The 132,245-nt window shown below is 42.0% G+C and overlaps 5 protein-coding genes, 1 long non-coding RNA gene and 1 other non-coding gene across 15 annotated transcripts; 1 reads left to right on the top strand and 6 right to left on the bottom strand.

The window, feature by feature from the left end:
• Window positions 1–4,980: 4,980 nt before the first annotated feature.
• RPS20 (ribosomal protein S20) lies at window positions 4,981–7,819 on the bottom strand. Its single transcript, XM_054192488.1, has 4 exons — window positions 7,663–7,819; window positions 6,480–6,579; window positions 5,648–5,721; window positions 4,981–5,204 (listed from the first exon to the last, which is right to left on the bottom strand). The coding sequence occupies exons 1-4, from the start codon at window positions 7,663–7,665 to the stop codon at window positions 5,022–5,024; spliced, it is 360 nt and encodes a 119-aa protein (XP_054048463.1). The 5' UTR covers window positions 7,666–7,819; the 3' UTR covers window positions 4,981–5,021.
• On the bottom strand, window positions 5,801–5,865 carry LOC128906431 (small nucleolar RNA U54). Its single transcript, XR_008465175.1, has one exon. It is a non-coding gene; the product is annotated as a small nucleolar RNA U54 (small nucleolar RNA).
• A 6,010-nt stretch (window positions 7,820–13,829) lies between the features above and the next one.
• LOC128906383 (uncharacterized) lies at window positions 13,830–19,504 on the bottom strand. The gene is made up of 4 exons (XR_008465147.1): window positions 19,440–19,504; window positions 18,127–18,228; window positions 15,435–15,513; window positions 13,830–14,123 (listed from the first exon to the last, which is right to left on the bottom strand). It is a non-coding gene; the product is annotated as an uncharacterized LOC128906383 (long non-coding RNA).
• A 7,016-nt stretch (window positions 19,505–26,520) lies between these two features.
• MOS (MOS proto-oncogene, serine/threonine kinase) lies at window positions 26,521–27,570 on the bottom strand. Its single transcript, XM_054193554.1, has one exon. The coding sequence runs from the start codon at window positions 27,568–27,570 to the stop codon at window positions 26,521–26,523; it is 1,050 nt and encodes a 349-aa protein (XP_054049529.1).
• Window positions 27,571–37,198: 9,628 nt separating this feature from the next.
• Window positions 37,199–89,344, bottom strand: PLAG1 (PLAG1 zinc finger). 9 transcript variants are annotated; one of them, XM_054193550.1, is made up of 9 exons: window positions 89,126–89,343; window positions 88,179–88,412; window positions 62,504–63,114; window positions 60,072–60,299; window positions 58,775–58,913; window positions 48,983–49,150; window positions 48,334–48,433; window positions 44,176–44,534; window positions 37,199–43,581 (listed from the first exon to the last, which is right to left on the bottom strand). In XM_054193550.1, exons 8-9 carry the CDS (start codon window positions 44,415–44,417, stop codon window positions 42,318–42,320), a joined length of 1,506 nt encoding a protein of 501 aa, XP_054049525.1. In that variant the 5' UTR covers window positions 44,418–44,534; window positions 48,334–48,433; window positions 48,983–49,150; window positions 58,775–58,913; window positions 60,072–60,299; window positions 62,504–63,114; window positions 88,179–88,412; window positions 89,126–89,343; the 3' UTR covers window positions 37,199–42,317. The 9 variants fall into 9 exon arrangements, with proteins under 9 accessions (XP_054049525.1, XP_054049523.1, XP_054049522.1 ...); XM_054193548.1 differs by lacking the exons at window positions 48,983–49,150; window positions 89,126–89,343 and having other exon boundaries at window positions 88,179–88,698; XM_054193547.1 differs by lacking the exons at window positions 48,983–49,150; window positions 58,775–58,913; window positions 89,126–89,343 and having other exon boundaries at window positions 88,179–88,698.
• A 120-nt stretch (window positions 89,345–89,464) lies between these two features.
• Window positions 89,465–94,482, top strand: CHCHD7 (coiled-coil-helix-coiled-coil-helix domain containing 7). The gene is made up of 4 exons (XM_054193555.1): window positions 89,465–89,675; window positions 92,512–92,582; window positions 93,152–93,250; window positions 94,076–94,482. The coding sequence occupies exons 2-4, from the start codon at window positions 92,529–92,531 to the stop codon at window positions 94,175–94,177; spliced, it is 255 nt and encodes an 84-aa protein (XP_054049530.1). The 5' UTR covers window positions 89,465–89,675; window positions 92,512–92,528; the 3' UTR covers window positions 94,178–94,482.
• An 18,237-nt stretch (window positions 94,483–112,719) lies between these two features.
• LOC128905657 (short-chain dehydrogenase/reductase family 16C member 6-like) lies at window positions 112,720–128,245 on the bottom strand. Its single transcript, XM_054192041.1, has 7 exons — window positions 128,091–128,245; window positions 124,726–125,069; window positions 118,250–118,381; window positions 117,129–117,228; window positions 115,781–115,925; window positions 115,055–115,180; window positions 112,720–114,512 (listed from the first exon to the last, which is right to left on the bottom strand). The coding sequence occupies exons 2-7, from the start codon at window positions 125,044–125,046 to the stop codon at window positions 114,419–114,421; spliced, it is 918 nt and encodes a 305-aa protein (XP_054048016.1). The 5' UTR covers window positions 125,047–125,069; window positions 128,091–128,245; the 3' UTR covers window positions 112,720–114,418.
• Window positions 128,246–132,245: the final 4,000 nt, after the last annotated feature.

The raw sequence follows: 132,245 nt of genomic DNA, 5'->3' as shown, positions 1-132,245 counted from the left end.
TGTGTACATGTGTGTAAAACAGTGAAGCATTCTGAATCTGACAGTATAAACTGTAAAGGTTATAAAAAAGTTTGACAGGATGAGCAGCAAGTCACCAAGACAGGTGGCAGACTATTCAGGCATTCCAAAGAAACTCAAGGGTCAGACACCTGAATTCCTCCTAGAGCTGGTATAATCTCTGCCATGAACCTCCTTTGTTTCTTGAACACTGTAGGGTCCAGAGTGACACCAACTCTTAAATAACATACCCCGTGGAATTTTGCAGAGCTACAGGTGTACTACGCAAATCAGTAACTATTGTCATGAAAAAAAAATAAATCACCTTTATCCAGGTATACACTAATTCTATTTGAAGGCAGCACATGGCTTTTATAAAAATAAAGTTCCAGCTTACAAAACTAGTGTCCTTTGGGGGAGAAGAAAAATTTATTTCTTAATTTTATAACTAACCTGAGATTCACGGTTTTCAAGATCTGTTACAGAAAAGGGCCTCACTCTCAAGAAGACTTTCAAAGGTTGATATGCCTATTCATTAAAAAAAAATATACAGCATTACAATGGATACTTTTTAAACAGAACACCCCCAAATCATATCAACATACATCCCTGATGCAATATTCCCTATTTTATCTTACTGCCTCACTTTCTCCTTCCTTGTGAAGTTCAGATCCTAAGGTTTAATTTGCTTCTTTACCTCCTAATGTCCTCAAGTAACCCCTTTTTTGTCCCGTTCTGCCCCCCCCCCCTTACTGTTCTTTTATGACAAAGCCAAGATTTTGATTTTAAAAGAGCACACTATCGGAGGCATAAACTGCACTGCTTCCACCTTCTGGTCTCCCTCTGTATTGAATTTAAGCTGTATTTTTTAACAGCTGCTCTGCAGTACTGCACTTCCATTTTGTACAGAGCATGGTCAGTTAATAGATTGACACATCCTTGCCCTCAAGAAACCGCTTCATTACCACCATCCAAGCACCAGCCCCTCATCTTCCTCACAGCAACAACCATGAAACAGTTCTCAGTTGCTATGGTAGGCTTTTCCAGCCCATACCATTACACAAAGGTCTCCCCATCCAGGTGAAGCAATAGTAGCAGGGAGATTTTTAGAGGGATCCCAGCATTCCTTCCTTTCTCACAGAGCTTCAGAGTCCCTGTTTTGACAACTTGTTCATCCAGCAGATGGATTTGCTAGGTTTCCACAGCCCTCCCATGACCAGCACTCCACTAATTATACAAAATCAAGTCACCTGAGGGAAGTCAGTAAGGAGACCTAGCATTCTAAAAAAGCAGAGACGGCTACACTATCTTCAAAAGCATACTGCAGCACAGGATTATAGATTTTTACTTCCAAGCACCTACCAAGCTTTCCATAAGGATCTATATCCTTTTTTAGCTTACTAAAGAAGGCTAGAGTCAGATTACATTCAAAGTGCAATTAGTGATGTCCTCTACTTCTCAAAAGTAAAGAAGTCCCAAACGTCTCAAAAATTTAGCACAATGCATCATGTAGCGCTGACCATCTGCATCTGCTACTGGCTATGATGTATTTGTAAGCAATGAGAAGTAAGCAGAAGAATCAAATGCATTTTGGGGACACGGGAATACAGCAGTTCTTACCAAAGAAATATCTGCTAGAATTAAAGCTTAAAAAGAGTATAATCAGAAAACATATTACAAAACCAATTCACACCTCCTGTTCCTCTGTATTAGCCAATACTGTTGACTCCATAGGTGAGGGTTTACCCACTACATTCAGAAGAGAAACTGATTCCAATGTATCAGATACTTCTGCAGAAACATAGCTTTTCCCCTCATCATCCATTGTTGTGTGCAAAGGAACTTGTAAGGAGGAAAGAAAAAAAAAGAAAAATCCATCATTTTCTCACAGAACAGGCAAAAGCAAAATAGAGATTGGGGTAGCTTGTATATAAACATGCAGTTCTGAAGAAAATACAGGCTTCTAAAGAAGCTTGGGAGTATGAAAGGACCTGAAATAAACCACTGACAGTTGGGTTATATTAAGAAACGTGCCAGTGAAAGCATACTAACTGCCTCTTTTGGGCATTACTCTCCACCTGCAAGCACTGGGCCACTGCCTGTAACACCTCCCTCGCCCCCACCACGAAGGGCTCAACACTCCCCAGGCGCCAGGGCCTCGGCCACCAAGCCCAGGCCCGCACTCCCCGCCCTCAGCCCCCTAGGCCAGCGTGCCCTGCCTCGACGAACCGCCGGCCAGGCAAGGCCCCGTTCGCACACGGGGCAGGGACGGCGCAGGGGGAACCGGGCGGGCAAGGCCGCCTCAGCGCAACGCCGGCCGCCAGCCGCGCGCCAACGGCCGCTACCTTGCCGCGCGCGGGAGCCCGCCAAACATCCCCCCGCCCGCCGCGGGCATTTGGGCGAGGGGAGGCGGGCGCTGATTGGCCGAAGGGGAGGGAGCGGGGGTGGGGTGGCGTATCTCCCGCCGGCCGGCAGGGGGCGCCGTCACACAGCGCAAGGCAGCGGCGCCGCCGCCGGCGGGACCGGGGAGGGGGGGGCCGGGAACGGGGGGAGCGGGCCGGGGTTGGTGGGGGGGCCGCCTGCAGCGCGTGCTCGTGACGCAGATTTATTTATCGTTTTTAATTAGGCAATACTAATAAGGAAGGGGCTTGAGCGGCGAAGTACGGCGGCGCCGACAGCGGCGGCTTAGCGGCCAGAGGAGGGGTGTCTTGCCTGACTGGGGCGAGGCGGGGGGAGAAGGGGAGACGCGGATACCTAAATATTTTCCATCGAAGCAGTTATATAAAGTTATTGTGGGTGTTACGTAACCGCCGCGAGAGCAGGCGGGGTTGTGGTAAACAAACGCAACGCGAAGCGTGCGGGTTACACGCGGGCGGAGCGGGCGCCGTGCCCCGGGGATTGGCGGGAGGGCGGGCGGTGGCGGAACGGGACGCCGGGAGCCTGCGGTCCGACACCGCCGCCGAGAAAACGATCCGCTCTCCGGGTGGGAAAAACCGTCTCTTAACAGAGCAGGGAGGCGGCTTCGTGTCCGCACGGGACAAGACCCAGGCGCGGAGGCAAAGTTGCCTTTGTCCCGAGGAGTTGAAGTTGGAGGCAGGTGACAAGGGAGAAGCGCGCTCAAAAGCTCACAGAAAAGAGAAACACGCTCAAGAGACCAATGAAAACTTGTTTTCAAAGAGACACATCTGCCCAGAGAACATAGATGGGCCTTCAGGTCATTTAGGTACATTTAAGGGTGTTAAGCCAGGGGTACCACCAGCTGTGAGCTGGTAAAAGGCTGTTTCATAGCTATGGGTTTTGACCAAGAGGGAAGACCAAAGGCAGAAGTGATGCTAAAGCCCACCAGCCTGCCCTCGGTCCCCCCAAGTGCTTTCGGTCAGAGGGCTGTTGGATTAAGCATAGGGAAGACTCCTTGGGTGAAAGTTCATAGCTGATGGCATACAAAGGTCAGTCGTCCTCAGCTGGTAATACTTCCAGTCTGTTACTTGTTCCCCCATTGACCCCCTTTTAATCCAACTCACATCACGCAGTCAAGTTCTTACCAAGCTTTTCAGAGCACCCCATAGGATGCAAATAATTTTAGAACTAAGGCTAGAAGTATTTGTCAGGCAGCTCCTACTTATAATGTAGTAGCAGAAGCTGACCTTTAGGAAGACATAGGGTGTTTTTTTTCCCTTCTCATAGTTTGAAATGTTTCTCAAGAAAGTGGGCTTGTTGCAATCCATGTGTGTAAATGCAAGTAAGTTTCTCATCTTGGTTGTGGAGTCTCCCTTCTCTGGAGATATTCAAAACCCGCCTGGATGCTTTCCTGTCCAGCCTGCTCTTGGTGAACCTGCTCTGGCAGGGGGACTGGACTAGATGATCTCCAAAGGTCCCTCACAACTCTTACAGTTCTGTGATTCTGCAATCTCTCCCTTCAACCAAAGCTCTCGAGCCTGCTAACTAGAGGGACAGAATCCCTCTAAGGCTTTACATTGAATGACATTGAGAGAAGTGGGCAGATGAGGAACTCTTGAATCCCCTGAGTAAGCTCAAGCTTTGGCCACCGTTTTAGGTCTTAGCAAATACAAATGGGACCTCAAGGTCCACACAACCACATTTTTCCTAACTTCTGTTTAATTAGAATTAAAGTTCTCTCCTATGCTTGAAGCAGAAGCAGCAACCCAGTCTTAAATGGATGAATTGCAGATGACCTTTAAAGGTCCCTTCCAACCCAAACTATTCTATGATTCTATGCAACAAAACAGTATTCTTTCATTTAACTCAGGACTTTATGTCTTGTAGGTTTAAGAATTGATCATAGTTCCTTTAAGCATGAGTTTGCAGAAGAAAAAAAAAAAAAGCCACCACCAAACTTGAGAGGCCTAAGTAGCAGCAATGAAAATGGTTGTTTTATTGCTTTATCTATGAAGCTTACCTTAAATATTGCCTTTCATATTCAAATCTATGAAAATCTAAACCTAGAAAGACAACTAGAGCGTTCCACAGCTTAGTTTTGTGACTCTACATGCAAGTCTAAAGAAAGAACTTGCCAAATTCGACATATTCACCACAAATTATGAATTATGTAACTAACATCCTCAGTATCCTTTGTGAAAAGCACGGGTGGGGGAAGCCAAATAAGCTAAGTGTTAGCTCAGCCTTGCACAGCCAGAGTTGAAAACTTGGTAATTTACCTAAACATCCATTTTAATGCTACTGCTTTGTCTGGGTATAGACTAAGATTTCAGCGAAAGTTAAATCCTTTTCAGAAAATGTATTTTTAATAATTTAAGTGCTGCACACCCATACAGTCACCAACCTCCAATGAAACCATAAAGCCCAAGTTTCATCTTCCTGACGTTTACAACTGGCACATTCTTCCTTAAATATCATACAATCCTCTCGCACAGCTTTTTGATTATGATCTCTGTTGTCCTTCTTCATGAAAAGCATCACAGGGCTACTCAAGACTCTTGACACGCATATAAAAACAAGCAGTGATGAAAATTTGTAAATCAACTTTATTCAACGATGACCACCATTTAGGCATCGGCAATAGTAACTTCAACTTCTACACCTGGTTCAATGCTGATAGAAGTGATCTGCTTCACGATCTCAGAAGGGCTGTGTAAGTCAATGAGCCGCTTATGGATACGCATTTGGAAACGATCCCAGGTCTTGGAACCTTCCCCACAAGGCGTCTTCCTGGTCGTGATTCGCAGAGTCTGAAGAAAAATCATCAACACGGGGTATTTAGTTGATGCCCGCAGAAGACTAATCTACAATCAAATCAGTCCACCTACAAATACTGTATGGCATCTATGTCATTGGAAAGTTACTTCTTGAGATGTATTCTCATCTTGTTTTATTATTATGATGTATTACATCTTGAGATGTTAGTATCTCTTCCCTATATTTAATTTGAAAAAAAAAATTATGATTAAAATAAATTGAAGGACAAACCCCCCCTTCTGTGTCCAACGTGTTTTGCACTGAACAGTTGCCTCAAGTGTCAAAGCAATTTGTGAAGTCATTATCTGTTTACACTGGGTCATCCTCAATTTAGTAGTAGTGCTTTTCATCTCAACTTTTTTTTTTTTAAAGAGATGTTTTACTTGCACACCTGCAGAAAAACAAATTTTTAAGACAGGAAAACAGCACTAAGTACCTTGGTGGGCATGCGAACAGGTCCTTTCACCTTTAGGTTTTTTTCCTTAGCACCTCTGATCAAGTCAGCACAGACTGAAAAAAAAATAATACAAAACAGCTCAGGTTTGTGAGTTTTTTTTTTTTTTTACTTGTTTTCTCAAGTGAAACAAGATGTTGGCTCAGAATAGCGTATGAAGTGATCATTGCCATTCATTTTATGGGTTATCCTCATAGCCAACCATATACAAGTGGAAGCGTTACGCCATGGTGAGCAAAATCATGTAACAACAGTAGGCAAAATCCATTATTCCAAGTTTAAGCTGTATTTAAGCTGTTATCAGCCTGAAGATCCTGCATCCAACAGTGCTCCCACAACATTTACATTATATGATTAAAACACTGGCAAAGCCAGTTCCTAAACAAGATTAAATAGTTTCTTAGAGAATATTAACTGTCTAAACTAAACTCTTGAAAAAAAGAGTGACAAAATAGCAATCAAGAAACCGGTGCCTTTCAGTTCTTGTACACTCAAATAGTGACAACTAAAACGCCCCCAAGAACTAAAGGGATGAGGCTGCATTCTCTTAAGTTAGTCACTACAACATGAAGTTTTCAGTATGATGAAAAACCCCAAACACTAGCTTCCAATTAAAAAATAAATTAGAATCTAGTCATCAGTGTACGAAGCACTTTAGGTTGACTTTGTTAGCCAAGTCACAAACCGGCAAACGCTAACATCTTTAATTACAACTGGTTTCAATACATTTGGTTTGGCAATACATTATATCGTATATATCATTCATTACTTAATAAGCTACCCCAGTTAAAAAAGAAAAAAAAGCATCACTCACCCTTCTCAAGTGATTTTACATTGCGACTTGTCAAAGTAATTCTAATGCGATGAATTGCTACCTCTTGTTCCACAGGTGCTTTGCCAGTATCTTTAAACGCCTAAAAAACATTGAGGTTGCAAATATCAGACACTACAAGTCCACACCAACTAACGCAATCTGCAGCCTCTTAAAAACAGACTTCCAAAGAGCAAAGAACAAGTTAGCTATGGGACTGTTTTATTTTACTGACCGGATGACACATCCAAAGGGTACAGTGGCATCGAAGAAATGGTGGGCACAGAAAGGAAGGGCAAAAGGCCCTAACTGCTCTGCAGAAAAGCAATTTTTTAGTGTCTAGCTGCATCTCACAGTGGGAAGCTGCAAGAACATCCCTCCCTGGTTTGCTTATACAGAGCAGGCTGTCCAGCCACAAACACTCCTCGTCCTCAAAATTAAACACATTTCAGATTTCACATATCTTACAGCTTAATGAATCAAATTACAAAGATATCGACAAAACAGCAACAACCTAAACGGGGAGAACAAGAGGCATCTGGCCAGAAAGAGTAATTCGGCCACTCGGGAGACTGATTAGAAGAGCTTTTGCAATTAAACGCTGGCAAAAAATTGGGCGTTAATATGGACCAAGTGAACTGACGAAAGAAGATAAAAGCGAAAATACGGAGGCAGAAAAACCTTAAAGAAAGGCCGTGGATGAAATACAGCGTTTCTCACACTGACGAGGTACCACCTGCCGTACGAAGGGCCGCACGTTCCTCTCATAAAAGCCGATTTTTAGGGCAAACGAGGCAGGGGGCCCCGCCGCCACCCCTCACGCCGGGCTGGGCTCGCCTCCCCCCCCGCAGGCTCCGCTCCCCACGGGGCGCCCTACGCGCAGGAACCGCCGCGGCCTGCTGCGGGCCGGCCGGCTAGGGAGCGGGGGGAAGCCGACGCAAGGCCCCGGCCTGCGGCACCCCGGCTATCGGGGGCTCCGGGAGCAGCCCCGGCAGTAGGGGATCCTTCAGGAACCTCCCTCCCCCGGCGCCGAGGCCCAGGCGACGGCCGGCACCGGCGGGGCACACGCGGCCGCCCGGGCCTGCAGCCACGCCGCCCAAGCCTGCAGCCATGCCACCCTGCCAGCACTGAGGCGGCAGCGGCCCCTCTCCCCCCCGCCTTCCCTCCCCGGCGCCTCCCGCCTCACCATGGCGGCAGCGGAGCCTTCCTGACCGACTTATTCCCGGGCGAGGGGCGGCGCGGGGCCCAGCGAACAGCGGTGAGCCAGGAGGCGACGGCGGCGGCGGCGTAGAGGAGGGCAGCGTGGTGGCGGGGCTCTTATATACGGCGAGCGGCGGCACCGCCTCCATCCGGGCGCTGCGGGACCTTTCACCCGCCGAGGCGGGGCCCGGAAGCGCCGGGGTGGGGAAGCCGGGTCGGTCGGGCCTCCCGCGCGGCGGGCGGTGGTGGCCCCGACAGCGGGGAGAAAGGGGCCGGGAGCGGCCCGGGCCGGGCAGTGAGGGGTAGGGGCGGCAGGGCTGAGCTCCGGGGTCTGCCGCGGTTTGTGGCGAGCGGGCCGGTCTCCATGGTGAGGGTGGTCGGTGGGGCTGCCGTCCCCGGCAGTGGGACAGCGCACTTCGGCTCTCGGTGCCTTCACCGGCGGCTGCGGCTTTCTGCTGGGGGCAGTGCCGGGGTTTGGCGTACGAACGAGTCCTTGTGGCTATCAGGGATAGCGAGCCCATTCCCTTCTAAGCCTTTTTTCCTTTATTCCCCCCCCTTTTTTTCCCTTTTTCGCCATTGCTGAAAATGGAGGTGCAAGAGCAGAAACTTGAAGTAAAAATGCTGGTTTAGTTCATTTTTTTAATTTAAGAACCTAACCTCATTTTGCTTATTGAAGTCCCTTTACTTATTGAGATTGGGCATTGGAGGGTTGTCTTTTTAAGGAGAACAGTCATTGATTCGCCTGGGACGCTGATAACTGCCAGTCCCAAAACAAGCATTTTGCTGAGAGTGTGCTTGTCTCTAGTTTCATCACTACTTGACAGATTTATGGAACTGGAGAAGATGATGTTATGAAATGATGGCCTATAGTAAGGTCACTGCGATTATCTTTTTAAAAAGATATTTTAATTCTAGTTTGGAGTTTCGTACAGTAATTGTAGATACGTATGATGTTAGCAAAGCTACAGTCACCTTTGAAAGCTTAGTAATTACTACAGTTATTCAAAAAAGCCCGCTTGGTGTTTCAATATGAACTTACTTTCAGCTATCACACTGCACTTTTCCCCTACCAAAGGCTTTATAGGTCTTCATATAGTCCTTAAACCTCATGTAATGGACTTAAACTTTTCTATGCCAATTATTCTGTTATTCCATCAATTTTAGATGTGTTTTGCACTTGGATTGTTTGCACTTGCTCTTTGAAATCTCTGGTTTACTAATAACTTTTTTGGACTAGATGCTATATTCTGATAAAGCAGTTCCAACAAACATGGATACAGAAGTTATCATCCTGTTCCTGCTTCCTGACATGCAGCAATGTCTTTTGCCAGTGGAGATCAGTTTTGATGAACAGAAAAATCTGTTTTGATGATAGTCCTGTTTCTCTGGCCTCTCTCTCCCTGCAATGAAAGCAGCATTTAGTTCTGGTGGTTTGTTTTCTGAGCCATTTAACAATTACATTAACAATTTTGAACTCACTTATGCATAAGGAACCCATGTTTACTCTGTTATCAGCTATTCCAGCTACTTACTGAGGAAACTTTCCATCTATAAGTGGTTTATATTTATCACTCTTAAATATATGACCTCCCATTGATCATGATTGTTCCCAATCAGCAATCTTGCTACGTTATTTACTTAGAGCTCTTATGAATGTCCTTAGTGAACTTTATTTCCAGATAAAATATTGAGTAGATTGCTGCCAAGAACTAATTCCTGTGGGATTCAATTAGAAATATGTCTGACTGACTCCTCCTTGATGACTCAGACCTGTAACCTTAGTTTTAATTTACTTATTATGAACTATATGTGCACAGTTATGCCAGTTTATCTGTGTCCTACTGAACAAGTCAATGTATAAATGTGTTCTATCAATACTGTTCCTGTTGTCTACCAAATATATGCTGTGAATGTGTGAGGAAAAAAGGTCAATCTTGAAGAGATACGTTTTCCCTACATTTAAGCTGTGCAATTTAAGTAGAATTTCCTCATTTATTTCTTGTTCCTATATCAAGAATACAGTTATTTTTTCCCCTGGGATTAATGCAAGGTTGACACTAAGTTCCTGAATTTGTTCCTTTCTTACTTTTTTTTTTTCTAGTATTGGCACCACCTCAGCTTTCTTTGAGGTTTTTTTTTTTTTTTCCTGAGCTTCCCCAGATTTCTCAAAGCTTATGGAAAATCCACATTAATAGCACACAAGTCTCCTTTGCCAGCTCTTAAAATTCTTGGATGCAGGCTATCTGGAGCTGCTGCTTTAAAAACCGCCTTACTTCTGTTCCTATGTTTAAGGCTTTCCTTAGCTATTGTTAGAATTTTCTGATACATGTTGGTTTTCTCCACAAATGTAGAACAGAAATTTATCTGAACTTCCTGCTTTCTGTGAAATACGCTGTAAAAAACCCCCAACAAACTCTTTCGTGTTATTCACATGAGTGTTCTTCACATCCATTGTAAATACAACTTTTTGCTTACCTTCTGAATATTTTACCATTCTTAGCTTCTGATTTGTATTTTGCACAATGCCTGCTTTTTCTGTGGTTACATATTGGTTTTAATGTAGGTTTTTCTCCCCAGCTACTACTAACTTTAGTTATGAGATTGTGAGTTCAGACTTTTAATACACTGTTGGCATGTGCTTTTTAGATGAAGTTTCCAGGAGTGTTTTCCTCATGTCACGTAATTGAAAGATAAATGATTAAGAAGCAAGACATGCTTTTAACATGACTTAGTAGTAGCCTGTAGGAGAAACAACTTAATACCTAATTTCCTTATTTATCACACAGAATATTGTTCCATGTGCATTCATGACACTTTCTGACTTTATTTTGTTTTTTATAGATTACTAGGGTTTTTTTCCTCCCTCTCTTTGATCAGTTTGTCCTTCAGAAACAGTCCTGAGTAACTAACTGAATATTTTGCTTCCATTAATTTTTCCATTAGCTTACAGTGAAACCAGTTAGATTCAATTTATGCTTCCAAATTAGTAATTCGGTTCCTATTAATTAAATATGTATGTCTAGGGAGTTAGATTCTCATCAGGTTTGTGGTCGTTTGTTTAATTTTAGCATGATCATCTTTACTTTGTGCTAAATGCATGGTCACCCAATTCTTTAGCTACTTAATGCCATTGCATTTAATCTTGTTAAGTTTTGCCTGGGAAGGTTTGTTGTTTTTTTTTTCTCATCTGTGACAGGCTAAATTATACAGGTTTTTTTTTATCCAGAAAAGATGTCCCAATGTTCTATAAATCTAAATCCATTTAGTCTAGATGTCAATTAACCGTCTGTCTTCATTTTTTCATGTGACAAAAAGGATCTTTGAGGAGATCTCTTAAATGTTCTTGTAGGATCACAGCGGTCATAATTCAAGAGTAGATCCTGGTATGAGTCTGCCTATGTGACTGAAGAGTTAACTGAATGAGCGTGTGGCTGCTGTCACTCAGCATCTTCTAAAATATTGTAATAACTTCTCAAAATGAAGGCTTCTTCTGTCTTCTGGTGATGCACCTTTGGGTGGTTGAAAGGACAGACATACTCCCCAGGCTTTGCAAATTGGCTTGTGAACACCATTTATTCATTTGAGTAGATTTATTCTATTTATTTCACGCAGGTGGCCTGTGGATGGTTTTGGCAGGGCTCGCAGTAGCTTCCTTAAATCTGCTTTGTCATTTTTCATAGTGATTATTTGACATGGGCAGCTCCCTGGAAGCTACCTGGGTTATGCCAGCCTGATGCCTCTGGTCTTTGCTTTCAATGGTGATTAACATTGCCAAAATATATTCCTATTTACTTGCAAATCACTTCCTTCTCCAAGGGCTTTGAGATCTGAACACGGTTCTAAAGATTTTGTTTGAACTTCTGGTCATAAAATACCCGTGAAGCAGGATCATACTTGTGGCCTCTCAGGAAATCATCAGTAGGTGCTGGAGTATCTAAACCAGTCAGCAGCAATCCAATAAAAGCTATTTTCAAGCCTTTTAAGAAAGACTTCAGCATCTGCTTGGTCTTAATTCTAGATATCTGCTGGTCCTCTTGTGTTAACTTGAAGTTGCTCAGTGGTATCATGTCTCAGAACGCTCCTCCAACTTCTTTGCTCAGCAGTTAGCAGTTACCTGTTAAAATCCCTTTGTTTTCTCTAGGTTTCGAACATCTGTATTTATTATGTCTCCAGGTGCCTTGGCTATTGAAACTTCCAGCAAGCCCACTGGAACTGAAGATATCCCCTTCTTAAAGATGGGTTTGGGTAGGTGGGCAGTTGCTAACTGGCAACTAATGTTCTCTGCAGGTAGCAGACGGACAGAACGGACAGTGCATCAGCACCAGTCTGCAGCTGGAGTTCTCAGATTGCACCTGGCCTGTCCATTTTAAATTTTCTAAACTTTCATATAAAAATGCAACACCCCCCCCCTCAAAATACTAGGCTCTCTTTACCTTAGAAGTTCCTCATGCAAGCATGGAAAACATGAACTAGATCCGTGACTTGGAGCAATTGTGCTTTGACGGAGACCTTTACTGTTGACAAATGTTGCTGCAAATATTGATTGTTAAGAGACTTTTTCAAGTGGGCAGCATGAACTTCATACTTATCACTATGAGCTCTTTCCTTCTAAATATGTACTTTACGCCTGAGAGATAATACACTTGGCTTCTGATATCAGTGACCTGGACAGAGCAAAACTTCTCCTGTGTCAGCCTGTTTTGCCTTGTTCTTCTGACACAAATCACAGTGACAAAAAAATCCATAGTTGCCAATACGTTAGAGTGACACTGAATCTGTGACAGATCACTGCAGTATGTCTTTGAACACTCAGGACTGAAACAGGGATTGTACATCTGGGCTGCTTTCAGGAGGATATTGTTTGAATTTGTCCTCCTCTAGTTCAATCTTATGATTTTTTTCAAACGGATTAATTATGTCTTCTCTGCTTGTCCAGAAGAATGTTTGTTGCCTCTCCACTCCTTGCTCTGTGGATGTGATGCTTCTGTAAAATTTGTAATAGTGAAACGACTTTTTGCAGAGAATAACTGTGCAACTTGCATCGTCTTGACAGCACCAATGCGGTTTATTGATTAGCCACGTGTAATTTGCCAGCAATCAGTGAACTATATATTGTGGATCCATGTCAGCAATACAACAGAAATCACAACACTAGATGCTTACAGAGTGTTCTTAAGCACCTACGAATTTCTTATGTACCTTTCTACAACTGAGCCCACTTATGTATTCACGCAGTTCTATATGCACATCCCCTCTCTTGCAAGAAGCGTGACGACAAATGCAGACTCACACTTTTGGGAACGTAGATTCCCCTGTCTCTTAATCCCTTTTGTTGGAGATGTGGGCAGGCGTACCCGTGCAGCTAATCCATGTGCCAGTGAAAGCGTACCCTGTGAGCTCCCACACGCAATCCTGAGAGGGCTGTTCCTGCTGCTGCGCTGCATCCTGTCAGTCCCCCAGCCTATGCTGGGAGTGGGGTGGCAGCTACTTACCGTGTGAGACATGGAGGAAGCAGTCCGGCCTTAGAAGCGATGATGCCCGCTCCTCTGGTACTGCTTTCCCACCCCAAGGTTTCTGCCAACAATCACAAATTCTCATGCTGCTTCTCAAGCTAACTTCTTTTCTCAGGGTATCTAATCCCCTGGTTACTGTTTAATCTGGGTGGTCATTGTTTTAAGCAAGCTTTGTTACTGTTAATTTCCTCTTAGCGTTATCAAGTTTTGGGCAAACATCCTCTCAGAACATGCCGATTTGGGTATTCTATTCTCACACACTATTTACACTCACATTCCTACCGTATCATCTGTTGTTATCCAAACCATGTTACCAAGGCCCGGGGGGGGGGGACGACATGCAACTCCTGTGCAAAAAATCCCCAGCATCAGTGCAGTGAAAGCAGAACTAGTGGGCACACAAACAAAACTGGTATTTTTGCATCCAGTTTTCATTTTGGAAATCACCTTGGAAGACTTCATGTGTGGAAAGGTTAATGAAGTTTAAAAGATGTATCCCAAACTACGCAAATCTCTCCAATCCAGATTTGGCCACTTGAGGCAGCACCGCTCAGCACTGTTGGTCACGATCTGTTTTATTTTGAAATAACAGACAGTTCAAGAAGACTGCAATAGTTTGTAGCACATGCTGAAAAGTGGCATCTGCTCAAATAATATCCATGGGACTCTTTGAACATAGCGAGCTCTTCTAACAACTGAATTGGAAATAGCTTGCAGGACGCAGGCTGGTTTGCTACATTCACTCACTGGCTTCTCTATGGACGCTTTGTACTCGGAGTGTTTAGGAACTAGCGGTACATGCTTGTACGTACGAACTCTTGCAACACTGTGCTAATAAAGATTTCGGAGTTGTCTTCTCTCCTTATGTCTGCCTCCGGCACAGACTTTGTGGGAAGCTACCAGCAGCAGGGCGTCTGCATGGTTGGGTGTCTGTCTTGAGGAAGAAAACATTGATTAATTTTTCAGCAATTATGTTTACCAATATATGTAGTTCACGTATATTTTTGCTTACTGTTTTAGAGCCCAGTTATGAAGTCACTGATGACATTTTTTTCTTCCAAAGAGCAGTTTAATCTAAACTAATTCTTTGGCGAGACAGAGGAGGGGATTGTTTCACGGTGCTTGTGCTGCCTCTCTATCATGGAGCAGGGATAATTCAAGGAATGATCCTGACCTCACACTGCCTTACAACTAGAGGAAAAACTTCTCTTCATATAGAATGCATCACTGCATCATGTGGTTTTTTTAACTTGAGAAGTTTTTCCTCATCCCTTTAAGATTAGTTTCTTCTTTGTTATATCCTTCATCCAACTGGTTTTCAGATGATGATCAAGCACAAAATTTAGCAAATACTTGCTGCAGATGGTGATGAGATTTAAAGCAAGGGGGAATCACCATCTTGATGGTACAGGACTATTAGACCAGGATATTAGTTGCATCTCACAGTTTTATCTAGATTACATCCAGGTGTCAGATTGACTTCTGTGGGACTTGCGAAGAGATGCCCTTCCCAACCCTGGCACCTGTAAAGAAAGACTGAAGCCAATTCAGTAATGCTTCTCCTGTTGTGACCTGACCCTCTGTGAACTAGCCAAGTTAAATTACTCAAAACCTGACAGAAACAGGAACAATAACATAAAACTTAGGACCTGGAACTAAAGGAGATACCGTGGTGTTAAAGATGTGTTTAGAAAAAGGAATTATTAGCCACCGAGGAAATCATTACACTGTGATTGTTCGGAACAGCTGGTCAGATCCACAATGTAACATGAAAGTGATCCAAGAAGCATCAAATATTAAGAAGTTTTGGTTTCAAAGGGCTTGCTAACTTCTCAAAAAAGCTAATGTGGCAAAGTGGCAGCTGCAGCTTACTACGTAGAAATTATGAGGTTGCGGTAGGGGGGCAGGAACAACAACCGTAGAGGCTGTAATGTCATTTCATAGAAGACCCAGCAGTTCTGTTTCAGAGAACAGCTTACAGGAGAGTACAGCAACTCTATTAAATTTGTCTTTCACCTAAATATACAGCAGAAGTCCCTACTTCACTTGTAACGAAAATAGGGCTTGTAAATGAGCTTTCACACCAGTCTGTAAAACATCATTGTTACAAATATGGAATATGGTTTGGTTAGTCTCCCAGGAAATAATATAAACTAGAAAAGTCTTTCTCCCCTGCAATAATGACTTAAATGTTGTAAGAGCAACTATATGCAGATGCACGCGATCGCACTTCCAACATTCCTACCTCCGTGCACAGGGAAAACTCTAGCAACAGGTTTTCCAGACGCAGATCAAGGGGAGCAGTATTGTCTGCTGGTCTAAAACTGAGGAAAAGATAGAATTAGCTCTTAAGAGCGTTGTGGTCAAGCATTCAATTTTTAGGCACATAAAATTAATTATTGTGGTATACACAGAAGGCGGTTTTGAGTATGGTAGCCACATCCCCTGAAAAAAATGACAAGAAATATTAATACTTTGAATTTTTTCAGCATTATGATCTCATGTTTTTATTTTAAGTACACAATATGTATATTACAAAATAATTTTTCAATAATTATGACTGCTAGAAGATGTTTCTGAGAGCACCCAGCAGGTACTTTGTTCTATCAAAGGCCCCCTTCCCGCACCCTTGCAGCAGGTATATTTCCTTTTTGTCCTCCCTTACATGTTCAGAGGAAGAAATGCTTCTCATACGCTCCTCTGAAATGTTCCTGGTGGGAGGTGGAGCCAACCACTTTGTTCTGGCAGGCACAAATGCTTATGCTAATACCTAGAGATTGATTCTCCTCCCTCCTGAAAAAAAACCCCAACACATCTTTGATATAGAAAACTGAGCTTTTTGCTCTTAAAATCTTCTCTATGTGAAAGAAATCGCTATTCCAACAATGAATCCCCCATTACTTGTGTACTAGCATACATTGCTAAATGATTTCTAACTAATCTAACTAATCATCATCATAATTAGCACACAGTGCAATCATCAAGAAAAGAAAGAAAAAAACTCGCAGGCAGTTTGGGGGCTGGTGATGGTTTACAGAGCATTTAAAATGAGCCAGTTTTTCATTTTGATGGGCCAGGACAGTTGGGTTTGGGGGGGGGCTGGGAGCGAGGGGGAAGGCTACGCTTCTTTTTACTAAACAAGAGACTGCTACGACCTGGTGGTAATGGGTGATGGCTCTGAACTGGATCAGTGGCTTTGTCTCATTTTAAGCACTAGTTCAAGACCCTTAGTTTAAGTCACTCGGGGTCCTGACAGTGGACCAGTGGGCAAGTAGCTCTAGCGGGAGTTCACATGCCACCATAAACTTATTTTTCAACGAGAGCTTCACTGATTTAAAGGCTTGTAGAAAATAGGTTCATTTTGGGGGGCGTCGCCCCTCTGCCTGTTTCTGGCTTGTCTCCCTGCCTCCCGCAGCCACCTCCCTTGTCTCCCTGTGCGAATGGCTCTTCCGTACCACCCTTGCTATGACTGGTCGGGTAGTGCTAATTTTTGTGGTTAGGGAGCTTTTTCAAATGCTATTTGCAATTCAATACACAACTTTTTAAATGAACTATGCAAGCGTAAAAACATTTTAAAAAATTTAAAGAAATTTATTTCCTCTGAAAGTCAGCTGTTGACAGGAATGATTAATTAAATTTTAAGAATATCCTTTTTCTCCCCTTTAAATTAGAAAACATATAATAGCAATAATTTCACTCCCAAAAGCTATATAAGGATTGACAACTTTAGGAGAGGTCTGGAGAAGTTCTGTCACTTCACTTTGTCACTACAAAGAGAAATCTGGTTGACATTCGTCTACTGTCATGCCAGTCCAACAATATGTTCCTTCAAAAGCTTTGTGTGTGGCTTTTGCATTATCTGCAAACCATTTTAATGGAACTGTTAGATAAGAGAGTAACAAGGATGTGGACGAAGTATATGATACCTCTCTAAACTTACTGTATTACATAATCTATGCTAGTAACTACTATTAAAGAAAAAAATCCAGCCTCTCCAGCCTATCAGTTCCCGTATTTACACTCAGCTTTTTTACTAGCTCTGTTCAGGTGCAACTTTCTATACTTGTCTCTGGGGCCAGCTTCACTTGGGCCATATCTGAGTCAAAACCCTTTCACCATTTTTTAAGCAAGTGGTGGAGAAAAAGACATGGCTTGAAAATAAAACTGGTTTTCCTTCCGCCCTTTCTGGGGGGAGTAACTTAAAAAGAGTTGGACATTTACCTTTCCAATTTGCAGCCTACTTTACTCTTTGTAGCCTGGCACATGTGCAGTAGAATATTTATTAAGTTATGAATTACCCTATTATCCCAGGTGCCCTGCAAAGGCAAATGCGATCACCTCCCTGCTCTGCCGAACACTCAGGCTATTGAACTTCAGGCTGGGTAAAGAGAGAAACTCAGCCTCGTGCTCCGAGAAGTCCAGGGGCAGATGGTGCCTCTACTATCAGATCGTCCCATGGCATCCTTAGCTGATGGCAGACTGGGATAGATGCCAGTAGACTTTTTTTGTTGTTCCATTTTCCTTCTTTAACTGGTTTTTAAGGCTTTTCGTTTGACAGGCAGACAAATATTTGGCAGCTGGGTTAACTGAAGCATAGAAAGAGGCTCTTTGAGCACTGCATTAAGGTATTTGCAGCAGATAAAAGGCTAAAATAAAGTATAAGCAACATGTTCAAAGTACAGTTAATTTTAAAAATAACTGTTCATTTTCTACCCCTATTTTCATCTTTGTTCTAGTGGATGAATTTATAAACACAGATGCTAATGCTGCAAAATTTGATATACAAGTCAAATACTAAGCATCCACTTAAGTCGCATTGAATTTACAAATATTTGTAGTATATTCTATAAAACATTGTTTTGTTTTGTTTTGTTTTCTTTGCTGCAGACATATCTTACCACAGAATACAGACACAACTCACACATCTTCACACTTACATCTTCATGCTTCCCATTCCACCTGCTGTATTAAGGATGTGCCCACCTCCAAGTGATACAGTATTTTTATCATTTGAAGATAGTGTTGCTATCTCTTTCTTTCTGGGTTGAGATAAAGCATGACACCATAAAAAAAAAAAAAAAGGAAAAAAAAAAAAGAATATGAAGTAAATGAGCACTGAGGAAGCCTCCAAGGAAAGTGAAGCAAACATCAGAACAAGCCAGGAGCAGGGTTACAGAGGCTCCTCGTTGATGGGAAGCCAGAGGCTACATCAAAGAGAAACAGATAACTGTTCCCCGGTTAATTATCAAATATGCTTAACTGTAATACTCCCACCCACCCCACACCCAAATAAAGAGAATAGCACCAGAATTGTAGCTTACGCTTACTTTTTTTAAAAAAAAACTGTTGATGAAATATCTGTCGACATTTCTATTTGGCAACCAAAGACCCTAAACCTTCAGTAATAGCTATAGTAAGTGAAGAGTAATGCAGAACGATGAAATTACACTTCCATGCTTTTCCTCTTCCTCCTTTCTCATTCTTCCTCGAAACTGTTTATTACAATTGCATACTTCCCATGCTTCTAGCTGTCTTTTCTTGTCTTATAATCACTTGACTGCTAAAGTAATTGTTGCATTTCACAGAATTCAAGAGAGCACGTGGAAATTGCTTTTCATTGTGAAGAAAAGCATGAAAAAGCTTAATTTTGACCTAAACCATTTCAGCACTAACTGGTATTGGCTCTTACCTGGGGATTCAGTTTGAATTAGATAAAATGACATAAAATCTCTTTCTTAACTGCATCCTGTCAAGTTTTGCACATGTGCCGATTTGAGGGAAAAGAGGAGACACGTGGGGGAGGTTGGGGGTGGTGGATGACATGGGTTATAAAAAAAAAAAGAAAAAAGGACAGAATTAGGATTTTTAGTTTATGCTTTCCCTTAGTAGATGGTGATATCTGTATAACCAAGAAAGCACAAAATGTAACACTCTCATATGGTTAAGATGTCCAGAGCTACTGCCGTTGGTGATTAGACATGAGAGTGGAAGCACTCTACAGTATCTTCTTCATATGTACTTTCTGAAATTAGTAAATGCAGCCAGATTTGGTAGTTCGGTACTGGGAGATTGATGAGAACTAGCTGAAGTTTCCGTGCAGGCTGTGGTTACCCCAGACTGCTATGAGGCAGGAGCTAATGCACCTGGTTTTGAATAGTTAGCTCTCAGTGCTGCAGGGCTGGAAGTCTGAAAGGCAGCGTGTGCTACTTATGAACAGAGAACATAAAACAAAACCAAAATAACAGCTCACCTTGGGAAAATGGCCACTGTGTCAGGGCATCCCAGCGTCCCAGAAATGGCACTTAAGTTGCTGCTATAAAAAAAACCCCAAACCTAAATATAAGAATAGTTTAGTTGCCAAGGAAAATAATTATATCAAGCTGTGGAACTTGGTCGATGGTAAGACGTGAGAGATCTGACATCTGCCAGTTAGGACAAATGAGGATTTGTCCCTTCCTAAAAGCACTGCCAAGATGCAAGGTCACTCTTATTTGAGGATGTCCAGCCTGTTCTTAGCATCAAATATCTCATGCCCTGAAGAAAGCATACCTGGCTGGTAGAGGGCCGGAGGGCACAGCCAAAAGACACATGACAATACCACTGTGCCCAGACTTACACTGATGCTGCATCATCTTAATCTGTGCAATATTGCATCCCATACTTCCGAATTTACTAGACCCTACTGAGCCAACCAGGACATGAATGCTAGTTCAGCCTTCCAAACTCATTATACTTTTGTACATACCTCTCTATATGTATACACAAAGGATCCTCACCACTGGCTTCACAAGTGTTTCATGGTCAGAAAGCACAGCAAGATGTTGATAAACTGCAGTTACCTGGTTGCAGCACTTTCTCCAGGCCATCAATAAATCTTCTGTTTAGGCTGATCAAGCTGCTGGTGATCAGTTTCAGGAAAGAGGAGAATAAATTAAGTAGGTACAAATAGCCCTTAAGGTTTATCTTGACTTATAACCATGTCTTGCTAACCATCTGGAACTGGGCTGCATACATGTGTATGGGGAAGGAGAGATAAAGAAAAAAACCAGCTTCTAGAAAGACTTGGGGGAAAATTCGGATGAACAGAAGCCCATAACAGTTGTAACACAATTGTCTGCAACTGCTCTGCTAGCATCATGTGGCTTCTGCTAAAATTTTATATGAAGGTGTGCAAGTGTGACAAAGTTAAAGAGCAATCTGCAGTTACACTCATTAGCTTTTATGCCAGCTCTAGAAGCAAGAAGGCATCTTTTAAAAACCTGAAGCCATGTCCAGATGAAGAAAATGGAAAGGCTGAAACTGTGGTGAACTAAATATAAAAATAGATGGAAAAAAAACTTCAAGGAACTAACATAACCCCATAATTTTTAATTTTCAGAATATCAAGAACAAGAAATTTGTCAAGCCTTTCTGATAGATCTACTGAAGTTAGGTTTTTAAAAGAAAAAACAAACCAAACCAAAAAACCCCTCATCATTGAAACCTGATCCCCACCAAGACAACAAAGCTATTGCAAAGAATCAAGGTGTGTTCCTTGCATGTGTGTTGTCCCTGGAGGAAACACAAAATAGGCTCATAGTAGAAACATTTTTGTAGGAGAACTCAGGAGCTGTCTGAAATTCAAGCATCTATAAATGTTATTATAATTGCAGAACTTTTGTGGTTGGAAGGGACCTCTGGAGATTTTCTAGTCCAACCCCCTGTTCAGAGCAGGGTCAACTAGAACAGCTTGCTCAGTACCGCGTCCAGTTGGGTTCTGAACATTTCCAAGGATGAAGACTCCCCAGCCTCTCTGGGCAACCTGTTTCAGTGTTTGACCACCCCCACAGTAAAAATTTTTCCTCCTGCATTTAAATGGAGTTTCCTGTGCTTCAGTTTCTGTCCATTGCATCTTGTCCCGTCACTGGATACCACTGAGACTGGCTCCATCTTTGCTGCCTCCCATCAGTATTTATACAAATTGGTAAGATTCCCCTGAGCCTTCTCTTCCCACGCTGAACGGTCCCATCCCTCAGCCTCTCCTCACATGCAAAGATTCCAATCCCCTAATCGGTTTAATGGCCCTTTGCTGCACTCCTGGTCCAGTACATCCATGACTTTCTTTTTCTGGCAGAGTTGGTCACAGAGCTGCAGATGTGTCTTGCCAGGGCTGAGTGAGCAGAGGTGCATAATCTCTTCTGGCAATGCTCTGGGAGAGCTGGCAGCACCCTTGGTAGAGCACCCCCAGACGCTGTTGGTCGCCTTTGCCACAAGGGTGCATCACTGGCTCGTGTTCAGCTTGGTTCTCCAGGAGCTCCAGGTCCATTCCGGCAAAGCTGCTTTCCAGCCAGCCAGTCGGCCCCCAGCCTGTACTCCTGCATGGGGTTATCCTCCACCAGGTGCCCGACTTTGCAGTTTGCTGCATTTATTCCCATCCAGCTTGGTAAGATCCCTCTGAATACCAGCACAACCATCTGAGGTGTTGACCACTCCATCCAATTCTGTATCATAGAATTGAATCATAGAATTGCCTAGGTTGGAAGGGACATTTCAGATCATCGAGTCCAATCATCAACCTAACTCTGACAAAACCTATCACTAAACCATACCTCTAAGCACTATGTCTGCCCGTCTTTTAAATACCTCCAGGGATGGGGACTCAACCACTTCCCTGGGCAGCCTCTTCCAATGCTTAATAATCCTTTCGGTGTAGAATTTTTTCCTAATATCCAATTTAAACCTCCCCTGGTGCAACTTGATGCCATTTGCTCTTGTCCTATCGCCTGTTACTCGGGAGAAGAGACCAACCCCCACCTCGCTACAACCTCCTTTCAGGTAGTTGTAGAGAGCGATAAGGCCTCCCTGAGCAATGCTGAGTGTGTGGGTAACAGATATTCTGTTTGCTCTCATTCATCACTAGTGAGAACACAAAGGCATAGATGTGAATTTATTTGATATGTTCAGGGCATCTCAAATCTTAATGTAGGATCAGCCATGTGCTACTGGAGAGTATGTCTCATGGACTAATTCTTCTGTTTCTGACCAGATCTCCACATTGGACTCACCTAGAACTTATGTGACTTGATCCAGCTGGTCTTCAGAGAACCTGCATAATTTTTAATTAATATGGATTTTTCTTTTCCCATCAGATAGAATAAGGCTGTGAGCTTGAGTCTTCTACTTTTCAGATTAAAGCTTCATAAAAGGCCTTACCAACACTATGTGGGAGAGAAAGATGGAAGTCTGTGTTCTTGGAAAGCATCTCACTGCTCCGGAGACACCTGAATACATCTCTTTGGCCATGAAACACTGGGTTCAATTCTGCCTCTCTGTTCCTCTGCATGTCAGGTGCACTTTTATTACTCCTTGCTTTGAACGCTTGTACAGGGAAACCTTTCTCCAAGCTTTCCCTGATGAAACCTCAGCAAATCTTGTGACCGGTGGCAGAATTCAGTACCAGAGAAAACAGACATACATATACCATAGGAGATGCACAGCAGTGCAGTCTTAAGACTATAGAAACTTTGTGTGCTGGAAAAGCTAAACAGAACAGTGAGCGAACTTGTTTGTTTCCCTCTCGGGAGGCTGAAAGCAAACTTCACAAGTGTTTTCCCCTACATAGGGTGTCTCAGCAATACACGTGTTGTTATGATCATCTTGCAAACTTGCTGAGGGTGCACTCTGTCCCATCATCCAGGCCATGAATGGAGATATTAACCTGTACTGGGCCCAGTATCGATCTCTGGGATATGTGGCTAGTGACTGGTCTCCTGCTGGACTTCATGCCACTGATCACAACCCTTTGAGCCCACCAGCTCAGATAGTTTTCAGTTTTCACTACCTAGCCTGTACTTCATCAGTTTCTCTATAAGGATGTAATGGGAAACAATGCCAAAACCCAGACTAAGGTCAAGATAAGCAACAGCCACTGCTCTCCCCTCATCCAGCAGCCAGTAATCTCATTGCAGAAGGCTACCAGGTTGGTCTTCATAAATCCATGACAACTACTCCCAATCACTTGCTGTCCTTCATACTTTTGGCAATGGTTTCCAGAATTTTTTGTTCCACCGCTTTCTCCAGGGATTTAGGTGAGGTTGACTGGCTTGTAGTTTTCCAGATCCTCTGTTTTGGTCATCTTGCAGGTAGGAGTGAGATTTGCTTTCTTCCAGTCCTCAGGAATCTCTCCTGACCACCACGACCTTCCAAAGATAATCATGAGTGCCCTCACAGTGATATCAGTGAGTTCCATCAGCATTTGTGAGTGCATCCTTCTTTGCCAACAGTAAGTCTTCTTTGCTCCCAATTTCCCATTGGTCTCTCAGCTCTTGCATGTTTGGGTTTTTTTTTATGTTTGAGTTTAATCAGGAACTCCTTGTTTATCCCCAGAGGCATCCTGCCACCTTTGCTTGATTTCCTGCTCATTGGGATGGACCAGTCTTGAGCTTGGAGAAGACAATCCTTGAAAATCAACTAGGTGCCCTCTCTTCTCTCCAGGACCATATCCCATGGAAGTCTTTAAGAAATAACTTTTCTAATTACATGATTGACATCTGTACAAGATACATTAGCAGATACTATATTAAAGGAATTAACAGACACATAGATATTATTTGTTTAGGAGGAACCAATATTGCTTTGGTTGGAAGGAGTTGTGCTTCACAACTGTGTTGAATTATATTAGAATTCTTGAGGAGCACCAACAGCGTGCAGAGCAGGAGATGGTTAATATGTTCCCTTTGGGTTCCCAAAGGTATTTGAAAAACCCTTCACCGCAAACATTTTAAAGGTACTAAGTAGACACGTTTAGGAGAGAAAATCCTGGGCTGGATAAGTCAAAAGATAGGAGCGGAGGGTAAAGTGTCAGTTTTCTCAACTAGAGAAAGCGTCCACGGGTGTTTCACAGGGTCCTGTACTGCTCAGCAAACCCATAAATGAAGTGCGAGAAAGTGACCCGTAAGATAAACAAATTTGCTGATGCTGGAGTTAGTTAGGGCGGTGAGTGCGAGGGCCAGCTACAAACTGGCAGAAGGAGATCCAAGGTAGGTTGATGTAAAGTGAGGCACACAGGCAAAATAATCCTCATCACATAGAACCATGGATTCTGAGCTACCATGCCTGAGATGTTTCTTGATTAGTATTAGCTCAAAGCTCATTAGCAATCAAAAAGAAGCAAATCAAATCTTAGAAGCTACTAAAAAATAAAACACATCATGATGACAGCAGATAATGATGTGCCTACATCTTGAGGGCTGTGCAAAGTTCTTACTAGCTCTCAAAAGAGAGAATCCAGTAAAATCGACGGAGACATCTGCAGAGCTGATTATGCTTCAAGAATAGGGCTTGGCCATTCAGTATTCTTCTGTGAAGTATGACAGAGAATTTGAAGGGTGCTTGATTTTTCACAGAGACTCGAGTAGCACTTACTGGTTCCAAAGTACCATTAAATTTCTAACAGTTTAAGCAACAAGCTACCTAGGTTGGCAAAATAAATACAACACATAGGCACCTAGGAACTACTAAAAAAACTTTAATTGCAATTTTTTATTATATTCTTTTGAAGAGTGGGGAAACATGTTAAGGTAAGGCATGCCAGTGGCTTTATCCAAAATTTTATCTTACATGCCCTCAGCTAATAATTTTAAGAGGTAAGTGTCTTATTATGATAACTTTTATAAGCTATTTATAGTTTATTAAAAAAAGTTACATAACACAAAAACCCCATAAGTTCTGGCTCTACAGCATAATTATTTTGACAGAGAAAACACAGGAAACTTATTCCAGAATTTACCTTAGGGTTTTTGATTCCACCCGGCATTTTACAGTTCTACTTAAGGGGGACAGAAGAGCAGGAAATAGTTAAGCTTAGATATGCTTTATAAACCATTAATTTTAATGACCAACCCAAATACCATAAAGACCTACAGAATCCTCTCAAATTCACATAGTTGCTCATTTCCAGGATTTCACGGGGCTAAGAACAGATGTGTGTCAGAAATCAGGAAACTGGCTGAATTCCTTTGGGATTTTTTTCCAGAATGGAAGCAAGGGGGAGGAAAGGGAAAGAAGAAAAACAATTTGACTGAAACATCACTCTTTGTCCTGTCTTAAAAAGAAGCAAGTCTTTGAGCAGGACGGCAGTATTAGCTACAGCAGTTGGATCTTCGTAGCTCCAGATAAGGGCTGAGATTTCGGATCGATAATTATCAGTTCTGATAAATCAGGGATCAGAGCTCTTTTTCTTCAGCATTGCCTACAGAACTTCCTTTCCCAGACATGTTACAACCAGATTAGGAAAGATAGTAGATCAGACATAAGCAGCACAGAGGATAGTTCAATAGTGTATGCTTTGAGCACCTGTGGAGTATCATTATTACTGCTTTAAGCAATCTTCCTTTTCAGTACGTCCAGTATCTTGTCTAATACCGACCCATGCATCATGAAGGGCAAGTAATCCTCCCCTTCCCCTGATATATGAGGGTTTTGTACCTATACATCTCCCTTCATGTTTTTCAAATTTTTTTTTTTTTTTTTTTTTAAACTCCCTCTGTACCTCCAAAACCTGGGAAGTTTCTATTCCACACAAGATGCTCTTACAGTACTTCAGATACCAAAATTTACAATACACCAACTAGCAACTTGCATCTAACACACCTGGTAGCATGGAGGCCTTATAAAAGCACAGATTGTTAATGTATCTTCTTACTCTTAACAGCCTTAGACTGTGAGAAAGGTTCCTTACTTCAATGGGGAGATTGGGTAGTTCACACTTCGTGTTTCAGAAAACAGCATAGTTATTGAAATTTAGTGGATTTAAGAACAAGAAAAGAAAGCCACCGACACTCGACTTATTTTTTCTGCATTCGTTGATTTGTGATGCGTACTCATTCCTTGGTAAATGAAGAGGAAAAGCTCCAATGCACAAACCTAGCTAGTGTAAAGAACTACTCCTATCTGACATTTTGGAAATACCGAAAGGTATTATGTACAAAGAACCTTCTAAAAGCAGCCCTTTTTTGTACTTCACTTATTTGAAAACAACTTACTTTCTGCACATCACATTCCCCACTTTCTCCCTGAGCAAGGCAGCACACAACAGATCAACCAGAAAAAGTCCTATTTGCCAACATCTTGATCCTTGCTCCTTACCCCCCCCCACGGTAAAAACCCCACAGTTTTGTTAAATCTCTTTATTTATAATCTTCTTAGAACAAAGCAGTTTCTTTTTTTTTTTTTTTTTAAGTATAAAAACCAGCAATAAAGCCTTTAGATCACGCAGGGGCTAAACACTTGGAGGAAAGGCGGAAGGAGAGAAAAATCGACAATAAAAGAAACATTAAGAGTTCTGAGTTTTCCTAGAGGCTGGCCTTAAGGGCCCTGAGGCTGGGGAGCAGCTGGGCTGCACTCAGGCGCTCCTCGACCTTAGCATTCCAGCAGCAGCTAATGATGCCCTGGAGTCTCTGGCCCACAGGTGACTCGTGGAAAACAGCAGCAGCCAGCGAAGGGCGTAAGTTATAGGCTACCACAGCGTAGAGCACGTACTGCCGCTCACCCTGGTAGGGCTGCTCTCGCATGACAATTTGCCAGAGGGTGATAGCAAATGAGTAGATGTCTGCTTTGGCAGTGACCCTCTCCCCCTTGAGGAGCTCGGGGGCACGGTGCGTGTACGTGCCCCCTTGCTGGCAAACATGGGGGCTCTGGGACAAGCCCTCCTCCAGTTTCTGGGAGCACCCGAAGTCTCCAATCTTGCACACTCCCTGCTCAGTGATGAAGATGTTTGCAGGCTTCAGGTCCAAGTGCACAATGCCCAGCGAGTGAAGAAAGGCTAAGCCGGTCATAATGTCACAAGCATAGCACACAGCCTCTTCCATGCTCAGGGCCTTCCTTCCACATCCTCCTTCGTCGTCCTCACCCTGTCTCCACACGTCACCGGTGCCATAAATTACATGGTGCAGGGTGATGTTGCCCACATACTCCATAATGATGGTGCCCAGGCTGTTCTGGCTGGCCGGGGCACACGTGCTGGCAGCCACCACACGTACCACATTATTGTGCTGCAGCCGGGCTACGTTCAGCTCAGCCCAAAAGCTCTGTCGTGATGCCAGCCGGTTTTTGCTGCTCTTCTTCACCTGCTTCACAGCCACAGTTGCACCGTGGTAGGTGGCTTTGTAGACAGAACCGAAGCCTCCAGAGCCTAAGGGCTGCAGGAGGCAGAGCTGATCCCAGTCGATGGAGCACCAGGCCAGGCGGGGAGGCAAGCGGCGAGTCCTGGCTGCAGGAATTCCCCCCAGGAAGTTTTTGCTGTCTTTGCCAGGGATAACTAAGGGGCTGCTGCAGGGTCGCAAATCCACAGATGGGGAAAACTCCAAAGGAAGAAAACAGTTAAGAGGAATAGGTGATGGCATAATAAGATAGAGAAAACAACAGGCAGTTAGTTACTCAGTTACTAAGACAGAAAACTGGAAAGTTTCCCCTGACAGAAAGGGCTCTACAGCAGCTTCCAAAGCCTTTTATCCTCTCTTGCCATTCTCCCTCCCACCCCCAAATGAACTGCATCTGTCACAACTCGCTGAACCCAATCAGGCTCACCTGGAAACATTCTTCTCCAACCCTGAAGTAAATCTCTAGAAAGTCAAGGCAAATGGATTTAAAGCTAAAAAGATATTAAGTCATATGTATTTCACACGATTTCTAATCTCAAGAGAAAAGACAGGCATTCTGACCATTGAATACCTCTAGCAAAATGCCCTGGGAGTAAATGAAGCAGTGATTGGTGAATGCGTTTCACCATGGCTCCAGGTAGGAGCGATCATCGTCAGATGCACTAAACAGCTCAAAGTCATTGTCAGAGGAAGCAGCTGAAATGGCGAGTGCTAGCATTTGAGGAGGCTGTGGCAGGCATAACCAAATACAAAAGTGTGTTTGTAGAAACTTACCGGTTAAACATGACTGGGACAAGGGGACTGGTTTGGCTGCTCAACTCTGCCCATGCAGGACAGCAGCCTCAATAGCACCATAAAGTCAAATGATTGCTCTGTATCACCCATTGGATACAGTAACTAGAATTATACATAAATATTTGGTCATCATCCCATCACACACCCCCCCACAGTTATTACAGGTGTGTATTTTATGTGGATCTTCCTTAGTAAACTTGTTGCTAAATTTACAGAGCTGTTCTGGCAGAAATCAAACAAGCACAATTTTGCCTTGCTGGTCCCAGTGTCTTTTCAGAGGGGCTTTTGCTCTTTTGACCCTGCTTTCACATATTCACAGTGCTCACGCTAACTGCCTCAGTGTTTGGTACCTGCTGTACTGCCCGTGCATCAGAGCACACTCATGAGAACTATACAGCTAAGTGCTTTTGAATATTCCAGTAAGTATGTTTATGTACGCGCTGACAAATATCTTAGAAAGCTTGCTTGCCATTTCCCATCTCCTTGCCCTGCAGAACTTCCCTCTGGATGTTGGCTTTGCCAATACAGATGCTGCCAAGGGACTTCAAAGATTGGCAGTGCCTGTTTCTCCAGAGTTTACCTCTGGGCAGCACTGGCTCCGCAGGCAGTTCCTGCAGTTTTCCTGGTGTTTTCTGTTCACTTTTTGTTTCTCTGGATGAGGAAGGTGCCGCACAGACATGCTGAGGGATGTTTCAAGGGTGCTCAGAACATGTGCAAGCAGAACTGGAGTGTTCTCCACCTTGAGATGGGTTCAGTTGTTCACCTCAACAGCCAAACATAATGTCCCAAAGACATCTTTTGACCCTACTGGAACTCTGTATCAGCTCAGTCAGAGGGTTTCAAAGGCATCAGTGTAGCAAATCAGCGATGGAGATCTTCCCCGGTACTGAGACTTAGGACTATCAGGAGAAATTTGTCATTGCAATTCACAGGGAAGTAAACCTAAACCAGAGATGAATGAGAATGGGGAATTTGGGTTATCACCTGCCAGTGTGAAACAGATAGTCTGGGGAAGAACTAGATAAATAGGCATTAATACACATTACAGGAGTTGTTAACAAGTGAGAGTGCCAGGAGTTAGACACTCAGTGGCCCTGTGTGGGAGGGTCCCTGCAGATGGGACTGCCTTACAACACAAGGTTCCTCTTTCCTTGCCCTCCCAGGGGGGACTCTTAATGGTACAAGAGACGCCTGGACTCCTCTGGTGCTATCACACCCTACAAGCTTTCTGTTGTAAAGCACAAGCCAGACAGGTAATACCCTGCTGCTGTCCTCTCCTAGGGGCAGCTCTCTGGCCCGAGGCACTGATTCAACATCAGTTATGCAGGGATGCTTTGGGGCTGGGGGGGGAGACAAAAAGAGTTTTAGTGTAGTTTTAAATATGCAGTAAAGTAAGCCATGGAGGCAACAGGTATTTTACACTCCTTTTTTTGAGCAGCACTGTAATATGCTTGTATGCAAAAGTCTTCACTTTTCTGATCATTGCAGAGAATTTTTCCTGGGTAGGTGAGTTGTGATGGAAATGAAAAGCTGCAGTAAGCAGATGAAGCTATACTGGAGAGAGAAAGGATTTTTTTATGCCTATTTTCTGAGCACTATTAGGGCTCCAGTTCTTGCATGGACTTCTGTGCCATATAGCATACAAAAGCAGGGAAGCAATGTCTGCTATGAATTCTCTGAGAACTTCAGCCTTCTCATGGGAGAAGTGCACTTGTTACAACCTGTTCTCACCGGGTGAAGGTGGCAGAGAAGGTTCAAAGGGAAAGCTGGTTGAGGGAGTAGGTAGAAGGATGTGTGGGTGAAGGGCCTGAGAATGGACCTGTTAAGCTGACAATTATAGGAACATATCTGGACAAGTCTGGATATGGTGAAGTCCTGCCTGACCAACCTAGTGGCCTTCTGTGATGGAGTGACTACATCAGTAGATAAGGGAAAAGCTACGGACATTGTCTATCTGGACTTCTGTAAGGCCTTTGACATGATCTCCCACAACATCCTTCTCTCTAAATTGGGGAGATACAGATTTGGTGGGTGGACTGTTTGGTGGATGAGGAATTGGTTGGAGGGTTGCATCCAGAGGGTAATGGTCAACAGCTCAATGTCCAGATGGAGACTGGTGACAAGTGGTCTCCCTCAGTGGTCTGTATTGGTACCAGTACTGCTTAATGTCTTCATCAATGATGTAGACAGCAGGATCAAGTGCCTCAGCAAGATTGCAGATGACCCCAAGCTGAGTGGTGTGGTTGACATTCCTGAGGGATGGGACATCCAGAGGGACCTGGACAGTCTCAAAAAGTGGGCCCGTGTGAACCTCATGAGGTTCAACAAGGCCAAGTGCAAGGTCCTGCATGTGGATTGGGGCAACTCCCAATATCAATACAGGCTGGGGGCTGAAGGGATTGAGAGCAGCCCTGCCCAGAAGGAGTTGGGGGTACTGGTGGGTGAGAAGCTCAACACAAGCCGGCAATGTGTACTCAGCCCAGAGAGCTAACCTTATCCTCGGCTGCATCAAAAGAAGCATGGCCAGCAGGGCGATGGAGGGGATTCTGCCCCTCTACTCCGCTCTGGTGAGACCCCACCTGGAGTACTGTGTCCAGCTCTGGGGCCCCCCAACATAAGAACGACATGGAACTTTTGGAGCAGGTCCAGAGGAGGGCCATGAAGATGACCAGAGGGCTGGGGCACCTCTCCTGTGAGGACAGGCTGAGAGAGCTGGGGTTGTTCAGCCTGGAGAAGAGAAGGCTCTGGGCAGACACTGCGGCCTTTCAGTAGTAAAGGCTGCCTACAGGAAAGATGGGGATAAAGTTTTTAGCAGGGCCTGTTGTGATAGGACAGGGCCTGTGTGTAATGGATTTAAGCTAAAAGAGGGTAGATTTAGACTAGATATAAAGAAGAAATATTTCACAATAAGGGTGGTGAAACACTGGAACAAGTTGCCCAGAGAGGTAGTAGATGCCTCATCCCTGGAAACACTCAAGGTCAGGTTGGAGGCGGCTCTGAGCAACCTGATCTAGTTGAAGACGTCCCTGCTTATTGCAGGGGGGGCTGGACTAGATGACATTTAAAGGTCCCTTCCAACCCAAACTATTCTATGATTCTATGGAGATAGTTTGTATCTCTGTTTGTAAATCAGAGATCTATGTTTGTAAAACAGAGAGTTAGGACTGTTCCCAAATGTATTTGGTTGAAATCTCATCCCGAAGGATATACCAGACCTCCCCTACTAATTTTTTGAAACTCCTTGCTCCGCCTCCCCCCTCCTGTCCCGTTTCAGTTGTCCCTGTTTTAGTAATTTTCCTGTTACCCTTTTCTGCTAAAAAACTTTCTATTTTGCCCCTGTCATGGCAGGGATGTTGTATTGTTCTTGGGGAATACACTGAGTTTTTGAACAGGAAGATGGGCGTATTTTGGGATCTAAACAGACTTAATGTAACTTACTGTCCTGTCTCAAGCTGAGTGCTGAGGACCAGAGCAGATGTAAAAGCAAGCAGTCGTTTGATCTTAATAAATGTTATTTTCCTGTAATCCATTGATGACTCGGCCCAGAGACACAACTGCTCTGGGATGTCCTTGCGACACTTCACAGCCCCGCTTAGCTCCAGCAGTGCTGGAGGAGGAAGCCACGGGGTGTCCCCCATTTCAGAGGGGAACAGGTCTGCTGGGGACAAGCTGCCCCTTCCCCAGGGGAACCCACAGCACCGCACCAGCACCCACGGCAGCCTCCAACCACACTGTTGCCATTTCCCTGCTATTTCCTCAAGCGAAATGGAAGCTGCATGAACCAGAAGTCATCAGCAGAGAATGCAACAGGAACTTCTACAAGTGACAAGAGGGAAACACAGAGCCTGCGTCCCCAGGGCTGCAATATGTCACAGCTATGCAATACGTCACAGCTACCGTAACCTGCGGCAGCGATGGTTTTATTCCAAGTTTGTGTGTTGTATTTCCACAAACGAAACATGCCCACGCGTCTGATGCTGCAACAGCTGCCCAGCCTAATCTGTGCTTCCAGCTGAGCAGGAACACAGAACCAGTCTCGCTCAGTTCACCCGTTTATATTTCACTTACATATCAGGAATATAGAAACTCATTGTTTGCTGTTACTGTTAGTTACTACTGCTGGTCTTTGAGTTGCTGGTCAGAAGAAGTCAGCCCTGATATCGAGGGCCTTAGAGGACTGATATGGATGTAACCCACCACAACAGAGGACACAAACCAAACATCAGAGTTTCATTTTGATCAAGATGCATCGTTGATTATGGTTCTCAAGAGCCAAAGCTTTGTCTAGAACAGGAGAAGGACAGAACTGGGGACTGGAACTGATTTCAGAGAGCTGAAGAGTGTAGTTATATTCCTCTTCACAATCATTACTTTATTTCTTTGTACATTTGGTTGGTGCACCATGTAACAAACCCTTGAAGGCCTGGCTGTCCAGTGGCTTCTGAGAACTGCTTTGCAATATAGAGGTAGCATTTTATTTCTACTAAATTATTTTATAATCTTGCTAAAGATTTATCTCTTGACAAATTTCTCTCTTAAGTACTTAAATTACAGTCCTACTCTCAAAACAACACAGTTCCTTAGCCTGTGCCTTAGTGACTTCTGAGAGGTTTTCTTCCCAGTTTCAAATCAAAATTTTCTCTTTTCTCCATTTACTGTCAGTCCCTGTGATCTCAGGTTAGGATTTGATGATGAACGTACATTCTTCCTTACGCATATAGTGTTTCATGGTCCAAATGCTGCCTCCAGTCACACCTCATAGACCTCAAATGATATTCAGAGGTGCCTGAAAGCAGTTCTGAGATGATCAATCGCACAGGTGTAAGCGATACCATTATTTGAAGCCAGTCCATACACAGGCTTGCTCTGAAGACAAGGCACTGATTAACCATTTTATTTTTTTTAACAACAAGCACAAGCCAGAAAAGAATCAAGTTCATGTTTCAGAGTTTGGTTGTTTTGGTGAGGCAAATGACACCTTGGAATAGTAAATGCAAGCAGCTTTTCATTCAAGCAGTCAGAGGTAAACCCAAATGCGAAGAATAAATTGCGTTGCAAGAATTGTGATGCCATTTTACTGCTGATCTTTGGAACTAAGACATAATAACAGTAAACATTTAAAAAGGTTAAACGCTAGTTTATAAATAATAAGATCAAATTTCAAACACACTTTGCCAAACAGCTGCTTGATGATTTTTTCCTTCCCAGTAAGGTTACTCCGTGTGTTCAAGAGAACGAAGCAAGGGCTCTCCTTACCTGAAAGCACTGAGGCTCTAACTGGAGGCACTGGCAAGGCAGGGGAGGTTTCACAGCTAATTTACTGGGGCCTCAGTGACCACAAACGGACCAGGGATAACAATCTGTGACCTGCTGCTACAGAATAACATCCCAAAACTTAGGGATAAAGATAATACATTGTGAGATGCCCGTAGCAATACTTTCTAGACATAAAACTGTGTCCAGCTCTGGGGCCCCCAAAATAAGAAGGACATGGACCTGTTGGAGCGGTGGAGGAGGGCCATGGAGGAGGGCCACAAAGATGATCAGAGGGCTGGAGCACCTCTCCTATGAGGACAGACTGAGAGAGCTGGGGTTGTTCAGCCTGGAGAAAAGAAGGCTCTGAGGAGGCCTTAGAAGTGGTTTTCCAGTATCTGCAGGGGGCCTACAGGAAAGCTGGAGAGAGACTTTTTATAAGGGCATGTAGCAATAGGACAAGGGGTAATGGCTTCAAACTAGAAGAGGGTAGATTTAGATTAGACATCAGGAAGAAATTCTTCACTCAGAGGGTGTTGAGACGCTGGAACTGGTTGCCCAGAGGAGCTGTGGATGCCCCATCCCTGGAAGTGTTCAAGGCCAGGCTGGATGGGGCTTTGAGCAGCCTGGTCTAGTGGGAGGTGTCCCTGCCCATGGCCGGGGGTTGGAACTAGATGATCTTTAAGGTCCCTTCCAACCTGAACCGTTCTGTGATTCTATGATTCTGGTGGGCCACTGCAAATTATCAGAAGTTGCCCTAAGTTATAGCGTATGAAACCCGCCTGATTAAAATGGGTCATACAGTGTAAGTACATTGTTACATGGATTGCATTAGTGAGTAAGAAGAAGATTCTTGTAAAAATACTGCTGAAGAAAAATACGCCTAAGCTGAAGAGCGCGCGTAAACTATTGGGCAATTCTGTGCTTTATTGGTTAAGGAGTCAGACACTGACAAATTAAGAGGGGACAATTTTTAGGTGAGGACACACTTCAGTGAGTTTGGGGGGTTAGTCTGTGTTTATTTGTCATTAATGTTTGATAGTTGATATTTCTATGTCAGAGCTCTGATGTTGCTCATTTACAGCATGCCCCCTTAGCCATACAGAGTCTGTATTTTATTTTCATCGTCAATGTTAAGTACTTGTGAGCAAATTTAAGGATTTATCCATGACCATGCGTGAAATAATTTAACACAAAGGCAGTAAGACAGAATTGAGCTTAACGAGACACAGCTTACAGAACTCTTCTGCTGGAATTGTATCTAATTCTACACAAGGAGAGCTGACAAACACCTTCCTCGCAGCAGTCTGTGCACCCCATAGATAAATTGCTGTCTCTCATAGATTAATCAAGTATTTGGAAGAAACTTCCCACTTGCCTGGTAAACCACACACTGTGTTAACTAGGAGGTAACCTTTACAAATTGCATGATTCATTTTGGACTTGTAAAACATAAACACTTTAGACTTAAAACTTGCTGAAGTAAACCAAAACCAAATAAAACTAAGTTCTCAGCCTTCCCAGGTTTGACTGCTGCCCTCCCATGGCATACATACACGTACACATAGGCAGACACATACATCTATACACACACACACATGCATACACAAAGGTTTAAGCAATGTACTGATTTTCAGAAACTGTGACTATTGCAGGTCTCTGCATTATTTTACACACATCACGCAGAGATCTGACCGATTTATATGAAATGACTCAACCATTCTTCTTCTTTGCACGTTGCAGTTCAGCGCAACAGTGAAAATCAGCGCCACGGGCAAACTATCAAGGATAAGTTCCAATGATTTCCAGCCCAGCCACATTTTACTACAGTCCTGTTTTCAGAGTGCTCAGCTGATACCTGATGTCTCTTCAGGCCCCTCTGAGGCAAACTAGCTTTGTAGCTGGTGATTTTATGACACAAATATCCCTGAAGGAGACAAGGTTGTGGGATGATGACGACAATGAAGAACACAACTGTTAAAAAAAATATAATTAAATACTTATTTCTCTGAAAGTGTTCATTTCTTGAGGACACACAGACCATTAAAACAAATAAATAGAATTATATAAAAATAAAAACACTGGGCAAGACGTTACACCTTTATTAGGAGTAGAGGAAGTTTATACTGAATTACCTGGGATACAGCACATGAGCAGGAACTTGAAACTCCACGCTACTGCTGGGGTCTGTCATTTCCATCACCACTATCTCCACTGTTGTTCAAAACAGAGCAATACAGCGTTGCTGTTTATTTGCTAAAGGCCCCGGCTCATGATGATAAGCAGCAGTTAATCCTCCAATACACTTCTCAAACTTTTAAGCACAGACAAAATTTTGTAATACAGCTTATCTTGCTGTCCTACTTGCTGCCTGCTTGTGATGGCAAACCCTTGCTGTGCCAACTACGGCAACTGCTCCTCTGGGAAACTTAATTTCTATCTGATTTAATACAATGTTTTGATTTGCAAAGTGGGGAAGCCAAGAGCACATAGCTGCCCAGTTCTTGCTAGTCCAGCAGCAGCTCTGGATCAGTTCTGGATTTCCCTGTCAAAAAACCATCCTTTATCCTAGGGCATGCTTATACGTGGGAAGGAAAAGGAGAGTGAAAGGGGAAAAAATGGAATAGTCTTCCTCTTGCACTCCTGGAGGACAGCGAGATCAGGTATAGAGGGTACTGAAGGATCATGTTTCTGTACTTTCTTATGCAAGTTTTGGAAAGAGGTGGTTACAGGAGAGAGAGAAGGGACAATGCCTGTGGCTCTGAATTTAACAAGGAAAGCACTGGAGGGACTGCACCTCTCAAGAGATCTCTGGATATAACACAGACATCATCCATGCAATCACATTCCACTTATTCCAGAGGCTGACAGAGTTTCTAGAAAGTGTCCGTTTGGAAGGAGGACATGTTAATTCAGTAACAGTGAGATCAGCTGTAATAGAGACACAATGGGGTGGTTTTCTCCCGGGGCAGGGAATAAATGGTTTTGCAGAGTATTTCTTACTGTAGAGCATCTGTAGAGCTTCTGACTGTCAATATAACAAGGCCAACCCTCTGAAGCCAGTCAGAAACCTGTGACACAGAAGTGATGTCAGTGCAGGGGAAAGGGGTAGGGATTGCAAGAAAGGAAAAATGTCCATGTACGGAGAAGGCGAAAGCCAACAACTCTCTGTAACAATCATTTATCTCAGGCTGGGTTACAGCAAGAAATCTAAAAAGTCAAGACTTGGAAAAGAGAGGAACCCCAAAGGAGGAAAACCCAGACAATGCTGAGGATGTTAAGACAGTATACTCCAAAAACCAACGAAATGTGAAATGCTAAGTCTTTTTCTTTGCTGGCAAACAGCCTACGCTAGGGAACAACGGTGTGGAAGGAGCAGAGAGGCTGCTTGTCTGGCTGTGCTGCACCTTCCCCCCCCGCATTACAGTCAGACTTCCTCCGCAGTGTCACAGGCAGACGGCAGGTCTATGGGATCAAAGCAACAGAATTCCTCCTGGAAATATTCCAGAGACAATCCATACCCTGTGGCTAACACACGCCGCATCCCTACAGTTTACCCTGCAAACCGTAACAATCGATGTAAATTACTTGCATTTATCTGAAATGATGGAGGTTCACTCACCTACTTCTCCCAAACGAGCGCTGCCACTACGGAAACCCCAAACTCACCTTCCAGTGTCTCACAGCATTTCAAAGTGCAATTTGATGGCAAACTCAATTGCTTCTTCAACTCAGATCTGTCTCGTCACAGACACAGTTGCAGTAGCATCATCCAATTTGTTCCTCGGTGAAATCATGAAACACAGACACTTATGCTTTAAGATTTTCTGAAAAACTGACATTTTACCAGTCATAAATTAGACAGTTGTACCTTCGCAAACTCGGAACAGGTACACCCAGTAAAACTGGATGTATTCTGTAATTACTTATTGTAATCCCAAACATGCAGATCGAGATTATCTATTGAAATGCCAGGCATAAGTTATTCATTAACTAAAACCATTCTGTAATTTTATTGATATATTTTGTGGAGTTCACATATTTTTGTACAGCAAACATAACACTGTAGGCCACAAGAAGCTGCAGCACTATTGTTTAATAGCAGCAAGGTATATTTTATAATCAGGGTATGTGGACAATAAATAGTCTGTTTCTTTGGATGTGAATGTTTAAAATGAAGTTCTGCTGCAGCTTCATAATGTGATTGCTATTTTACAGAGCTTATACACAAAAATATATATGCAATCTTTTTGTCTATATTTTATACAAATACAACAGTAGTTTGTGAATACATTTTAAAGTACATATACATGATAAGCAACTCAATTTCCCATATCACAGGATAGCAAATTTTAAATGCAAGAAACATATACAAATTCAGTCTGGAATGCAGGGTTTTCTGTGTTCTGGTTTTTTTTTTTTCCTCTATTTTTGACTCAAAACTTTTATCATAAAAACATTTTAGCATACAAGTCCAAACAATTTTTCCACTAGCTAAAAATATAATTTCAGCAATCCAAGTCAGGTTTGGGTGTGTCATCATTCCCCAATAAACTTTTCCCAGTTTTTGTCTGAATTCAAAGGCTTTTAGTAACATATAGTATGTTCTTCACTCCACACCATATAAAAAGCCCACATTTAATTTTAACTAGCAGTCACCTATTTTTATGAACAAGAGCTGGGCTTGTCAGCGTTTTAAATTTGCATGTCCACAATTTTACTTTTGCAAGTGCATATGAATACATTGTGGTGTTGCACAAAGTTCATTAATGACAAATTAAGTCACAGTATAAAAATATATCATACAACTATAGGTCTAGTATAGTCCTTTTTTCTATGGGTAAAAATACATCTGAATGAGACAGGGAGGTTTGTAGCACCATGAGAGGAGTTGTATCCCAAGTTACATTAGCAGCATGATCCAATATAACAATATTGCAGGAGTGTTTCTGAGGAGATAAACATTCACTCTGGTTCAACTGTACCACTGAAGCTTATACTGAAAAGTGTTTACATATGATTAGCAATAGTTCTGTGTCACTTCCAGGGCTAGATAACTGTTATCAAAAGACACTGCCTTCCAACAAAAGTAAGACACCCTTATTGCATAAAAGCTTTGGGACTATCCAAACACATTTTGAACTACTGTGGCGTTCTCTGTACGTTGCGCGTGATGCTAAGGAGGCTGTGGTTTTAATTGCACACTGGGAGGATGCAGGACGGGCAGCTAAGCCTATACGCTTCACTACATACCAGATAAGTACACTTACTTCAGAGGCTTGTCTATAGACTGAGAAGAATACAGGATGAGCTGCTAAACCAGTGTATGAGACAGACATAACGAAGGATGCAATCCTGCTCCCCTCGACCTTTACGGATGCAGGATCAGGCCCTAAGTTAACTAAGACAGCAGCATAGCGATGATAGGGTATGATAAAAAAAAAATAATCTGTATCAAATACTGCATGTTAAACATTTTTGCCATAGTTTACCATCCAGAACTCCAGAGGACACAGTTTGCAATTGGCGAGGACAAACTCCTAATTTTTTTTTTTGACTGGTATTCAAAATGGCAGTAGAAGACAGTGTAGTTTGAAACATGTAAACCTAGTAAAAACCATTGTAAAACCCTTAAGAAAGACACACTGGTTCTGTGCAATATAGCAAATTGATAAGAAAACACTGTAAAAATGTACCTGTTTAAAATTACAATGTCTACCATTTTGTACACAAAGCATTATACCAAAGGCCTACATATATGTAATCTAATGGCACTTGAAACAAATTATAATAAAAGGTTTTATAATAAAAAGCATAACCTGTAAGAAATTTTCTTAAAAGGTTTACGTTTTCTTTTTGAAAGTGCTATATCTTGTAATATGTGTAACATAGAGGTTGACCAAGCTTTATTTTAAAAAATATTGGCCTATAATACATGTTTAGCTCACTAGGCAAATGATCCTGAAAATATGTACTCTTAACATTCATTATTAGCTTAATAAAGCAATCAGCTCTGGCTCATGTTTCAGTCAGTATATGGTTTTTAAAAACCGCTACTGCCAAATTAACAATAAATCACTCTATTCCACAATTTACTACTAAATAAAGCACAAGCAACAAGTACACAAAAATATATATATTTTTAAAAAAACAAACCTTACTAGAAATTTAGAAGTTGCACAAAGTGTGGTGCACGATCAGCCAGCCCTCCCCCCTCCCGCCAAGAATCCGCCTGAAATCGAGAAACCAGGGTTTAAAAACTGACGGTTTAGTAGTGGCCAATATCGACTCTGCCTAAGTGATATCCAAAAGCACGCTGGTGGTGGTAGTATTGCTTACAGTGTCGGGCTGCTTCCGCCTTACCGCACATCCTAGTTCAGTGGCAAACACGCTCGGTGCAGCCACCCGCCGAAACCCTGACTTGAATGAGGTTCAATATCTTGTCTGAGGTCCCTATTTCTCACGTGAAATGTACATCTAACTCCAAAGTGAAATGTCAATCCCTTTTCAGGAAGCTAAGGCACGAACAAAGTAGTAAGGATTCTGGCTACGCACTAAGAAACGGGTGTTGGCAAAGCGTCTGCTGGGTTTTGTTTTGCCTTTTTTTTTTTTTTTAATGAAGTCTAATTGGAAACTGAGACTGATAAACAGTCGCTACGGATTGGGAATTCATGTGCCGGAGGCTGCCCAGGACGGGCAGCGCTGCCTGGCCACGCTGCGGGATGCCGAGCGCTCGCAATTTTCCTCTGCTGCAGGGGGAGTTGCAGATGCTCGGCTCCACGAGGGGCATAACCCACTGGAGGAACTAAGTCCATTTATCTTCATCTCAGATTGAGTTAAAGGATTGAGAATAAACCCGAGTTCTTCCTAGATACGTTACGGTTGCTGATTTAAACTAGAGTTACATTCGGTTGCATTCACCTTGTGCTCTGTTCATCTGTGTTTTTCTTTCCTTTAGAAAGGTGAAGAGAAAAAAAGCAATATTGAACAAATCATTCAACTAAAGATGTAAGTAAGCGAGCAATCTGTTTCACAGAAACCAGAGGAAGCAGTCATGAAGCAGAGCTAAAAGCCCACTTTGAGATAACGTGCTCCTAAATCCAAAATGTAGGAGTAGTTTGCAGAATTTCAAAAGGTATTTTCCTTATTAATACATCCTTATTTTAATGCCTTTGGAACACAAACACATTTATAAAAATGTTATCTTTCAGTAATAAAATTTAAATACACATATGTATAAAATAGTAAAACTACACCTGCATATTGCTCCTAGAATTAAAAAAAAAACAACGTAGGAGCTACTGATAAAACATCCGGAGCATGAGCTCCTTAAATGGGAGCAACTTTTGTTTCTGTGAAGTATATTTAGTTTAACCACTTAAAACCTTGTATGAATCCTCATTATTGTTTGAAAGATACTACTGTACTTGATTTCTATTTTTTAATTCCTTGTACAAAAATGACAAGGAAAAGAATGTTATTGTTGAAATACAACAAATCTAGTTTGCTTTCATGCATCGCAGGGTTGAGTTTTGTTGTTTTCTTTTTCCTCTTTTGGTTATTAGGGATTGGGGAATAGAATATATTGCATTAGGTAAAAGTGGTGTAAGCAATATGCTTTTACTTCACTCCTAAGAGTCCTGTCTTTAAATCTTGGCAATGGGCAAAAAGTCCCTAACCAAGTACCCAGGTGTAGAAAGTGTGATTAACATCTAACTTGTTGCTTAGGAGGACATAACACACCGTGTAACACAACTGAAAAGATCATTCCAATAAAAAAAAAACAAAACCAAAAAAACCTGGTATTTGCAAATTTACATTCACTCTCTGACTGCACACTAGTTTTGAACTGAAAATAGATACACACTTTCTGGCTGGACTTGATCCACCCTTTGGCGGTGGCAGCTGGGAGAAGACTGATGCCTACAAATGTGAATACACTATTGGAAGATTCCTATGCAGTACTCTTTCTATGCTACTAAAGAGAAAAAACAGCAAGTTAAGAATTAAAACAAAAACTGCGACAAAATATTCTGCATTACTACATTACAACACTTTTATATTTCAAGATCAGCCATTTGCCTGTTTCCCCTCTACCAGAGTCATGAAAGCACAACAACACAGTTCCAAATTCAACTTGAAACATTTGTCATTTAGGCAAGCAGAGATTCTCTGTTGAAATTCTGTTCAGCCATGATTTTAGAGAATTAAACTAAATTATTTTTCTTCCATTATTCATAACAGGCCACAAAATTTTAAGCCAGAAAATGGCAAAATTCTTAACACCTTTTATAATGACTTCAATACAAGTCAAAATGCTATATATAAGTACGTGTGTATATATGGACTTTTATATATACACACACGAGTTTTCAGAAAAGTCTGAATTCTATATTTACTTAAAAAATTTAGATTTGTCATTGTAGAACAGATCAGATGTGTCACCATTTGGGAAGAGGTTTTGTTTGGAAATGGACTGGATAATTTTTTTCCCAAATCTTTGTGATACATATTTAAACTGGATTCTTTGCAAATAGTAAAATATATTAAAAGGTAAAAGTGGTAGTTCTACCACTGACATCAGTAAAACGGAATAGCTGGTATGGCTGAAAAAGTTTTTAAAAAGGTATGAGTGTTGAGAGTTTGCTTGGGATGACTTTCTACTGAACATTTTAAATGTGTCAATTGGCAGTGAAACTGAAAACAATACAATGAGACTGTTTTTTTTAAAAAAAACCCAACAAAACAACGAAGTAAACACAGCTGAGAATAAACACTTTCAAAACATTTTTAAAAAGTTAATTTAAATTTCTTACTGGCTTCATGAGATTGGTACTGTACAAAAGCAGAGAATTTATAATGTCTTATAGTAGGCACTAAGTTAAAAATGGTCACCTAAGGCATTTCTACAAATAGACAGTAACAAGCCAGCTTTGTACATCCTATTGGAAAGCTTGATGAAATCGCGGTAGGGTGGTGGTTGTGCTTAGACTGCTTGTGAAAGCTGCAGACAACGAGTGCAGAGACCCAAGACCTATACTATTGCTAGGATCTTGTGGATCCTGGGTGTGCGGTGGAAGTTGAGTCATAGAAGAATGTGCCTCCTCTTGCGTATAACTCATTCCGAGGTTTCCCACTGAAACAGAAGGATTGTAAGGAGGGCCGTTTACAGGTATGAAGTTGAACAGCTGAGAAAAGTCCAACGACGGGGTGTTTAGAGGTTCGCTAATAGGAACGGAGCCCTTGGAAAGGGAAACCTCCCCAGACCCATCATCTAGTGTCCCTACTTGTGGATCCAGCCCTAGTTTTGATGAAGATGCTTGAGAATCCTGGGATGAAGAAGGCATACCACTTTGCAACTCCATTAAGTAACTTTCGATTTCCCCTTTCAATGGCTGTTCTTTCTCAGGCATAGAAATTGCGTATGAGGTAGTACCGAGCGGATATTTCAACGATAGCTGGTGAGAAGGGTGGACAGACTCCATATCTATTGGACAAGGCATCCCCAATGGCAACGATGTGGCAACCATTTGGTGTGCAGATGCAGAACTCTGCATGGACTGAATCTGAGTGTTGTAGAGATTTAATTGCAAAGTGTTTGTAAATGGCTTTGATGTCAGTTCACTGGAAGGTAAAGACATCACTGGAAGCAGCTCATCCTTAATAGGCACAGAAACATTGCAGGTAAAGGGATCTAGAAGGTCCATTGGCTCTGTTTTGACCTTCAAAAGTTCTTGGTTGTGACTTTTCTTCATGTGGCGCGTGAGGTGATCCTTCCGCCCAAATCTCTGTGCACAGTACTGACAGAGGAAGTCCTTTCTTCCAGTGTGCACTACCATGTGTCTACGGACATCCTTTCGGGTGTAGAACCGACGATCACAGTGTTCACACTGGTGTTTTTTCTCCTTCACTCCACCCGATGACTTGCCTGCATGAGTTTTTAGGTGCTCCAGCAGCACTCCTGTGCTTTCAAAAGTCTGCAAACATACCTTACAGGTGAGGTCACCGCTTGTTGCAGCATGCAAAGCCAGGTGACGTTTGAACCCAAGCTTGGTATTGTAGTTCTTTCCACATTCTTCACACTTAAAGGCCTCTTTGTTGGGATTGTGTGTATGTAGGTGATTCTTTAGGTGATCTTTTCGGTGAAACATTTTCTCACAATAATTACACTTGTGGGTTTTCTCAGGAGAATGAGTAGCCATATGCCTTTAAACACAGATATATTCTGTAAGTAATTATTTTGATCAAAAAACACATGTGCTCATTTTTTAATGGCAGCTAAATACTACACTAAGGGCTGCTTTGCAACAGAACCTTTTAACTGAAAGCATGACACTACAAAGACAGTTTGACAAATTTAAATATAGCAAAACGCGAGGCATTTCTCTTAAATCGACACTTTAGTTTTGGTGGGTTTTAGCTACTGTAACAGGGGTATATGGGCAAGTATGAAAGTACTTGTGTAAAAGTCCATAGCCAAAAAATTTTCAGTCCATACTCTTTTTCTTGTGACAATTCCTTATACAAATGAAAATTCTATGCTCATTTAAAAAAACAAAACAAAACAACAAACAAACAAACAGAAAACAAAAGCAGAAAACAAATTAAGAAACAAAATCAAAGACATTAGCTTGCAAACTTAGGTAATTTAGAATTCTAGAAACAATCCAATGGCTACTTTAATTAACACATCCTCTCTGCAATCAGCTGAAGGCGTACACAAATATATACTTTTACACGGCTTAACACGGCCAACATAAAATAGATAATATAATCTGAAAGATAAATAGAGTTTAATACCTTAGTAATTTGTACTTAGAAACAAAGGCCTTGGTGCAGTCTTGTTGTGTGCACTTGTAGGGCCTCTCTCCTGTGTGAGAGTATGAGTGAACCTTTAATTTCTCAACACTGTTAAAGGCCTTGTCACACAGTTGGCAAGGAAAGTTTTTTCTTGGTTTGGTTTCACCACGCTTACGTTTCCCTGAAGGGACTTTCTGGGTATCTCTTACTTCTGACAAATCACCAGGAATGACAGTGGCCATCGCAGCCTAAACCAGGCCTTCTTGTTGGACACTTGGGAATTGCCCAACTCCACTAAATGATTTAGCTTTAGATGGCTTCTCAAGTTTCATGTGGTCGTAAAAGAAAGCAAAAGGGGACTGGAAAAAAAAAATAAGAAACAACTAGTTTGTAACTAAACTTAGATTTTGAAGTTTACTTGCTATGTGATGCTTCTGAATAAAACTTAAAAATAAAATTAGGTTCAGCTGGTCTAATGTAATACCTGCAGGTTTCTTTACACTATTTGCTGCAACTCTTAAAATGCATTGCTCAGGATGAACAGATCCACATATGCCCTGAAATCACACCTCGCAACCTTCCCCTCAGGCACCGTATGGAGAACAGCAAAGTTTCTGTCGGGTTACGGGAGGCATCAGGCAAAGAGCCTACCTACCCCGGCAGCTTTTGGCAGCTTCCGATTTCGAAGGAATTACAGCTGCGCCTGTGGTGTTCGCACAGACATCCGCACGCACGCACGCACGCAGGCAGGCAGGCACACGGGCATCAAAGCGAAAATCTGTAAGCCTTGAAATGTTTGAAAACCTGCGCGAAAAGGAGCGGTACCCACAGTGACAGTCTGAGGGGGCAAAGCTCATGTTCTGGGGTGTACCTCCTCACCGTCATTACTGCCTCTGCTCTAGTAAAATGTACGCCCTGCCGATGATCGCTAACGCCAGGTGAAATTCTCCTGTAAACTTACCCTCTGCTAACCGAGACTTGACATGTTAACAACAGAAATCCCACGAATTAGGGACAGATCAGGTAGATCAGGGTTTTTATCAGCCCGGCCCTGGAGACCCCCACCCCTCCTCACGCTACCCTGCCAAGACGTGGGGGCTGTAAGCGTCCGGATTTAGGCTGGCTGAGGGTGGAGGCTCTCGGTATTGCGAACCGTGAACTAAACTGGAGGCTTTCAGCTACAGGAGGTGCGTGACGCTTGTGTCTGACCCGTGGGCGAACAGCTTTGAATTCATCATCTGGTAACATATAGTAGCAACTGGGCGCCTGCCATTATGGGGCACTCAACAGCCCTCCTTTGTAAGGAGTAGCCGACAGCCTTTCCGCCCCCCCCCCCCCCCCCATCATTGGTGCACAATTGCTAGTACAGATACCAAAATTCAGTGCTGCCTGTTATGGGAAGGGCCGAGCGGGAGGTCTGCGGCAGCGGGGGCGAGGAGGAGGATGGCAGGAGGACGGCACTCAACACCAGCGTTTGGCAGGGCCAGAAAGCCCCCGAATTTGGCTTTTCTCTCGAAAGCAGCGATTCTCCGCCCCGGCCCCGGTGTCACGGCTGGCAGCTGCTGTCCACCATGGCCTTGTCTGGGGCAGCTGCGCGAGGGGCGGCTGGGCCAGGCGTCATGGAGGCCGGGGGCAGCGGCCGGGCTGGGGGCTCGGCGGCCAGCCGCCCCCACAGCCCCCAGCAGCAGGGCAAGGGGAAGGCAGCAGCTGCTGGAACAGGTGGAGCCGGGCAGGGAGCACCAGGCCGCAGCTGCTCCAGCCTAACGCCGCCTCCCCGATAAACAAAATGGACTGGGTCAGGGGAGGCGGGATGGCTTGGAGGTGGCCTGGGCCCGGTCTCAGCTGTCCTCATCCCCCACCGAGGCTCAGCGGAGAGGGAGGGGGCCAACCACTCCAGAGGGGAGCAGAGAGCAGCGCTCAGGTGTGATGGCGGCAAAACTCAACGGTCCTTGCAAGAGCCCCAGCGTGGCCTCAGGAGAAAGTGAGGAGAAAGGAGAGCTTGTGTTTTTTCTCAATGCATGGCAGGACAGGAGCGGCAGGGAGGGGGAAAAGGGGATGCCCCTCTTTAACATCTGCATTTTATGAAATCTTCAGACTGAAACGTGTACACAGAGTATGTCTTTTCCTATGCCTCTTCTTCCCTCCTCCCCATAACTTTTCTCTTGTCTTTACAAAAGGAGAGAAGCACTGGAACACCAAGATGGAAATCTGCTGCCTTTCAACCCTAAAGTTCTCGAATGGCAAGTTAAACTAGACTACTTTCTTTAAGCAAGAAGTTTTGTAAGACCACCTTTACTCCCCCAAATTTTATATGGAACCACTAACCTCCTTAAAGATACCCAGTGACAGAAAAGGTGTTTCTCTAAGGACTCTTATGATTTCAGATTTGTCTTGGACTCATTCCCACTCATGGGACGAAGCTTGGAGACATCAGTTCCATGAGTGTGAACATGCACAGGTCTTCAAAGTATCAGCTTAATTTTATCTTCTTTCTCATAATCAACTATCTATTTCATAAGTGAAAAAAATGAAAGAGTTGTTTGGAGACTTGGGAGCAATAATTTTCTGCAATAAAAGTAAATGAAGACCAGTTCCAAAGACTTCAATGAAGCCACCAATGTAATCAAAAGGTGGGTCTGATTCACATCAAAGTTGTGATATATTTGTGGATTGAAAGATTTTTTTCAATATATGCCTTAATCAGAATCCGGTAATAAAATTAATTTTCCTTTCCTGTAAATTAACACACCGGTCTTCTATGCATATTGGCCTGAATATAGAATGAAATATCATTTTAGCTTAATATCTCCTGACAAATGAAGTTTGGAGGGAGAGAAAGAATAATCCAACCTGATCTACACTTACACAGGGTATTATCTATACCCCACAGGCACCTATATGAGACCCGCCACACAGAGCCCACAGTGCAGCAGTGGTGGCCCTCGCTGCGTGGCTACTGCACCTACAGGCTCAATGGGGTAAGAAAGGGCTATGACCCATTTTGCCTCCCTGCCAAATCCACGCCTAGCCTGAGGCAGGGCAGGCAGCATTAGTGGTGAAGGGCAAGGGAACTGCCTCCATAGTCTGCTGCAGGGGAGTGTGGTTAATTTGGTCATGCTGGGTCCAGGGCTCAGCAGCAAGTGGCCTCTGTGGCCAGCCGGTGACAAGGGAAGCGGGCACAGCTGGCAGGATACAGGGAGAGAGGATGAGCTGCTGCAGGGAGGGACAACAGGCAGAACCAGGATAGGGCTGTGGGGCCAGGGAACGCAGCATAGGGGTTGGGAATATCTAAGGACACAAGGATAGGGGTGAGCTGGTAATTCTGGGGGCAGGTGGGGGGAGGAACTGAACATGCATCAAGCTGGGGAGATGCAGGATATTAGGCCATGCAGAAGGGTAATATGCAAGGTCTGATGTGAGGCCAAAAGCAGTGTTTGTTATGGAACAGCATATGAGGCTTAACTGTTAAATTAACAACTCTGACAACTTCTCACTCCTTTTCTTGATGCAAAGATCATGCAACAGGCTGAAGGCCATCCTATATTCAGGCCAATATAACACCATTACCTTCTCCAAAACTTCAGGTAACCTACTTGCTGTACCAGAGTGACTCAGAACATTCACATGGATGAAGAATTCAGGTTTTGTTCTTCTATGAAACTAATTAAGCTGACTTTGAACTGTGTTTAAGTGTCCTCAAAAATGCATCATCAGAACAAATATAGTGTGGATCCAATCTTTGACAATGACAGAGTTTTATTAAAAAACATGTACGCACTATTATCTCAGTACCATTTCTCAACAGATGAGGCAATTAAGAACTTCAGTATTGATCTCTGAATAGATATAACCACTTTCTTTTTTTCTTGTGGATATATAGACTGAGCAATGGAGATAAAACTTAAAAAAACACTGATCCTCAAATATTACACTTTCCAAAGACCAGCTGAAAGAATTTTATGAGTAATACTGCCTGTTTGTGTCTCAACATATTATCACTTAAAATCCTCACTCTTACTGGTGCTTTCACAACTGCAGGATGAATGATTATATGTATCAAATATAACAAACACATTACACAAAAGCTCATATATACTACTATTTTAAAAGAAGCATATACTTAAAGTAGGATTAAAGCAGCCTCTGTTCAATGCACACCTGATGTTTGCCCACTAAAGTCCTCAGATTTTGGTCTTAACCAGTTCCGCTGACTCTTCTTGGAGGAAACCAGAATCCAGTACTTCCCATTTTTACTGGTCTGAAAAACAAAAGGAAGAACGGACTAGACTCCAGCGAAAGTAGTATATTCAGAAAGGCTGGGATGCGGCAAGACCAGGGGTTGGAAAGAATCGGAAAGGCAAAGTTAAAAGGGATAGATCCAACCCATGCACAGAACATTATGTACTGTTAATTATAAACTGTAGGAATCAATCGTTCTTGCATTATCAGTAGCAATTATACACTTCAATTTGCAGTATACTTACATCGTTTCACCTAACGCTACGCTGGACAGTAACATATAAAGAGATAAAATTAGACAAAAGCAAAGGAGTTTTCAATAAAGTTAAAAACAAAACAAAAAAATCCACAGACCACAAATAATTTAGAAATAACAGCGAAACATGTAAAATGCTGGGCCCAGACTTGGGTTTCTTACTCAGAAAGGACTGAATAAGAGAAGATTTCTGGATTAGGCCCAACTTTACTAGAACCTAATGCCTTCATTCAGCTTAATTATACAGGAAATAGCAGCTTAAAAGGTCACCTGCAAAGGAAAATAAAATTAATTTAAAAAAAATAATAGCACCTCTTAACGATGTACATGCTACAGGTAAGTCCCAATAGAGGGCAAGTCTAGGTGTGCCTGAGCAAATCCAGAGGGCCCTTCTGGAATTTCCCTTCTATCTCCCTTTTCCCTTGCCACCATCCTTTTGTAAATTTGCAGCACGTCTTCCTTTTCTTGCTAGAAGGCCTCCTGGATGACACAGGTATACACGGAAAACATGTTCAATGCCTCATTGTAACGGGGAGGTTTATCCCCTCCAACTCTTCCGGATGTGTAAGGGCGAAGCCCTATACATTGCACATACCCCACGTGGCAGAACAGACTGAAGATATTTGGCAGGAAGCCCCAGAGTAATGTAATATTTCCCCCCACACAAACCATTTTCCCTTCTCACTTCCCATTCACTCCAGTAAAATATTCTTCCTTTCGGTACCAAGTTCAGCTTCGCACAGCCCCAGCCTCCTCTGCTGGTAAGCACGAACGTTAGCAAACCAGCGTCCTTGAACACCTATTAAAGGCAAAAGTGCTTCAGAGCAACCGACAGAAGCTCTCCGACAGCTGAGAAACATTTGTTTGTGGTTTCGTACATACAGGCAGGAGGTAGAAACAGCTCCGGTACCCAAAGAAAAAGTGAAAGCTTTGCTTTCAACTAATGAGGGAAAGAGGGGACACAACCCTCACCACCTCTTTTGGAGGTCCCCAAATCACCTTGTTTCGGCGATAAAATGCTGACGACTCTTCTCTCCCTCTCCCAGCAAGACCCTTATAAATTAGCTATCCTGCAATGCTTAGCTCAGCATCTTCCGCTATTGTAGCAGAAAGGAAGAGCTTCATTATCCAGATGTTTCTACTAACGTAGCTCACAATAAGCAGACAATATTTAAGTCAGCCACATAAAGGTAACAGACTAAGTCCTCATGCACTTCATCCCTCCACCATTGCTATTTACAGACTATTTCCTGTTCCAATAAAAAAACCCCCAAATTCTACCCCAAAAATATTATAATGCCCTCTCAACAGTATTCAACTTTTTCTCTTAAATGCTTATGGTACTCAGTTCTCACTACACATCTAAAGTCACTCTAGCAAAAAGCACGTGCCTTCAGAGATGGGTCATTAGAGGCATGGAAAGACTATTTTATCAGGGGAAACTGAAGCAACTGCAACAAGTAAATAAGCAAGATAAACACCAGATGTACTTAAAATGCTGAAGGGAATGAAGGAGGAAGGTCAGGTACTCTTATTCATTACCTTATGAATATTGCAATATCACAATGCAGTGGATCCAGATGAGGGCAATGCTGTACCTACACTTAGCTGGGATCTTAATTTCTACAAGACCATTATTAAGCAAAGAGCTTAACAACATACACACAAAAGGGGATAACTCTGTATGAATAATGAAAACATCTGCTACATTTGACAGGATTAAGTGAAATAGAAAACAAAAAAATTTCTATGCTTTGCAACAGTAAGTTACCTACTAGATAAAAGACTTTTCCTTATGCACACAATACAAAAGTTGTCCATGATAATGCTGATCTTTAGATGACCTTTCTCAGGAGTTTTTGGTGCTAGAAAATCTCTGAGGCAGAATACTGGACAAAGATGTACCATTCTTCTCGTAACAGCTTATAGTTACAATGTCATTAAGTTTTCTTCTCAACTAGATGAGTTAGGAACAATTTTTAATGAGCAACAAAGCTCAAATTATTCTCCATACGAAGTTGAGAAGCATCACACTGCAAAAAGCATTGTCACAGGCACATGCCCCAAACCCACTTGGGAACTAGTAACAAAATACGACTTCTGTAATTTGTCAGATTATGATTGTTAGAATTTTTCAGATCTTCCAGTATTTGTGAGGCACTAATTTTGCTAACTCTCCAAACACCCTGATAATTCCAGGTTACACAATATCTGAATTTCTACCATCTAAGGAGTCAAAGGAAAAAAAAAGAAAAAAAAAGAGCCCCCAGACCCTAAGCTAAATCATTTATTCCTGGTTTTACCATTAAAAAAGAGTAACATACTTTTTTTCAAAACTCACAGTTCATCTTTAAAAATCTGAAAAAATAGCTGCACTTGAAAATGTTTTAAAACGTTATTTGATATCTAAACTAAAAGGATAATGAAGACATTACACGAATACAACCAATAATCCTCCTCCTGACTTGCATTTCTTACTTTTCTTAAGAGTGTCCAAGCACAGTAAAGAAAAACACCAGTTTCATGGTTATTTTCTTTTAAAACAAGAGAGCAGTAATGAGAATACAGCATTGAGAACACAGTATCTGTCATTGCAGCTTGTATACAGCACAGTGAATCTAACTACAGTTCCTGAAATTGATCAGTTTTAAACCAGAGGAAGGGTCCTAGAAACATTAGAATCATAGTAACAGAGGAATTAATTAAGGATTTAATAGTATTACAGAGTCACCCTGGGTTTTAAATATTTGTTTAAGGAAACAAAATGAGAAGCGGTTACTTACCTTATGGAAAGTGCAATTCTTTAAGAAGTGCTGTCCACACAGCAGATTCCAGGTGAGCACACACTCACATGAACAGGATCAAGTTCTCTGAAGAGAGTAATGTCCATCCTGGCTGTGCCTGTGACCCCTCCTAACCTCTACCGGCAGCGGTGTAAGGCAGAGGTCTCCCGAACTGTGCCACACACACCATCGCACCACCCAATGCCACCTGCAGCAATGGCAGCTCCCAGCTCTGCTCCTCACTCACCCTGTGGGGCAAAAGCCATTACGTGTGCCACTGCCATCAACGTGCTGCCTTGGGAAGCGGCAACCTCCCTCTTCAGTGGCCGCTGCAGCCCCGCCGCCCCCAAACCCGTGCTTCCGTCTCGGGGTTTGAGATGCTGATGTGGAGGAGCTGGCACGGTTTGCTGTGGCTGGTGAAAGGGAGCAGGGCCATGGGAGAGAAATATGTGGGCAAGAGCTGATGTCCTAGCTGGGAGCGCAGTCTGAGGATGGGAAAGGTGAAACACAGGCTGGCACCCTGGTTTGGGGAGGAGGATGAACACGTGCAGCCCAAGGAAGCCAGGAGTCGCTGCTGCTGCTCAGGGTGGTAATGGAGCAAACTAAGCTCAGGATGCCCCTGTCTAACCTCTCTCAGGTTGTCACCAGTAAAGACTCCTTCAGAGCGAAGGACAAGAGATCTCTTGTGGTCCCTCGATGCAGAAGGTGCCTGGAAGAGCCACAATTACTATAGTATAAAGTCACCATTTTTCTTCTTTCCTGTATCTTTTTTAGTCACCTGACTAAAAAACTACTGACAGAGGAAACCTGCTGTGTCCGAGCAGTCAGGGATAGCAGGGGGAGCTGCGCTGCAGGAAGCATCAGGAAGAGACAGTCAACGCGGGCACTTAACTGTGGCTCAAAGAGCCAAAGTGACAGTCAGCCAGCACCTCCACTACAGAGAACCGAACTACAAATCTCACCACACCTGGCCTGCTCAGCCGGGGCTGTTAAAATTCCACAGATGTTGCCAGAGCTCCTGAAGATCCCTGGGTTAAGGCAACCAAAGAAAGAGCATCACTTCACCTCCTCCTGCTTTCCTTGTGCTGTGGGCTTACGCACCAGCCTCTCGCTCGGCAGTTCAGTTTGTGGAGGTGTAGATTTAACCCTCCTTCCCTCAGACATCTCTGCTGGGACGGTTGTTGGAAGGGCCTGAGGGTGCAAGTGGCAAAGTGCCTGCACCGCTCCAGGATAGCACACTGGGACCTGCAGCCCTGCAAGGCTCAGACATCCTTCCTGGATCATTAAGGATCAACGTGCCAGCTGCACACTTGCACTGACCTCGGAGTGAGCGGTACATCTGACTGACTTTGTAGAAAAATGCCAGATGTTTTGCAGCAGAAGACTCACCTCAGAGTAGCTGCAGGTAGCAGAAGGTCCAGCTGCCAACCCTCTTATGGAGAATTAACCTTCAGAAAGGGAGCATCTCGGCTGGAGAAATTGATCCCACCAATGGAAATAATCAAGCAGGTAAGAAAAATCCATGCTTAACTGGCAAAGATGTTGAAGTATTGATGACTGTTCACCTTTGATGCCTGTGTTTAGAAGGAAAATCCTGCCTTTGGTAGGAAGATGCCGATTCTGTCACATTTGTTCTTGGCTGGACATGGCTGGAGGGGGAAGGGGACAACAAAGGAAGGTGTCTCTCTGTGGCCTGAGTTCTCCTACATCTGGAAGCTCAGGCTGAAGCTTTGATGCTGGAGGACAAGAAGGGGGAAGAATGGGCATTGCTGGGGTGAGGCTGTTAACCAGAAGGTGGGGGTTTGACCAGGGAGCCTGCCTAGGCCAGGAGCGGCTCATGCCTGCACTTTCATGAAATGATCCTTCATTTAATTTTCTGCCTGTTTTATTGTGTAATTTGAAAGAGATTTGATCAGCAAGAAACATGTATGCACATGTTTCTCCCCTAAGCAAAGAAGACACCTGGCACGACTGTCTATAAACATGGCACTGCCAAATGGCAGGAGGGACAGATCTCAATCCCCTGGAGCTCTGCCTCCAGCCACTGTGGCCTTTCCTATGGCAGGCAGCGAGAAGATGACAGCCAACAGGTACACTTACCTGACAACAGCCGGGAATCGACTGGGGTTTTACAGCTCCTGCTCTCTCACAAGCTGATGGAGAGATGTGAAAAGACAAAGGGGTCCACACCGAGGGCCCAGAGGAGACAAGATGGCATTGAGAGGCAGGTGAAGCCACTTGGCCTTTCGCGGTTTTGGACACCAGTTATTGTAAATAACCATTCAAAGATGTAGGCACTGGCCCTACTGTAGTGTTCCACGTAAGGGGAGCACACACACATATGCAAACTAATCACAAAAGAACAGATACTTTGTTTTTTTGGTTGGGTTGTGGTTTTGTTTTTGTTTTTGTTTTAATATATACAAGGCTGTATTTATCTTGAACTTCAGGACTTCTCCTTATAGCAGGCAGCTAAGTTCAGAGAAATCCTTCTCCACGGATTCAAGCTCTAGCCTAGAAGTATAGAGGGGTGGCCAAGGGAATGCAGTAGGAGAGCAGCGAGAGCACCCACAGGCTGGAGGAAGATACAACCAAATCCAAGCATGCAGCAGGAGAACTGCCAGGGAAAGCTGCTGCAGGAAAACAGAATGATGTGGGCAAAACAGTGAACATATCTATCCAGCGATCTGAGGTATAAACATAAGAATGACTTAGAGATAATAACACATAAGATTTTACCCCTCAGGGAAACAGCCTAACATCTAGAACATAATGAAATAACATAAGCACTGAAAACTAAAACCAGGCACCCATTGTAGTCTACAGTTAGTGACAGCACATTACTAGTATCTACTGTATGCAGAATAATGATTATGCTGCAAAGAATATCATACAGAAGGTAGAAAAATACAAGAGTTAAGATATTTCATCAATTCAAAATTTTAACAAAGTCTCTGTGCTTTTTTGGTTGGTGGTTTGTTTGTTGTTTTTTTTTTAAACATCCACAAAACAGAGAAACTTACTGAAAGTGCATAGAGTCGAGCAGGAAAAACCCCTGGTCCTTTCAAACTAGTGTGAATATGGGTAGCAAGGGGAACAAATGCACTAAAATTATTAAACCCATTTCTTTTCTTCTGGGCAGTAAATATACAGATTCCACTAGTGAACATCTATTAAATATACATACCTTTTAGAAATTAATAAAGCAAGCATTTGGAGGAAAAAACAACTAGGTTGCTGTGGGACAGTAGCCATCATACAAAAATAGGTATTTATATAGATTTGACTATTAAATACAGCATGTTGGTTTTTTTCATGATCATAAGACTATTTGCAATTCTTGAAAGCTGTACTACAGTGTTGAAATTTGGACAACCAGATTTTTAATTTTAGAAAATAAGTCATTCTTATAATATGCTACACTAGAAAGAGTATTACATAACCTTTTTCAGAATATAGAAGAAAAACTCTATCATGCCAGTCTTTTTTTTTTTTTTCTTTTTAAGTTCTGGAAAAGTAGAACATGAGCTTACCAACATTTATTTTATCATGACCTAATAGTCTGTAATTTAAAGGAAAAAAAAAATCACAATACTATCCAGCATCTCTTTGTGGGCTCTTATTATTTCAAATTACTTAGGTCCACTTCAAATCTTGAGGGCTCACTTTTGGTTACTAAATGTTCCAAAGGGTTCCTGATTATATACTAAATTAAAGGAAACAAGAGCTGCCCAGAGTTAACCCATCTGATGATTGTGGTTTTATGGGCTTTTTAAGAATCTCTATGGCACTGCATAGATGTTTTTCTAAAAACTTTGGAGAGGCTGTGATACAAATAACGTTGATACTATAATTACTGTTAGAACGTTCAAAACCTGCAAAAGTGCTTTCATGTATTTTGGAATCACACCACCACCACCACACCCTTGCCAAGAATAATCTGCATCCATTTTTAAAGTGATGATGCTTCTGTGAAAGCAAACTTTGGTTACTATTTAATCTGCATATAAGACCATGTCATTTTTTTAATAAAATCAGAAGCAAATCCTGTATATGTACAAGTAAACACAAACACACATCCTAAAGGTGCTCATAAGATCATACACCAATATGATCAAGAAGTAATTGATGTTTGTAAGGAACTTTGTTTTCCTTTGTCCCAAAACATCTTAAAATGAGACTAGGTGGGCAGGCTAGATTAATGGTACATCTAGGCCAGTATTCTGCCTCCAGTAATAGCCAAAAGTACAGAACAGGTCACGAACATGTGATATTTCTCACTGATGCTCTTCTGACCTCCAACTTCATTGATGTCAGGGACTTCCTGAGCCATATGTGGTTTCTGTTATTTTAGCAACTTTCAGCACATCACCCTTCCAAGCAATAGTCCACACTCCCCCTGAAAACCTTATCAATTTCTAATATCTACAGCACACCTTCAAAAAGTCATCCCACAGGTCTTTCCACTACTGATTTTATGAAGAACCTCTTCCTTTTGAGGGCTCTGAATCTGCCTTCCTTCCTAACTGTGTATGTTCTTGTTTTGAAAGGCAGTGGTTAGTCTGCCTCTTCCTTCCTCTGCAGATGTCCATAACATTGCCTTCAATTAATTCCTTTCCCAGACCACAGTCCCAGGTTATAGAAGTGTTCTAGGAAGAAAGTGGAAGGCACCCCACGTAGCTCATCATCCTTGCTGACCTTTTCTAAGCCTCTTCCACTTCTAATAAATCCTTTCTGAGATGAAGGCTCCAGAAGTGCACACAGCACTCAGGAGGCAACCAAACCATACACTCCTGTAATGACATTCTCAATTTTATTCTATATTTATTTCATCTGACATTTGGGTTGTGTTTGGTGACCAATGAACTCATGATCTCACAGAATCACCAGTCACAATCCCCAAATCTTACTCCTCAATGGAGTAAGATTACTCTTACTCAGTTCAAACCCAGAATCCTTTGTTATCCTCATTTATCTACACTGAATTTCATGACCCATTTTGTTGCACAGTCCTCAGCACTTTAATGTCCTTCTACTGTTCTCCACACCTGGCTCTCTTCTTCATAGTAAACTTGCTCACACAATTGCTCATCCCCTTACTGATACCATTTATGACTGTGTTGAACAGTTCAGATCTCTGGGGAACGTAACTGGGACCCTCCCAAAACTGAGAATTGACCTTCTACTTCTACCCTTTGATCCTACCTTTTAATCTGTCATTTACTTGTGCAAAGACCTTCCCTCTTACATTATGGCTCCTTAGTTTCCTTAAAAATGCCCTCCTGATAAAGTTCACTTTGATTTTTGAACCAAAACATCTTCAGTTCTTGCTGATGCCTCTAAAAAACTCCAACTCCCTAAGACAGGACTCTTACAAATGCTGCTTTGACTCTTCCCAAATAATCATACCTACCCTGCTGGAGACCAAGTCTGTGCTTTATTATAGCATCTACCAAAATTGCCGCAGACAGATTTCAGATTTGCCTGGTGCAGGCCTGCCTGGTCCAGACCACCCCTGAAACCATGATTTTACATACTTACATTTCAGATGATTTTTTCTACACCTGAATACTTTAGGATGTACCATTTAAACAAGAAAATCAGGTTGCAGAGCACAACTAGACAGGATAGGAAGTTACAAGTTTTTCTTTTTTGAGACAGTCATCTAACCTGAATCGTAATGCAAGATGTTTTTAACAGTTTCAGTAATGGGTCAAGTAAAAGGGTTTCTGGAGCTCCAGTCTGCCAGCTGGAAATCACAATGACATCGGTGGAATTCAAGATGAACTCCACTTGCATACATCACCACACAACACAATCCTGTGCAGGTAGTGATCGGTCAGAGAAAGACGGTCTGAACTGGAACAACACAGAAAAAAGCAGCCACCAGTCACTCCACTTTGTGCTGTGCTCCTCATTGAAGAAGAAAAAGTAAACCTCACCAAAGAGCTCAGTAATTTCACTTAAAGGTCTGCTAGGCAGACAGCACAAAGGAACTGGCTGTGCTGGAGAAATTAACAGGATGCCAGAAGGCAGGGACAGGTTTTAAATAGCAAAGTCTGTAAAATAAGGATGGACTAGAAGTCAGAAAACATGGGACTACAGTAATCCAACCAGTGATTCATCGTTTGGGCTTGGAAAAATCCTCTACCATACCTCAATTTTTGTCAAGGAAAAGGAAAAGGATAATACTTACCCACCTGGCCAACTTAAGCTTAACTAAGATGGGGAAGGTGGTGTTCTTTGGAAAAAAAAAATTGTACTACCACATAGAAGCTGCAAGGACTGTACTAGGACAAGACCCTTCACAGAACTGACGTTTCCCTCATGAGGTTGGGTTAGATGGTTGGGAAGCTCACATCTGGGACAAAATGACAACTCGTGAAGGACTGAAATAAAGTCCCCAGTACACACACCGAATCCTGTGTGTAGCTGGTAACCACACAGTATTCCAAAGAACATAGCGGACGCCCAATCCTGCCCTGAATCACACTGCCTGAACAACATTGCCCGGGGGCAAAAACTGTGACAGGGTTTAGCATTGCTTTTTTTCGTAACCTTGGATTTTCATATGATTTATTGGAGCTATTCCAATTAAAATGCTGATCTCAGTTGCCCCATCTCCTCTGCCTCTTATCCCAGCCCCCAGAGAAAACCTACAAATAAGAAAGAGTGCCCAATTTCCAAGCAGCCACTGATCTTCCAATACACCCTACAGTCAAGGAACTGCTGTTCTACCTGAAAATACTTCATAGATTATTGTAACATTACATTAAATAAGAAGTGTCACATTTAGTCACTATGGTCTTTGCTACTACTGCTACAGCTGTGATGCTGGATGACTGTATTAAAACCACAAAAGCCTTCAGAAAGGATAACTAAAGATGCAGAATACTTAGGGTAACGCCAAAGCAAATCCCTCTTCAAAGCTGTAATGAGTGAGCCTTCCAGAACCTGCACAGTGCAGACAATACGTACCAGCTTTGTCTACGCAATGACATTAGCATACACCTCATCAGCTTACTCTGATTACTGTGACTTCACAGAGTGTTTGCGTGCCATTTTGCTATGAGAACATCCTTGTTAATGAGGTAAGTACATAGCTCTGCATTTGTTCCCACCTCCCATTCGGCATGTTGAGCACTTACAGTGCTCTGCTTCAGTTTGTCATGCAATGCATTTTGAGATGCACATCTTAAGAATTCTGAGATTTTATGCCAGGTTAATGAACAATTAAAAGCATTCATGCATAATTTAGAGCTACATGATTGAACACAGCAGAGGGAGATGAAGCCAGGCAGTTAGTATCCAGAACAGTTACCTGGAGTACAATTTTTGGATTCAGGTGACTGGCAGCAACTACTAGTTTCAGGCAGCAGAAGCAGAACTTGCCAGAAGTCCACACAGATTATGCCCTGGAGCCGCACCAACAGAAAACCAACCTGGGAGCTCCTGCCAGCCTGATGAAATGTCATAACGATGCAGTCACCAAACAACTTTACCATTAAATCACAAGGTAATCAGCTTGTTATTGGCAGGGCAACCAAGTCAGGAAGGCTGACAGTAGCACAAGGAGGTTTCTCCATGTCTGTCATTTCACAGGAGGTCACGGATAGCTTTGAAGGGATAGGGTTCCCAACTGGCACAGAAGCAGGTGGTGAGACACGTACTTGTTGCCCTACTCTACCCCGGCTCCACCTCCCAAACACACAGGCTTCAGACTTTATCAACACACTGGCATATTCCTTCACAGTCCTGCCGGACACAGATCACCACAGTAAGCATTCACCAATACTAATAATGGGTGGTCTACAATGAAAGAACTATGTCCTGCAAGGTAATTTTTGTTCTCCACAGTCCAAGACATCAGGGCATTTAACAGCTCTTTTTTTTTTTTTTTTTAAATAAAAGCAATTTAGCAGACTCTGCTTCCCTTATTTCCAAGCCTACATTAAATAATGGGAGATAAAGCACATGCAAGACTTTGCCTTGAACAGCTGCAGACTGCCAGTGGGGCAGGCTTCCAGAAAGGTGGAAGGAAGATGATGACAAAAAAAATGGAATAAAAATAGTCTTATGACTGTATGGTATGCATCAATGTTTCATGCACGATATGGGAAAAAATCCTGGAGGGCAGATGGAAACATGAAATGGAGATGCTTTTGTGAGTCCCGGAGAACATATTCCTCTAAGTGCTCTCCAATAAGACACCTCAGCTCCTTTCACACTGTGGGAAAGTAACTGTAGGCTAGAAAAAAATTTATAATCAAAAGGTATGTTTTAGTTTAATTTTATTTTTAAAAAGTTGTGAAGAGATGAGTTTTACAATAGTCATGTGTTCAATTATTTTTCAGACAGGTGTTTAGAAAATGGATTTATTTACTGATGTAGCTGATGGTGCTTTTTCAATGAAAAGACAACAACCTTAAGAGCAAAGTAGGTCGTGCAAGAAGTGCTCCTCTAGATGATGTACACAAGAGCCGAATACTGTCAGGCAACATTTCTAATTAGCGCAACTGACATAGTGGTCTCAATATGGAACATCTCCTATGTGTTGCAGAGTGTTGGAAGTGAAGTGCTTGACCAGCATTTTATTACAACTGTTTTATGTTTAGCACCTTTGTATTGCCTGTTTCTTGTCCCCTTCCAGAATCGCATAATCCATTTCAGTCTTCCGGGAGTTCTCCAGGAAACCCTCCTCTCACCACTTTGCCTTTGCAACCTCCCGCTGAGCTGAGCTGACAATGTCAAGGTTCAGATCCACCTTTCATTTATCTTCTGAAATCTGATGTCTATCTTTTAGCTAATAATTCCCCTCTTCATATGGGCTGCAGCTTTTTTATGTGCTAAGAGAAATCAGAAAAAATAAAAGATGTTACTAGTCACCCCACTCATTACAAACTCTATTTTAATACTGCTAACTAGTTTCTTCCCTCATGACCACATCCAAATTCTTTTCCCCCAACTTTTCTTTTCACCGTGTTCCCTTCAAAACTGCAAGATGCCTTCCAAATTACTTCCACATACTACATATGCTGTTGTAGGTTTTTCTGGGACATACGTAATGGGGTAAGTTGGTTGCTATTGTTTCAAAACTTGAAATGGTCAGACACTGTTGGATAGGCATTTCAGTATAAAGGGCTCTGCCTTTGTGTCGTTTTTTTTTTAAAGAAAAAAAAACAGTAGGCATTACATTTGTAACTGCACACATGTGCGACTAGCTGTCCTTATGCTGAGGAATATTACTCCCTAGCAAATTCCTGGGAGACTTTCAGGGCCTCATTTATAAAGGCAACAGGCAAACTGCGATAATACACTGCAAGGCTACCTATCAACAAACTTCATTCAGGAGTGCAAGAGAAGCCTTGCCTCAAAGGAAAGAAAAGAAAAAAAAAGGGAAAAAAAAGAAGAAAAAAATAAAGAAAAAGAATGAAAAACCCCAGTGCATCCTTTACCTGCAATATTTGTGTCAAACCCTCCCTCCCACACATCTTTTTATGGCTCCTACACATTACTGTACACTGCAAAATCAAGAAAATTCTGTAGCAGTTGTTATATATCCACAAACTCACTCTAATAAATAAGTTTCAGAACAGCAAAGCAGTTCAAAATTCCTTGTGTACTTCACCCTCAGCAAAGATTGAGCACGCTAATGAAACTCCGTGACAGCACAGCTTTATATTTGAGACTGCATTAAGATTTATAAACACTCTGAGCATGACTAAAGTCTGGAGCAGGGGGGCAGCATAACCAAAGCTGGGGAAGGCTGTCATTAGTGAGGAGGAAATGAGAGGAGATCAAATCAGCTGAGAAAGGAGGCAGAAAAGTGCAACTCGTGTTTGGGACTTGGCACAGCAAAGAAATATACCGTTAAAGCTTTAAAGTGAGACTCATGAGAGGATGCCATTTGGGGGATGGGAGCAAGAGTTAAAAAAACCAAAACAAAACCCAAAACCCACAAAAACCAAACAACAAAAAGCACAATATGAAAAATGCAAAAGCATCAAAGAGAGCGATCAAGAGCTCTTGTATTTGTGGAGTCAGGTACTGGAGAGACAACTAAGCCCTGATTCAGCAGCACAGATGTGACAGATGACCCTGACTGGGAGGAAGGCAAACCAACACTGGTTAAACTGAAGGACGTCGCATGGGCAGGGGTGTAGGCAGCAGCAGGAGGAAACACAGAGTCCCATGTAATGCCACCCATTCTCTATGGCTGTGCATCCCCCTGAACACGCGGTTCACTCCAGCCTTCAAACTCTCTCCCCTTGCACTCATATGAGGATCGGAGCTCCGCGGAGCGTGGAGGTGAGCCCTGCCTGGCTCTGGCTCAGCTGGGATGGGGGTGTTCCTTGCTGTGCCTATCTCAGCTGCCCGCTCCCTGCCTTCCTCAGAGCCCCAGGGCTGCCCAAGGCAGGCAGGGAGTAGGCAGCGTGCTCTGAGATGACACCAAGAGCAGGGACACCTCTCTTTCTAGAGATCTCGAGGTTTCCCAAATAGGGCAAGGTAGCTACGGGACAGAGTTGCAAAGACTTGGGAGTGAAGATAACTTGATGCTACTCCTCATGGGATGGATCTTTTACAGAGTGGGTAGAAAGTGCAGAGATTTAGAGGAAGGAGAAGACACGGAGGTACAATGGAAGTGATACAGTAAAGTTTCTGAAAAGTCCTTCAGTACAGCAGGACTGATAACTAGGCAAGGTTAGCTGAGTGAAGATGGAAGAGAATTTGCTGTATTTGACATGCAAAAAATTTGGGGTAGGGGATATCAACATTAAAGGATGTTACTCTGGGTGAGAAGGTAAGAGAAATGAAGGGATGCAGGGACAGTAGCAAGAGTGCAGAAGTTTGCAGTGGTCAGTGAGTGACAGTGCATCTATGTGGATGAGGAGCCCACAAGAAATAAATAAAACAAGAGTCTGATCTTCTGAGAACGGCTTAGTTAAACAGCAAGGGGAAGGCTGCTACCTGAGCCAGAGAGCTCTGCTCCAGAAAACGTAGTTCAAACCCTCCTGTGAAGTTATTGTGCAATTGGGCATGCAATACTTACTGGATCGGTTTCCTCCTCCAGCCTCTGCAGGATCCTGTAGCCGTTTCTTGGGTATTGTTCACGTCTGATGAGTCACAGTGCTTGCAGCAGGCCCAGTCCCAGCTGGACACTATGGTATAGGTGAGGCTACTGACCTTTATTTGCTGGGTTTTTACCCGGTTACCTCAGGCCTCTGCTGTGGCACTGTGCAGCACCACTTGGGGCGAGGAGGGAGTGAGGGGGGGGAAATCACTCCTGGATTCAGTGGCAATGTCACTTGCAAAACCACAGCCCAGAGCACATATGAGGGCACTGATCAAGCATCCGTTGCGTTTCTTAGTCTTCTGCTACATCCTTTGTGGTCCTTTGAGTTGATTCATCCCCGAGGCCAGGTCCAGGTGTGCTCTCTCACTTTCATTTATGCAGGCAGTGACCTGTACCTGTCCATCCCGTAATGATCCGTATCCGAGCAGGGTCAGACATACACAAACCGGAGGCCACCAGAACCTTGGCAGACTCTTCAAAACTAATCAATCGTTACAAGCAACTTGCTCACAACCCCCACCACAAAGAGCAGCACTCTTGGCTACCTGCCAGTGTGTATGGAGCATTTACCTCCAGTCAGGATGATCCTGGAGTAAAGGAGGACACGGGTGGTGAGCCAGGTGGGAAGAAACACAAACTCCAGCACATCATAGTCAATTAACCCAAAGAAACCTTAGAGCGGACACCAATTCACCACAACAAGCATTTACTGCATTTACTACAGTAAGCAGTCCTTTTTGATATAACTTTGAGAATTAAGTTCAGCATGGACACATGATGCTGTAAGACGAACTGAAGCGTGTTCAAGGTAACATCCCACTGTGGACTAAGCCATAGTAAATTGTTTTTGTTAATTATTTCCCAGTGCTCAACAGCCTAGACATTCTTTCTCACTACCTCCATTTTAAGGTTCACAAAGGGACAATTCTACCTATTATCTGCTTGAGTGAATCCTATGTTTCCATACTTAGAAAAGGAAAATAGAAGTAAAAAAAAGAAAATGCAGTAAATTTTGCATGCAGTTTCAAACGGAAACAAACAGTTAGGGTAAATCTTTTTTTTCAACATACAGGAAGAATATCATGCAGAAGGTAAAAAAAATCCCCACAACAGGTTATTCTTCATCCTCTGCCTTTAAGAGACTAATAGATAACACAAACGGGTCTGAGTGACCGTAGTAACTGTTTTCAAGCACATCTTCTCTAAGTCACTGAGATGCCAAAAGAATGGGTCATGTGGACGTACATTTCAGATCTGCTAAGTCCCGATCCCATCTCTCTCGCATGCCCCTCTGCAATTTTGAGCAAAAGCAGCTTGTAACTACTGCGCATCAGCTGCTGCATTTTTATCACTCTCCAATCCTTGCTTAAATAAAGAAACAAACCCACTCAAATAAATCCAGCCTACCTCTCTGTCAAATATGCCCTTCTCTTGCAACCTGACCTGACCACCCCTGGTTTCTAACGTGCAGCCCTAGCCGCTTCACCCCTGCAGATCCTCCACCGAGCATTAGCAATCGCAGCGCTGCGCTCCTCCTTCAAAGGTTTCACCGCTTGTATGGCAAAACTGGCAGAATCACTTCAGCTCCGCACTGCAAAAGCCCATCGGTCACTGTGCGCCGTGAATCAAGTGTTCGAGCTTTCTATTAGATACACAGGCTGTTCTTTATTTACAAAGGCCTGGATGTTAAGAAGAGACCACTACAAATAGAAGGAGTATTTATTTACAGATATCATTAGCAATTTACAAGAAAATGTAATAAACAGGTCACATATGAACAGCTGAAGCACTGAGCGGCTAACTGGATATTTCAGCTATCTTAATTAACTTCAGTATTGCATCAAATGCTGTAAGAGAGCGACAGATCACTAATGCCAAGTTAGTCATTTTCAGTAACAGTTCTCATGGAATTTTTTCCTTCTAAATAATCAAAACAATTGGTCATTGGACCTTATAAGGAAAAGTGCCATACCAAACAGAATTTCATAAAATACAGCTGGTTTAAATTCACAGCTCCCTCCAGCACATCTGCAGCACCTGCATTTTGGGCCTGCATTTTTATGTTTTGTTTTGGTATTTTCTTTAAACAAGACAACAAGATAAAACTATTAAAATTATGAGCAGTAGAGTAACTTGCTCAGATGGTTTCATCTGTTCTTATGACAGCGAGAGACATTCAATAAAACCACAGCACAGCAGATTTTAAACAAAAATTAAAGTACTGGTGTTTATTAAACAGCAAAGTATTAGCCTGTGAGATTTACTGTGAGAAGGTAGCATACAGTTACACAGACAAGATTCATATAGATAACTGGATCATCCAGAATTATAATACGATTTCAAGAGGGCTTCAGAAAAAATAATACCAACCCTCTTTTTTCAGAACAAAATCCAAACCAGCAGAGAGTTAAGTAAGAGACGATCTTCTCCTCTGTATCTTAGGGTTATACCACCCCTTGAAGCATCTGATAGTAGCTAATATCAAGACAAAATACAGGACTAGACAGAACAGTAGTCAGAATTCCTGTGTTGTATCAGATCTAGAGAGGATAACACTTTTGTGAACTCCAAACAGCACCCTCCCATCTCTCCAGAGCATCTATGGAAACATGCAGTTGAGCTTGCCTTGAGTATAGCAAAGTATACGTTTTAAGACCTCGGGCACTAGGATACCTGCCAACTCACAACAAATATGTATACATAATCTAATCTACTTACATTTTGAGTGGAAACTCTGTGCCCTTTAGATATATCCCTCAAGGCTACGAATAGCATACTTGTTGGACAGGATGAAGTTTCCCTGTGTAAGTAATAACTGAGCTCTTCTGCCATCTAACCACACCTCCTGGCTTCTTCCAAACCCAAAGATCGGGGATGGAGGAGTGATGGGAATGAAGGTGAGGAGGTTCAGAGAAAGGAGGCAAAAGGAAAGTAAGAAAGAGGAAACAGAAACAAATTATAGGTGGATTAGGAACAACAAGGCTCTCTTAACGAAACAGGTATAAGAAAGCAATTGCCTCCCCTCGCCTTCCCTTTAGCTGAAAGGTGACAAGTTGGTAAAAAAATCCCCAAAACGGAGAATCCTGTGAAGAGGAGAAGGGGGCCTAAAAAGCTAAGTGAAGCAAACTAGAGGCAAGGCAGCAGTTCTGCAAGGCAACGCTCACTGTCCAACAGATTGGAATACAGAGAGGATTATTCACAGACTTGGTATGGTCACCTTTTCTTAGGAAAAAGTCGTCAGAAAGAAAGTCAATGAAATCCTTGGGTGCCTGTACAGGCTTCTACAGCTAAAAATACAATTACTAAAACAAAAATCAAAACAGTTTGGAATACACACGAATGCAAACAAACAGGGGCATATCTTGACAGCACAAAGTATTACTTAAATAACTGTGTTGCCTTCCAAAATGAGGGAACACAACTATTTTTCTGTAAAAGCAGGTGACTATTGGGTTTGAAATTTCATACTGCACTTGTTTCCATGACCTCTGAACTTTCTGTTAGGAAAAGCTAAACAACTGGATAAATTTTAATAAGAGATCTTTGCATGCGGACTCTAGAAGAAAAATTTCACTGGTAGCCTTACTTCCTACCACTAATCAATCTCTTATAATATCTACTAATCTTTTAAAACACTTGGTCTAATTGCACACAATAATGGGCAGACTTATCTGAAGCAGATCTAGTGTGGTCTACGCTACTTGTTTTAGCAGGATTTTTTTTTCCACTTCTAACAGATAATGTTACAACTACAAATTTTGAACTGCAACTGCCCTGCTTACCCAAACCTGAGTACCAGAGGGTACTCAAGGGAGATGTTGTGCCCGTGCCATCAGTGTTCGTAACTGCACAAACGAGCAGTCTTTAAGAAAAAATAAATACTTGTGAACACGAAGCGTGGATTCAGGACCAGCTAACGCTGGGTAATGCAGTCTGACAGCACGGCACCCACCCAAGCTTTCCATCATTAAGAACACATGAGAAAGTAACACATAAAAACTTGGCTGTAGAAATTACCTTTCTTTCCTGCCTCCTATCATATCGCAAAAATCTGCTAGAGTAAAGACAGGTATGCATCTCCTTCTCCTGCGGTGAGAGCTGGAAGCTCATCTTGCTAAACCACACTTGTTACATATTGTCGACCACACACAATACACTTATTTCTGACCCCTGGTGATGATGGTCTTCCACATCCCTCCCCCCACCACCCCTGCCAAACACACTGCTGTCTCCCAGCCCTGCCAGTTAGCACAAGCTGCCACCACGACTAGCACTGGGGGGAAACATCTGCTGAAGGGCCGGGTACAAAATGGTCAAAAAGAGTTACGGTTATGCAAAGGAACGGCTAAGAAAAATGACACAACACTACCAAAACAGGTACAACGGCCTGATGATTTCAGTATGACCCTTTCTGAAATCAATTGTTTCTTTACCAAAGCAGGGGAGAATGTGAGAACTTTTCAGACATCTGTATTTCAGTCTCATTGTTATCACAGCTGTCACCAGAACTCTAGGGTTTGTACCCAAAAGGCTGTACGTGCAAAGGAGAGGGCTGATACTTCCCTTGAATTATAGGGCCACAGAAACCAGCACTGTGAGACATCACCTTTTTGTTTTGTTTAAAAAAAAAAAACCACAAAAAAACCCAAACCCAAACCAAGAACAACACAAAAGAAAACACTGAGGAATCACTCAGCGTGGATATAGCTATGGTACAGATAATTGCTGCCAGTTAACCTCAAGGCCTGATCCCTCATCAGATTTGATAGCTGCCTTGGCAAGTAGCTTCAGCAGTTACCTTCTCATCTCTGGACCCAATCCCAAAAGCAAAGCAGCTATCTCCAGAATTAGGTTACTCCACCTAAGCAAGCACCTTGTTTACTGGGTCAACCATAGGCTGAGGCAACCATGACTAGCCAACAACCAAAGGTGGCCGGACACAAGCCACCTCCTTGCTGGAGGCCAGGCTGTGCGGCAAAAGCAGTGCCAGGCTCAAGTGACCATGAGCAACTTGGAGGCAGAGGGCTAACAGCTCTGGCACAGCACTTTGGCCAAGGTTTCAGGATTGGAGATGGACACATTTGTCCAGCTGACATGTTGAACAGAGCACAGGACAGCATTCTGTCAGCCTGTCCAGAGCTTAGTTATTTTAAAGGTTCCTCCACACTGAAACAATTACAGTTATGTGGCTTCCTCCCCTTCCTTCTTGCACTGGTGCTTGTCTGGCCACACAGCGTCCCAGGTCAGAGAGCTAAAATAGTCAGATTAACCCTAGAAAGTTAAAACGGCCAAATTAACCCTACAGAAAAAATGCAGACTGTTTCTCTGCAGTCTAAGTCTTTGTCGTGGCTTAGTGTCAGCACAGAAGGAGGCAGGATGAGCCATCTGAAGTACGGGGATGAACTGGTTAGAATTCCTGCAGCTCTAACCCAAACTGCAAATCACCAATTGGCACTAACCCGATTGAGAAGCAGTTCAGAGTCAGAAGCAGCAGAAATTTCAGCACCCTGATAAACAAGGGGATTTAGCATCACCTCTGTCTCACGGACACAGCGTCCAACAGTGCGGTGAGAGGAACAACCTGGCAGAACAGATTGAGCATTGAGCATGAACGGAGCATCACAGCACTACAAGACGGTCTCACCTTAGCAAGGGTGATGAGAGGTACTAAATGACTAAGTTCATATTACTGGCGGTGCATATATCTCCTTGAATAAACTTGGTCAGAACTAAGTCTGCCAAACATCTACACTCACAACAGAGAGAAGCCCTGGGCAATTGCTTCAACTCACTATTCCCACTACAGTGAAAATAAGGTAGAAGTTTACAGTCTTCTGCACCACAGATGGCTACCAACCACAGAGACCAACACAGGGGCTTCTGAAGTGTGAATTTAAAAAAAAAAAAAAAAAAAAAAGTATCTACTATATTTATATAACATTACTTTTCATATTGAAATACTATCTTCTGATTCAACAGAAAGCAAGGCTGCCATGTAACAAGCTGGAAGAGTCTCAGAACAGCATCAAATCCAAATAAATATTTTTTGCAACATTTCAGTATTGAGGAAAGGTAGAGAAAAATTATCTGGACATACAATTCATGATGATAGCACGGCCTCCTGCTTGGAGCATGTTTTCAAAGAAAGAATGAAAACAGGAACGCAAAGAGAAAATCGAATAAAATGTAACACGATTTTTAAAAGCTGAACCATGTCAAACATCCAACTTTTCTGCAACATGACAAAATAGCCTTTATACAAAGGAAGCACAACAGTTCTCATCTCACTCAGTAAGAAATCTGATACACTACCACCTGAGCAGGCTGAGAAGAGCGGGGTTAGTTCAAGAATAGTATGGCAGGAAAAGCAGCAGATCAAGAGGAGATGACAACAGATTTCTTTCTGAAAGGTTGAAGGATGTTATTTATGGATTTCTGCCAAGATTGGTCTTCTGTCTTTTTTGAGTGAACATTTTCATTTAGAATTTCTTCGTGCCTTTAAGTGGGCACTAGAAAAATGTGTAGAAAATACAGAACTAGGAGGTACCAGAAGTACAGCGCATACTGAAACAACGCACAAGAAAAACTGTAACAAATCTTAAGGACAGCCACGACATAAAGGGAATGAAAAGTATCAACAAAGGACAGAGCACCGCACTTAGAGACTAGAGGTTTCTGCTGAAAAGTGACAAATCACTAGTTGGAAGTAGCAGCAAAAGGTTTGTGTATAATCATCCTATAAGCAGCTGGTAAAAGTCACTAGAGAGACCTGGTTCAGAAGAAAGAAAACATAATGATTTCAAAAATCAGCTGTATTTCCAGTGCAGAAAGGGACATACACATACCATTATAGCGGACAACCAAGATCTTCCTGGGAATGCTATGTATAAGTCTGGTACTATACATTCACAAAAGATTTATTTGGGATAGCAAAACAAAACATCTGACAAAAGAAAAAAACAACAAACCCAAAAGGTCTTAGTAAGTACACCAATGAGACAAACAGCAAGGCTGGCATAAACAGTAAGTATAAGCTCACCATAATTGAGTTTAGGCCAGAAAATAAAAGGGTTCCTAGACAACAAAACACTGGCTTTAAGTTTACATGTCAGAAGACAGGGATGCGAATAGAGGGAAAAAAATGTAACTAGTTCACAAGTGTATCTATATAGTTTCACAGAGACAGACACATTTGGCTCAGTCAGGGATTCATCAACAAACACATTGTTGAAGAGGGAACACAACTTTTGCAAAAGGAAATCACGCTCTATGAAGCAAGTGGAGTTCTCTGAAGGAATCAACAAACATGTAGATAAGGGAGACAGGACCGAACAGCATGCAGGTATACCAAGTATACCAGGTATATCAAGTAGCTAGAGACTGACAGACAAAGCTGAACAGACTGGTGGTTACTGCCTCTTCCAAGCTGAAGATGTGAAATCACACGACGAGGACACGGGCTCAAGAAGGAAATGTACCTGCTCTTCACACGTTTCTGCTGTGGAATGCCTTGCCACAGGGTGTTTAGACACTTAAGAGTTTACAGAGGCTCACAAGGTCACAGGAAAAAGTTCATGGAAAGAGTCCAGTTAAGTGTTAGTAAATACAAACATACCGCATCTGGCTCAGGAAGCCTTTGACAAGCAAATTATTGAAGATCAGCGAATACTCTGGGAAAGCCATCCCTACACGCTTGCCCTGCTCCTGTGCCTTTCACCACACCTTTCATTTTGCCACCGTCAGAAACAGAACAACTGGCTTTGATATGCATACAAGTGTAATTATTCTTACTAAATAAAACGCAAACATAGAATTTGATCAGCATTTATCAGGTTGATTAAAAGAGGTATTTGTCATGTCAGTGGTAAAACCCGTGATAACAGTTCCCTAACAACTCTTGATTTGAAAGCAGGACAATTCCTCTGTTAATTTACACAAGAACCGACGCTGCTGTCAGTAGGTACAAATGCTAACTCAAATCCAGCATATTTTACTATTGGCAGAATGAGGAGGATCACATTTCACTGTGCTGCCAAACATTTGCCATTACAAGACAAACTCCTCTACATAAGACAACTTACAGCTTTGCCAAAGTGCCATTGTTTGGGCTGAAATTTCACAAGTTAGTGTCTGCTTCAGTGTTTTGTTTCTTCACGTTTTATTCATTCAAAACAGTACAGTCATTTCAAAAAAAATAAAGGTTTATGTAAAAAAAGTTCTGTCTGCGTCAAAAGATCGTGGCAGACTTTTCTACTTTTCCTTCTCTTAGAGTTTTGAACCCCTGTCCTTTGGGATGGAGACGTGAAAGCAGACAGGGATAGAGGTAGAGCTGTCATTCCTGTGAACTCTACCCAAATTCTTGATTACTTATTCCACAAGCCCTTTAGTCATTCAGAACACAATCTTTTGAGTCAGATAATTGAACGCTGACCTAGAGAACTCAGATTCTACTAGAGATCTCTGTGTCATTTAAACTGAATGCTACAGAGATGTCATTAACTTTCCAGGTCCTTGGCATGGGTCTATAAGGAGTGATTTGCAGAAATACTTAGTGCCTGCAGCTGCAGTGGAAGGTAGTGAAACCTGCATTCTAAACAGATTATGAAGACAATGGTTTTGAAAAACTCGGCCTAGTAATCTCAAAACAGGTTCTCCCAAAAAATAGCACAGGAACTTGATTCTTAAAAAAAAACAACCCTCAGAAAAAACACAGGAGCCATTTACTTTATTCTCACTCTGCATTTTATCCTGTGCATGCACTGCAGGCTCTCCTGCTTTGGTTTCAAGGTGCTTGGAGTACAAGTTTCATGATGCAGGTTGGACACGTAGTGTCTCTCCATCACAAGAGTGAGAAACAACATACATGCAGCAAGGTATTTCACGAGGGTATGGACTGTGGCTGTAGGGCAGGATTTCTCAAAGTATCCAGAGCCTGAGGCAAAACATCAAACGTGCTAGGGAGCATACCAGAACTCTGCATAAATATGTTCCATTGTCAAGATCCATGTATAAGTTTTCCAGCCAGCAAACTGGCTTGTGAACTCCCATCTGCGGGATACATACAGCTCTGTGAACTAGCATCCCACCAGGTATTTGCCTTCAGTGATCCACGGCCTGAAAAGAAGGACAGCACAGGAGTGCCCATGGCAATGACTGAGAGGAACATAATTCGGCTATGTGTACATGAGGGACAGATGAATTAACTACTTTATTAAAAAACAGTAGTGTCAGACACTGTTGTTAAATTAACACACAAAATTAAACAGGGTGCATATTTGCAACCGCAAGTAATTTAGCTGCTTTTTCCCCCTCCCTTTCCACATGTCTCAGTTCTCCTACTTCGAGTAACGCTGTAAACTTGTCAGGGGAAGGACAGATGCCTGCTGTGTTTTCCTTTTCAGCCTCTAGTACCCTGAATCCTAAAAATGGATGCTACTTTTTTTTCTTTTTTTTTTTAGACATGAACAAAGCAATACAACTCCGAAAGCCTCCTTTAGTTCTATTTATTCTTACCCGGTCATCAGTGCTTAGAAACAAACATTCTTCCTGTCCACTGCTCTCCTGTGAAAGACCACAGTATCTATAGTTACTGGAGAAGAGTGCTTCAGTTATCTAGGCTCCGATCCTTCCCATGCTTTACTTTTCAGCTTACCCCAGAAGGCTTCCTTTTCAGAGGATACCAGAAACAAGATTTCTCTCTTTCCAACGGCAGCTACTGAAATTCTCTCTCATCACACCGGGAAGCTTGTCACTCCTTAAAAGAACCAAATACCGAGATCACATCTGATACTGACGAGCTGAAGAGTCACTTCTGATCAACTTAAAACTTTGAGCCAACTTGCCAGCGCAAGGAAAGCGGTGAAAGGTATGCAACTCTAGCCGTAAGAAATGCTGTCAGAGAGCACAGGCGGAGCGTTTTTATAAAAGAGCTACCAACTTCCCCCAAAACATTTTTTCTTCTTAGTTGTCGGTCTTCCTGTCAAAGGAAAGGATATTGGGCAGGTGGCACACACCACCACAGTAACACTGCAAAACTCTCAACAGAAGGACAGAAATAGCATCAGAAACAGCATCTCAACTTCCTCCAAAATATCCATGATTTTCTAACAGCCCTAAGAAGCAAACACCACAATAATCCCCCATCCTAGGAAGAGAATGTCATGAGGGAGCAGGAGGAGGACAATTATATCAAGCAAGACTCTTTCCTATTCCTTTCTTGAACCAAGCCTGCTTACAAGAGGCAATCCTGCACAAAACCGAGATTTTTTTTGGCTGATCTTTCTCCTTGTCCATTTGGAAATGAAATTTATTAAAGAAGATATTGTATTTTTGGATAGAGGTAGTTTAAGAGCTTTCCTTCTTAGAATCTATGAGAAGACACTTCCCTCTTCAGTTCAGTCAAGCAGCACAAATTTGCAGCTAAGAAATTCTGGGTGTAATTCTGAAAGGAACAAACAAACAAGCCAAAGTCCAAGTTCACGCAAATAACCTCTCAGGACAGCTGTTTATTTATATAATTCTTCCAGCTGTGCAAAAGGTGCTCTAAACAAACAGAGCATGCCACAGAAGAAAGGGAAGTAGCTCAACACAACCTGCAGTACGGCAGAGTTCTTCCCTGGTGGGCGAGAAGCCCAAGCCCCAGTAGCTGCTGTGGCACGACACAGGGCAGCAAGACCCAGGACCTGAAACTCTGTTGGCAGATGGGACATTTCTGATGGTTCATCTCAAGGAATGTGTTAAGAACAGCACACAAGAATCCACTGAAGCATTCAAGTGGTCAGAGGATTGACATATTTTGCAGGTATATCCTCAGCCACAAGCTGCTAGTGCTTTATCTATAAACTACTTACCAATAACACAAGTATCCTTCTATTTCCTAGTGCTACTATGTCACAGAGCACCATCAGACTAAGCGGTGTAGAAATAAAGACACAAAGATTTCTCTTTTGCAACTGATGAGTAATATGGGACTGAAAAATAATGAAAGCAGAGTAGAAAAGCAATCTCATACGGGGAAATAGTACATTGAAAAAAAAATAGTAGTAATGAAACATGCAGGGGAGGATGAATCAAAACTAAAAACAAACTGAACATTTCCTATAAATCAAAGATTTCAAAATACTAAACAATAACAGGCTTGATATGAAGAAATCTAAACACATGCAAAAATAAAACAGCCAGATCAACAAGGTGTTTTGAAGTATTATCAAAATAATAGTCTACCTTGAGAAGATAGTTTTCAGATGCACTGACAACTTGCGACTGGACAACCTTATTTTCTGCTCTCCATTTTTTCTTAAGAGATATAAATGAAAACCATTGTTGAGGAAAACTGCACAAACTTGGAATAAACATGCGAGACTAACAAGATGGGAAACAAGTCACTACTAGACAGGAAAAGAGAGAAAGCAGAAATCCAGAAAACCTGAAGAAGAATAGCAACCAGTTTAATCTTTTTGAGGGCAGTGGGACACAGTGATGATGGCTAGGAACACACTTTCTTCAGGTCCTCTTCTGCTATAAGGAATTTATCATGGGCTTGACATCTCACATGTCTTGGCTTTTTAAATATAAAAGCTCCTCTTCAGTAAATATGTTCTCATCTTTAAAACATAATTATGGTCTGAAAGTTGACACTAAAAATAGGACTAAGGAGCTTCATATCCTTGTCTTCTTGACTTCTGTATCAATTTACTTGATTGCAACAGTAAAGCGTATGTCCTCTGGTCCTCAAGACCAAAAGGAGTTCTTATGAAGGTTAGTCCTAAAGAGATCTTTGACAGGGTGACACTTTTGAGTTTAAATCCATAAATAATAGTTGAAATATCAATGTGTAATTGTAAATTTTATATATATATATATATAAAGGACAAAGCATTCACAAATGTTTAGCAACTCTTAAGAACAGCAAGTATCTGAGTAGAAGAAAAAAAATTAGATTAGGGAAACATAAAAAAAAAAAAAAAGAATACATATTCCACTAATCCATACTGGCACGCCAGGAAAACTTAAAGACAATTTGGAACAAACTTCACAAATTCTTACAATTAGGAAATACATGAGGAATAACATCATGAATAAGTCTTCAAATTAGCAAGTGACCAAGAAGTATACGCTTTGCCAATTTCAGTTCAAATCAAAATACTTCATGATACAAGCATATTTTTAGTACTTTTACAAATAAATGAGTTCTTTGGAATAAGATTCTTCACTCACTAACATTCTCATTTTTGTTCCTGCAGTGTCAGAAACAGCCATTTCAAGATGACTTTTGCAAATCTGCAAATTGAAAGGGACAATTAACGTGTAACCTCATACGAAGTTAGAGTCTTTGAAAAACGACAAAAATATTTTCAATAAGAATCTTGGAAAAGCTGGGGTTTTTCCTTCACTTTAACAACTGTCTGAAATAACTACTGCACTAACCTGATGACACACTTATTTACTATATTTTCATATGCCCGTTATTCAGTAGTTGGCAGTGATACAACTTCATTTAGCAATAGCTTGGACCCCTCAGTAAGGGAATGTGTACGTAGTAGCTCTCTAATCTTGCTGCCCAGCTGCTAAGACAGTCACATGAGTCACTTGCTGCCTTTAGAGCAACACACACCACTTGCTGAATTTAGAGACATTCTCTGTTTCTGCACTGCCCATACATATAACTTGAGTAATACCCTATACTAATCACACACAAAACTCTAGGTGTTTGTTGGTTTGATTTTTTCTTGAATTTATTTTTTTTTTTAATTTAAACCAGTAAGCCAAAGAACATATTTTTTACTAATGCAGTTAACAACCCAACTCCATAGAGTGATTTATGTACCGGTTTTCAGGATTATTGTTTTCACTCCAGTTAGGCTAACTTCAGGAATCGCTTCAAATGTAGGTAACTTTATCTAATAGTTCAGTGAAAATCCAGCCCTGGAAGAACTAAGAACTCTTATCTGCCAGGACGATTCAGTATACAGCTTTGGAGCAAAACACTTTACAACAATTCCTTCCTTATCAGGATTTTAAACTGTGACTGTTTGGAACACCACCTTATTCAACAGTCTATTTAAAAACAATTTACATAAAGACTGGCACAGTTACTTCCATACAGCACTTCTCTCTACTGACAGATAAAATTCCTTGTTGAAAATATTTTATTTATTAACAGAATCTACAGGCACTACGTAGGAAGTAATATCACATACAAACAGTATACAGCCTTACAGCAAAACACTATGAGGATAATCTTCTTTAGACTCACTGCATCCTCAATGTAGGCCCTATGATGTCTCACTTTACTTTATCTCACATATTCTTCCTCGTATTCTCCCTGTGTCTCATGATGGCACTGTTCTTTGCAGATGGTTGTATATGGAAGTGACCGACAACACAGTGTATGATGCTCTAGTCATGCGTGTTTATAGACTACCAGCATAACAAAAACCCCACAGAATCATACTTCAAGGTGTAAGGCCAATGCCACCAAAACCAAGGAGTCTTTTAGATTATATGAAACGTACTTCTCCAGTTCAAAAATATCTTGGCCCGAATTGCAAAAGGTTTTAGTGTGCCTAAGGAAGAAAGCAGCGTGTCACACCTTACCTAACCCTTATTAGTTTCAAGTACAGCCAAGCTTGCCTTAAAATGGTCTTTATAGACTTCTTGCCAGTAAGAAATCACAGTAGGCAACGTCGCTGCTCACCAGTTGAGCAGCAGCACATTTTCAAGTTAAATACTCTAATCTGTCAGATAACATTACATAGAGCTCCGTAACTAGACAGAATAGGGTATCAAGTAGTAACAACTATCTAAACTTTACACTCATGTTGTACCATTCTGAATTAGCATTTGTAAAACTAAATGAAAATGGTTATTGTTAAGCTGTTTCAGACAACTTTGCACTGTAATTCAACTAAGTACAAGCAAGTTCCTTGTATTGGTATTTAATGTCTAAAAAATTCTAGTCGCTGATGTACACAGAGGCAGTCAACCTATAGTCAAATTTCAGACTCATACATATCTACTGCTCTTATGAGTAACATCTAAGATTTCTGAAGTCAAGAGATAAGGCAGAACTATATTTTTCGGTTGTATTTTTTGCACTTTACAGAATTTTCTGCCAAGTCAGAATAGCCGCTCCCCACGTTTGCGTGACTCTTTACACAGCAACAGTATACAATTGCAAAAATTGAATGAGGAAAATTCAACTTCAGAAAACAAAGTGGCAGAGGAACATGGGACAAAATTAGCAATTGAAACTACTAATCCAGATGAATCTCGGAGTCTCCAATCCAGATGGCATAAATTCTCATCCTCCTTTACCCTACCTTTCCCATAATCAGTAGGGCACTCCATTCAGGTGTTTGGCTACTACAATATAATACTCTATATTAAAATTATGAATTGGTACCCCTCCACACTGAGAAACTATTTTTGCGTATGCCATTTTTAATCAGCAATTTGTCTCAAATAACCACAATGCCTTAAAGCAGGCCAAACCATGCTGACATATAAAAAAAATCTTGGAAAAAAGGCTGCAATTTGATAATGCACATATTATGCATTCTATTAAAGAAGCCTCTCTCCTTAAGAATTTAAGTTTACGGATATATTTCTGTGATAACCTGAAACCTTTCAGATGGACTCTAGTAAGAAGACACTGCCTGGAATAAAAACACTGCCTACAGAATGATGTATAATGGTTTAGTGGATTAGCATGTTAAAAGCAATAATCTTTTTTTGACACAGCTATTTTTACGTAGTCTACAAAAAAGTATAAAACATTAATCCTGTTTTCCAATAAACATAACTTTTGATCTGCTGAGTCAGAGGTGTTAGGCATAATAATCACAGCAGGAGTATAATGCTATTTGTATTTGTTTGGAGGAAAAAGCATGAGCACAATTTTGTGCAAATAACAAAAAAAAAATAATCACAGAGCAGAATTCAATTAAAAGTAAATACACCAGAGGGAAATGGTAATTCTGACAAAACAAAACACTTGTTTTCCTAGGTATAATCCATATTACTAGAAAGTCAACTCCACAGCCATGTAACATCTACATTCAGGTTTTATAACATACACTTCCAACACTGGACTAAAATACTGTGTGCTACCAAGTCAGTACCGTATCACTTTTCTATGTATTGCTTTTGATTCTGAATTCAAACCCACAAAACCAACAAACTCACTAACCTTAGAAAGCACTTTATCATGCACTATCTGAATGCAGTGGAAGAGTTTTGTGTTTGTACAGCTCCCAGAAATAATCATGGCAGGGTTCTCATTAGCTGTGCATGTCTAGGTACCTAACCTTTTTACCTCAAAAAAAAAAAGAAGTTATGGATGTCCACGGACACAACATATTTTTTTTTTTTTTGCTTTCATCAAATTCAGATGGTTTTGTCAAAGAAAACTACATTCTTCTAAATTTAGATTATGCATTATTTTCAAAAATATATAACACACATTTCCTTACTGAGAGATCCAAGTTATTGTTAAATCCGTCTCCTACAACATCTAAGTATTATTTACTCGATGAAAAAAAATTTAATTGTCTTTAAAGCAAAGAAAAATACTATACTAATCTGATGATATTTTTTAAAGATCTTTAGTAAAAGGATTTTTGTCCTTTTCAAACACTCTAACTTCATATGTGACTACATTAATTGTCCTTTCAAGTTGACAGACTTGTAAAAATCGTCCTGAAGTGTCCATTTTTGATAGTGCAGGAAAAAATAAAAATTTCAGTGAGTGAAGGAAGGATCTTATTTCAAACAATTAATTAATTTATTTGTAAAAGCCAGAGTAAAGCGGTTCCCTGTTCACACTGTAGAAAGACACCAATCCTTCACTGCAATTCTGCTCCTTCCACATTCAGGACATTGCCGTTCCATCATTAAGCAGCATCCCCTGCTGAGAAGCACATGACTCTACTGTTCCATGATGCACCCTCAATGACCACCAGTTTCTGAATGATGCTAAAAAAAAATACTGGTTTTAACCCATAAGAAAAAAAAACAAAAAAACCCAAAAAAACCCCAAAACCCTGAACAGCTTGATTCTTGACAACCTGAAAGATCACCCCTTTTCATGAGTGCCACCTGAAACAATCTCAAATGCATCTTGCAATAAAAAAAGCAGATGGGAAAATACCCCTTGCTCCCTGAGAAGCATTTCAACTTTAACATAGATCTCTCATTCTGAGACAGACTTAAAATGTCAGCATTACAGACTCTACAGTTAGCACTGTAGTTTACTAATGAACTACCTAGAATTTGATAGATGGAAATGATGATATTAGGAAAGCATGAAGTAGAGGCTGAATATCTTGAAGGTCACAGTGAAAAGAATTGTCAGCATCCAACTGGATTTTAGTAAGCTTTGCCAGAGGAACCTGGGAGATGCATTTTTATTGACTGTTTGTTCAATTTAATTTGTTTTGATTTATAGCAAAGCACTGTTGAAGAGGCCAAGGAAACTTCCAAATAATCTGGTCAAGATCAGACAGGAAAAAAGTCTCCCTGTTCCATCTACAAATTCTGTAGTTCAGGTCATTTAATAACTTTGCCAGCCACTGCAAAATACTCAACAAATATCAAGAAACAGACTTGCTAAACAATTGATGAATGCAACAAGTGGAGGGGAGAAAAAAGAATAAATTTTTATCTCCGCATAACCCATCTAAAAATACCCAAACCAACAAGGTAGAATACTTGCTCTTCAGGCCTGAGCTCTGCCATGCACAAGGCAGGGGAATATAGGTATTTGTGACTACATACTCTCTCAGATGTATCCCCAAACAAAAAATGACATCATGAATTTACAAAGTTGCTAAGTAACAGTTCATTCATAAGCGGGATACAAATACATCATGATCTCGGCCTAAGTTACAAAAATATTGAAGATAAATATCTATATATATACTCATCCATATAGATAGATATGGATGAATAATCTTCAGAACATTGCTGGCAGCAAAAGTGGTGGTAAATTTTTATGTTTGTTCGGGAAGGAAGAATTAACAAATCAGTTAAGCTCTGTCTTCTTCAAACTATGAACCTTACTATCTCAAGGAAACAAATGCGATTTAAGCACTACTTCACATAACAGTTACAGAGCACTTGCAACCTGACAGCAAATTTCTGCCTGCCTTTAAGCTTTTTTGTTAAGCTTCCTACATAAAACTTTCATGTTAAAGCTACCACCAAATATCAAACCACCTCCTTTATGATAAAAGTCGGACGCTTCGCAGAAAGGCTTATTTGACCTTCAACCACAGTTTAACAACTAAAACTATGACAGGAATAAGGGAGGTTCAGGGCATCCGTGAAGTCTTTGAGGGTTTACTCAGATTTGAGAGACTTCCTATGGCTTGATTCCTGATGAAAACTGGAACAAACAGTACAATACTCAAGTACTTATTCAGACAAAACCTTTAGGGAATTCAGTCTGCCTAACGAAGAATTGTGGAGTTCATCTCAAGATAACTGAATATATTATCAGTTTCGAGTTTGCAACATTACTGTGTGACTGAAACCACAAATTCATAGGATTTAAATATTTTGAGAGACTGAGGGGCAGTGATTTAAGTCATCAGAACCCCTTCCTGACCACACCTCCCTTTTCACTCAAGGCTTGAAGAAAGATCCAGTCTCCTTTGATGTTCGGTATTTTTATTAGGCAAACTACAGAAAAATAAAAATTAATAATACACGCTCAACCTTCCCCAAACTAAAGCACTTTTCTACTTCAATCAATTGCACAAGTAATCAACACAGTTTAAAACTGCTTAAATGCACTCTCCTTTCAGTACAAATATTTAAGTATAATGAAGAGTAAGAAGTTTGTTTTACATGATGCATAGATAAAAAATGTACTAGAAACCAAAATGTATTACTCAAGATGGACTTTACTTAACTTGTTCTCAAATATTCTGAAGTGGTCAACTTTTCAAAGGTAAAATACTATTATACTACACGGTAAACCTCTAAACCCAGATTTTTTTTCCAATAAACTTATTTAATAGTTTATCATTTCTGAAAGTGTAATCTAGATTTCTGTTTGCCTTCTACAGCAATTGATGCTAGGAGTGTGTTTGAGTATTTCTTAGGAAAAAGAGTGATACCACATACTTGATTAAGGCTACAAGGCTGCAAAAGCTGACATCTTTTCCTCGTAGGCTAGTTTAACATAGTTTGGGACTATTCCCACCATCCAAATACCACTATGATTAAGTTTCCCTTGTTACTCTGCACCAAATGTTTACACTTGTAGCATCATCAGCACAAGTTAATTCCACAGTACTCCTCAGCACAATTTCTCTAGTACAAAAAAGATCAATATCAACACTTAATGGGACACAAATTCATTTTGAGAGAACTAAAGAGTTTTAAAAAAGTGAAAGAACTGCTGGGTTCAGAAAAGATTGTATACAAAAGAAAAGGGTATGCTTGTACAGCTAAGACAAAAACCCTTTAAAATTACAACTGGGAAAACATTATATTTTACAAGTACTGAGAAATTAAATGAATTTGATATAAATATTTCATATATGCTTTTTAAAGCAACTTAAGCACATATTAAACCCAGCCTGAATAATTAGGATAATTAACATATTATGATTCTCGCTAACTTTTTAAGTAACAAATAATGTAACTTTGTTGTTTAGGAATACAGCTGATTTCATTGTACTGGTATGCTTATAACTGTACTTAAACACCATTTAAAATAGCATGTAGCAACACCATCCTTTGACAGATGCAGTAATATTTTTATTACTTTTTCTGAAACTGATTAAAATATAGCCATAAGCTATATGTTTGTGCTGGAGTATAATTAGAAGTGGTTTAGACTAAACACAATCCCAGTATTCACAAGAATTAAAGAAAACTGTCAAGTCCAAAGCAAAAAAAGCCTACAGATTCAAACTAATTGGCATTTATTGTGATCAGCTATGGCTAAGCTCTTCTCTAAGCTACGTGGTTTCACAGTTTCCTAGTGTTTTAGATGAAACAAATTATGCACGCATTGACCACAATAACTTCCAGTGAACAAAGTAAGATTGAACAATGTCTAGCTTTTAAACAGCGCACAAAACCCTGACAGGATTTTACATTTGTTTTATTGTAGTTTAATGCTCCCTCTTCCTAAAGTACTTGTGAGGGGATGAGCACCAGTAACTGATAACAGGTAGCTAACACCATAAATTTATGCCTTTGTAGTGCATCATCTTACAAAAACATAAGACCAGCTGTAGGCAATTTCTACTTTTACATATTTATATTGTATCTATACTTCCATGTGATAAATACAGTATTATTATTAAGCCTTGCATGTAGGCATCTGTAGTAAATGCACAATTAGTATAAATGAAAATTCCACACGTGACAGTAAGAGTTTGAAGAAACTTAACATTTACAAACTTGTAAATGTTTTATTACTAACTATACAGGCTTGATTAAAATTTAATAGTAAGCTACCAGAATCTCTCTTCCTGCCTTTTCTTCAAAAAGGTCTCCTAAAAAAAAATCCTATATCACAACTGATTCAAAAGACAAGACATTCTACCTAAACAGACAGATGTTTCCTTAACATGTGCATGCGTGTGTGTGTATCTATATTACATATAAATGTAACATTCATGATAAATACATATACCACACAATAAACAGTTTTATTAGAAGGGACATGCACTGGGGACATGAAAATCTGATTTGCATACACAGGGTCTTTCTGCTGTTCAAACATTTAGTGTAATGGGATACCATTAATTCAGAACCAGATGATTTGCAGGGCTTTTTAGAGAACTCATGCACTAGTAAATCTGATACCCTGTGGCATACAAATACATACTCAGTACATGAAGAGGGAAGACCAGCTCTCTGACATTCTCCTTGCTTTTTGATTACTTGGCAATTGACAGTAAATGCGCATAAGACAAAATCAACCATCTACATCTTATTTCATGAGAAATACTTCAGATTCGGCAGTCTCCAAAGTGTAATGTGACCCACAACCATAAAGAAAAGCTTTTAGCATGGAAGTTAGTGATACACAGTGTCAGGCTACCAGGTAAACTACCTGTACAATATGTAAGTCTTTGTGCAATCTGCATGGTTAAATGATATCAAATAAACTATTATTTCAGCAATATGGAAGAGATTATTAGTTATCCTACCTTCAGTAAAAAAAAACAACTTTGACAAATAATTCCCTTTAAACACTTTCTAATCTGATTTCTAGGGATATTCTCCTTTGAGAGAGGAATTTAGCACATTAAGTGCAAAAGAAGATTATAGCAATTCAGTTTACTGTAACAGACACTTTTTGCATTTTTCCAAGTTCCTTTACGTAGTTATTTCTTAATAGCATCTGATGGCAATTCTAGGTTTTATTTTCCTGATTCCCACTTGACTTCTCAAAGCTGATTTGAGCTGTTCTACTTTGGAGTTCTGAGTTACTGTTCTGTGTATTATAGCCACACTTATCTACAATGATTTGTTTTATCTATCTCATTTTTTGGTTTTATACTAGGTTCAGCCCTGTTTTTTTTTTTCTTTTTCCTTTCCTTTAAACAAATAAAATAGAATTATGGACATTGGGCCACATTCTACTCTCTTCATGCCCCCTTGTAAGTCTATCAAAACCGCCAGGGTTGGCTACGTGTAAAATAGCCCATCATTCTGGCCATGTATTTTAATGTATTTGACAAGGTATCTCTACACTCTGGACAGACACTGAAGTAGGACAGGGACAGAAGTTATTCCAAAGAAGGCTATAATACAAACTGATTTATCCCTTCAACTTGAGAATAACTATATAAGCTTTTTCACTCTTCAGTGTCAAATATGTACTTATGCAGTCATCTCAAAACCCTGTGTAAGGTGTTTAATTTTAATGCCATGATCCTAGAGCAACTGTTTACAAGACAGGCAGGGTCCATTTAAATATTAACATTTTTAATATATCCTATGAGAAGGCCCCATCCTTTATAATGGTTATCACATAACTATTTTTAAAAGCATGTTATATCTTGTCAAAAATTTTAAAACCCCTCCAATTCTATTCATTTCTGATAATTTGTCCTTCTAAGATGAGACAATAACAGGTGAACACTGACACTGAAGGAGACAAAAAATACTTTAACAAGCCAATCTAAATAAAAGTAAAACTGAACTTGCAGTAATGGTGACCAGTTCTGTTCAGTATTAGGTTTTCATAACTTGCGTACAATTAGAATTTTTTGCATTTGATGTTTGGTGTACAACTGTTCATTTAAAATGCATTAGTAACTGCAATCTATTAAATTTGAGATAAAGGGTCACTATATGCCTTGAAAAATTAAAAATAAAATATAGGCAGCTGTATAAGTGATTATATTGAGAGTTAATCAATGTTTTACATTCAAGCTACAAGTTCGCACAGTTTAAAAATCAATATAAATTTAATTAAATTCTAGATGTGATTTTTCGATTAGCAGGAAAAATATACAACTCTATATTATCAAAATGGTCAGATAAATGAAAAAAAAAAACCCTACACTTCAGAAATTTAAACATTTTACATTTGTTCAATACAAAATGTTACTTTGTTCTAATATTTGAATTATTTTTAAATAGTTTTTTTAAGGCTACCTAAACATTTGGTAATTGGTTAAAGATGCTTTAACAGTTCAGTGGACAGATACTGTACATTTCTTTCAGAAGCAATGCAAGCTAAAACCTCACTAGTAGCAGATATTTGGAGAATATCTCCTTGAAAGCAAGTGCTCTGTCACGTTGGTGGTGGTGGCTGCTAGCTCCTTTTAACTCTACACTGATTTGAGAATGGTCTAATTGCTCTAACATATTTCACATTTTCCAGAATATCTCCCCTTAGTAAACAGACAAACTTGTTCAAGAACCCTCCCAAAAGGCATTTGCTGACAAAAACTGGTTTTAAAGATATAAGAAGTTATAGATAAAAAAATTTTTAAAATTATGGTTTAGACTCTGAAATAAAACATCACTTTTAATAAAACAACCTTGAACAGTTACAAACAGTGGTTTATTTAGAATATCAGCAGTGCCCTCTTTAACCCATTAATTTTAAAACACATGCACTACCCTGAAAGGAGGAGACTTAAGGGCACCATTTTGACTGACTAGCTGCAGAGATGGACGACCATTAGAAGTGGCTGCACTTTGTATGCAGCGCCTTTTGGAATTACACAAACTTTTTAAAAGTTTCTTAATTTAAATCTCAAAGTTCTACATTGGGAAACTCATTTTTCAGGATGATTACTAAATGAAAAGTACACACCAACAGACACATTTGAACTAAGCATTCAAAAGAAGCTGAATGCATGTCAATTTATATTCCTGTTATTTGCTGTACTGTTGTAGCATACTGTAGTTATTAACTTTTAAACATTATTGAATAGGATTGATAAGTATCTAAGAAGGATTTTAATACATTTACAGCTCCCCAGTTTACCTACAAAAAGCAGGATAACTTTACCAACAACAGCCCATACTATTTGTTTCCTCAGGTGTTTTAATTTTAGAAAATCTTGAAAAAATCATACTGAATCATGTACAGAACGGGAACAACATATAATAGAGAAGATTATCTTAACTCTTAGAAGTAAGGAAGCTTTGAAAGTTATTTCTATTTTTATTAAACACCACATCATCCCTGTAAGAAGAATTCAATTTTCTACAAAAAGAGAGTAAGTAAGTTTGTAAAAACCAATCCTAAACAACATTTATCTTCTGCTATTATTACCCCCATCTGGATTATACCTCAAAACTAAACCCAGTTTAGAGGGGTATCAAATTCTGTGAGAACACCCTTTCCTCTTCCTCCTGCCTATGTCCTGAATTTTGTACTATGGTTGGATACACTGAATTTACTTTGTAACACATAACTGTAAGTAAAGAAATATACTCCACAACATGTGCTTCTTTCATGTTGTTATTATCAGTGCCTATACCTATTTTCAGCATTACAATATTAATGATTTAGAAGCTCTTAATTAGGTTAAAATGCAGTAACACATTAAACACTTCATACTGATGGTCACAGACACAGTATTTGAAGAATTCTTAAATACTGTTCTCAGTACCATTAACTAGTTTATTAAAGTTAGTTCTGTATATCTACTACTATCTGTCTACCCTGGTACACTGAGAACACCAACACATGGTGTACTGCTATTAATTTATCAAATTTCTAAGCATTTCAGGATAATGTTATTTCAGTCAATAAAAAGAAGAGATCAGTGTAAGAAATATTTGGAAAGGAGCTTTGAAGTATGAATTCTTGCTAACTATAAAAGATATCTCTAAACCATAAAAGACAGTGTTGGAAAAATGTTCAATTTCATTCCTTTATACAAACTGATTAATCTTTCTTCCTTAATGAGCATTTTTGCCTAGCCTAAGAGTAGTTAATGTGATTTAATTTTCACAACTGTGAGTTGCTGAAAAACTCCAAGCTTTCTTCCAAAATCTCTAACCACAAGAACAGCCTAGTCAACAACTACTGTGCAACAGCTTCTTTGGTCACACTTGCAGAAAAGGTACAGATCATTTGTGAACACATGCTATTCAACACAGAGGGCTATCACAACTGATACTCAACTTCCACAAGTTCAAAGAAAACATTTGCTGAAATAGCCTCCCTACAAGTTCAGTACTCCATATTCCCGCTTGAGAACCATATACCTGTATGCAATTTTTAATCTAGAATTAAATACAAAGACTACAAAAACAAGGCATGTGTAAAGGAAACATCCTAACTCCTCATAAAAATATCAAATTGCCATGTTAAGAGGCAATGTTGGTTTTTTTTAATGGGATATTTCACTGAAAATTAAAATACACAAGAGATAATAGGGACAAGCAGAGCATTTCACATCATTACAGTTAAACATTTACAAGCTAAAAATTAAGCAAAAAACTGTATCAGCCAGAACCCATGCTAAAAGCATGCATGCACACACACATGCACACATATACATGAAACTAGACCGCAGTTAGGATGTTTTTTCTTTTTTTAAACAAAGCCAGAGGCAATTCTTCCAAGTGATGTTATAATTACACAGCTAAGGTGTACTTGTAAAAAGCCCCTGGTTTGGCCAATTAAAACCTACAGTTATTTTCACTACTTTCAAAACCTTTTGGGACTGTTCAGAAGATAGAAGTATAGAAGAAGCTCTACAGTACTTGTCAACAAACTGAGGTGTCCCCAACAAAAGCAAAAATAACACACTCCACAACTTTTACAAAATGTCTGTGAAACTGCCCTATGCACATAGGTCTCCTCCCAGGGAATTCACAGCTAGCAAACAGCACTAGTTTTTAATATTAAACAACCTGAGACTATTTCATTTCTGCAACACCCATTCCAAAAAACGCTCTCCAAAACACAGCATTCTCATTAACACACCAAGAAAACTCCCCTGAAGACCTGCTACACACAAAAGAATTGCTTTGATCCAAACGAATCTGCACGTTTCCCCCCATTATTCTGCCTTTATTTATCAGCCCAGGGCCGATTTGATACCTCTCCATTAAAAAAAACCAACAACGAACCATCCCTCTGCCAGAGGCAGAGGTGCTGCAGAGGTGATGATAACCCTAGGAAAAGAGAAGCTGTCTCTTTAAAATGCCCTGCTATGTCCGTGATCCCACGTGGAACCAACATCAGCAGCACTTTCGCATTAACTTCAACGTGAGGCGAGATGAGGCATCATTATTTTATATAAATAAAACGAGGAGACTGCAGAATACATTCTTTGTAGGAGACAAACAGGTGAACTGAACGTGCCAGGGAAATCAGCAACCACCCGCAGAAGAGGTGCCCTGCCCCTGAGCCCTCTCCGCTTTCTCTATGGAGCACTACCTCAACCCCATACTACTCTGAAGAATCCAGTTTAAATAGAGGAGGGAGCCACCAGGAAAACTTGAAATTCAAAGGCAACGAAAACGCACTTTATAAACCGGAAAGGTTTACTCTTTGCCTCACACATCCTAATTAGATCAGGAAAGTGACACTACAAAGGCATTACATTCCGGTCCGAAAAAAAAAAAAAAAAAAGGGAAAGGAAAAAAAAAAAAAAAGAGGAAAAGAAAGGAGCCCCCATCTCCAACCCCCCCCCCCAAACGTACAAAAAAGCATTAAAAAAGGAAGTTATAAAGCAGCACATACAGCATTTATCTTATCTAGGATCACTCCACATTACCCCCAAGTTATGCACTTTCTGCACTATCATCTCCCCCTACCTCTCTCTCTCCTGAAAGCGATTTTCACGTTTTCTCATTGTCGGTGGCGAGTTATAAGAGGCTTTTGCCTTTCCAAAGAATTCATCAACAAAAAAAAAAATAATAAATATTAACTCCTTGCTCCCTGAAACCTTAAAACGGTCTCGGGAAGACACGGGTTTTATTCTATTACCTTGAGGAAGAAAAGGGGGAGCAGCCCCGATTTTTAGGTATTTTTTGGCATTTTTTTCTGATTTTTATTTTGTTATATGCCTCAGTTCTCCCTCCATTTTGGTTGTTTATGATACTGACAACAAGCTGTCCCTGCTCTCTCTCTCTCTCTCTCCGGATCTCTCCTGCTTTCAGTTAGCAAACCCCCCTCCCCAATGCAACACGACTCGGCACTTACTTGGGTTCACACTTTTCTCTAAACACACACCGATGGGGAAGGGAAAAGCTTCTGGGCCACTCGGAGTGGGAGAGCAGGCAAATTCGTTTCTTTATTACGAAAAAAAAAACTTTTGTCCAAAAAACGACGGAAAAGGGGGGTCGAGTGCCCCAAAGTCACTCCGGATCCCCCCAAAGACGCAGCCGCCAGGTCCAGAGGACACCCCACGGGTAGCCGGGTCCACGGGGGAAATTTCTGTGCGAAATTCGGCCGGTTTGAGGCGAGGGGCGAATTTATATTAATTTTTTCCCTCATTTTTCGGCACCGCGGTCTCTAATGTCTTCCGCTCCCTCTCGCCCGCTCTCGCCGCTGTCACTGCATTCACAGCACAGGCTCCGGAGAGGCGAGGAGGGGAGGGGGCGGCCGCGCAGCTCCCGCTCCCGGCTCCTTGCCCCTGCCCCGCGCCGCCGCCGCGGCCCCGGCCTCGGCCCGCCGCGGGGGTCGGCGGCGGGCACCCCGCGCCCTCCTGCCGTCCCCCGGGCAGACCGCTGCCTCGCCCGCTCGCTCGCGAACCAACATAGCGCCGCGGGGAGGGAGGGGAGGAGTGGAGAAAACTCCTGAGAGAGGGTTTTTTTTTTCTTTTTTTTTTCCTCCTGAAAATCATCTCTTTCTCCCTCCGAGGGAGGGGAAGGGGTGGGGGGTGGAGGGGGGGGGGGGCACCGCTCGCCTCCCCTCCCCTGCTTTTTCCCCTCCGGTGGGGGGGTCCGACGCGGGGCGGCGGGGGGCTGCGGGAGATGGGGGGGAGAGGGATGGAAAGCAGGGATGGTTAACACAAACTTTTCCTCACTGCTCGCTGCTCCTCTCTGCTCTCCCCCCTCCTTCTCCTCCTCCCCCTTCATAATTTAAATAACCCTGATATTTCCCTGCTAAACCCCGGCGCCTGCCCCCCAAACCCGCAGCAGACTCACCGCGGGAGCCTCAGCATCCCCTCTGCGCCCCGTTTCCACCCTTTACAGTGTTCTCCGATTTTTCTGTAATTTTTTCCCCATATTTCGGGCTGGACGCGGCGGGCCTGGAAATTGTTTGCTTTCCCGTCTTTCCAGCAGCCATTGTAGTGTATGCGCTGCGGTGCAGCCCAGCCTGCCGCACACGCCGCGCCCACACCGCCCGCCGCCCACACGCACCGCGGGTTGGACGCCTCCCCCCGTCAGTCAGGACCGCGGCCGCGCCCCGCCGCCGGCGCCTGCCGCCCGCGCCGCCCGCCCCGTTGGTGGAAGGCAGCGCCGCTCAAGGCCGGGGCGGGCCCGCCGCCGCCGCCATTGGCGGCCCGGCCTTGCCACTCAGCGCCGCCGGGGCGTGGGCGGTGGCGGCGCTGGGCCGGGGGGAGCCGCGAGGCCGGGAGCGGGGTAGGCTGCGCCCGTACTTAAGCGGGCTGCCCGAGCCGCTGACGTCTTTCGAATTGGAGACGGGCTGCCCCCCTCCTGCTCTGGGCTCCCGCGGACGCGGCCGGCGACGGAGGTGAGTGCTGCCGCCGGCGACCCGCGCTGCCCTCGTCCGCCTTGCCTGCGGCCGGCCGCCGCTTCGCCTTTCCTCGCCGGGGGCGGGAAGACTCCGCTCGCCCTTCATCCGCCGGCTGGCTGGGGGAGCCCTGCCTGGCCCGGCGGGAGGGCGCGGGGGCCCCGGCGGGACCCGGGCACCGCGCTCCGGCGGCAGGTAGTGCTGAGGGGAGGCGGCTGCGGGCGCCGGCCGTTGGGCACCGGCGGCTGTTGGGGCGGCGGCCGTTACCCGCGTGAGGCGAGGTGAGGCGGGGAAGGGGGAAGAAAGGGGCGCCGGGGCTCCCCCGCCGGTGGGGGGAAGGTGGGGGCCGGGTGACGGGAGGGCGCCGGCGTGGCCCCGGCGCTGTCCGGCCCGGTGGCGGCCCGCCCGCCCGGCCTCGCCGCACCTGACCTGCCCCCCAGCCCGCTTATGGAGGCTGAGGCGGCTCGGCCCTGCCGAGCGTCCCGACCCGCCGGCTGCCGCCCCCCGCTCGTCCCGCTGTCATAGCGATAAAAAAAAAAGTCGGATTTTTATACGGCCTTCGCTCCAGGGTTTAAGGTTTGACAAGCTGGTCTGTATTGCAGCGTAATTAGCAATGCTGTATGTATATGCGCGTTTAAAAAAAAACACAAGCGCTTTTCAATGGGAGGGAGCCTGTAGAAAAATATCCTGATGGTTTATGAACTGGAAAAGCCCTAGGGTTAAAGAGCGCGCGCAACAAATGTATTTCTCTGTGGTACAGTTTACAACTGTTAAAGTGTCAAAGCGTAATTAAGGACTGTGGAATAGACAAGCCTTGGGTTGTGGTCGGGCTCAGACCTGTAATCTTGAAAGCAGGAAGGGCAGGCAGCCTGTGCATGGGCGAAACTGGAGGGGGGGAAGCTCCCTTCCTGCTCAACTGCTCATTCAGGCGGGCAGCAGCGCTTCGGTGTGACCTGCCTGCCCTTCGCGCCGCTAATGTTTCAAATCCTGAAGTGCTTGGGAGAGAGGGAGAGAGAGGAAACGCGCGCAGGAGCTGTCGGACCTTTTTGGTAGTGCTAAGTATGTTTAAGCATTTGCCTACTCTAAACTAAGGAGGTTCGGGAGAACCCGAACTGCCTGTTCATTAAGTAGGTGTTTAATGCATTGTGTGCATTGTTCCTTTAAACTGGGCACGGTTGCGGTCTCTAGTGTAATCAAACTGAAAATGTTAATTGTAGCTTGTATAATGGACATCGATGACACATCCTAGGACTCTTTTAGAGAGTAAGGCTGAAGTCAGTCTGATACCGTACACCTTGAGGCATGTCTGCTTAAGTGATACTTATGCCTCTAATGTCAATGAAACAGAGCTGTAACACGGACACAAACAAACCTCTGAAAATGTTGTGTCTGTGGTACTGACTTAGATGAGGCATAGTGATATGCTGCTTTTGTTTTCTTCTACTTCTTCCCCCTCCTCCTTGAAGTCTGAGTGATGCTATTGTTCTACATGCTTTTGTTTCCATTTGAGTTGGAAGTGCCTGATCAAAAATCCTCTTGCACCCCAAAAAAGCAAACATTTGCCTAGCTTGTAAAGTTAACTTAAACACTGGATACTTCTCAAAGGTAAGTGGAAGGGTTTCCTGGTGCTGTTCTTCAAAAGGCCCATTTGCAGAAAGCGGTCATGTGGCATGCAAAAAAATACTCCAAGCACCAGGAGAGTATACTTGCACAGGATGTAAAATGTAGGGCTCATTCACCTGGAATAGCTTACTCAAAGAAGAACCTTCCTCTAAAATATTGTTTTCTGTCTGTGAGCCGCTAAGAACAGGATTTGCAATTTACTGCAAACTTGCAGTTATCAATCTCTAACATGAACAGAAAGAGGTTTAAGTTTACGATTAGTAGCAATGTCTTTAGGAAAAAACCACCCAACAAGATCAAGCAAGGATGTTCTTTCACAGTTTCCTTCATCAGCTGTACTTTAATTTGCTGGAAAGAGCGCACTCTTCCTCAGTCCTGTGTTTCTGCCTGCATTGGCTCAAACAATCATCTGGTCAACATTAATTTATTTTTGGTTAGATTTAGTATTTGTTTGGAAAAATACCTCCATGGCCATATGTGTGCCAGAGGCAATGTATGGGAAGTAGTAAAGGGAATGAGGGTCTGCTGTTCATCTTGATGTCATCATCTTGGATCAGTGTAGGTTCTTGGCGCTGAACTCTGTCTCTCAAGCTTAAAGTTCCTAGAGTCAGTGTCAAACTAATAAACTGGTGAAAAATGTGATTCAAGCTGTCATACACAGTGCAAGTGGATCTGGTCCCTCCTTGTGGTGAAGCCATTTCTTTTTCTGTTAACGTACAGCAACACAGGAGGTGGTAGGGCACTTGTTACACCTGGGAAAGCTCAGTGAAGATAGAGATGTGATCCAGCTAAGGAGTAGGCACAAATCCGGAAAAGTTTACTTGTATGTTGCTCCCCCACGCTACTAATTGAAGTGTCTACAGTGTGTTGGCTGTGAACAGCTTCTGTAGAACTGCTTCTCCTGGACACGTTCACTTCCTTAATGCTATGACAGGCTGGTATGAGAGTCACCACAGTGGCTCCATTCTCTGCAGGAATTTATCAGGGAGTGAGCAGTCTTGGTGACAGGCTGAATTTGCCTGAGTTGTCTTGCTGTTAGTGCTTTTGAAATAACATTTTGTAAAAGAAGTTTTGTGATGGTGTGTTTTTCTTTTTTTACAGGCAACCAAACTGTGTACCTTATTGTAAGGCCTTTATTACATGCTGTAGTTCAGACTTAATCCTGATTTATTGTTAAAAGTAGATACTTAACCTGTTTCTTTTCTGTTTCTAGCCGAGTGTCTGTCTAGAATGTCCAGGCATGCACAACAGCTTAGAGACCATGATATAAATCCATGTGTAGCGGTAAGATGATCAAATTGGGATTTCTCTTTGTATGTTTCAAAGTTAAATAATACAATTTCTAGAGGATTTCTTTGTGGATAGCACTCTTGTATTGGCATTTTGCATGAAAAGTTTCTTGAAGAGTCTGAAGGTGGGAAAAGCTGAAAAACATCTGTTACGCTACATGTGAAATAACAACCAGTAATTCCTCATAAATAGGACTAGTACAACTGATAGGAATCTCTTCATTTTTCTGCCTGTAAAACCAGAGCCTGAAATCCTGGTTAGACAAGCTTTGTTGATTTTTAAGTGTCTTTTGTGGGTTATACCAAGCATCTTTGTAAACAAGTATTCTGTGGACCCTATCCTTACTATTTGAAGAGTACTCATGTGTGTTATCTCTAAATGAAGTCATTGCTTGGTATTACAGATTATCCTTTGTGATAGATGTTCCTCTGCTCTCTTTGATAGCATTCTTTCATCTGAGAAGCTGCCTCCTATCTTCATAGATATTCTGGGACTTGTTAGAATTTTTAGACACTGAGCACAGTAACTTCCCTCAGCTCTGAAGTATGTTTTCCCTATTAAAGGAAACAGATGCCTCTAGAAAATGCATGGATGACAACAACTATAAGAAGGATATGTGTACTGCTTATTTTTTGAAGTACAAAAGCTGCAGGAAATTCTGGGTAAGCGCAGTAGATTTTTCTAAATTTTACTCCATGCTTTGCTTTAAGTACATTATTTCTGACACACCGATTTCTGAACTCTTCAGACCTAGCGAGTGCTGACTGCAGCTGTTTTTATGGTGACTTGCAGGCCTAGGTAGTCCCGATATGTGTTGCTGGAAGACTTAAGCAGATGCACATCAAAGTACTTGGTTCCCCGGAGTTTACCCTCTTAAATTGCAAGTCAGTGTTCTTTGTTCTTGCAGTACCTGAGTTGTTTCCCTCTGAATTTGAGTCAGATGTTTCTAGTAATAAGTCCTGTTTTCAGTGGATATAATGAAAAAGTACTGAGTTAAGTTCATCTGTTTTTCCATTGGTTTGGGTCATGTTTACTTTAACCTAAGATAAAAATTAGGAAGAGTTCATTCTTATTTGGTGGTGTCCGTATTTCCTCTCTTATGGTAGAAAAGTATCATGAGGAACTATGTGTAGTTAAGCTGTCCTCTGCTATTTTCTTGCTTTATGCCATAGTAGTGAAGAGACTTTAAGCTAAATCTTTAAATAATTGTGCAAACTACCAAAAAACTGCTTACAGACAATTGCACATCAGTCTTATATGGTGTAATGGAAATACTGTAATTTCACTATCTTCTGAAGCGGCAAGGTAAACTATCAGATGTCATCAATTGAATACTAGTACATTTAGTTATCTGCTAATCAGACTTAGAGTATCTGGCTCCTGGTATATAAAGAGTACTTCTGTTAAAGAATCTTATTCATTTGGAGCTCAGAGGCAGAGAATTTTGAGAAATCTGTGTTCTCATGGTCACTTTCTTCTGTTTTCAGCATGACATTATGATGCAGAGGAAAAGAAATGGTGTGAAACCGGAGATGCCCACAGCAGAAGAGAGAAAGAAAATATTGGAATCAATGGGGAAGCCCTACTGACCAGAAACTTACACTGATTGACTGTTTTCACTGTACATATGAAGACTTAACGGCCTTTTTGTGAACTGGACTTTACAGTTGCCATATCTTGGATTAAAATAAGCTCTTAAATTTTGAAATGTGTGAGCTTTCTAGAATAGAACTTCTTTGTTTTATTCATATTCCATGTCATGGGAACTTGGCCCGTCACTGGAAGACATGGGTATCAACACAGCTTATGTCTAGACACTTTGGAAGTAGAAACTAATTTGCTGTGAAATGCTAAATATAAAATTAATGGGACTCTCAGAAAGTCTGTTTGAAAAGAGGAGTGTTGGTGCGTGTTGCAGTGTTGATCTAAGGATGGAGCAGGTTGAGAGGCTGATATGTGCAACATGTTTCTTGTATCCAGCTATTATGCCTAATATTCTGGGTTTATCAGGTGTGATCCTATCACTATTTTCACATGAGTTGTATTTTGTGTCCCTGGTTTAAATAAGACACATCATGAACTAAAATCCCGAATCCAACAAGTTATGTCAGTAGGTCTGCTACTGCACTCATCAGTGACAGCAGAAGCTTGCAATAAATCAGATCTGCAAGCTTTGCTTGTTACAAGGTTAGAGAGGTTGATGAAGATAGAACTGAACTCCTCAGGTCTGAACTGAATAGTACTTTCTGTGGGTAGTAAATAGATACTTTGCTGGCGGGGAGGCAGAGGGACTTGTAGACATGTAAACATATACTCTGAGTGACATGGCAGGTTTAACTATAGTACATCTATCTAGCTCTCGGGACAGCTGAAGCCCTGGGTTTGGAAATGCTTACTCATACAAGACTACAAAGCTCAGTCAAACTGGTACTCTAATCTTAAGTTAGATTCCTTAACTAAACTGAACAACTAGTAAGCGTGAACAGGTTGCTGTCTGATGGAAACGCCGTTTTCTTACCTTTAGTACCTTCAGATGTCCTGGCTTAAAAGCTTGCACCCTGTGGTGAAACAGAAAAAACACTGTCATGAGCTCAAGTTCCATGTGAAATCCTTTAGGACTTACTGCGATCAAGTTGGCAGAACTCTGGCTGACCTCATGGAGGATGGTGTAAAAGTGTTGTCTCTATTTAGACTGTTTTGGAAAGACTTCATGGCTTCCTGTTTCTCCTTCTGTCTGGCTTGTCTTCTTTCTTTCCACTGGAGGCCTATTTCTATGCTGAGTGGGATTTTTATGCTGTTTCCACCTTTCCCCTTGTTATTTGACCTGACTGGTAACTAATGGAGATCTGCTTTTCCTCCTCTGCTTCTTTCTATCTGTTCTGCTTATACATCTGCATTTTGAAATGGATTGATTCTACCCTTTCTGTTATTGGAATGAGTGTGTAACTCTCTGCCTTTTGAGTATGCAGTTCTCTGAGCGTAGCTGTGCAGCCTCCAAGCCGTGACACAAGTTCTCTGCTCAGTTCCTGGCAAGGGAAATAAGCTTTCTTCAATGAAGATCATCACATTCTTTATTTTGAATTACTTTCTCTGCACTTAAAATTCAAACTTTGCTGACTTTTTTTTTCTTGTGGAACAGAGAATAAATTTTCATTATAGAGTCAAAGGTTCTCTCTTGACCACCACCTCCTTGCCACCTTCTTCCAATACCCTCCTACATACCAGTCTCTTTTTTTTCTTTTCACATTTGGCACCAATTCTTTTTTACTGATGTGAGCATTTTTGTCCATTCTCATTCTAGCTTTTTTTTTCCTAATAACTCTGTTCTGTGTCTGATCTAATGAACTCCTGCAATAACTTTCTAATACAGCTCCCCTTGAAGGTCTTGTGTTCTCTGCTCTCCCTGTCTTAGTGAGAGGAGAACTTGCTGTTGCTAGTCAAACTTAGCCAAACTACTTCCTCATTGTCCATGCCTCTGTTTGATCTTGCTCATCTGCAGTTTTTGGGGAGCTGATTGTCCCCTTCTCCTTAGGGCTGTGTCTCTCTCTGGACTCTTCTGGTTTTGCTGTCTTGCTTGTCTAAGGGCACCTTCTCTCCCACTTGGCACAGGTTTGTCATTTGGCACCTCTGCTGTATCTTTGGGCATGTTCTTTGCTCCTATGGCTTTGGCTACTATTCTAGTGCTTGTTGTTTTCCTGTTGTTGTGCGCTTATATTCTGGGCTTATATTAAAGTCTACTGTATGTTTTAGTTCCACGCAAGAAAAGCGGCATCTCCTCTTGATATGATTATGCTGATTCTTCCTTGCATAAGCTTAAGTTCCTCAAAGTCATCTCACTTATCCTAGGTTTTCCTTCCAAGTTTTCTTTGAGTGTAGAAATGCCCTTTCTCCTAGGTTAATTGTTGCATTCACAATTTTTTTCCCTGCCAATATTTACTTCAAAAGTTGCTATTGTTTTTGTTTCCTTTTAAAGGATGAATGATGTATCTTTAGACTTCAAGATACCTTGTACTGCTTTGTAAAGTGTTTGTAAAGAACCAGGACTGGACTTCAGAAAGTCAGAAAAGGAGATGCATTCCCTGCTTTCAAGTGTCAAAGAATGTGGGATCACAGGACAGGCTAAGGCACATGTAATGCAAGAACAGTATTCTAATATTAGACTTCCTCATCATCAGTGGACACACATGATAGGCTCCCTGTGAGTGTTACAACAAAAATGGGTTTAGTGAAGAATTGAGGGCAATTTAAACAGTGACCTCGTGGATTTAATTCAGGTAATCAGTCATCTATTGTGGGGAATGCCATTTGTTTCAATTCCATTTGTTTCAATTCCATATGCCTTATAGTTACTGTTAAAGAACACAACTTACGAAAATCTGGGAAAGCACAAGTTTTCTTCCTTATGTTATAATGCCTCTCGAGTAATCCATTAGTTAAGTCTGAGTTCTCATCATTTTTCCTCCCTTACTGGACACTGCTGTTCTTCCTTTCACCACTGAAGCTTAAGAGTGGTTAGTTGATAGCTAAAACATAGGCTCTTATGTATGAAATGGTTGAGGTTTTTCCATTAATTTTTGTAGTGTGATTAACTGTTGGTTGTGAGCCAAAGAAAATGGTCTCTTCCTCATACCTGAGAGCTTATATTCCACACTTCACTGAAACACAGAGGTAAGCCATAGCTTGCCAGTCTTACTGGGCAGGAATAAACTGGGTTGAATTCTTAGTTTTGCTTGTGTGCTAACCCAGAAAACATAACACAGTGGACACAATGTAATTAATTCAGAAGCAGGGAAAAGACCCGTGGGTTTTCTTTCATTTAATAGTTGTAATTCTTCATTTTTGCTTGTGGTATAAGGATCAAATCTGGATAGTGGCATTATTGTTTCATTATTTTTTGCTTGACAGCTGGATGGTGCTGTTGCACAACAGACTGTATGAAAACAGAATCACTCCACCCACTACTGGCTCTTTTGAGTTTTTTTAGCCTCTTCCCGCAGAGATAGCAGAATCCATGAAGGAGAAAGGGAAGATTGGTGTTGTCTGTACACTATAAAAAGAGGAGGAGGATGAGTCTAAATCACTGCTGGAAAATAGGTTTCTGTGCAGCCTGAGGAGCTTTGGAATATGATCCTTGAAAGAGTATTTTTCACTGTGGTCACTTGATCGCAACTGAGCAGCAGCTACGGGCTCTCTGCCAGGCCCAGGTGAATGTCCAGGCTCCCATCTCTACATTTACCATCTTACCTTCCTGTTACTCTACAGCGTAAGGCCTTCGTGTGCTGGGCTCTGGAAGTTTGCTGCTGCCACAATTGGGATGAGTCTGTGCTCTTGAAGGCATTAGGACAAAGTCGTCTAGCTCTAGTGTCCTGAAAACTCCTTTGGGTTTAATAGCCGAAGCTTTGAAAGGCAGGGAGTCGCATGTGCTGCAGCTCCGAGTCTTTTTCATGGTCTTCTCCTAATAAAACGTACACGCCCCTGTGTGACTGAGGACGTACATATAGGGGAGGTTTCCTTAAAACTTCTGTACAACAGGTAAGAGGAATTCAGAGTATACAATGTTACTCTACTCTAATGCCTTTGGAGGCAGCCCTTAACTCATGCTAAAAGTATCTGCATCTTTAAAGTCTGTCTTCCAAAATAGCTATGAAAAAAAGTAATCGGAGTGTGGAAAAAAGTTTGTAAAAATAGTACACTATTGCCTCAAATTTTTGCAAGAGAATGAAAGCCTGCAACTGGAGGAAATACTTCCGTTAAGTACTAAAGTACTAAAAAGTAAAACAAGCATACTACAGATTTCTTCTAATTTTTGCAGCCTATTTGATTAAAAAAAGGTAAGAGGGGAAGTACTGTATTTATACTGATTAAATGCAGTGAGTCATTGAAATAAAACTGTAGTAGGTTTTAAAGCCTTTGACATAATGATTCTCAAATCACACATGATTACTTCCCTTTTGACAATTGAGCTGCCAAACTGAAGGCAGCTAATTTGAAATTCCTTTGCAACTTGCCTGTCTCTCCCTTCAGCGTCCCTTTCAATAAGTCGAACCTCTTGTCTTCCTCACACTGATGCTACGTTCTGCCCTGTGGACACCGTTCTCCTATTATGTTATTTTTATTATTTTTTTTCCCCCTTGGGCGCAGTACTGTTTCATCTCCTGATTTCTATATTACCTTCTTTCTTTTATTAATTACACTGCTTCCCATCCTGTCTTGTTATGCTGTGATCACCATCCATGCCTGAGATTCAAAGTTCATCTTGGAGGTTCCATTCTACGGCATTATCTTCCCTAATTGCCTTTTGCCTAGTCATCTCTGTCACAAGCTAATTTCTATTAGCTGTGGCTGGAATATCTTCCCAGCTCATATATGCATTATATAACAGATTATTTTTTTCCTAAATATCTGTTTTCTACAACACTATCTTCCCCTTCTACCCAAAAATGCACTCCTGTAGCTAATTCCCTGTTATTTAAAAAAAACCAAGGCTTCTCTAGCAGCAAACTCTTAAGACTACATGTGTATCTATATAAGAAGATAATTAGGTAGCCCCTTATATTTTTTTTTTTAAAGTTCTGGTAGCCCTTTTTCAAAAAAGCTTTCTAGTCTCGTTTATTGTATGGTGGTGCATCATGTTTAATTCGGGCTGTCAGCTCCTTGAGCAGCAACCTGCCATTTCTTATTAGTTTGTAGAGTGCTGTACACAGCTGTGGCACCAGAGAAGCCGTAAAAATAATACTGAAGTTGCTTAGACGGAGATTTTCATGTCTTTCTGTTACTGAAGTAATGTGGCAGATGGCCTAATTATTATTAGCCGTTCCTTCCCTAAAAAAATCCCTTCTGAGGAGAGACGTGAGGGCCGTTTAATATGAAATGCTTTCTCCCAATGCTGTCTGTGGGAGTAATTCCTTAATTTATTGCATAATAGCTAATAAAATCAGACACGTTGGGTGACAGGGCTCTTCCATCAATAGAAAAGAAGTTTCTTTTGGTGGTATTTTTTTTACAGCTAATAAAGTCTTCATTGTCAATGAAGCTAGGCATACATCTGTTTTTCTCCAAGAATGTTATTTTAAAATAAACTTTAAGAATTGTTTTCTACATGTAGGCTTATTGCCCTGTCGCTAAGTAAATTGTGATATTTGCATTAATGTCTGGGTCCTTTATATGCCAAAAGATTGCTTATATTCACAGCCTCCCTCTTTCAGGGGCTGCATGGTTTGGTTTTGGGGTGGTTTTTTTTGTTTGTTTGGGGTTTTTTTTGTTGTTTTTTTTTTTTTTTCAACATTCAGTTTGAGTAGATTCTGTCTGGAGCCCCAACCCTATAGAAATCTATCTGGAGCTATTCCAGAACCTGCTGCTGTTGTTGGTTTTGTTTTTATTTCAAACCCAAATGTTAATTGTTGGCGAATTAGGTTTTGCGTTGCACTGTTCTTCCAATCATTGCTCTCTCTTAAATGTCCCACAGCCCTTGGGCTACCTCTTTACCTATTTTACTTTGATAAACAGCTGTGCGCTGCAAACACTTCCTGATATTTAAGCGACTTTGGCAGAACGCAGACTGAAACAAAAATGAAAGTTGCTCAATCCTTGCTGTTTTCTCTAACATTGTTTTCATTTTCAAACAGTTTCAAAAACATCTTGCTGCCTCTTTCTATTTCATATTTCTTCTGGGTCACATCAGTAGATACAAGTTATGAGCCACCTTTTGAAGCTGCTGTGTAACAAATGTTTTCTGTTATTGCCAAACTCTTATTTTACCTGGAAAATGTTTTTACCCTTTTATGGTAAACATAACCACAGATATTGATTTCTGGTTTAGCTTTTTCTCTGTACTACAAAAAAAGATTATGCTCAAGACAGAAAAGAGGTACTCACTGAACATAGTGAAAGCAATTCACAGCTGTAAGACAAAGTTAGGCTAACAGCAGAAATAGGGGGCATCAGCTCGAGCTTGCAAACACTCAAAAACCTATGAAGAATCTAAACCTTTTTCATTGATGATAAAAGATCGCAACTGTTTTGACAAAAAAGGATTTTGCAATGTTTTCACAGAAAAAGCCTGCTGGTAATATTATTGTTTTTTATTATTATTCTTGTGCCACATGTCTCAAAACTTTTCCTACCTTGAAATGTGCGGACTCCAGAGCAGTCCGTGGCTCTCAATTTGAGTGCGACTGTTGAAGTGGTCAGTGAATGTGGTTGCATGTGAAAAGTAGGATGACAGGAGTTTTGTGGTATTTTCTCCTGATTTTTGTTAAATAGTGGAATTGGGGGAAGTTGCTGCACTGGAATATGTTAGCCGTACAGCGCTTGCTTCAATGCGTAGGTAACAAAAGGATGGAATGAAGATAAAGGGACAGATCCTAAAGTAGGGTGGTGCGCTATCAATTTGCTGTATCTTGCAGTATCAGTCGCCTTTGGCTCTAGGTTTCTTCGTGGTGAATGAATTTGAACAGATGTTACCGATGGTCTGAGAAATGCTGTGTTTTAGTATTCTGCTTGACAGATAATCAAAAGCAATTCCTTAAATAAGTTAAAGACGACAGTTTAAGATATCCTGGTCTCGTCCTATACAGGATGGAAGAACCACTTTGACTCTCAGATTTAAAATGTAGATCCCTGAAGGCCTGTCCCCCTGTTGGCTGTCTCTGTGCTCAGACGTCTAGAGCCTGTGGGTGCCAAACACTTGGCTATCAGAAGTCCCTGGTGCTTCGTGTTCTGCTTTGCCCTTTGGTGCTGGCAGTGCTGGGTGTCTGTCCCCACCTCGGCATTGCTGCGATTTACGGAATAAACATTTCACTCCATCAGCCCTGGGGAGCAATTGTGAACTCTGCTAGGGTGTGGGTGAGCAGGCAGACGTGTATTTTTCTGCAGGGTGTTACTTGCTGGTCACGCTTTCAGTGATTCCCTCCAGCAACTGCCGTTGCAAGTCCCTTGTTCCTGCCCTCCGACTCGTGCCTCTCTGTGATCCCCACCATCAGTGGTGGTGCAGGGCTCCAGCCTGGGGAATGTATCCAGCCGCAAAATAGCAAAGGGAAAATGGAGGGGGAAAGGGAGGACCATTGCTTTTCAGCCCAGCTGGACCCCTGGGCACCTCGCTGTGCAGCTGCAGCCCCACTTGTGCTCCTGGGCTGGAAGGGACAATGCCAGGGTGTCTGCGTGAGCAACAAAAGACGGGGAGCAAAGGCTTTCTGTGCCTGAAAAAGGGGCTTAGGTATTCAAAGCTGTGACTACATGAGGGCTGTCATTCTCCAGGTGGCAGGCAGCTAAAAGCAGATAAAACCCAGAAGGAGCCACAATTTCCTCACATCTCCAGTTGGGCAGTTTAAATAGGCTTCTTGACGGCATACCAGTCTTAGTCCTGGGTGTGATCACATTGCAATTAAGTGCTGCAAGAACATGTGTATGAGGAGCAGAAAAGCACTGAAAAGGCTCGCTGGTAGGTTTTACCTACCTGTGCATTAAAAGAAATTTTCAGGTTTCTGCCCTTTAAATTTTAATGTTCAAAACCCTGAGAATCAATTACGTTAATAAATACTTTTAACACCTCAGCTCTTTTAGGGTTGCTGTGGGACACAAGAAGAGTTCACGAAACGCTTTGGTTTTCCGCGGTGTAGAAAAATTGCCAGTCGGGAGCTGGCAGAGAGCATCCGTATCTCTCCCGGTCTCCAGTTGGCAGCTGCAGGAGATGGGCCTGCCGGAGAAGCTGCTGTCAAGCTGGATGTTTGCGAACAGCCTCTCCCTGTGTCAGGGAAATCTCAGTTGGACCCAAACAGGTACAGACTTTGTACGGGTCTGGAAATGCAGACTGGTCATTTTTGAAAGTGCTGGTGAGGTCATTTATTGCTGATTATTGGTACCAATTGGGCTCTGTAAAGCAGCAAGAGGCTGACCCTGTTTCTAAAATTTGAGTAATTTGCTAATTTAAAACGTTAGCAGATTAATTTATGTTTTTCTTTGCATCCTCTATCGGGTCTAGAATTGCTGCTGACTTGTAGAGAATGATTTTATGCGCAAGGTTCTCCTCGTGATTTATTTCAGTTCAGCTTTCACATTGCTGGATTCTGCGCTAACCCAAGAGAAGCAACGTTTTCTGCTCAGTGAGGGATTAGTATTTTTGAGATGTTTCTGACACAGGAGGCTCGCAGATGTTCTTGCACAAGCCTTTAAAAGGACATTCGACATGTGGCGTTGCAAGAACATAATCAGCAAATCTTAGGTAAGCAAATTGACTTAATTTAATAAACTGCTTTTCATCAAACTGCATGGAGCCAAATCCAGTAGTTTGCCAAGAAATTTATTTTTATTAGGGCAGTATAATTTGGTGCTTACTGAGCTCTCCGGTTCACGCGGTCTTTTGGAGGGGAAGGAGCGGAGCCAGTGGCGTTGGGAGGTTTCCCGCCGAAAGAGGGCGGCTCCGATGGGAGCGCGGCGGCAGCAGTTACTGCAGAACTGCTCCTTCTCCAGGGTTTTAAAGCAGGGATCCATACTGTGCTACACAACCCATCCCTGAAACTTAAAAAATAATAATATCATAATTTGAAATAAAGCCAAAGAAAGGTGAACTATTTCATATGCCCAGCTCCCTGCTTTCCATCTCACTGGGGATAAAAACCCGAGGCGGGCTGGACTAGGAAGTTGTCACCGCACCAGAAAGTGTCCTAGGACTCTTGCTTCCAATCTCACAGTAATTTCTGGTGTTTCTAACGCGGGGAACCATTCACCGTGTTAAATTCACATGCAGAAACCCTTCCGTGGGGAGTGAATGCTCTGGTGTACGCGGAGTTCTTCTTTCAAAAGCTCATATTCAATACAGTTTTCAACGTTAACAGACAGCAAGTCATCTCTGTATCCCCAAAGGCTGAGAACCACAAAAGTTGGGTGCTTTTTATAATTAAGTGTGATTTCTCCAAAGAGAGATGATTGTGCCGTAAGAAAGGAATATTTTTAATTTTATTTTTTTTTCCAGAAGCTGCCTCCCTATGTCCCTTTCTCTACTGAAAGATGCGTGTGGGATGCGGGATATGCTGTATTGTCACAGTGGGTCTTGGATGAGACATTACAGATCATGTGCTTTGGATTTTGTCCCACACACACACAGAGCCTGTCAGGCAGCTCACAGATAATGTTGACTCCTGCGGTATTTATCCAAATGACCTTAAAATGATGCAGTCAAAGAAAAAAAAAAATGTTACAGCCTTCCCCTCCTTACCTCAAACCCCCGAAGCGCTGCATAAAGATCAGATTTCTTTCAGAGATATAGGAAGAAGACTCTGTTTATATTCCCCTTACTTACTTTACAGCAATTGTTTAATATGTCCTGGTGTTTCTGGGTAGGTAGCACTCTCCCGGTGTGCAACACAGCTGATTAGACTGCCGGAATGACAATGTCACACTGTATCGTGCAGGCAGGTCCTTAGCATGGGCTTTTCTTAGAGTAAGGCATCCACAAGCCCTTTGTTTCACTGCCTGTGATCCCACTTTAACCTACCACTTCTACCTTCGTCCCCCAGCATATGCTGGCTGCTCTGTTTTGTTAGGGCTTAATAAGTCTTTCTTGATGTTATGCGAAATAATCGGGCAAACCCATGTTAGATGTCACTGCTTCAGCCACTGGAATAAGAGTTTGTTAGCAAAGTGAGATAGAAATTAATGTTGTTTTGAAATATTAGCATTTGGTTGTGAGGGTGTCTGTTTGCCAAGTTAATTTTATGTTTCTTAATATACATATTCCTTAGAATGTACCATAATTTCCTGGTTTCTGAAGCTGAAACAATATTGGTTTTCTTCCTAGTCACCTGTTTTTGTTAAAAAGGAGTTTAGATTTGGTTCTTTTAAAATTAGGAGCATATTTTGATTCAATTTGGTTATTCTTAAAGTTTAGCAACTCTGACGACAGAAAAAAGCTTCTAAAAGCAATTTCTTAAATCTGGACACTTCAAAATGAAGGACAACTGGTTGTTGTTGTTTCATTTAATAACCTCATTTTATTTTATTTTTATTTTATTTTAATTTCTCTTCTATTAAGAGTATTATCCACTAATATAACCCAATAACAAGATGTCTGTCACTGGGTCCATAAAATGGTATTAATTTATTGAGAAACATCCACAATATCTGACCTAAAGTTCACTTCTGTGAGATGGATGAGAAACACTTAAATATCAAATGCTAGTTATGTGTAAGAAAATGCATTGCTTTTGTCAGGGAGTTTAGACGTTATTCTTCCTCCAAATGAACCTCAGAATGTCACAAGTTTCCGTAAATGAGGATAAGAGCCTTTTGAAATGTTCTCTCTCTGCTAAACAGAATCCAAGCCGTTTGAGAGAGATGCAAGTGTGACATCCTGCTTATTAGCAGGTGCGTCATCTGCTCCGAACAACTTATCTGGGGCTGTGGGGCTGTAGCAAACAGCATCACTGAACGTGAACTTCACCTACAGACATTGAAAAGAAAGTATCCACAACCTCTGGCCACCCAGCAGAGTTAAACTGTATTTTGATTCAGTAGACAGTAGGAAACCAAAGTATTTTTTCTATTCCTAAGAAGCCGGATCATGTAACTGGTACTTTTGTTCCTCGGGCACTATGAAAACCTAATTCTTGAGAGAAGAAAAAAAAAAAAAAAAAAGAGACATCTGGCGGTAGCTCTGTGCTCCTTATGTTTGCCCTGAATTTTGCCCCACCATCAAGGACAGCTAAGATTTTATTAACCAAGAGCAGAAAAATGACTTCCATATTCCTCACAACAGACCATGTTCTACCAGCTGTGCTGAAAAAAATTGATGCAAGGAACAGCAGCTAATGGCACCTCTGCAGAAGCCATCTCTAACCCTATTAAGAAGACAGGTAGTTTCCCAGGTAAACCTGTACCAGTGGTTTCATTGTTCAAACTTCTAGGCTTCATTCCCCTAAAAAAAACCCCAAAACAAAACACCAAACAAAAAAAACCAGAGCAAAACCAGAGAGGAAACCACCACACATCTGAGTAGGCATTTACATGTCGGTGTTCCCTGCACGTGTATGATCATGTGCATGTTTTCTCTCTGGTGAAGTGATCACATTTTAGCTCTCAAAACTAGAAGTAAGTGTGTTCCCCCCCCCCTTCCTTCTTTGAGATCTGTTTAAACTATTTGGATGTTACTAAGTGAAGTATCGTTTGTGAGGATAATTCAAGCAAGAGGAAACAGAATGGAAAAAAAAATATTTGAGAGTATTTGCAGACTTGTCTTGGTATTTATTAACAGAGCTATGTTTTTATCTAAAAAAAAATCCTCTAGAATAGGGGTTTTAATGCTAACGTAAAATCTGGATTTAAAAAAAAAAAAAAAGCAGACCTAGGCCACAGATACTTCACTTTTTCAAATAACTTTTAGAAATTCATATGCTCCTGTAGTATCAAAGTTCCCACATCAGTAAATGGCAAAGTCTGGAGCCTCAATCACGGTTGATAGATTCCATTAGAGCACATGGATCGGGAACACTGCGGTCTGTGTCCTATTCGTTGTAGACCTGTGGCATCCTCACAGGACTCTTGTATCCACAGACCCGGGCCCAAACATTATGAGTTTCCGATGAGGTTTTCACAATGGAAAGCTGTGATTTTAAGCAGTGCTTCTTCCCTATGAGTGTTGGCCCTCTGGGTATGCCTCAGGCTCTACTCGTAGTACGGAAATGCCCAACCACTCGATACATCTCAAATCCTGACCTTTAACTTCTCATATCACACTCCTGATGTTTTTAAACCTTCATTTAAGTTCCTCGGGAACCTGCACCACATGCTAAATTCCTGTCTCTTCCTTGTGTCTGGTGAAGTGGGGGCAAAAAGGGAGAGAGGACAAGGGAAAATTTTGCCTCCGCTTATGCTCCCTTACAGAAACTGAGCTGATTTGGGAACCTGGAGCCTAAGTTCTAGTCCAATTTTCTTGTCTTGAGGTAAAGCCAAAGTTTGCCTTTTCTTTGAGAAGGCAAGCGTGTCCACTCCGTTAACGCCCATCCTTGATGGTAGAAACTGTTTACAACCCAGGCTGCACGGTCAGAGTGGAAGTGGGGTGGATGCTCCTTTTTAGTGGAAACTACAGATCAAAGTGATTTTTAAGACGTATTTTGACTGTAGCCAAGTGTTCTAAAGCATTACAAAGTCTGTGAATTTGCTTTTTCTGCACTCTGGGTTAATGAATAATCCTCTGTCTATCCTTATCTTGCAAAGTTTGGTGTTTAATTGTTGGTTGCAGCAGATAGAAAGCAACTAAATATTACTGATTTGCTTCCGTTTTTTTTTTTAAAGTGGTATCTGAGATCAATAAACAAAATGTTGTGAGTTAAATTGTAGGGCTGAGCTATCTACCAGCTCACCATTTTCAAATGGGGACACCCTGCTGCTTTTACCCCATCCCCTTGCCCAGGGACAGTCTCCTCTTCAACCTTCTGCCAGTTCCTTGCTGGATCCTTCACTGCACTGATCAAATTTGCTAACCCAGCAGGCTAAAGGGAACAGCTTCTGTGGGGTTAATGACTGGTTTTACGTAATTTCACACTTAAGCAAAGGGATTGTGCAAGTACTGGGACACGTGAGCATCGCCCGGCATCTGCTCACAGATAACCATTCGTGATCTCTGCCCTCCTGTTCAGTTATGAACATTTAGGTGAGGAGACCTCCCGTGTAAGCCTGGGTTACCACCAACCAAAGTGATGAGTCAAGACTCTGCAACAGCTTATGTCCTCTGTGGCTCACCAGAGAGACCTCTAACACCAAAAGACTCCAACTACATGACAGTGGGTTCAATTCCAGTGTTCCCATCTAATTGTTTGACTTCTTAACAACAAAAGTCTGCAAAAAAAAAAAAAGCTTGACAAACCAGTCTTATGAGTACTGCTTCCTGTTTTCTGAAGCCGAATCCAGAACAACAGTTTGTGTAATGATGATGAATTGTTAAATAAAATTAAGTCTTTTTCCCTATGGACTTTGTAATAAAACTTGTAAACAATATTTTGCAAATAAAGTTGCAGGCCTATGGACTGTCACTCCCAGATGGCACGAATTAGTGGAGGACGGTTTGTTATGTACCTTCTCCCAGCCATCCACCCCTCCCTGGGTTTTGGATGTGCTAGCCTTGGACGGGGATGACTCAGCTGCTGGTGAATCACCTGCTGAAGTGCTAAAAGTGGTGGCTTGGCTCCATTTCCTCAAGCAAGAGTGAGCTGTCAAGGCAGACGAGCAAGAAAATTGTCTTCTGCAGCTGGGAGGATTTTCCTGCTTGTACATCTAGATTCACTGCAATTAGAAGCCGTTGCACAGATTTTACTGTGCCTTCAACAGTCCCTGTTGAGATCTTGTTTAATAAAAGCTTCCTTGTGCAACTGCTCGTGCATGATAGGGCTTTTCACAGGCATTGCTAAAGCTTCCTTTAGCAGAAAACCAGTCGGTGAATAGCTCATGTACAATGTGACTGGAGAAATACTGGTCAGGGAATGTCTCACTGTTTTCCAGTTGGCGACATGGAAAGTAATGGAGTATTTCTAACCGGAGAGATTGTTCCCCAAAAGAGACAAGATCTAGAAAAGCCATCAGAAATCTTGCTGTTTCAAATTACTGTTTTCTGGATTGGTGATGGTGGAGGAAGACAGGAGAAAAACTAAAAAACATATAGAAAACTTGCCAGGCTCTGCGTGCCCACGGGACTGCATGTGTCCAACCAGCTGCCAGGGAGAAAAACATGGGGAACCTCCTGTCACTATGTGGTCAGTCTAAGTGTCCTTTAGAAACAGAAGCTCTGAGAGATACAAAACCATAGTTTACCACAATAATTTTTAATTAATGCAGTCAATGGGCCTTTTGGACTATTTCAGTGTCGGTACGTTCTTTCCCTTAACAGTCAAAGAAGTGTACAAGCCGGCTGCCTGTTGTCAGCGACAGTAGCACCAACCACCCCTGCTGACAAGCGAGCAGATATTGTGAGAAGATCATCTCCGAGTCTTTGCCATGAACCTTGGCAAGAAACAGGATGCATTTTGTTCTCTACCTGCTGTGGTACAGAGTTGTACTACTTAATCTAACCAGCAACAGTTCCTTGAGCAGCTGAAGTTTGAAGAAAGTAGAGTCACAGCTGGTTACTTTGGCTGCCCACCATCAAGAGGACAGAATTCAGTAAGTGCAAAGGAAAAAACAGAGCTTTACCTACAATGGCAATTATTTTGCTGGATGTTGTTTACTTTGGACTCTCTGTTATACGGCTTAATATATTTTGGGGATTGGCTCCATCCTCAAGAGAAGCACATCTTCAGCTCTCCCTCCCTCCCCATGGAGAGCAGCAGTATCATGGCCCCTGTGGAGCTGGTTAGCCAGATCACCCTTTCCCAACAGATATTTCCTATCATCTTTGTCAGGGTCCTCTGAGCCAAAATCCTCCTGCAAACCAATGGTTGCACAATGATGGTTAAATTCTCAGTCGTGTAGGGTAGAGAAAACAGTGCCAAAAAGGATTATTCAAAGTTATGTATCTGTGTAACTCCTCACTGTAGCAAAGCCAGAGGGTTTATCACCTGGCAGGACCAAGCTAAATGAACAAGTGTAATTCTATCAATTCTTACTTTTGGAACAAGTCTGATTGTTAACATTTTTGCGGAGGAAGGTCCAAGGATGTGGCAGAATCCCGATATGAGCCAGGTTTGCTCATATAATCGTGCTTATTGTCTCTCAATAAACCTTCAAATTAGTCTTATGATAAGCATGTTGTTTGAGAAACAGATATGAGATCTACTCAAAGGCATTCTTTCACATATTTTTCCACGAACACCCCACATCTTTAGTATCAAACAATATTCCATTGTCTGGGGTAGCAGACATTGGACTTGATGCTATTTGATGTTCTTACATGGAGACGTAATGATGTTGAGACATAATGTTCCAAAACTTCACCACATGCAGAATGCAGATATCCAAGTATCTGCAGAAAAACAAATGTAAGGGTACACAGACATCTCTAAGTGGCGTGCGATGCTGTGCACTCCAATACCCTTCCAACCTCAGTGGAAAGCCACTGCTAAGCTGTGTGCTTAGTCGCATGACAGCAAACACAAATCTTGGAGCCAAACAAGTACTGTTTGCATCGTACTGACCGTGATTTGCCTTTTTTTGTCTTTCTACCTCAATTCATTTTCAAACCATCAGCCATTTTAATGTTGGAAGTCTCCAGATTAGCGAAGCTAACTGTTTACCATTCTATTAACTTTATTCTAAAGTTAAGCACAATTTATGTGTATGTAAGTTTACAGGTATTACTTTTTTCTCATAAGAGAATTGCTTTTGTTAAGAGGGATCTTATTTCTTAAGGGATTATACACCATTTACAATCAATCCGTTTTGCTAGTCTTCGTTAAAAAGCTCTAAGATAACAGCAGTCAATTTGTAGCAGTCCTTTCTCTACGCAGACAAAATACAAAGGTTCTTAATATTTTCCATCCGAGTCTCCTTACAGTTCAAATTGGGAGTGGTAATAGTATGAGAGCCAAGGAATTTCCAGAGATTTTGAAGTGCTAGTAAGTCGTTACTGACGCAGTGCCATGAATATTTAGTTGATGAAAGTTAGATGCAGGATCATTCTGCCCCTGATTAGCAGCTATTATCAGTGCATCCCAACAAAAGTCAAAGCTTCTTGCTTGCTTATACAGTGGGGAAAGAAGAAGAAGAAGGAGGATAGTTCTATTATACCTCCTCCAAAATCTTCAGCCAAGGAATGGTGTGATCCCCAGACATCTCTCCTAGCTTGTTCCCTCGATCTATGTGCACTTTTAGTGCTCCTTTTTGGATATGAAGAGAACACTATTAAAAAGCAAAAACCCAACAAACTAACCTATAATTCAGGTGGAGAACATGGATAGATGTTCATGGTACATCTTTGTGGCTTTAATACACTAAGACAAAAAGGATAAGTATACGAGAGAACACGGGACAGGCCTCCGCAGTGAAAATAATGCAACACCTCTTCCTTCGGATGTGAAAAATCCATTATTTCCATGTCATGTTCTAAAAAAATCATGGCAAAAAGGCTAGCCTTGTGGCTGGGTGAACAAAAAAAAGATGTGAACATGCCATTGTCTCCTGAGTGTGGGTTCTTAGCAGCCAGGGTGCTACCCTGTAAATAATAATAGAGCCTGTACCTCAGCTGCTTTTAGTTGTTGTCGCTGCTGTTGTTTTCTTCCTTGGTCTTGTTCAGAGGATCAAGTTAGTGTCAAAAAAAAATCATATTCTCTGTGCTTTGAAGCACTAGAGGATGGTAAGATTTCTGCTACCACAGGAATATGAACTCACATGGAAAAGAAACACAACAGGCAACAAAATACCATGTTCTGGCCTGTCTTTGAATCACTGTATCAGAGATTACCAAGCCAATACAGCCACCCCAGTAAAATTTAGGACCCAGTCATTTTGTTAGAGACTATTTAGAATTTCAAGTAATGGTCAAGAAACCAGGAATTCCTTTGTGGGAGCTGCCTGAGGTACTTCAGAAAGCAGTCCCCTGCTGTTGTCAGCCATGCTGCTGTCAACAAATGAGATGCCCTTCCATTTCACGTTTATATTCTTGTTTGGGTCTCACAGCAATCCCTCTGTGAGGAGTTTTCTTGCAGAGAGCAGGAGGAAAGAGTCCTCCTTGGCATCAGGAAAGCAATCAATCAAGATCACTGCTATGCTGGAAGCGTGCCATCTTTTATCTCAAGAAGTTCATATGTCACTTGAAGATCCAAACACTCAACCCATACAACCCCCTGAACACAGGAAAAAGGATTTGTGCTACCTGACCTCCAGGATACAATTCTACATTATCTGCCATGCCATCTCAGGAGAGGTGGGAGATCAAAACCACCAAGAGGATAGGCTATTGTTCTCCGGTCACACAAAGTAATTTGACGGTGACCATAACATTCAAAGTGGTAGCAGCACACTTGCACGAAAGCAGTATTTGTGTACTCCTACCAGGACATCTAGCTAACAGAGATTTTCTAGTGGAGCTCTGCATGACAGATTTTGCACAGAATCACAGAATGATAGCAGTTGGAAGGGACCTCTGGAGATCATCTAGTCCAGTCCAACCGCCCTGCCAGAGCAGGGTCACCTACAGCAGGTGGCACAGGAACGCGTCCAGGCGGGTTTTAAACGTCTCCAGAAATGGAGACAAAACGCCCACCTCTCTGGGCAGCCTGTTCCAGTGCTCTGCCACCCTCAAAGTAAAGTTCCTCCTCATGTTTAGGTGGAACTTCCTATGTTCAAGTTTGTGCCCATTACCTCTTTTCCTGTCCCTGGGCACCACTGAAAACCTCAACCTCATGCTCAACCTATTACAGAACTCGGTCTCTAAAAGTCACACCTACTCTTCTACAGATATGAACATACTGGAGTGAGTCCAGTGAAGGGCTGCAAAGACAATTAACGTACTGGAGCACCTGTTGCACAAGGAGTAGTTGAGAGCTGGGACTGCTCAGTCTAGAGAAGAAAAGGCTCAGGCCCGATGTGCACAGGTACCTGATGGGAAGGTGTAAAACACAGAGCCAGACTCTTAGTGGTATCCGCTGAAAGGACAAGAGGCAACAGGCACAAATTAGAAAAAAGTACATTCAATTTAAACATGATTTTCATTTACTTGTTTTTAAACTGAGTGTGAACAAACACTGGAACAAGTTGCCTCCAGCCTTAGAAATATTCAAAACTTGACTCAACACAGTATTAAGCAACATGCTCTAATTGACCTTGCTCTGAGTAGAGGTCCTGTCCAAGCTCAATGATTCTGTGAAGTACAAAATCCCTCTGGGCATGTACTTCTCTGGCACAGATTATCAGGTAAGATCCTTCTAGTGGTGTCACAAACCTGGAACTGCTGAGAATCCACAAATCCCACAGCCAGGCTCACTGCTTTCAGTTTCCCTCAGCAGAACATATTCGTGGAGACGCTAAGAATGAAAAGCTACTTGCTCTGACAAGAGCTGGAGTTTGATCCATACTGTTCGTATGGAAAATCCATTTCTCTTCTCCTTTGCTCCAGAGCCCTGCACACCTAGTGTTTCATAGTTAGGAGGAAAAATATGCTCTGTTAGCATAAAAAGGTGAAGAGTCTGCAAGACACAGATAGACCACACAGTTATTAGTGATTGACTTTATTACCAGCGAACAGTGCAATGTACATAAGGACAGCATATTTAGGTAAGATCTGTTTTCTAATTAGTAAGTTACATTTCCTGAAGTATAGTGTAAAATCAGCAGAATTTCTGAGGCAGAAAATCTGCAAATCTGAAAGGATAGTAAGACAAATCTTTTCTTCTTCAGTCTGAATTCTGACTCTCATTAATCCATCATATAAAGGTAAGGCCATTTTTAACACATTTGTTTTACTCTGTTTCTTGCTCATCAGTAGTAAAGTAGGTCTATGTAAACTTCGCTGGTAAACCTCACTAATTGTATAGACAAGGGAAATAAAGGTAGTTTGTAGGCCACTGTGGAAAAAAAACCCAACCCATTAAAGAAATCACCCTTTTCTCCATACTGTCCTTCAATTAATTGCATGCTAATGCATTTTAGCCTTAGTTTGCAGGTGTTACCAACTGCCAGAAGAGGACCGTGACATGAGGTGGGCTTAGCCAGCATGTGCATAAATGGCATACATTTAAAGCATAATCTTTCTTTTTCTCATTTTTGATTTACCAAAAGTCAAAGGGGCTTTCAGTTTTCTAAGCAGCCATTGTCAAAAAGGGCAAGACCTTCTCAGCCTATGTCCAAAATAAATGGATAGTCCTAACAGTAAAGAGAAAGTAAAACATGTCTCTGTAGACACAAGGCAACCTGCCACCCAATTCAGAGAAGCAAAACATAATGCTGTTACTCAGGCTATGGGTGTAACAATCCCATTCCCTCCAGTTCCATCAGCACCATTCCTTTCTGAAATAAACCCAAGAGAAGCCCCGATTATACAATGTATTATCTTTGCTTTTAGTAGCTCAGTGTCTTACTTAGCAAGATGTCTGACGGCCCACTTAGACTGGCAGTCTTACACTTTATAACTACAAGTTTATTCTGCTTAGGAGATGAAAATTTAAAATTGTTCTTAAAGTATTGCACTTAGAAGATAGAAAATCTTTCACTACAAAGTTGCAGTCATAGTTCTAGCTTTTAAAATAAATGAGACAAAAAGTAGATTAGCAACACAAATACATAATTTACATCCTTTCCCCTCCCCATCCTGACATCCATAGCCATCTGTGAGTCCCAAGATCACCACCTCCAGAAATTAATACATTTCATTGGTTTTGCACCAACACGGCACATATTTTCATTTCACAAAACTTCCATTTGTATACATTTGAATCTGTTGTTTCAGGAAACTCCTGAATTCCTCAGCTTCCCAGAGAGTGGTAACGGTACTGGCAGCACAGCCCCTCCTCACAGTCCAGTGAAGGGCAGTGAGAAGTCAGGTCCAGTAAAGGTTTTCCTGTCTCCCTGCCAAATACATGTGGTTTCTTGGTCCCTCCTCTCCCCAAAGTTGCCCATTATTAGTTTGTGATGCAGGATCATTTAAGGCATTATAACAGACATGACCAAAGGAACTAACTTCAATTAATGCATTTCCATAATGAGGTGAAAAGAAATCAGTTCACTGGATTAAAAAAATAGTTTAAGTGAAAGCTGGTGATTAAGAGCAAAATAAAAAGCAATTTCCTTAAAAATTGTTACTAATGAGAAGTGAGGCACCTTAAGTTCACAGCTGCTAGAGAAGCAGGCCTCTCCCACCACCACCTTTAACAAGGTCCACTTTAGAGTTGCTGGTCTCTGAATCTTATGCTTTTTCAGTCCTTCTTCGTGCGACCTTTGAAGCTATCCATGATACGGAGGTTTCCAAAATAGTCCAAAAAGAGAACAGTCAGTTTCACTGGTAGGACACTGTAAGGTAGGGGAGTTGAAGAAGAAGACGAAAAAACAAAACAAAACAAAACAGACATCAGAAGAGTTGTGCAGTTTTACCACAGAATTAGTTTTACCTGGCTAATATTGGCAAAGACAGTGTACTCTCTAAAATATAGGACCACCGCTCCTCTCAAAATATCCATTACACTCATTTGGTAGCCTGAGTTATTAGACAGATCAGTTTTCCAACCTGGCTCGCAACAGAGTCAGAATTGCCCTAATGCTGGGGCATGACACCAGGTACGCAGCTACTGAGGAGCAGGCCCCTTCTCTACAGCCCACAGTAAAACTGCACCCCAACGGAGTCAGCAAGTCACAGACAGACATTTCTGTCTTTGTTCTATGATCCAAGGGTAGACTGAACCCCTAGAAACAAAAAAAAGAAAACTCCAGAAATGTGCAGAACTTAATGAAAATTATCACCACCAAGTAGAAGCCTGGTTTGCACTTTTGGTCAAAAACATAACTGAAACATCTCTGGACAGAAAAGGAAGAGAGGAAAAGAAGGAAATACTTACTGTTTCAAAACGAGTAAAAAATAAAGACTGCGTGGTATCAGCAATATTTCTTGGTCCCGCCGAATAGCAGTCATTATCTTCTCAGCCACAAACTCTGGCTCCAGACCAGGAAGCAGCCTTGGCCACCTGGAAGAGAAGACATTTCTTACTGTAATACAAATTGCTTTGGATTCACATTTTACTCAAAGTAAGTCTCCATTTTGCAGTTATTCAACTGAAAGAAGAAATAAATACCACAAATCCCATGAACAACAGAAGCTTCATTATGCTAGAGAGTGAGTGGCCATTGTTATTTTCCCTTGATCTCTATGATCCCTATGACCTCTCATAAGACAAATCCACATAGTCCTCACATTATGACACACTAGGCTTTTATTCGGCTCCTAAATTTGTCATTATACAAGCATACTGAGCAAAGCTATGCCACTGATTTCAGGAGATGAATGGGGGTTTAGAAGCCAAAGAGGACAGCAAGAGCATTTGGCTTCTGCAGAGGAAAGGACACCAATTAACGTTTCACATTTGAGCTTAAATGAATAGTAAAGTACTGAGGGCTTTGCCATTTGGGTTGCCCAGTCACTGCACAGCACTTGTTAACGCCCATCTGAGGCCCTAAAAATAACACAAGCAGAGAAAAGCCTAGCTCATGATTTTCATAAAGGAAACAGGAGTATGTAACATGCTAAACATGCACCTTGCATAAAAACCTCACAAGAGTTTACTCACTTGCTTTTACAGCCATCAAACATTCCTGTGTTTATGAAGTAAGGACACACAATTGTGGTTTTAATACCAGACTTTTCCAGAACTCTCATCTCGAAATCAACTGACTCTGCAAAACCAACTGCTGCAAATTTACTTGCACAGTAATCTGTAAAATAAATAGAACATTAATTGCAGTTAAACATTTTAATTTACCAAATCAACTTTACCAAACAGGTTCAGTGAGTCCTACCACTGAACATGTACCCAGGAGCAGTAACAGCTTTTGAGAGGGAACAGGTACAAAGCTACGCTCTACTAAATAAGCTAAGTAGCCACAGGTCTTTTTTACAGTATACAACAGCAGCACTGTACTAAAGAAATAGTAGAGAAATGAGATAGATATAGTATGATACATATGCAGTATCTGCAGGAAATTACTGTCTGATAATACAATACTTTACAACAGAGTAGGAACTGTTTTCAGCATGAGGTTACTAATAAAATTTACCTTTGATGCAATTTACTCCTTTTAATTTCCCTTTCCTAATTTAACTGTTGTTCCAGACTGGCAGCCAGAGGGTTTCTCATTGCATCCCTGCTATCGTCTTTCCACCCTCTACTGAACAATAGCAAATGAAATTATCTTTTCATACCACACCTTATCTTTGAATCCATGCACTAGCTTCTCATGCATCAAACTCAAGCTTTCAAGACTCTCTAATGTGGTTTCAACTTGAAACTCAATTAGTCTTCATTATCACTGCCTTGAAGCTAGATTTCTTTTACTGCTATGTCGCCTTATTTCATTTTCCTCCCCCTTTGCATGTGTTTTCCAGAAATGCCTTCTGAGTTTGCCCTAATCTCAACACTTTCTTTCAATAACTGTATGGGTCCTCTTGAATGAATTGCTGAGAGACAGAGAATGCAAAAAGAGGTATCGCACCTCTACCTCTGTATCACATCTGTATTTTAGTAGTTCTTTGAGTTAGGGAAACCTGTGCAGGACTCTGCTTCACTTGAGAACATCCTTGGGGGAAAAGAAGAAAAAAGAAAGGGGCCTATTCCCCACCAAATATCTTCAGGTTAAATTTAACAACATTGAAGTTCTCAGATTCCAAAATTCTGTCTGGCTCCTAGATCCTCTAACTGCCTTGACAGAAAAACCTGTTTCACGGCACTACTGAGCATCTGGAAAACTCTTTTGAAATAAATGGTCTATTTAAGGTCAGCTGGTTTGAAAGTATGTCCGTTTGCTTTACCTATACACAAAGACCCAGAAACTCAAAATTAGGATTTCTTTTTTCATGAGTATTGATTGCAGCTTAAATCAAATTAATTGTTTAAATGAATGTAAGATTTAATACACTACCTGAAAGACCATTGACTCCAATAATTCCCGCTGCGCTTGCAATACTAACCAAGTGTCCGTGGTTAGCGGCCACCATTGCTGGGAGGAAGGCTTTGTAAGTCTGCAATGTACACAAGAGTTGCAATGAAATATTTTACTAAGTAAACTATATACTATAATATTTTGAAAGTCTTGTTTTTAAAGTGTCCCTACAGCTTCCCTCCCTTCCATTATGGAAAGGGGGGAGGAGGGGCAAAAGGAGTTTGTTGTTTGAACTGTAACCTTCAACTACTAAGGTGGGATGTTCCAGGCCCCACCAGTACCACTTTCTCCTCAACACCAAAGACAGATGGTAACTTGCTGAAAGCTACAGATACAGCTTCAGCTAGTTGTTAAGTTTCTTACAGCCTAAAGCTCAGCACTGCAGTGTTTCAAATGAGAACTAAGCGTTCACTGCAAATTTTGTAAAATGGCAAAAATTTGAATTTCATGTCTTCCTTCTATTAAATTCGTTTAATCTTTGTGATTAAATTTATTTACGAAAAACCTGGAGCATGTTTTAATATCCCCTTTCCAATTCTTTATGATAGGAATATCATATAGATGACCTGCCTTCCCTGGAAGGAAGAAAAGGCAAATTAAGTTACTCATTTTGGACAAACGCCCCACTTATTAAGAGCATTGTCTGAACGTGTGTTTTTTCTCACTGAAACTGTCATAACCACAAAGCAATTCGAACACTAACAGAACTGAACACTTCTCTGTTACTAGAGCAGCAACTTTTAGGCTGGACCTGCTTCATGGCAATTAATATTGAGGGATTATAACATATGACTAGCTTCAGAATTTATCAGATGGTAAATTTCAGCTCTTAAGAGCATTTCTAAATATGAAGCAATTTTGCTTCCACCTACCTACCCCAGAAGTTCCCAAAGGATCCATTCTTCCACTTTTTTTTTATTTTACAGACTCCCAGGCATAGAAAGTAATTTCTTGCATCATTTCTGTCTGAACTTACAAGGAGCATCCTTACATATCCTTGCATATTTTCCTCAATTCCAAAAGACAAAATTAACAATGAAAACATGCTAAAAGGATGTTTTATGATGATGCTGTATGTATATGCAAAGTACAGGTATTACCCAGAAGTGTGCCATTATGTTCACTTCCATGCTTTTTTCCACAAGTGATTCTGGAGAATCAATAAACGTCTTCCCAGTTACAATACCAGCATTGTTGACTAGGATGGTAACGTCACCAACTTCTTTTTTAACCTAAAACAAAAAGGCTCAAGATATTATGCAATAAATACACGCTTTCCAAATTTTATATATGAAAACATGAGAAATAGAAATATCGCACATTTCAACTAAGTTGAACTTATTATGCTTGTTACAGATCCAGGTTCTTGCACATTCTCACCTGATGCCTTTTTAGAGCTGAGCTTACAGCTGGACTTTCTTTGGAAGTGTGGAGCCCAACAGCTCCACGCAGGCTTCTGCTTTCAGCACCTCTGGTTCTTGCTGCAATTGTTCCAGCTAAGTCTCTATTGCAGAGAGCTTAACTCATTCAACAAGGATTTTCCTACAGTAAACCCATCTAAAAACCAATGAGCAATTCTTTTTGTGTTTACCAGAAGGAGGTACATCAAATCTACGTGAGGGCTGTAATACCTAAACTTTCACTTGCGACGTTCCTTGCATTGTACTCAAATCCTCTTGCGTTTTCCACAGAGCAGCTTGAGCACAGAAGCCGTGCTGCCACATGACTTGAAGGCTGAAGCCAGCTTGCACAGTACTTGAGTCTTTTGACGAGCAGAAGGAAAACTGGATTCCCTGTTGGCACTGTTAATTGCCTGCGTCCAAACAGTCCACAGATTCATCTCTCCCATTGGACAGAGCAGCAGCTACTTAATAGAATCTTAATATTTCTGCTATTTCAAGATTGTCCATGCTGTTTTCCACTTCTGATTGTGACTGTTAAACACTGACATGCATTACGTGGTAGTTTTTCACCAGCAGTAACTTGTGTTACGCAGCACGCGTGTTAAACCAGACTTTCTGGGGGAGGAGGTGGAGTTTTCTGCCCTCAGTCTGTTGGAATTAGAATGGGCAGTCACATTCGATCAGCAGTATTCCGCACAGGCAGTGAGAAAAACCACCTGCAAAATTAATTTCCTCCTTACAACCTTTTTATTTATTCAAGTATCTTGACTACTTCAAGCAACTTTACAGAAACTTAAGAGCTTATCTTACTAAACGAAAAAGTTTTTTTTACAAGTTTATTTCTGATGAAGACAGCCTGAAAGGACACCATGTCTCCATTGACGCTCGCCCTCACGACAGCACAAGAAATAAAAAACCCGTGGGAAGAGTAGTAGTTTGTTATGAAAATTAAACAAAAGCTGCAAGGTTCTGAATAAAGGAAGATTTTAGAACACGTGCATTCACAGAAGGCAAAAGCCTTATAAGCTTCTGGGGCTCACGGTGCGGAAGCTTGTTTCTAGCATATTTGCTTCAAGAAGCCTTGTAAGATGGTTCCCAGAAAGTAAGTTGGCTAAAGAATAATATCAACACATTTAGTTCAGTAAGAGGAAGACATGGTCCCCCAAAACATCCTTTTCTCTAAATTGGAGAGGTATGGATTTGATGGGTAGACTGTTCAGTGGATGAAAATTGGTTGGACAGTGGCATCCAGAGGGCAGTGGTCAATGGCTCAATGTCTGGATGGAGACTGGTGGCAAGTGGTGTCTCTCAGGGGTCTGTACTGGGACTTGTACCGTTTAATCTTCATCAATAACACAGACAGCAGGATTGAGTGCATCCTCAGCAAGTTTGCGGATGACACTGAGATGAGTGGTGCAGCTAACATGCCTGAGGGACAGGATGCCATCCAGAGGGACATGGGCAAGCTCAAGAGGCGTGCCTGTGCAGACCTCATGACGTTCAACAAGGCCAAGTGCAAGGTCCTGCACTTGGGTCGGGGCAAGCCCCAGTATCAATACAAGCTGGGGGATGAAGGGATTGAGAGCAGCCCTGCCAAGAAGGACTTGGAAGGTACTGGTGGATGAAAAGCTGGACATGAGCCAGCAATGTGCACTCACAGCCCAGAAAGCCAACCATATCCTGGGCTGCAACAAAAGAAGCATGGCCAGCAGGTCAAGGGAGGGGATTCTGCCCTCACTCTGGTGAGACCCCACCTGAAGTACTGTGTCCAGCGCTGGAGCCCTCAGCACAGGAAAGACATGGACCTGTTGGAGCGGGTCCAGTGGAGGGCCACAAAAATGATCTGAGGGCTAGAGCACCTCTCCTGCGAGGACAGGCTGAGAGAGTTGGGGTCGTTCAGCCTGGAGAAGAGAAGGCTCCAGGGACACCTTACTGCTGCCTTCCAGTACCTAAAGGGGACCTAGAAGAAAGCTGGAGAGGGACTTTTTACAAAGGCATGTAGTGATAGAACAAGGGGTCATGGTTTTAAACTAGAAGAGGGCAGATTTAGACTAGATATTAGGAAGAAATTCTTTACGGTGAGGGTGGTGAGACACTGGAACAGGTTACCCAGAGAAGTTGTGGATGCCTCACCCCTGGAAACATTCAAGGTCAGGTTGGAGGGGGCTCTGAGCAACCTGATCTAGTTGAAGATGTCCCTGCTCATTGCCGGGGGGGTGTGTGTGGACTAGATGACCTTTAAAGGTCCCTTCCAACCCAAACTATTCAATGATTCTAAGTATAGTTCTCATTTTAGCTCCAGACTGAGGACTTCCATGAACAGACTCACTTGAGAGAACAACCGTAGGCCATCTGATATCAAGATATTGGGGCCAGCTCTCAAAAGGAGAATGAAAATATTTAATGCAGTATTTGAAGTACAGTTTATTAACCTGAGATATCTGGCAAAAAGGAAATCAGTGCTCCTTATGTTGTTTAATTCATGATTTTCAGATCAAGTGGTAAACATGTGCTGATCAGTAGCTTTGGGAAACCATGTTGGTTTTATGCAGTCTTGCCATGTGGTTGCAGATTACAGAACCTCATTTCTTAATGGCATTTCCTTTGTAAGGTGCTTACAGCAACTGAAGAATCAACAGGCAGACGAGATAGACTAGCCCGTATAGCTAGTAAAGAATTAGAGGATAATTTACTACCTATCCTCTATTCCCGCTTAACTTACTCACCTTCCTTAAACTTGCTCCAATTTCACCTACTTTTGTTAAGTAAGGGTTTAAAAAACAGAAAGGAGCCTTTGTAGGATTATACAGAACAGCTTTTATAATAAATTCATCAGCCAGAGCCCCTCTCCACCTCAGTCATTACTCACACATTCTTGTCTGTCTGTTCACCTCTCAAAAAGTTGTCATGTAACAATTTAAATATTTCTGAAGCAGCACTACATGATCTCCATAGGTAGCCTTAGACAAGTTGTTCTAGTCAGCAACCTGAGTATGTACCCCTCATCACAAATTAAGACTAGCATGCATTCAGAGATATAAATGTAATCATTAGCAAATGCTGCTTTAATACTGCCTCATGCCAGATGATCTAGCAATTTGGAAGACTGGACCAGTACCCCAAATCTACCCTTTGAGGCAAATAACAAATACCTTAATAGGTGGTCACACTTCTTTTGTGTGAACAAAAGATGGACAGAGGTGGGGGTGATGTGGTACATACAGTTAATAACTTGGTGATTGGGGCATTCAGATTGGATGGGAGAAGGGAAATAAAACCAGAACCTTGATCATTCCATTTCTAACTAGTGGCGAAAACCTAAACAATCTCTTCCTTTGCCATCTGTCTCTACTCAGTCTTCCAAGATATATTCATGCTTTGGATGGAATTCAAACCAGATTTGAGGGCCTTCTTGCAACCTGGACAAATAATTCCAGCTTTACAACACCTCTGTTGATGCTGCTTCCCCACTAACTAGCTGTGGCAGCTCTTTTCTTCAGCAAGTTGGCTGGTTTAATTCCCTTCTCCTCTCAGCCCTCCCCTGTGCATGACAGAGCCAAGACACTCAGCCCAGGCTTCCATACTTTGCTTTGAGGCCAAGTACAGAAGACCTTTATCAAGCCTTTTCCCTAGCTATTAAGGGGGTGTGTGCGTGCATGTGTGGGGTGTAATGTCAACTTTTCAGACCTCTAGAGGTCTCCATTGGTGCAGTACAGGAAGGCATGTTCCAGGTGTTTATTTCAGACCTAGGTAAGGCAAGCATTATGCAGACAGCTAATCTGGTTAAACATCTTTTTCAGGTATAAAAACTATTTCCTCTTTGTTTCTGCATTTATATTTATGTTTTTATATTGAAGTTTAATAGTAAGTAATTCCCATGATTCACAAAAAGCATCCCAAAGCATCTGCTTTCTAAGAACCAGAAATCCCTCCATAACAGCCTACAGGAGGTAGAAGAAAGCATTTCATATATTTTATAGGCAGCATGAAATGCCACCAGGAAGTGTGCTTCTACTGTTGCTCCTCTGCACAGGAAAGGTTATTCTCAGTGAAGAACTGACTGCAAATTGTCATCTTGACTACCAAGCAAGAAAAAACAGTGTATATGGCAAAAAGTACTGTGCAAGAGAGATACTGGAAGTACATGTGAGCCCCAACACAATTTTACATGATGATGAGAAAAAAGCTTCCGTTTTCTCACAAGTAGGAGGATCAAAGAACAGAGTTACTTCCCTCTTTCAAAGCCCCAGATTCTTAAAGTTTAGCTGAACTCGAGGGAGGGGTAGATCAGAGAAGGCCACATTCCTTTAGGGGTTGGGTACTTCTGGAACATTAGAAATAAATTTTAAGCTATGGCTCTTGATAGCAAAAAGCTGTCCTTCATCCTGTTGGTACAGGAAAGGAACAAGGACACCACATGTGCAGGGCTTTTTGGTTTTCTTCCTACTGAAGTGACTTTTCCCCAGTCTCTCTGTGTGGCTGATGGAGTACCAGAAGCAGGTATTTAAGGTTCACATACATTTTATTTTGGCTTTGAGATTGTTTTACTGGGCAAAAGTTTTCAACCATATCCTGCCCTGCCTGCATGAATTTAGTTAGCTATAGTCTTGCAAAACTCCAAGTCACTGTGTGAAGCTGAATCACCAGGGGAAAAAACCCCAAAACCTGGAACCGGGCTGCCTCATCTTGCAAAGTCTACCACAGCACATTAAGTAAACAGTGGCACCAAGCACTAACTAATACCAGCCTTCTTGTCACTAATACGATGGGAAAGTTGTCAGCGTGGTCCTACATCAGTTGTCAGCGGGACATGACACTTCTGAAATAACAGTAGTAGGGTATTTTCTTCTGTGTGGATCAGCAGGAGGATTGTCAGCAGAGCAGCTGTTAGTGAACTGCTGACAGAAGATTATAAGTGAGGACTCATGCACCAAGACCCTCTTATTTCTTTACTCCTGTCTACCTTTGTTTTTAACATCCCTAACCTGCATCACACACGTATCTACACCCTCTTCTCCATTTTGTGTTTGGCCATAAAGGCTTTGCTACTGCTTTTCCCCCATGGGACTGAAGTGCTAGCCCTTGAGTCCTCAAAACTGACAGTTAGTTTCCACCTTCTTCATTCCAGTGTCCTTCACACTGCAATACTCCCTCCTCATCTTCCTTCTCCTCCGCTCCTCCCAGTTCAGTGGGAAGCACAGTTACAGGCCTGCAACGATACACACGCAACTGCTCTGCATGTACAGCAGATGTGCAACTCAGCTGGTGTAACAGAGCTGCAAGGGGGACCAAGGGTGATCAGCATTACCAGAATACAAACCCAATAGTACCAGCATCTCACAAGCTGCAAGTCATACACAAGCTTCACTTACCAGAAAGTTTGTTCTAGTTGTTTTTGCACAGATAGAAAAAAAAAGCAGAAATCTAGAGCTTCTTAAAAAGCACCAAAAGAGCAACATTATTTCAGTCAAAAGATGTTACTGAAGACAGCTGAACTTTATTGTTATTAAGAATTCATCCTCAGGCAAACACTCACTGTGGAAACTTTCTAGTCCAACAGTTAAGTTTAGCAACATTTTAAGCAAATGAGAACAGGTTTTTATAATGGAAACTGTTAAGCAATTTTAGCTTTTGGCAATTCTACCACTCTGCCCAAAATATCTAACCACATGCTACATTCACAATGCTCTTCGGAAAGGAGAGTAAGAAACACTTAAGACTTCAAGATACATTTATTAATTCTGATAAAGCAAGTCTGCAAGAGTCTATTCACAGCCACGGAATTATTTGAAAATTGCCTAAGCAGTTAATCCTTTTTACAGCGTATGCTCTTTAGGGTTTACTTTTGGTAAAAGGATGCCAGAACTTGAAATACTGCTTTAGCTTCAATAAATTGATTTTCTGCACTTTACCAGTAAGCGTTTGCTCAGTAATTGAATGAATGAGAAGCTATCCAGTTGAAATTAGCTACTGAAAAAGAGAACCAGCTTTTTTTTTTTTAAAAAGGAACAGAGGTACAATTCAACTCTAAAAAACAGTCTTCTTAAAATAGGTAGCATGCACAATACATTCTGAATAAATTAACTTTAATCTCACCTTGAGGTCACTAAAACTTACCATACACACATGCATGCACTCAGATTAGTGTCAAAGATGCAAATAAGATACTTTACCTGATCAGCTACTGTGTAGATGTCCTGCCTTTTGCTACAGTCACAAATGTAACTGTGTACTCCCACCGCTCCGTTTTCTCTGACCAGTCTACTTGTCTCCTTGAGCCCCTCTTGATTAATGTCCCAGAGAACCACCGTGGCTCCAAGGCTGGCAAACTTTAAAGATAAGAGTCTTCCAATGCCACTTCCCGCTCCTGTTATTAATACTATTTCACCACTAACACTCTTCTTCCGTTTAGGCACAATAAGGAACACTAGTGACTCCAGAATGTAATAAACAGAAAGTCCGATGACTTTGAGTGTTTCCAGGAAGAAATTCATCTTGAGGCTATTTCTTCAGATACCTGATAAAATAAAAGCGTTTACTAAACAGAATAAACCATAAAGAGATTAAATGCCAACATGCGTATTTCAGAAGTGAAGAGCACTTTCAGATCCATTCTAAGTATTTCCTCTAACCTGCTTCTGAGTATTGTTTCAAAAAAAATACATAGGCTTACATCTGCACATCTGACCCATTTGTCCTGTTTCTGTATCATCTCCAGGTTGCTCCTAATCCCCTCCAGAACACAACACACAATTGATTTACCATTGGGCAGAGGCAGGAAACACCTCCCCTCATCTGCTTTAGAAATTCCCCACCTCTCATGTCATGGGTTTCCATCTCTGCTCTGACAGAATGTGGACTCAAAAACTAGAATCAAAAGAGTGATAGTTGTCTCTTGAGCATCTTAAGCAGAAATGCATGGCAATTACAAATCAGAGCTTATGGCTTGATCAAACAACTTCAGTACTCACAAGCTACTATTTTAGGTCAGGAAGAATTCTCCTTTTAGGACCATGACTTTTTTTGCTTTGTAGGGACTCCCTGTCATTCAGAAATCATATGCAAACCAACTCATAGTCTCCACCCTGCTGGAGAACTGCCAGCATAGGGAGCTTCAGAATACAATATGCTTATAAATCTCCAAAACACACCAGGTAAGTTACTGTATATCACTACTGGCTTTTCAACTACCAGGGGTACCGTTACTGGTGAGAGCCTGCTTTTGCATTTGAGCAGTGTTTTGTTTAGGGATGCATTGCAAAGCTGTTGACTTTCTTCCCTTCACCTCCCTGCATTAAGCAAGTGTCATGGGCTTGAATCATGCCATCTCAGGTATGCGTTTAACTTCACCATCGGTACTCACCACAGTAATGCTGACACCAAGCAGGCATTTAAGTCCTTGAAAGAACGGCAATTAATTCCCAGGACACAAATGCTATGCAACAAATGCACCCTCGGTCAAAGATGATTTTAATCTTTGACTAACTACAATATGAAGGATTAATATCTTCCTTCTCAGCTAAAGGTGGAGCACGCTGGCGCTTACACGTCAACCTTTAGCACTACATGCCCAGTTGGATCACATCTCTTAGTTAACATTGCTATCTATGTGTATAGGTAATTGTGTTTGACGATTGCCGAGAGGTAAGTTACTTAGATCTCTACTACTCTGAGCAAAGTTCATGAAATTCCGCATGTGGACATACACGTGTTATCATGAGTCTCAGGTTTTGTACTCAGGTGACAAGGCCAGTCCTAAAAAGGGATAGGCCACTGCTGGAACAGAGCAAATTATTTCAGAAAGTTTTCTGGGAGAAACATTAGGACACAGTAAAGCTATTCTGATAACAGAAAAATATTTGTCAAAAACATAGTGGGTAGGGAAACAAATTCTTCTTTCTGAAGAAGAGGAGTCACAGGGTAATGTTTTCTGTTCTTCATTCTCTTTGAAATGGGACTAAATGTGTGCAGAGGTTCTGGCACAGATGAAAGGCAGTAACACCAGTAAGAAATGGAAGAAATATCAAAAAAGGCACAGGAACATCTTTCTAGGGCCAACATTGACATGTCCTGTAATAGGCTCTCATAGCTATAAAGCTACTATATATATAAGCAGAGCTAGGGTTACACAGGAAAAGTGTTATTAAATTTCATGTACATCAAAAACCCAGCAAGTTTTTTGCAAGACAAGTTCTTTGGTGGGTCTAAACCAGAAGTAACAAATCTTTAAAATAAATGCAGTTGTTGAATTTAACTTGATTAAACTAACTTAATGCACTTAATATCCTCCATGTGAAAGAGATGGGTACCTCCGGAATAGATAAGGATGTTACAGTTAGTCCCTATGGAAAAACAAGGGAGGCAATGGCCTTCAAAGTATAGTACACAGTTTGACCTAAACCCAGTTTAGAACTTACATCAGTAATTTATTAAGTAAAATAATCATGTATTAGGCTTATCTAGGACAGAGGCACATTAGATTTTAGAGAAGTACTGACTTTCTCTTAGAGAAGTAGAGCTGTTTAGGCATACAGACCACAGGAGACTTTGTGTTAGAACACCAACCCCACATCCTTTAGTGAGACCCTTAATTTCCACTGACACATCTCTCACCTGACCCAGCTTTGACTGGAACCATTCTCACTGGTTCACTGCATTAGTGCTGCTAATTACACCAGCTACTCTTACCAAACATATCCATACAGATAATTAAAATCAGCCAACACACTTGTCTGATTTCGGCTCCTCAACTAAAGCGAGCGGGGATCTACTTACAGGTGAATTAGCCAGGGGTACCCTTGCCACACATAAGATCTCAGATCCCTTCTCACACCACGTATTGGTTTTTTTAACATGCCTACACCTGCACAGACATAAATGTGGAGGGCTTCTACACTGTAGTGAAGCACCAGAGGTGTTACAACAGCTTAGCAGGCAGATTTCTTTCCGAGAGCAGACAACTTTACCAGCATGGAGGGGCTGCCAAACATGCCAACGGTAGTAGCCCTGTGGGCTCTCGCAGGCTGCCAGCGCTCCCCGGGCACAAGGGCAGATCTGAGGCCAGCATCCAAATGCCAGCTAGCCAAGGGGATGAACGGCTGATCACGCAGCCACCCGAGCGGAGGCTGGCCAGCATGAATCTGCTCACTGCATCCGCAGTGTGTGACGCCCACAAAAATACCCTACAGCAGTCCTGTAGCCACGGGCGTCCAAGGGCTGAGGTGCAGCAGTGCCCTCCTCGCCACCTGGAAGACGCTGGACTGCCTTACTCTCGCTTGGTACACCTCATCTGCCACCCCAATTAGTGTCATTAAAAAAAAACCCACAAGCCCAAACAACCCTAGAGGCGGTTTTCAGCTGTGGCGACCGGCTCCTCGCCCTCCCTCGGGGCCGCCTCCCGGACACGCGCCGCTGCCCGCCCCGGCCCCGCCAGCGGGACCTGCCCTCGCAAGGTCGACAGGAGGCCGGGAACGCGGCTCCCCCCGCCGGGCGCAACCTGCCCCGACCCCCCGCCCAGGGACCCCGCGGCCGTGGGTACCTCTGCCTGCCCAGCGTGGTGTAGCCCGGTGGCTCCGGGGCAACCGGGAGGATCGAGCAGGCCGAAGGAAGCAAACAGCGTAGCGAGGCGCAGCGGCCCGGCCTTTATGCCGGCAGTCCGCCCCCGCCGCAGGGACGACCGGATGCCCGGGGGCGGAGCGGGAGGGCTCCGCGGGGGCGGGAGGCCGGGCCAGGGACGGCCGCTGGATGAGCTCCGGCCCGGTGGAGGGAGCGGGTGGAGGGGGGGTTGTCAGCCTCCGCGCCCGGCCCGGGCAGGCGACGGGGAGCCGAGGCCCGGGGCCGGTGAAGGCGCCCGGCCGCCTCAGCGCCTCGCTGGGGCCGGAGTAGGGAGAAGAGCCCTAAGGACAGAGCAGCTTGTGGGGCGGGGGCTCTCGGGGCAGCTCCCCTTACCCCCTGCCGCCTGCTTTGCTTTTAAAAGATAGCAGTATTTATTACGTCCTTTTGATTTTTGTGAGGGGAGAAGTAACGTCTGTTGGAGAGGCGGTGGAGTGGGAGAAGGTGGATTTCGTGGGGCTGGTGCAGGTGGGCTTCAGGGGGAGCTGGAGGAGGGGTGGTGCTGAGGGAGAGGAGGGCGCACATTTTGTCCTGGGAGGAAGTTTGGAGAAACCTGTTGAGCTCCGGGAGGTGCAGGACTTAGGGTAGCCCATGTGAAGAAGTCACTGAGCTTGGGGTGGTTGTGGCTCCACGCAGAGACACCTGCACTGGAGGGTACGCTTGGGTGTGAGGAGATCTGTAAGGCCAAGCCCTGCATGAAGCCATGCTCCATGGAAAAGGTTTAACTTGGCAAATGTGGCCCTTCCTGGGGCCTTCCTCTCAAGGGAACTAAGGGAATTCTCATTCCCCGGAGAACACATTTAAGCTTGCAAAACGTGTTCTAGCTGCAATCAGAGTCACGAGCTTGCTAATTTGGTGAAGTGCTCTATATTTACTGCTATAGATACCTTCATCTCTTAGAGCAGCATTGTTTTGGAAGGTTTTTTTAACTTGCTCATCCTTAAGCAGCAGAACTGTAAGGTGCTGAGTATTCACAACTTCAAGGAAAGGTTGTATGAGGAGAGGACGCTTAGTACCACCAGAAAAAAATATGACTGAAGGTATTTTCGTGGCACTGAGATCATTAATATTCCTCCTTTCCAGCTTGGCATGTTTGTGTTGCTGTTACACTTCTGTAGAAGTTCAAGAACACAGCTTTCTGAATGTTATTTTCACCTGATCAATTAAACAAATGCTTCCTCATGAAAGACTAGATTTAATTTAACTGAAAAGGACGCTGAGGGGAGACCTTATCGCTCTCTACAACTACCTGAAAGGAGGTTGTAGAGAGGTTGGGATCGGTCTCTTCTCCCAAGTAACAGGCAATCGGACAAGAGGAAACGGCCTCAAGTTGCGCCAGGGGAGGTTTAGCCTGGTTATTAGGAACAATTTTTACACTGAAAGTGTTATTAAGCTTTGGAACAGGCTGCCCAGGGAAGTGGTTGAGTCCCCATCCCTGGAGGTATTTAAAAGACGGGCAGACATAGTGCTTAGAGATATGGTTTAGTGATGATTTTTGTCAAGAGTTAGGTTGACGGTTGGACCAGATGATCTGAAAGGTCCCTTCCAACCTACATGATTCTATGATTCTAATATACTGCACAATAAAGAATATGGAACAGCAATTCATAATCTGATCTTCTTTAGGCAGCTTTAAAAATCTGCCGTTTGATCCAGTAATCTCCAAAGAAATTTTGAAAACCCCTTGTGCACAAACATTTTCCAGGAGAAAGGATGGAGAGCACGCTTGGCGATACATACTGGTGAGGGAGCAGGTTGCTTTATTTGCTTGCTTGTCTTTGAGCAAAAGGCTCCCCATGAGAAGAACAGGGGTTTGAAAGGTCCTGTGCTGTTTAAATAAATACTTCTCTTGCTGTACTCGCCACAGTAATGCTGACACCAAGCAGGCATTTAAGTCCTTGAAAGAACGGCAATTAATTCCCAGGACACAAATGCTATGCAACAAATGCACCCTTGGTCAAAGATGATTTTAATCTTTGACTAACTACAATATGAAGGATTAATATCTTCCTTCTCAGCTAAAGGTGGAGCACGCTGGCACTTACACGTCAACCTTTAGCACTACATGCCCAGTTGGATCACATCTCTTAGTTAACATTGCTATCTATGTGTATAGGTAATTGTGTTTGATGATTGCCGAGAGGTAAGTTACTTAGATCTCTACTACTCTGAGCAAAGTTCATGAAATTCCGCATGTGGACATACACGTCTTATCATGAGTCTCAGGTTTTGTACTTGGGTGACAAGGCCAGTCCTAAAAAGGGATAGGCCACTGCTGGAACAGAGCAAATTATTTCAGAAAGTTTTCTGGGAGAAACATTAGGACACGGTAAAGCTATTCTGATAACAGAAAAATATTTGTCAAAAACATAGTGGGTAGGGAAACAAGTTCTTCTTTCTGAAGGAGTCACAGGGTAATGTTTTCTGTTCTTCGTTCTCTTTGAAATGGGACTAAATGTGTGCAGAGGTTCTGGCACAGATGAAAGGCAGTAACACCAGTAAGAAATGGAAGAAATATCAAAAAGGCACGGGAAGACCTTTCTGATGAAATTGGAGATTGGCTGCTGCTTTCTTTTTGTGGATTGTATTATTTACAGTGGCTTGCTTAAAACAAGGAAGTGTAAAAAAAAAACCCCACATTCATTTAATTTTCAAAAATGTTTGAATAAAATATGTGCTTTGTAGTAATACTTGGAAATTAATAACGTTTAACATTCAGACTGACCTTGTGATCAGAGTTGGAGGCTAGATGGTGGGAGACCTGGCTCCTTTCCCCAGCTTGTAGAAAGATTTCCTGCAAATAATAAACTCACTGAATAATACTTGTCAAAATAGAACTCATCAAATACCTTGAGTTTACTAGTCCATATGACGAAAGGCTAAAATCAGCCTTAAGGTAAAGAAATCCTTTTAAAGATTGCCAAGTTAGGGTCTTCCAGAATCTGGGGTCAGAGAAGACCCAAGTGGAATCATTACTCTCGATTCAAATCTAGAAATGGAACTACCTATTTTGTATTAGATGAAGATGTCTCCCTCTTGCCACACATTATTTTTGGACCAATTTGTGAGTGTTGGCAAAATCCCAGGAGTGCAGAACCGAGACTGGCATCGTTTGTGCGTTTTGGTGTAACATCGTGTTGGATGTTTTCAAAGGAACTCAAGGACGTTCAAGTCATACGAACAAGTTTGAGGAGCTTTGTAAGTGCTCTCACTTTTGCTTGCCTGTAGTACTTGTGCTACCTAAGTGTGCTGCTGGGCTGTAGACGTTTTTTACCGAGGGCTGCACTGTATTTTGGCCTACATTAATTTCCAGAGAACTCTTGGCACTTGTTGTTGGATAGATATTGGCACCTCTAGTGGAACAGTGTAACCAGGAGCACGCTAAATTGCTATTTATGCTTCATGTGAACCTGTGGTAGTATCTTTATTACACTCACCTGACTTCATCTCCATTTAATCTTCATTATGGTTGTGTCACAACAAATGAGGATAAAGCAAATAGAGTAAGGGTTGGTCTAAGCTGGATAAATGCAACTCAATGGTTACTAGGATACTCATCCGTACTTTAGAACTATAAAAAACAACAACAGCCTGGCTTCTTGTTGGAGCTATATTCTCCTAAAAGCGCTCTCATCTTTTTTTTTTTTTTCTTTTTAGCAGAGCACTCAAAATATGATAAATAGTTTAAAGCACTAATTACCCCTCACCTACCCCAGCCGCTGAAGCGGAACAGCGTAATATGTTAAAGGAGAAGCCGCTGCCCAAGCATTCACACACCATTCATGGTGTTGTACACACACACGCTTATGCTCAGGTGCTTCCTCCTTCTTCAGGCTCAACCCTAGGTTTCCCGCAGCAGAGTCTCAGGAGACAGATTTTATAAAACAATTACTTGAATTGAAAGGTACAGCAGCAAGGACAGCCCAGGCTGGGTACCTCCAAAGAGAGGGACCTTGGACAAAGAAATCCCTGGGCAATTATACCCTCGTGAGCCATACACCCGCCCCTCACACACCCTCCATGCGCTGCCCACGCGTCTTTTAGTCCAATGGTGATTTTTTGTCCGGGGTCTTCTGACATC

Source organism: Rissa tridactyla, chromosome 2 (assembly GCF_028500815.1).
Source record: "Rissa tridactyla isolate bRisTri1 chromosome 2, bRisTri1.patW.cur.20221130, whole genome shotgun sequence".
NCBI classification, from domain to species: Eukaryota; Metazoa; Chordata; class Aves; order Charadriiformes; family Laridae; genus Rissa; species Rissa tridactyla.
This window is presented reverse-complemented; position numbering and strand designations above follow the sequence as displayed.

Bases quoted from the DNA above. Each gene is read 5' to 3' on its own strand.
- RPS20 (XM_054192488.1), bottom strand. The intron at 5,722-6,479 runs GTGAGTGATGCT...TTTTTTTTTCAG, and splicing joins TGTAAAATCACTTGAGAAGG to TCTGTGCTGACTTGATCAGA. The intron at 5,205-5,647 runs GTACTTAGTGCT...ATTTTTCTTCAG, and splicing joins CTGTTCGCATGCCCACCAAG to ACTCTGCGAATCACGACCAG.
- MOS (XM_054193554.1), bottom strand. From the start codon at position 27,570: ATGCCATCACCTATTCCTCTTAACTGTTTTCTTCCTTTGGAGTTTTCC.
- PLAG1 (XM_054193550.1), bottom strand. From the start codon at position 44,417: ATGGCCACTGTCATTCCTGGTGATTTGTCAGAAGTAAGAGATACCCAG. The intron at 43,582-44,175 runs GTATTAAACTCT...CTGTGTTTAAAG, and splicing joins TCTAAGTACAAATTACTAAG to GCATATGGCTACTCATTCTC.
- CHCHD7 (XM_054193555.1), top strand. From the start codon at position 92,529: ATGTCCAGGCATGCACAACAGCTTAGAGACCATGATATAAATCCATGT. The intron at 92,583-93,151 runs GTAAGATGATCA...TCCCTATTAAAG, and splicing joins ATATAAATCCATGTGTAGCG to GAAACAGATGCCTCTAGAAA. The intron at 93,251-94,075 runs GTAAGCGCAGTA...TTCTGTTTTCAG, and splicing joins AAAGCTGCAGGAAATTCTGG to CATGACATTATGATGCAGAG.
- LOC128905657 (XM_054192041.1), bottom strand. From the start codon at position 125,046: ATGAATTTCTTCCTGGAAACACTCAAAGTCATCGGACTTTCTGTTTAT. The intron at 117,229-118,249 runs GTAATACCTGTA...TGTACATTGCAG, and splicing joins ACATAATGGCACACTTCTGG to ACTTACAAAGCCTTCCTCCC. The intron at 114,513-115,054 runs GTAAGTATTTCC...CCTACCTTACAG, and splicing joins TTTTTACTCGTTTTGAAACA to TGTCCTACCAGTGAAACTGA.